Source organism: Eucalyptus grandis, chromosome 1 (genome assembly GCF_016545825.1).
Source record: "Eucalyptus grandis isolate ANBG69807.140 chromosome 1, ASM1654582v1, whole genome shotgun sequence".
NCBI lineage: Eukaryota > Viridiplantae > Streptophyta > Magnoliopsida > Myrtales > Myrtaceae > Eucalyptus > Eucalyptus grandis.
The window spans coordinates 5,665,912-5,806,275 of NC_052612.1; the positions used below are offsets into that span (position 1 = coordinate 5,665,912).

Consider the following 140,364-nt stretch of genomic DNA (forward strand, 5'->3'; position numbering starts at 1 on the left):
GTTCTAAGCGCAAACGTATTGATTCGTTCAATATGTGGGAATGCAAAGGATCAAGTCCTTATTGCAAGAGATCAATAGTTAACCAACACAAGAGAGGAAAACGTCCTCAAGTGAAGAAAATGTCAAGGGTGAGGTGTTACAATTGTGACAAGAGAGGTCACTATGCTTGCGACTGTCGTGAGCCAAAGAAGGTATACACCTCTTGTACATTTGAGAACTTTGCTTATGTGTCAAGTTCTGTATTATTGGCTAAATCCAATCCTTTGTGGATTGTAAATTCAGGAGCAACAGACGATGTAGCGAAGGATAAAGGATCCTTCGTGGAATTCCGACGAGTACCAACTAAAACTAAGTGGATCTATGCGGGATATAACTCCATAGATGAAGTTAAAGGGATTGGCACATGCCAATTGAACATGCGTGATGGACGCACCTTGTTCCTATATGATAATCTATATGCTCCGGAGATTCGTCGAAATTTAAGTGTCTGTTTTGGTGTTGGTTAAGTTTGGTTTATGTGTGAACTTCCATAATAGCGATGTAGACTTGTATTTGGATACAAACTACTATAGTTGTGGTCACTTTCTAGATGGTTTTAATTGTACTAAATGTTGACTGTGGTGATGTCAATATTTGTTATTCCCTTGTTTCACGTCTTCTACTTCATATGATAATGATGTGAATGTGTGGCATGCTAGACTTGGTCATATTGGCCAACAACATATGAATAGACTAGCCAAAGAAAGCTTGTTGGGCAACATTGAAAAAGTCGATTTGCCAATATGTGAGCATTGCCTAGTAGGGAAAACGACAAGGAAACCATTTGGAAAAGGTAAAAGAGCTGAATTTCCTCTGCATTTAATCCATTCTCGACGTCCGTGGTTCAATGACTGTGAGAAGAATGCATGGGGCTGTTTATTTCATCACTTTTATAGATGATAATACTTGATTCGGATATGTCTATTTGATTTCTCATAAATCTGAAGTATTATGTTGTTTCAAAAGATTTGTGAACTTGGTAGAAATCAATTAGACAAGAAAATAAAAACATTAAGATCCGATCGAGATCGAGAATATTTATATGATGAGTTCAGAAAATTATGTGATGAAAAAGGAATAGAAAGACAGTTGTCTATTCCATATACTCCTCAACAAAATGGTGTTGTGGAAGAGAAGAAACAGAACCCTACTGGAAATGGTTAAGTCCATGATAGTGCATGCTAACTTACCTATTACTTTTTGGAGTGATGCGTTATTAACTACTGCCTATATACTTAACCGGGTGCCTTCCAAATCAGTTACTTCCACTCCATATAAGTTATGGATAGGTAGATACCGGACTTAAGTTTTCTTAAGCCATGGGGTTGTGCTGCCTATACTCATGAGTTCTCTCACAAATTTGGGAAATTGGGTTCCAAAGGAAAGATGAGTATTTTAATGAGATACTCCGAACACTCAAAAGGGTATGTGTTCATAGGTGAGCGGGAAAGTGGGAGTATAATTGAATTTGAATCATAGGATGTCACATTCTTAGTGGATGAATTTCCTAAGAATGGCGAAATAGGGGAAGATTACTCCCCATTTGAAACCTTGGATCAAGATAATGATATTAGTGGAGTTCGTCCAAGTAGGAGTAATATGAGAAGTGATGAATTGAATTCAACTCATTCTCAATTACAACCACATGATGAGATGATATCGTCATTATCTAATCCGAGTGGGAGCATAATGGGGAATAATGTGCTAAGTGTACAATCTCCCATATAGCGAACAAGTCGCCAAAGTATTCCTCGTCGACGTTTTAACATTGAAGGGGAAACTTTTATAATTGCTCCACGAGATAAGGATGAGCTAAGAAATATTAATGAGGCTATGAAATGCCCTAGTAAGGAAAAATGGATTTATGCAATGAAAAAGGAGATGGAGTCAATGAAGTCAAACCAAGTCTGAGAACTGGTTGATCTTCCAAAAGGACGCAGAGCTATTGGGAACAAGTGGGTTCTCAAAATAAAGCGAAAGGCTGATGGCTCGATAGAAAGGCATAAGGCTCGCCTTGTGGCGAAGGGGGCATAATCAACGAAGGAATTGATTATGAAGATACATTTTCTCCTGTAGTGAGATTTACCTCGATTCGTATAATTCTGGCAATAGTGGCTAGTATGGATCTTGAGTTACATCAAATGGATGTAAAGACTGCTTTCTTCAATGGAGAATTAGAGGAAGGAACATATATGGAACAACCTGCTGGTTTCATTGTGAAAGGCCAAGAAAAAAAGGTATGTCGACTTTGGGGGTCGATATATGACCTTAAGCAGTCGTCAAGACAATGGTATATACGATTTCATAATGACATAATGGCATATGATTTCACAATGATAGATGAGGATCATTGTATATATATCAAAAGATCCAAAGATCTATTTGTGATCATATCATTATATGTTGATGATATACTAATTGCCGGATACAATATGGAGCTTGTCAATACTGTCAAAAGTTGGTTGTCTTCTAATTTTGAATTGAAGGATATGGGATTTTAAACCCATAGACACTCCTATTGCAAAAGGTGAAGGATTGAGCCATAGACCAGTGTCCAAGGACTCCACAAGAGAAGGAACAAACGAAATATGTTCCTTATGCTAGTGCTGTTGGGAGCTTGATGTACGCTATGATGTGTACAAGATCTGGCATATGCTATGCAGTTGGAATGGTGAGTAGATACCAATCCAATCCAGGTCAAGCACGTTGGAAAGCCGTTAAATGAATACTAAGGTATCTAAAGGGGACTGCTAATTATACGTTGAGTTATTATGGAAAGGATCTGCAACTCAAGGGCTATTCTGATGCTGATTGGAGATGAGATTTAAATAAAAGAAAATCTACCTCTGGATTTGTTTTCTTACCGAATAATGGCACCATATGTTGGAGCAGTAAGAAATGAAAGTGTATAGCCTTGTCCACGATGGAAACTGAGTTTGTGGCATTATCAGCAGCAATAAAAGAAGATGTTTGGCTTAAGAGATTATTGGATCATTTAGGTGTTATTTGAAGTGCTGCAGATTCATTGTTGGTTAACTGTGATAACCAAGCAGCAAAAGCGTACACCAAAGATCCAAAATATCATGGCAAGACCAAACATATAGATACCAAGTATACTTTTGTCAATGATATGATTGCACGAAAAGATGTGAACTTAGAGTACATACTACGCATAGAATAGTAGCATATCCTATGACAAAGCCAATACCTAGAGATGTGTTTTGTGGCCATATGAAATCTCTAGGATTGCGTAGAGTCTGATGTACTGGATTGTAATTTCCCTGAAGCGTTCACATTTGATGAATTTGTATTTTTCATCATTAATGCCTATGAATCTTTGTTTGATTTTTATGCATCTTAATGCTCAGTGCATTATTTTAAGTTGAGGAAGTATGTCGGACAAATATAAGATTAGCCCACTCACACGGGTAATCGCCTCTATTTACTGTGTGATAAATAGAGATGAGACTGTTTTTAAGCTTATTATCTAGGTGATAATCGAGAGCTTAAGCTTAAAATACGTATGTCACCTTAACTGGGTGTTAAGATGAGGACATAATACTTACTATGTCCGAAGGTAAAATACCTCACATATTTTACTTTATCTGTCTATGATGCCAGATGTGAGTTCTGATAAATTTTGTGAATGAATAGATACGTGAACTCAAGTTAGACATCGGGTATGTCTGAACTATCATCTGTACGGTATTGAAGGTGTAGATACGCTTCATGGGAAATGAGTTATTACCGTAATACGTATTTCATACTACGTATGCATAAGACGACCAATAGGAGTGGCAAAAGTTTGATCTCAACTTTTTATGTCGTGTGAGACTCTTGAGGAAAAGAGTTCCTCAATTTTTTAGTCCTCTCATGACTCTTACTTATTCTCAAGATTTCTATTTAGTGTTTGCTATCTTAGGATGTTGCCAATGGTCATGAGTTGATTCGATTTAATGTGCCATTTTTAGAAAAGCAAGCTGAACTGAAATTGAGAGTTTGAAGGAAAGAGGAAGATCGAATTTGGAGAATCACATTGTAGTTTTTGTATTCACCGGTTAACCAATTATGATTGTCTTTGTGATCAATCAATCTAGGGTACTGCATACTAAATCTACTCGGAGCGTGATGCCCATTATGAGCTGCTATATATTCCTAATAGATGTATGGCAACGAGCTCTCAAAGTATGCTGGTCACACGGATTATTCACCGGTATGAATGTTGAAGAGAGGTAAAGAGAATCCTGTTCAGCCCACCATGTGCGAGTGGAAGATGATGGTTTTATGTAATGGGCTTAAGGCCCGTCCGCCCATGTTGGGCCTAAAAGCCCGGCCCACGAGATTAGGGCCTATGGATGAAGGAGTACGTTGCTATTTTTGGAGGCACGTATATAAAGGGAGGAGAGAGAGGGAGGACGCACCTTTTTGGCATAAGGTACGTACGTTTTCCTCTCTCTCTCTCCCTCCAAAGAGAACAGTAAGCACAGGGCCACTTTTTTCTCCCCTTCAAGGCGTCGTCGGATCGAACAAGATCAAACAGGGCCAAATTCTCTTCCTCTTATCGGCGTCGGTGTCTAATCTGTGGCTAACAAGGTACGCTTGAATCCGTGGTGTGCTTTACGATCGGTGATACGTGATTTTCCCGGGCTTCGTCTTCCGCATTACTTTAGGGATTCAATTTAGTGTCGAATCCGGTTTTCGGGGATCCGTTATTCCCAACAGGTTGCTATGTTGTTGGCAGTGCCGGCAGCAAAGAAAAGGTAATCTTCTCACATTTGTCCGACATATTGAATTTCCTCGAGTGACGGTTGTTTAGGGAACATCCCCCCTCCGACATGGCGCTAATTTGGTTTTCTGATCACATTTATCATCTGCAAGGATCGCCGTGTCGGATGTATATCCTCATCAATCCGCTAAAATAAATGCAGAAGTACTCCCTTTGTTAACTAATCTCTTCATTTCCTCTTTCACTTCCGCAAAATAGGTCGACTTGTCAAGAACAAGCTCGATTCGACGAAGCTTTCAACTACAAGGAAGAATCAAATCTAGATGCAGCACTGAAAAGGTTAGTTCGGAACACACTAATGACGATTGAGCGAATCAACCACCTTACATGTATGCGCACGAGCGCGAAGCTGACTCCAGCTGACGGTTTTCCATCTCGAAATCTTTCAGATACTTCCCTGAGGGGATCGACATCTACTTCAAAAATGTTGGGGGAAAGACGTTGGATGCGGCACTACTCAACATGAAAACTCATGGTCGAATCGTGGTATGTGGAATGATCTCGCAGTACAACCTTGAGCAGCCCGAAGGCGTGCACAACCTGATGCAACTCATCGTGAAGCGAGTTCGAATGGAAGCTTTCAATGCGTTTGATTATTATCATCTCTACCCGAAGTTCCTGGAGATGGTTTTGCCTCGCACTAAAGAGGGAAGGATTGTATATATTGAAGACACCGTCGAAGGGCTCGAGAGAGGTCCGGCGGCCCTGGTCGGGCTGTTTTCCAGCCATAATGTCGGGAAACAGGTGGTCGTGGTTGCTCGCGAATGAGTCACTTTTTGTACCTTTTCCACTAGCATAGTCTCTTATGATAGAACTCTGGAGTTATAAGTTTAAGGTTTTTACTAGCATAATTGTTTTTGAACTACTGTGAGAATAAAATGTTGTGAGGTACAAATTCTTCAAGGAGTGGGGGCCTCATAATAATTTACAATTACTTGTAATTTGATTTTTTGTTATTTTTACAGTATAGTAAAAACTATCTTGTAATCATTTATTTAAGTTCTACTACTATATTTTTAAGAATAATTTCAACTATTAGTTAAAAGTTTCATGAAAATAAAAATAAAAATACGATCCATCATTTTGATTTATATCATTGGATCCATGATTTCGAGGTTTTAAATACATGCAAAATCCAATTATGGTCTATTCATTATCTTTAGAGTATTTTCATTTCTAGCCCCCTAACTTTGAGGATTCTAATCGATGGACTAAAGTCGTCTATGATTTTATTGCATCCACTAAATCCTTACTAAGATGAAGAAGATTACTGGAAACATTACATTGTACTAGAAACATTACGTTATATATATATATTTATTTATTTATTTATTTCGTACAAATTACTCCATCGCTAAAAAGATATTATGATGTCGGGATTATCGTATGTTAAAAAAGTCCAAATAATGTATACAAATCTCCATATTGAGCAAACATGATTGAGAATTCATATTTACGTATCATAGTTTGGTTTTAGTATCTCTATCAAGTCCTGTCATTGAAAAACATCATATGTTGGTTAAATTAAATTGTGAAATATATGTATGTCTAACTAGTGTGATTTTCAACTTTGCTACATAATTGTGTTAAAACATGTTAATTCCTCTTAAAAGTTGCCATTCGTATAAAAAGGGATGACTACTTATTCGTAATTATTATTTTTGTGTTCAATTTTTCATGATAAAATTAATTGGTATCTTATTCTTTTAGTTTCTCTACTGTAAAATTTTAGAATTCCTCAAATTTTCATGCATTGTATTTAACCGCCCTTTATATTTCCGATTTTCCACCCCTCCATTTTCTCAAAATCCACATTTCCCCCCAGAAAGCATAGAGTGAAATTGGAATCGCCAAACGCTCCTGCCAAAGCCCTTCGCTCCTCCGCCACCGACCATCGACCGCTGCCTTGGAAGCCCCATCGGTGCCACCGTAGATCAGTGACTCCGTGGCAACCGCAGCTGCACTTCACGCCGTGTAGCAGTGACTGCCGCCAATCGCCGAGGCCGTCTCCACCGTCCCCAGCCGCCGAGTCCGTCACCCTCTCTCTCTCTCTACAGCGACTTCGCGTTCAACTCCTATCGAACTGAATACGTCACCTTTTTCAAGCTTTGCTTATCCAAGTTATTGAACTGCGGCCATTCCTAGTTGGTTCTCAGTAGCGCAGAATGAGTGGCGGCGTGCCAGCCCTTGGCCATTTTAGCGTCTGGAATGCAGTTAGATGTTTCGACTGATTTTGCCGACAAAGTTAACGCTTACTAACCTCTTTAAATTTGATTTAACTGACTTTTATGATCTTTTACTAGCTATTAGTTAAAGAAGAAAGTATCAATCATCAATTTCATTACATACCAAAAATGTTACTCATGGAAGAGAAATTTATCAAAAAAAAGTCAGAAATTTTTTGCACTTTTATAATTTCAATCTTAAACCTTTTCATATTTTGCTAATTGAATTCATCCGGCTAATTTAGGCCAAAAACCGCTAACATGAATACCTGGCATCTTATGTGGCCTAGCCAAAGACGATGTTGATAATTTTTAATAATATTTAATATTTTTTGAATTTTTATCTTTTTTATTTATTATTTTATTTTTTTTTTTCTTCCCTTCATTCTCTAGTAGGCGATCGATGAGAGGCCAGGATCGGAAAGGTTGACCTTGTTGACCTTTGGCGGCTTGCCTCCAATGGTCATTGGCGATGGCAAGCCTCTCCCAAGGTCAACCTCATCGGCCCTCATCATTGGCCAATTGTCGACCATCATCAAGGCTTGACGACGAACTAGAGAAAGAAGGGAAGGTAAAAAGAAGAAGAAGAAATAATATAAATAATAATAACAATAACAACAACAACAACAGCAGCAGCAGCAATAGCACCACCACCAACAACAACAACAACAACAACAATAACAACAACAACAACAACAACAACAATAATAAATTAAAATTCTAAAAGAATGGTCCCCTCATCGGATTTGGCGATACGTGGCCTTGTCTAGCCCTCACCTTCACCCGCAGCCGGTGACCTTGGCTGACCAGCATAGAGGCTAGTGACTAGCGAAGGAAACTAATGAAAAAGGAAGAAAAAAAAAGAGAAAGGAAAGAAAAAAATAAAAGAAGGAAAATAGAAGGAAAAAAAGAAAAAAGAAAAACGAAAAGACAAATTAATAAAAATATATATATTTTTAAAGTTTACCTCGACACTAGTTGTACCATGGAGGATGGCCGACATTTACGTTAGCAGTTTCTAACCCAGATTGCCCAAATGGACTGAATTAGTAAAGTGAAAAAGTTAATGACTAAATTTGTTTAATTGAAAGGTTTATAACTAAAAAGATACCAATATAATAGGTTTGTGACTTTTTTGGTATTTTCCCTAAAAGTTTGTGATTTTTTTTACTCAAAACAAAAAGTTTACAACAAAATTGAGATTAAATTTAAAGTTGGTTTTTTTTTTTAGGGAATAACACTCTATTTTCAATAATCTAAATTCAATTTAGTCGCACACTACACTTATGTCATAATTATTCCATTTCATCTCTCTATCTCTAGACCTAGGCTAATTACTCAAAAAAAAAAAATTCACGGCACTCTAGACTAGCACGAAAACATCTCGTTTTGTATTCTCTCCTTGAGCTATAGGGCCGGAGCCAATCAATCTTCACGAGCTATGACTTTTCGAGACGATAGAGAGGGGGACACAACGGCGGCGCATAGAGGTCGCTGATGACATCTTGTTTTATGTTCGCGGGTTGACATGCTGCGCTTGGTCGTTTGCTTAATGCGTGAGTCGTCGGCGTCTTGCTTCACCTAGTATTGATGTCGTGCACGAGTCTTGTTGCGAGACTTCGGCCTGTTCTAGCATGCACGAGGCGCCTTGTCCTAGTCTTGCTATTTCCACCCGACCACACCTGAGAAACATCAATCCATCCCTACGTATAGAGACGCTGCGAACTTCCGCAACTCCTGAAGTTTTTAGCTTCTTGGATCATTCGCTCATTCCACCGAGAGAAAAGAAAAGAGAAGTAAAGAGAAGAAGAAAGGATGAGGAACAAGCAGGCCTAAGGAGTCGGACATGGAGGTGACCGAGTCGACCGTTGATGTGACGAGAGCTGTTGCCGAAGGCTCCGAGGGAGTGCTGGTGAAGAATCTCTACCTCTCCTGCGATCCTTACATGAGGGGTCGTATGCGGAAGCTCACCGACCCGGCTGAGAGCTATGTTGCCTCCTTCCAACCTGGTTCGGTGAGCCCAGCTCGACTCTTTTTTCCTTTTTTGTTGTTTCGAGATGAAAACAAGAATGACGAAAACATGGAATTCTTTGGCTGATGAACTTGATTTGGGATTGATTAATGCTTTGTCCCTAGTGAAAATTTGTGTCGTTTTTACATTAGTTTCTAAGCGATTTGACTTTGCATGCTTTTGCTTGCTGCTGTTCTCGGATTGTTGATTCTCAGGCTGGCTAAAGAGAATTTCAGGGCTGGTTATATGTTGCATTTTTGTAATAAGCACGCCTCTGTAATAAGCGGAGTTTACGTAGGATCATAAAGCATTGCGCTTGTGATTCTGATGAATCGCTTCGAAATTTGTGTTCGCTAAAGTGTGTTAACGTGTCAACACATCTATGTAGCCTGTTACCAGATTTGGAGTGGCGAGAGTGCTGGAATCTGGGCATCCGAAGTTCAAGAAAGGCGATTTGGTTTGGGGCCTCACCGGATGGGAGGAGTACAGTCTACTTCCCGCGCCAGAGACTTGCTTTAAGATCGAACACACCAATGTTCCCCTCTCTTACTACACCGGTCTTTTGGGTACACTCTTTGATCGTCTAACGCATTTGCTCTTTCAATGTTAATGAACTATGTTTTTTCCCCCTCAAAGTCTTCCTGTCGATGCACACTTTCAACAGTTTCTTTTGCAAGTTCTGCAGCACTGTTAGTCGATTGAATTATGCAACAAGTATGTAAGTCAAGAATTTCTTGATAGCTTCTCTTCTGGATAAGTAGCGTTGTTTCGTGATAGTTAGCCCTAGCCATATTGCTCTTACTCTTTAGCTTTAGCAAAACTTCGGTACTCAGTCTAGTTACTGCAAACCTGAACTATGCAGGCATGCCGGGCCTGAGAGCCTATGCTGGGTTTTTCGAGTTATGCTCTGCTAAGAAAGGAGAGACCGTTTTTATATCCGCGGCATCAGGGGCAGTCGGTCAGCTTGCTGGCCAGTTTGCGAAGTTGTTTGGTTGCTATGTTGTTGGAAGCGCCGGCAGCAAAGAAAAGGTAATCTTCTTACATTCGTCCAACATCTCGTATTTCCTCAAATGGCAACTGTTTAGGGAACGGTCTAACATGGCACTAATTTTGTTTCCTAAACACGTTTAGCATCCGCAATGATCGCCGTGTCGGATGTATATCCTCATCAATCTGCTAAAATAAATGCAGAAGTACTCCCTTCGTTAGCTAGTCTCTTCATTTCCCCTTTTACTTCTGCAATATAGGTTGACTTGCTGAAAAACAAGCTCGGATTCGATGAAGCTTTCAACTACAAGGAAGAATCAAATCTGGATGCAGCATTGAAAAGGTTCGTCTGGAACACGCCAATGATGATTGAGCGAATCAACTGCTGTTACACATATGCACACGATCGTGAAGCCGAATTGAGTTGACGGTTTCCATCTTAAAATCTTTCAGGTACTTCCCTGAGGGCATCGACATCTACTTTGAAAATGTCGGGGGGAAAGACGTTGGATGCAGTGCTATTCAATATGAAGCTTCAAGGTTGAATTGCGGTATGTGGAATGATCTCGCAGTACAACCTTGAGCAGCCCGAAGGCGTGCCTAACCTGATTCAAATAAGCATGAAGCGGGTTCGAATGGAAGGTTTCAGTGTGCTCGATTATTATCATCTCTATCCAAAGTTCCTGAATATGGTTTTGCCTCAGATAAAAGAGGTAAGGATAGTATATGTGGAAGACACCTTCCAAGGGCTCGAGAACGGTCCGGCAGCCCCAGTTGGGCTGTTTTCCGGTCGCGATGTCGGGAAACAGGTGGTCCTAGTTTCTCGCGAATAAGTCACTTGTTGTACCTTTTCCACTGGCATAGTCTCTTTTGCTTGTGTTTCCGATAGGATCTTCTTCTTTTCCATTGGCAGTTTCTTGTGATAGAGCTCTGGAGTAACTAAGTTCAACTGTAATATTTTTTTAGAATAAGTTCAACTACTTATATTTCGCAAATAAATAAGAAATACAATTCATCATTTTGACTTATGTAGTTGGATCTGAATTTCATTTTTTTCATATACACGCAAAATCTGATTATGGTCTATTCATTATCGTTAAGAGTATTTTCATTTGCGGTCCCTATTTTTGAGGAATCTAATCGATAGACGAGTCGTCTTTGGTTTTATTGCATCGACTAAATCCTTGGGGAGATGAAGAAGATTACCAGAAACATTATGTCATATCTGTTATTTATTTTATACAAAATACTCCATCTGCAATATATATATATATATATATATATATATATATATATATATATATATATATATATATTATTTCACGTCTACGTATGATACCTTTTAGTATTCATATCAAGTCGTATTAGTGAAAAACACTTTATTTTGACATATTTCATAATAAAATTTATGTGCATTTAATCGGTGTCATTTTTCGAGTTTGGTATATAATTGTGTTTAAACATGTTAATTTGTGTTGAAAGTAGTCATTCATGTAAAATGGATCACTACTTATTTAAAATTGTTATCTTTTGTACTCCATTTGTCAAATTTTCATGATAAAATTAATTGATATTTTATTTTGGGTTAATACACGAAAAATCAAAACTCATACATATGTAACAAAGTTACCTCAAACCAATGTTCTTGCCACAAAAACTTTAAATCAGTACATTTATGACATTTTTACCTTATGCTAATTTCCATTAAATTGGATTAATACTATAAAAAAAGTCACAAATTGGTATACTTGTGACAAATAGAGGGTAAAACCCAAAATTGACATGCTCATCATCAACCGTTATATGTCATCCAACTTAATAATTTAACAGTAAAATTCAACGAAAATTAATAGAGGATAAATTTATCATTGGTAAACCAATTTAAAGTTTTTTGCGACAAAATAATTAATTTGTGGTAAATTTATTACAACAATACCAATTTAGAGTTTTGAGGTTGATACCCCACTCGAACTAGCAAGGCCAAACCATCACTAGCCTTTAGTGAGGTCAGGTATGAGGTGAGAAGACTTCTTCCACGGAGAATCAAGGTTGAGATCAAGCCTTTTGGAGAAATGCAGAGTCTTTTTTTTTTTTTTTTGGTGACCCTGGGAGCCGCCACCCGCCGTTCGCGGTCAGCGTAAACCCAGGGGAGACACGTGAGGACCCCACCACCCACGTGCTCCAGGTAAGACCGGCTGGTACTTAAACACCGACGACGCAGAGTTTCGAACTCAAGCCCTTTCGTGAGAGGTCCCTTGCTCAAACCACTACGCCACCACCGTGGTGGGTAATGCAGAGTCTTTTTTGTCTCTTTGCTTTGAATAGAAAGGTTGACACTGACCCTCTTTGAAGGCCAACGAGGTCTGGCCTTACTTGAGGTCATGAGGTCGCCCCTCACTAGATCCTAGGGAGGGTGATCTCGCTTGAGGTTGATGAGGACAACCTTGGTTAATGGTAGCTTGTGGTTGGTGTTCGGCCATCACCGAGTTTGGGCAACCAGCAAAGAAAGAATTTTTTTTTAAATAAATAAAAAAGAAAAAGAAAGAAAAAATTGCAAAACATATTAAAAAATTGATAAAATTTGTCCACAGTAACATATCCATGCAGCTGCTATCATCTCCTTTTTAAAGGTTTATCTTTTCTTGGTTATAGATTCACACTCGTGAAGAATAATTGTTCCGGCCCAAAAGCTCAAGGAGAAAACATCATCCATAATAGGTTTGGTGCGTGCATAAAATAAGGTGGTTTCGTGCTAGGCTAGGCTACGTTGAAGTTTTCGAGTAATTAACCTGAGTTCAGAGAAAGAGAGACAAAATGGAAAAATCATTACTATTGTGACAGTCTGTCAGGTGTTAGGTGGTGGGGAGGGAAAGAAAAGAGAAATAAATTGGGTGGGGTGGGGTGGGTTGGGTGGTGGACGGGATTTTTTTAATTAGAAAAATAAATAAATAAGATTAAAAAGTAATTTTAAAAAAAGTACTAAATGTTAAATGATGATAAATTATGGTTGAAGATCACAGATTTATTTAAATAAATTGATTCTAATTTTTTATTAATCATTAGTTTCATCAATAACTTTTGTCAATTGATTAATATTATTAGTGTAAATTTATTGTAGGCTCTTTTTTTTTTTTTTATCAAATTAATTAAAAATAAAAATATTCATTTAATATACAACGTGTTAGAATTTTTTATTTTTGAGAAATGATGTGTCGACGTGTCGTGTCATGTCGTGTCGCGTGTTCGTGTTACTTAGATAATAAATTCGGGTTTGGGATGTGCATGTGTCATGGGACGATCGATTCACTCTTGATCACTCCTCGTTCACTCGAAGGCTACCCGTGCAGCCTTAAGATTTTAACTTGAGTTTAGAGAAAGAGAGATAAAATGGAACAATTATTGTAGACATACTAAATTGAATTCAAGAAAATTATTAAAAAGTCCTAGATCTATAGCACTTTTGCAAATTCAACTATAATTCTTTTAATTGTGTCAATTGAGTCATAAATATTTTTAACGTCTTGCTAATTAAGTTCATCCCACGTTGGTGGAAAATCACTTAATGGGGGTTAAAGACTAGGGGTTGAATCTGTGACGTGGAGGTGCCATGGACTTGATCGTCTCAATAAAGTCGATCGACAGTGATAAAGACTGGGGTTGAATCTGTCCGAGAAGGCAACCCCATTCAGGAAAACGACCCTCAGACAAATCCATCTTGTTGTCTTCTCTTTATGGAGCGAGGCGTGGATGCTATCGTGCAGACGTGGTTCTGACAGTATGAACGCTATCTGTTCGCGGGTTGACAGTGGACGCCCGACGTCATTGTCGTCGTCTTTTTCTGGGGTTTTTGAAGTTCCTTGGCAGGTTGAGACGGTCAAACGGAGCATGAGTGCCTGCTGTATTGTGTTGATCTGATGCATGAGTGGCTACACTTGCTTGGTTTGTTTGCTTGATGCGTGAGTTTGTCCGGTTCTTGCTTCACCTAGCATCATTGCCGTGTGCGAATCTTGTTGCGAGACTTGTCTGTTCTAGTAGGTCTTAGCATCTCCACCCCATGACAGCTGAGAAACATCACTCCATCTCTGCATATAGAGACGCTCCAAAACGCCGCACCTCTCCTAAGTTTTTAGCTTTCTTGGATCTTTCGCGCATTCTGTCGAGAGGAGAGAGAAGCAGAGAGAAGAAAGGATGAGGAACAAGCAGGTGATGTTCAGGGACTTTCTTGCGAAGGGAGCCTTCCCCAAAGAGTCAGACATGGAGGTGACGGAGTCGACCATTGAACTGACGACTGCGGTCGCCGAAGGCTCCACGGGAGTGCTGGTGAAGAATCTCTACCTCTCCTGTGATCCTTACATGAGAATCCGTATGCAGAAGCTCACCGACCCGGCTGAGAGCTATATCGCCTCCTTCCAACCTGGTTCGGTGAGCCCGGCTCAACTCTTCTTTTTGTTTTGTTCCTTGTGAAAATTTGTGTCGTTTTACATTGGTTTCTGAGAACTTGATTTTGCATGCTTTTGCTTGCTACTGTTCTTGGATCGTTGATTCTCAGGCTGGCTAAATAGTATTTCAGGTAAATAGTATTTCAGAACTGGTTATACGTTGCATTTTTGTCACGACTGTGATTTATCAAAGGATTGTTTCTTTCTTTGTATCCTATTATTGTTTATGGGTTGAGTTATTGTAATCTCTGAGGTACGACCGATTCGAGGCGTCTTTGAAAGCATATCCATTGCTCTAAATGTGTCCCAATAGTTCCTGAAAAATGTGTTGGAGGATTTGGTGAATTCAAAGAACCGAGTTTATGTTCGTAGGTAGAGAAGCTTTCACGTTTTGCATTTGGGTGGTCCGATAAAATCATATTTAACTAGACAACACGGCTTGCTTTCATCGCTTCCATTCACTGTGTTAGGATGATGACTGATGAAAGTAGCTTGCACAGGGTATAGAACAAAGTACATAATTGTTTGAAACGAAACAACACTGAACACGGCTCTGTAAGCATTGTGCCTGTGATTCATCAGAATTGCTTCGAAATTTATGTTCGCCAAATGCGTTACCGTGTGTCAACACATCTGTGCAGCCTGTTACCGGATTTGGAGTGGCGAGAGTCCTGGAATCTGGGCATCCGAATTTCAAGAAAGGCGATTTGGTTTGGGGCCTCACCGGATGGGAGGAGTACAGTCTACTTCCCGTGCCAGAGACTTGCTTTAAGATCGAACACACCGACATTCCCCTCTCTTACTACACCGGTCTTTTGGGTACCCTCTTCGATATCTGCTCTTTCAATGTTATTGAACTATATTTTTCTCTCCAAGTCTTCCTGTTGATGCACACTTTCGACAGTTCTATTGCATGTTTTGCAGAACTATTAGTTGATTGAATTATGCAACGAGTGTGTAATTCAAGAACTTTTTGATAGCTTCCGTTAGAAATTGTGATACATTTTCTCTAAAACTTTTTAGAAACTTCAAGATTGATATTAGCTAGAAAAATCAAGAAAAATCCATAAAAAAAGAAAATCTAGCTTAGGTGGCAAAGAAAAGCGTAGAAGCACCAATCTAGAAGTCTCTAGAGGAAGAAAGAAGAAAATGACAACATTTAAGGGAAGTCTAGAATCAGCTGTACTTTGTCGGTGGAAATGTTAACCCATTGATGTAAGAGAGTGAGAGGAGCAGGAGCATGAGAATATACTCCATATCGTGAAGCTCCTCCACCATAAACTATTATAAAATTATTTTCATAAACTAGCGAAACTATCCTTGTCCCATAAAAAAAATGTGTTTATCTCTTGAACTATCCTATCTCATCCCTTGTCCATCCTCTACAAATTATATCATACACTTGCACAACTTCACTAATCAAAAACTATAATTAATACCAAAACCATCCACCATAAGAGGTCTTAGACCTTCACCATAACTATATGGAGAGTGTCTACCAATACCTCCATCAAATTATTTTGTTCAACTAATAAAATTATTTTCCCCCACATATCGTAATTTATATCCTTCAATTATCTTATTTTGTCCCTTGTCCATCCTATATCATACACTTGCACACATCACTAACCAAAAACTATAACTAATATCAAAACCATGCTTCCGCACGTACACATCCAAATATTTTTAACAGCTTCTCTTCTGGATAAGTAGCGGTGTCTCGTGATAGTTAGCTGTAGCCGTAGCGCTCCTGCTCTTCAGCTTTGGCAAAATTTTGACACTCATTCTAGTTTCTACAAACCTGAACTCTGCAGGCATGTCGGGCCTGACTGCTTATGCTGGGTTTATCGAGTTATGCTCTCCTAAGAAAGGAGAAACTGTTTTTGTATCGGCCGCATCAGGGGCAGTTGGTCAGCTTGTTGGCCAGTTTGCGAAGTTGTTCGGTTGCTATGTTGTTGGCAGTGCCGGCAGCAACGAAAAGGTGATCTTCTTGCATTTGTCCGACATATCGAATTTCCTCAAATGACAGTTGTTTAGGGAACATCCCCCCTCCGACATGGCGTAATTCGGTTTCCCGATTACATTTAGCATCTGCAAGGATCGCCGTGTCGGATGTATATCCTCATCAATCCGCTAAAATAAATGCAGAAGTACTCCCTTTGTTAACTAATCTCTTCATTTCCTCTTTCATTTCCGCAAAATAGGTCGACTTGCTGAAGAACAAGCTCGGATTCGACGAAGCTTTCAACTACAAGGAAGAATCAAATCTGGATGCAGCACTGAAAAGGTTAGTTTGGAACACACTAATGACGATTGAGCGAATCAAGCACCTTACGTGTATGCGCACGAGCGCGAAGCGGACTCCAGCTGACGGTTTTCCATCTCGAAATCTTTCAGGTACTTCCCTGAGGGGATCGACATCTACTTCGAAAATGTCGGGGGAAAGACGCTGGATGCGGTGCTACTCAACATGAAGCTTCATGGTCGAATCGCGGTATGTGGAATGATCTCGCAATACAACCTCGAGCAGCCCGAAGGCGTGCACAACCTGATGCAACTCATTACGAAGCAGGTTCGAATGGAAGGTTTCAATGTGCTTGATTATTGTCATCTCTATCCGAAGTTCCTGGAGATGGTTTTGCCTCCCACTAAAGAGGGAAGGATTGTATATATTGAAGACACCGTCGAAGGGCTCAAGAACAGTCTAGCGGCCCTGGTCGGGCTGTTTTCCGGACGCAATGTTGGGAAACAGGTGGTCCTGGTTGCTCGCGAATGAGTCACTTGTTGTACCTTTTTCCAAAGGCATAATCTCTTATGATAGAACTCTGGAGTTGAAGGTTTTTACTAGCACAATTGTCTTTGGATTACTGTGAGAATAACAAGTTGTGAGGTACAAATTCTCAAAGGAGTGGGGCCTCATAATAATTTACAATTACTTGTTATTTGGTTTTTTGTTATTCTTGCGGTATAGTAAAAACTATCCCATAATCATTTCTTTAAGCTCAACCATTATATTTTTTAAGGATAATTTCAACTATTAGTTAAAAATTTCATGAAAAAAAAAATAATAAATATGATTTGATTTATATCATTAGATCCACGATTTCGAGGTTTTAAATACACGCAAAATTCAATTATGGTATGTTCATTATCTTTAGAGTATTTTCAATTCTAGCCCCTAATTCTGAGGATTCTAATCGATAGACTAAAGTCGTCTATGATTTTATTGCATCAACTAAATCCTTGCTAAGATGAAGAAGATTACTGGAAACATTACGTTATACTAGAAACATTATGTTATATATATATATATATATATATATATATATATATATATATATATATATATTTCATACAAATTACTCCATCCATTAAAAGATATTATGATATCAGGTTTATCATATGTTAAAAAGGTCCAAATAATGTATACAAATCTCCATATTAAACAAACAGAATTGAGAATTCATATTTATATATAATAGTTTGGTTTTAGCATCTCTATCAAGTCGTGTCACTGAAAAACATCACATGTTGGTTAAATTAAATTATGAAATATATGTCGTCTACCTGCTGGTGTCGTTTTCAACTTTGCTACATAATTGTGTTAAAACATGTTAATTCCTCTTAAAAGTTGCCATTGGTATAAAAAAGGATGGCTACTTATTCGTAATTATTATTTTTGTGTATGTCATTCGTCAATTTTTCATGATAAAATTAACTGGTATTTTATTTTTTTGCACATATAATGCATCCTTTAATTTCTCTACTGTAAAAATTTAGAATTCCCCAAATTTTCATGCATTGTATTTAACCGCCCTTTACATTTCCGATTTTCCACCCCTCCATTTTCTCAATATCTACATTTCCCCCGGAAAGCATAGAGTGAAATTGGAATCGCCAAACGCTCCTGCCAAAGCCCTTCGCTCATCCGCCACCGACCATCGACCGCCACCTCGGAAGCCCCATCGGCGCCGCCGTAGACCGGCGGCTCCGTGGCAACCATAGCCACACTTCATGCCGTGTAGCCGCAACCGCCGCAATCGCCGCAGCCGCGCTCCACTGTCCCCAGCCACCACAGCTTTGGCTGAGCGCTTGCAGCCGCCGCCACAGCCCCCGAGTCCGTCACCCTCTCTCTCTCTCTCTCTCTACAGCGACTTCGCGTTCAACTCCTGTCGAACTGAATTCGTCACCTTTTTCAAGCCTTGCGTATCCAAGTAATTGAACTGCGACTCTGAACCTTTGGGATGAATTGGCCCTGTGCTGCGGCCGTTCCTAGTCGGTGTTCAGTAGCGCAGAATGAGTGGCGGCGTGCCAGCCCTTGGCCATTTTAGCGTCGGGAATGCAGTTAGATGTTTCGACTGATTTTGCCGACAAAGTTATGATCTTGGATGGTTTCATAGAGCAATGCTAGGTATGCTAAGACGGGTCTACTAAATTGGTACGTTAAGTGATGCTAGTCGCGGCAGACTGCGAATGGGTTTTAATACAAGCTTGGCGCGTCATATTGTACCAATTAAGTGAACCGGGCTTAGTATGAAAGCACCATTAAGTTAGTATGCAAGCGTTAGTATGGGGGCTCTCTGCCATCGACGTTGAGGTGTGTTTGTTTTTGGCATGATGACTCTTAGGAGAGTTACACGATGAGAATTCTTTTTGCGTGTTTTGTGATGATTGGACGGTGGTTACTGTCGGTGCTCCTTTGTACTTGACTCAGGAGTTGTTCTTCCACAGGACATGGAGATGGAGTATCCCCTGAATTTGTGAGGTTGAGGCAAGAGACCCCCCACCGATGCGGAGATCATTGGCAATATCCTCCCTGGTGAGCCTTCTCTTTTCATTCTCCCTTCAATATCTTAATTGCTTCTGCATGGATATGGCTTTGTGTCACTTGATTCTTCTGTGGGTCTAAGTAACTGAGGCTTGAATTATATTTGGGCATTGACGTTTTTAATAATCCGTACTGCAAATGGTCAGGTTTGCAAATATCATATATCGGTCATTCCATATTACATTCTCTTACTAGTTCTTTTAAACTATGAAATATTTATCATGTTCTCTCTATCAAGAAGAATTTATTATCAGTCTCTCAATTTACCAAAGACAACAATGTGGTATTTGAATTTCATGCTTTATGTTGTGTTAAGGATCTATCCTCGGGGAACCTTCTACTCAAAGGTCAGCATAAGAATGGACTTTATTATCTTAATAACGCACGTACCACCAATAAGGTCCCTCTGCAGTCAAATAAATCACCACTTGTCACGCCTCGAACCCCGAGCGCGTGCTCATCCCTCTTTGGTCGATAATATTTTGCGACTTTTCAGGACAAGTCGCCGACCCATTAATTTTTAAGCACATGCGGAAGCGAAAATAAATCCCTTGACAATAATCATCTCAGGATAGAAAGCAGGATATCAATTCATAAAAGCACACTTTTACAAACAACGAGATTCAGGCACAAAACGAGTTTAGTCGAAAGCCTACAAAAGGTCGACTCTCACAAGAGGCTATCCTATGACATTCTGATAAGACATATCCACCGATCATCCATACTCCTCCTTAGACTTTGAGACCTTGGTCTTCCATGACCACATTCTAAGAACCTGAAAATGGTTATTCAATAACCAGTGAGACAATATCTCAGCAAGTCCACCCACTAAACCCTGATTAGGAGGGAAATATGCTTCAGGGCGCTCTAGTCACACAACCACACAATTAGAACATGAAACTTACCTCGACTCAGTTCCTTCCTGCAAGTTAGTACAATTTATATCGCAATGCATATAATTAATGCACATAACAACTGAAACACCTCATCAATTCAATTAATCACCAGGAACCCGTTCCATGCCATACAGTTTTGGTCTCATAATTAGGTGCATCAAACTCAACCATCATGTATTCCAATTGTTAATTGCACCCCTCAAGGGTACGGCCAACTCAAAATTGGCGATCTTCGGCATTGCCAGCGTCATCTCACCTTCTTTGAGCACGGTGACGTCTCTCAATTAGACGACTTCCCCGAAGGGGCGTAGGTCCAGAATCTACTGCAACCCGAGTACAACCTACTCATAAGTTCGGTGTCTTCTGGCATAGCCAGGCTTCGTCTCCCACCATGAGCACGGCGACGTCTCTTAATTAGATGGCTTCCCCGAAGGGGCGTAAGTCCAGAATCTACTGTAACTCGAGTCCCAATGAATGGGTAATGTTCGGCTTAACAGCCCAAGACGGTTTCTTTTAATCAACACACAACCAATCAATCTCGGCCCAGGACACTATGCATTGCACTCAAATGTCTCAATTAAAATAGTGAACCTGGCCTATTTTCTTCGTATTAGAAATATATGATAAAATAGTCGTGTGTGGATACACGGTCAATTCACACTAGAAAAATTGATATCCTCGAATTTAAAATCCCACTGGTTTATATAGTGTATAAAACTATTTTTGGTGTTAAAACCCAACACCTAGGATTTTCTGAATAAATATCGAAATTCATAATTTTTGGAATTGAATACTCAAATTTCCAATCGGCACTCGATTTGCACAAAGTAACATCCAATTACGAAATTGAACACACCATTGGAATTAGCACGCAATTCCGGTCACCGGCTATCCAAGACTAATTTCCGGAAAATAATTAATAATTAAATTTCTAAAATTAATTAAATAAATCAATTTAAATACTAAAATGCCAACCTAGGCCAAAATTGCTAAATTAAATACCAATACGGACCCGGAAAATTCCCTAACCCTTCTAGCTAAATAACACAATTTATCTAGGCCTCACTTAATCTAATCTAACCACCTAACATGCATAATGCATAATTAAATCACTAAATTAATCTAACTAACCACCTAATTCCTAATTAAATAAATCTAAACACCCCTTGGACACCATTAGCCTACTAAGAAGAGTTTAGTAAATAAACTCACCGGTTAATTGCGGAAACTGGTTCACCGCGACGACGGCATGACGGCAGCTGAAATTCGAATTTTCGGCGATGTCGACGGACACTCGGACCGGGCCTAAAATGGGCCCAACAAATCTCAGTCCAATCTGAGATTTGCTTTTGAATTGGACTGGGCCTGAAGCGGGCTGACTTCGCGGGCTTGGGCCTCAAAATTGCAGGCTTCTGATCTTGTTGGGCTTCATTGGACTGGGCCAAAATCCAATGGGCTGCTCAAGACACTCGCGGACTGGGCTGAAGAATTACTGGACTTCACTAGCGGAGGCGTGCTGGCAGTGAGAGGATGGAGACTCGGTGGGCTGGGCTTCTCGGCTGAGGAAACCAGTGGAATTGGGGGCCGTTCGATCGAAGCTGAAGACGCATGGATGAGCAAGCGTCTCTGGTGTCCAAGGAGCTGAAGGCGAGCTGGCCGCGTGGAGCTGAGGGCGGTCAGCTTCGGTGGTCTTCAATGCAGGTTGATGACCATGAAGACGTGTGCCACGGAGCTGAAGACGAAAGCTGCTGGGGAAAAAGACCACGTGGCCGTGTGGGTGGAGAAGCGGCAAAGAGAAGAAGCAGCTTCGGGCGACGCTGGCAGAGGCGGTGGAGCAGGGGAGTTGGTCTTCGCTGGCGTTGATGAAGAGAAAACGGGAATGCCGGGATGATGATGGCCTCAACTTCGTGGAGGGAGATGGTGCGGTCTGCTGCAAAGGATCAAAGCAGTGAGGTTGACCGCTGATGTGGGGCAGCGATTGGCTCGGTGAAGAAGCGAAATTGCAGAGGAAAATGAAAATGAAAGCTGAGCTTCGTCGAATGAAAAAGGGAATGAGAAGCAACAAAGAAAGGAGAGAGGGAATGGATAGGGGGAGTCGGCCAGCTTGCAAGAGAAGACAAGGGAAATAAAGTTCACAAGGGTTATCCACCCACTTAAATGCATTGTCCCCATTACTTTCTTATAAGATAATTCTACCAATAATCCAATTTTGAAGCCCAAAATTACTGCCCTCTTCTAGTTCCGAATTTCACTCATTTTTGGTCTTTAATTTCTTTATCAAATTTCTCAAATTTGATGTCCATTGTTGTAGAAGAAAAAGGCCATACCATTTCTGCAAGTCCTCGACACCCAAAGGCTCGGTAGAGAGGCCAAAAATCCAATTAATTTAGCCGATCCAAATTTCCACTAATTTCTGCGACGTCCGAAACGGTTTTCTGCAAAAATCTTGGAATCTCTGAAAATTCTTCAGAGGGTGAGTCGACGTTCCTAAAATGATTTGTGACATGACAGAACTTTCAATTTCTGAAATCGAGTTCAAATTCGCGGTTAATTTCAATTCGGCGTGATTTTAGCGTGACCTAGTCTACCGAGTAACTTTTAGGAATTTTTGGTGCAATTGACCCGTGATCGATTTATCTCGAGTCACAATGTACATCTTCGACACATTGGCGACCCTCGGTTGTTGTGAAAATCTCGAGATTTCAATTACGGGCACCGAGTACCAAAACGATAAAAAAATTAGTCTAGTGCTGATCGATGAGTATTTTGCAATCAGGTGGAATCACTCACACTCTGATCACATATCTCAATCAAATCGACTTATCTCCGGTCTCTAATCGATTTTGACAATGTCGTAATGACCATTGCAGATCAACACGGTCGAGCAGTCGATTCCTAGTCGAATTCTCAAGTCTATTGCGTTAAAATCCCTTAATGGTTTCACCCGATAGGCTAGTTATCTCGTGAGGGGCCCTCTCAGAGAATAAGGCCATAAGCGCGTCGATGAAAAGTCAATTTCATCTCATCGAAATTAGACTTGAAAATCAGGATGTCACACCACTAGCTCCATCCTGCTTCATTGGTGAACGAGTTCTACTTCTATTTGGCATGAGTGCTTGGGTCATCCAACTGCCCGCATTACTTTTTCAGTTATTTCAAAGCATGACTTGTTGATATCTCCGTCTTCCTCATCTAGTTTTTGTGAATCATGTCACTTGGGCAAGTCGCGTCATCTTCCCTTTACTAGATCATCAACTATTTATAATGCTCCTTTGGAGATACTTTATTCTAATCTATGGAGACCATCTCCCATTACTTTAGTTAATGGTTTTCGTTATTATATCATTTTTATCGATGCTTATAGTGGATATAAATGGCTTTTTCCACTTACTGTGAAATCTGATGCATTGTCTACTTCTGTGCAATTTAAATCCCAAGTGGAAAAATATTTCAATTGTAAGATCAAGGCCCTCCAAATTGATGGAGGTGGTGAGTATAAGAAATTTGATCCTTATCTCCGTCTTCATGGCATCCTACATCGTCTTTCATGCCCGCACACACAGGAACAAAATGGTCGGGCTAAGTGCAAACACCGTCATATTGTGGAAACTAGCATCACATTGCTTACCCGAGTTTCTATTCCTCGTATATATTGGAATGATGTTTTCCTCACTGTGGTCTTTCTAATTAACCACATGCCTACAACGGTCTTGAGTGGATTGTCTCCTTATGAGAAATTGTTTGGCCAAAACCCCGATTATTTACAATTGCGTGTTTTTGGATGTGCATGCTACCCTTGGTTGTGCCCTTATACTCGCAATAAATTTGATGACAGAACAATGCAATGTATCTTCATTGACTATTCTCCTCATCACCATGACTATCATTGTCTTTGTTGTAGCATTGGCCAAATATATGTCTCTCGCCATGTGATTTTCCAAGAGAACTTCTTCCCATTTGCTAAATCACAATCCGGTCAATTGTCATCACCAATGCCTAGTTCTCCTGTTTGTATTGGTTATTCCTCTAGTAAGCCCCCACAGTTTCAGGAGGTGTCCACCACCACATCAACTCCATCAAGTCCATTGACTATCATGGATGACTCCTCATCACATATTCAGCAATCTTCTGAATCCTCTTCTCCAGAAGCTCCACCATTACAATCTTCTCAACTTCAATCGTCAACTTCTACCCATCCAATGGTCACTCATCAAAAAAATAACATTCGTAAACCAAAGGTTTTTCATTCTACTAAAGGTACGTTTGGTAACGTTTTTGTTCAAAAATTGTTCCAGGGAATAGAAATAGAAAAAACTATTTCTATTCTAGGGAACGATTTTTTAATAGAAGAACGTGTTTGGTAATGCACAAAATTTTTGTTCTTAGAATAGAAAAAGAACAGAAATACGTTTGGTAAAATTGTATAATTTTTTAATATTTTATTTTATTTTTCTTCCTTATGGCCAGTTGCCGGCTGATGAGGGTCGGCGGCCTCGCCCAGCCACGACGAAGCTCGCCGACCCCCGACGAGGTTGGCTGGGCGAGGCTCGACCTCATTGAATCAGGTGAGCTTGAGCTCGCTCAGCCAAGGCAAGGCCAAGCCTCGCTACGGCCAGCGACACTCCGGCGAGGTCGCCGGCCCTCAACGGCTGGTCGCCTACCATGGCTGAGGTTGGCGATCGGCCAATGAAAAAGAAGAAAAAGAAAGAGAAATGAAAATAGGAGAGAGAAAAATTGTTTCTAGGAAGTGTTCCCCGAAACAATAAACAATTTTTCTTATTTCTTGTTTCTATTTCAAATCTATTTCCAAGAACAAAAAATAGATTTTTTTGTTCCCGGAACAAAAGTATAAACAAACACATTTCTGTTTTTTTGTTCCCCGGAACAAAAGAACAAAAATTGTATTCCGGGGAACCAAAAAAGAACACAAACAAACAGGCCCTAAGCAATACTTTATTCTTGTTTTCACTCAAGCTTGACACCAAGTGATCCCACTTGTTTTCCGTTGCAAACAAAGACCCTAACTAGCAACAAGTTATGGCCAGTGAATTCAATGCTCTCATTCAAAATGGCACTTATGAATTGGTTCCTTATCACCCTTTTATGAAAGTGGTCAATCGCCTAAAAACCAATTATGATGGCTCCATTGATAGATACAAGGCACGACTCATTGCGAAGAGCTTTACTCAATAGGCTAGCTTGGACTATGATGAAACTTTTGTCCAATTATCAAACCGACAACGATTCGAGTTGTTCTCTCCTTAGTTATCACATATAATTGGTCTCTACGTCAAGTGGACATTAAGAATGTCTTTCTCCATGGCACCATTAAAGAAGAAGTCTACATGAAGCAACCCCAATGATTTGTTGATCCACATTATCCTGGCCATGTATGTCGTCTTCCAAAAGCTCTATATGGGCTAAAACAAGCCCCAAGAGCATGGTTTTCTTGGCTAAGTTCATATTTGTTATCTATCGGGTTTGTGGCTTCCACTACTTATTCTTCATTATCCATACAGCATTGCTCTAACCACATTCTACTTCTTCTCATCTATGTGGACGATATTATTATTACTTGGAGCTCTACCTCCTCCATCACCGAATTAATCACTCGCCTTGGCACTGAGTTTGCAATCACCGATTTGGGAAATTTATCATACTTTCTTGGCATCGAAGCCCATAGATCCTCTACTGGGCTGTCCCTCACTCAATCCAAGTATGCCACCACTCTTCTAACTCGTATAGGCATGGGTAATGCAAAACCTTGCTCATCACCTATGGCTCCCTCGGCTTCTAAGTTGTTGAAACAAAGTGGTGAACCACTAACTGATGTCTCCACTTATTGAAGTACGGTTGGGGCACTGCAATACCTCACTCTTACTAGGTTAGATCTATCCTTTGCCATCAATAAAGTGTGTCAATTTATGCATTGTCCAACTGAAGATTATTAGTCAGCTGTCAAACAGGTTTTGCGCTATCTTAAGGCTACTATTCATTATGGTATTACCTTGCGACCTATTCACCAATTGACCTTCACTGCATTTACAGATGCCGACTGGGCTGGCTGCCCTAATGACTAAAAATCTACTAGTGGCTATTGCATTTATTTTGGTCCCAACTTAGTTTCTTGGAGTTCTAAAAAGCAACCAACCGTTGCTAGATCCAGCACTGAATCGGAATACAAAGGGGTGGCTAACGTAGCCTCTTAATTATTATGGCTATCACAACTCCTTCGAGATCTTCGATACACTCTACATTGGCCACCACTTGTTCTTTGTGATAATATAGTGTCAATCTATTTGGCTGTCAATCCCATCTTTCATGTTCGAACCAAGCACATAGAAATTGACTATCATTTTGTTCATGATTTAATTAAAAAGAAGTAGATGGAAGTTCGCTTCATTCCTACACATGTTCAAACAGCTGATATTATGACAAAACCTCTATCCATCTCTCGGTTTCTTATTTTACGCGACAAGCTCACAGTGACTCTGCCACCATTTCACTTGAGGGGGGTGTGATTTATGATACAACAATCTTCTACAATATGTGACAATCCCATTAATTGGGCCGATCTTCCATGATTTGTTTCAATTTCGTTGATAAAGCAAATTTTTCATAATTTGTACTGATATTGTAGATTGCTATCACTAATATTATAGATTGTTGTCTTTGTACAATCTTTTTAATTGTGTTTTTCCTGCTCATGTACATATTATAAATATAATACAAATCTCCACACCGATTGTGTGCGATCAAACTCAAATTCATACTCTTTCACTTCCCCGAGGGATCAACATCTACTTTGAAAATGTCGGGGAAAGACGTTGGATGCGGTGCTACTCAATATGAAGCTTCATGGTTGAATCATGGTATGTGGAATGATCTCGCAGTACAACCTCAAGCAGCCCGAAGGCATGCCCAACCTAATTCAAATAAGCATGAAGCGGGTGCGAATGGAAGGTTTCAGTGTGCTTGATTATTATCATCTCTATCCAAAGTTCCTGGATATGGTTTTGCCTCAGATAAAAGAGGGAAGGATAGTATATGTGGAAGACACCTTCGAAGGGCTCAAGAACGGTCCAGCAACCCTGGTCAAGCTGTTTTCTGGTTGTAATGTCGGGAAACGGGTGGTCCTGGTTTCTCTCGAATAAGTCACTTGTTGTACCTTTTCCATCGGCATAGTCTCTTTCGCTTGTGTTTCCGATAGGATCTTCTCCTTTTCCATTGGCAGTCTCTTGTGATAGAGCTATGTGAGTTATTAAGTTCAACTGTAATATTTTTAGAATAAGTTCAATTACTTATATTTCGTAAATAAATAAGAAATACGATTCATCGTTTTGACTTATACAGTTGGATCTGAAATTTCATTTTTTTAATATACACGCAAAATCCAATTATGGTCTATTCATTATCATTAAGAGTATTTTCATTTGTGGCCCCTATTTTTGAGGAATCTAATTGATAGACGAGTCATCTTTATTTTTATTGCATCAACTAAATCCTTGTTGAGATGAAGAAGATTATCGGAAACATTACGTCATATTTGTTTATTTATTCCATACAAATTACTCCATCTATAATATATATATATTATTCCATGTTTACATATCATACATTGATTTTTTTTTTTTTTTTGGTCAGAAGTAATAAGTACATTGATTTTTTTTTTTTTTTGGTCAGAAGTAATAAGTACATTGATTTTAGCGTTCGTATATTTTGACATATTTCATTTTAAAATGTATGTACATTTAATCGGTGTCATTTTCGAGTTTGGTATATAGTTGTGCTTAAACATGTTAATACGTGTTAAAAGTAGTCATTCATGTAAAAAGATTACTACTTATTTAAAATTATTATTTTTTGTACTCCATTTGTCAAATTTTCATGATAAAATTAATTGGTATTTTTTTTGGGTCAATACATGAAAAAATCCAAACTCATACATATGTAACAAAGTTACCTCAAACCAATGCTCTTGCCACAAAAAAATCTAAACCAGTACATTTATGATAATTTTACCTTATGTTAGTTTTCGTTAAATTGAATTAATACTATGAAAAAAAAATCGGTACACTTGTGACAAATGAAGGGTAAAACCTCAAATTGACATGCTCGTCGTCAATTGTTACGTGTCATCCAACTCAGCGATTTAACGGTAAAATTTAACGGAAACGAGTAGAGGGTAAATTTATCGTTAGTGAACCAATTTAGAGTTTTTGTGACAAAATAATTAATTTTCGGTAAATTTATTACAGTAGTACCAATTTAGAGTTTTTAGGTTGGTACCCCACCTGAAACTAGCAAGGCCAACCATCATTAGCCTTTAGCAAGGTCAGGTCGAGGCAAGATGACTTCTTTTAAGACTTCTTCCGCCGAGAATCAAGGTTGAGATTGAGCCTTTTGGAGAAATACGGAGCCTTTTTGTCTCTTTGATTTGAATAGAAATGTCGAGACTGACCCTCCTTGAAGGCCGGTGAGGGCTAGCCTTGCTCGAGGTCATGAGGTCGCCCCTTGCTAGATCCTAGTGAGGGTGACCTTGCTTGAGGTTTATGAGGGCGACCTTCGCTAATTGTAGCTTGTGGCTGGTCACTAGCCATCATCAAGGCTGGGCAACTAGCAAAGAAAGAAAATTAAAAAAATAAACAAAAAAGAAAAAGAAAGAGAAAAGATAATAAAAAATTGAAAGACATATAAAAAATTTAATAAAATTTGTCCACATAAGTAACATGTTCATGCAGCTGCCATCATCTCCTTTTAAAAAATTCATCTTTTCTTGGTTATAGATTCACGCTCGTGAAGGCCCAATAGCTCAAGGAGAAAACATCATGCATAATAAGTTTGGTGCATGCATAAAATAAGGTGGTTTCGTGCTAGGCTAGGCTACCTTGAATTTTTCGAGTAATTAACCAGAGTTTAGAGAAAGACAAAATGGAACAATCATTACAAAAAGTATTGTATACATACAAAATTGAATTCAAGAAAATTACTAAAAAGTCATACATCTATTGCACTTTTGCAAATTTAACCATAATTCTTTTAATTGTGCTAATGGAGTCATAAATATTTTCACGTCTTGCTAATTAAGTCTATCTCGCAATGTTGGCGGAAAATCACTTATTGGGGGTTAAACACTAGGGTTGAATCTGTGACGTGGAGGAAGATATTAACATTATGCAATGGACTTGATCGTCTCAATGAAGTCGATCGACAGTGATAAAGACTGGAGGGTTGAATCTGTCCAAGATGGTAACCCCATTCGGGAAAACGACCTTCATAAAAAAATCCATCTTGTTGTCTTCTTTATGGAGCAATGCGTGGATGCTATCGTGCAGACGTGGTTCAGACAGTATGAACGCTGTCTGTTCGCGGGTTGACAATGGACGCCCGACGTCATTGTCGTCGTCTTTTTCTGGGGTTTTGAAGTTCCTTGGCAGGCTGAGACGGTCAAACGGAGCATGAGTTCCTGCTCTACTGTGTTGATCTGATGCATGAGTGGCTGCACTTGCTTGGCTTGTTTGCTTGATGCGTGAGTTTGTCAGGTTCTTGCTTTACCTAGCATCATTGCCGTGTGCGATTCTTGTTGCGAGACTTGTCTGTTCTAGTGGATCTTAGCATTTCCACCCCCATCACAGCTGAAAAAAAGGGAAATTTCAAAAATAGGAAAACTATCAATACAGATATTTGCCCACAATCTATCCTTTCCTTGAATAGGAGACCAAATCTCGCCAATATTGCCAATATCTGTTCTAGTGGGTCTTGGTATTTCCACCCCATCACAGCTGAGAAACATCACTCCATCTCTGCGTATAGAGACGCTCCAAAACCCCGCACCTCTCCTGAGTTTTTAGCTTTCTTGGATCTTTCGCGCATTCCGTCGAGAGGAGAGAGAAGCAAAGAGAAGAAAGGATGAGGAACAAGCAGGTGATATTCAGGGACTTCCTTGCGAAGGGAGCCTTCCCCAAAGAGTCAGACATGGAGGTGACGGAGTCGACCATTGAAGTGACGAGTGCTGTCGCCGAAGGCTCCAAGGGAGTGCTGGTGAAGAATCTCTACCTCTCCTGTGATCCTTACATGAGGGGCCGTATGCGGAAGCTCACCGACCCGGCTGAGAGCTATATCCCCTCCTTCCAACCTGGTTCGGTGAGCCCGGCTCAACTCTTCTTTTGTTTTGTTCCTTGTGAAAATTTGTGTCGTTTTACATTGGTTTCTGAGAATTTGACTTTGCATGCTTTTGCTTGCTACTGTTCTTGGATTGTTGATTCTCAGGCTGGCTAAATAGTATTTCAGGACTGGTTATACGTTGTATTTTTGTCACAACTGTGATTCTATCAAACGATTGATTCTTTCTTTATATCCTATTCTTGTTTATGGGTTGAGTTCTTGTGATCTCTGAGGTACGACCCGATTCAAGGAGTCTTTGAAAGCATAACCATTGTTCTAATTGTGTCCCAATAGTTCCTGAAAAATGTGTTGGAGGATTTGGTGAATTCAAAGAACCGAGTTTATGCTCGTAGGTAGAGAAGCTTTCACGTTTTGCAATTGGGCTGTCCGATAAAATCACATTTAACAAACCAACACGGCTTGCTTTCATCGCTTCCATTCACTGTGTTAGGATGATGACTGATGAAAGTAGTTTTCACAGGGTATAGAACAAAGAAGTACATCATTGTTTGAAATGAAACAACATTGAACACGGCTCTGTAACCATTGTGCTTGTGATTCTGATGAATTGATTCGAAGTTCATGTTCGCCAAATGCGTTACCATGTGTCAACACATCTGTGCAGCCTGTTACTGGACTTGGAGTGGCGAGAGTCCTGGAATCCGGGCATCCGAATTTCAAGAAAGGCGATTTGGTTTGGGGCCTCACAGGATGGGAGGAGTACAGTCTACTTCCAGCGCCAGAGACTTGCTTTAAGATCGAACACACCGATGTTCCTCTCTCTTACTACACCGGTCTTTTGGGTACACTCTTCAATCATCTAACGTATCTGCTCCTTCAATGTTAATGAACTATATTTTTCACTCCAAGTCTTCCTGTTGATGCACTTGCAAGTTCTGCAGCACTGTTAGTTGATTGAATTATGCAACGAGTGTGTAATTTAGGAACTTCTTGATAGCTTCTCTTCTGGATAAGTAACGTTGTCTCGTGATAGTTAGCCATAGCCGTAGCGCTCCTGCTTTTTAGCTTTGGCAAAATTTTGGCACTCAGTCTAGTTTCTACAAACCTGAACTCTGCAGGCATGCCAGGCCTTACTGCTTATGGCGGGTTTATTGAGTTATGCTCTCCTAAGAAAGGAGAAACTGTTTTTATATCGGCCGCATCAGGGGCGGTTGGTCAGCTTGTTGGCCAGCTTGCGAAGTTGTTCGGTTGCTATGTTGTTGGCAGTGCCGGCAGCAAAGAAAAGGTAATCTTCTCACATTTGTCCGACATTGAATTTCCTCGAATGACAGTTGCTTAGGGAACATCTCCCCTCCGACATGGCGCTAATTTGGTTTTCCGATCACATTTAGCATCTGCAAGGATCGCCGTGTCGGATGTATATCCTCATCAATCCGCTAAAATAAATGCAGAAGTACTCCCTTTGTTAACTAATCTCTTCATTTCCTCATCCATTTCCGCAAAATAGGTCGACTTGCTGAAGAACAAGCTCGGATTCGATGAAGCTTTCAACTACAAGGAAGAATCAAATCTGGATGCAGCACTGAAAAGGTTAGTTCGGAACACACTAATGACGATTGAGCGAATCAAGCACCTTACATGTATGCGCACGAGCGCAAAGCCGGCTCGAGCTGACCGTTTTCCATCTCGAAATCTTTCAGGTACTTCCCTGAGGGGATCGACATCTACTTTGAAAATGTCGGGGGAAAGACGCTGGATGTGGTGCTACTCAACATGAAGCTTCATGGTCGAATTGCGGTATGTGGAATGATCTCGCAGTACAACCTTGAGCAGCCTGAAGGCGTGCACAACCTGATGCAACTTATCGCGAAGCGAGTTCGAATGGAAGGTTTCAATGTGCTTGATTATTATCATCTCTACCCGAAGTTCCTGGAGATGGTTTTGCCTCCCACTAAAGAGGGAAGGATTGTATATATTGAAGACACTGTCGAAGGGCTCGAGAGTGGTCCGACGGCCCTGGTCGGGCTGTTTTCCGGCCGCAATGTCGGGAAACAGGTGGTCCTGGTTGCTCGTGAATGAGTCACTTGTACCTTTTCCACCAGCATAGTCTCTTATGATAGAACTCTGGAGTTGAAGGTTTTTACCAGCATAATTGTCTTTGGACTACTGTGAGAATAACAACATATTGTGAGATACAAATTCTCAAAGGAATGGGGCCTTTATAATAATTTATAATTACTTGTTATTTGATTTTTTGTTATTCTTACAATATAGTAAAAACTATCCCACAATAATTTCTTTAAGCTCAACTATTATATTTTTTTAAGGATAATTTCAACTATTAGTTAAAAATTTCATGAAAAAATAAGAAATACAATTCATCATTTTGATTTATATCATTGGATCCACGATTTGGAGCTTTTAAATACACGCAAAATTCAATTATTGTCTATTCATTATCTTTAGAGTATATTCATTTCCAGCCCCCTAACTTTGAGGATTCTAATCGATAGACTAAAGTCGCCTATGGTTTTATTGCATCAACTAATCCCTGTTAAGATGAAGAAGATTACTGGAAACATTACGTTATACTACAAACATTACATTATATATATTTATTTATTTCATACAAATTACTCCATCTATAAAAATATATTATGATATCAGGTTTATCGTATGTTAAAAGGTCCAAATAATGTATACAAATCTCCATATTAAACAAACAGTTGAGAATTCATATTTACATATCATAGTTTGGTTTTAGTATCTCTATCAAGTCGTGTCATTGAAAAACATCACATGTTGGTTAAATTAAATAATGAAATATATGTACGTCTAACAAGTGTCGTTTTCAATTTTGCTACATAATTGTGTTAAAACGTGTTAATTTCTCTTAAAAGTTGCCATTCTTATAAAAAGGGATGACTACTTATTCGTAATTATTATTTTTGTGTACGTCATTCGTCAATTTTTCATGATAAAATTAACTAGTATTTATTTTTGCACAGATAATGCATCTTTTAATTTCTCTACTGAAAAATTTAGAATTCCTCAGATTTTCATGCATTTTATTTAACCGCCGTTTATATTTCCGATTTTCCACCCTCCATTTTCTGAATATCCACATTTCCCCCAGAAAGCATAGAGTGAAATTGCAATCGCCAAACGCTCCTGCCAAAGCCCTTCGTTCCTCCTCCACCGATCATCGACCGCCGCCTCGGAAGCCCCATTGGCGCCACCATAGACCGGCGGCTCCGTGGCAACCGCAGCCGCACTTCGCGCCGCGTAGCAGCGACTGCCGCAGTCGCCGTGGCCGCACTCCACCGTTCCCAGCCACTGCAGCTTCGGCTGAGCGCTCACAGCCGCCGCCACAGCCCCCGAGTCCGTCGTCCTCTCTCTCTCTCTCTCTCTCTCTCTCTCTCTCTCTCTCTACAGCGACTTCGCGTTCAACTCCTATCGAACTGAATTTGTCACCTTTTTCAAGCTTTGTTTATCCAAGTAATTGAACTGCGACTATGAACCTTTTTGGGATGAATTGGCCCTGTGCTGCGGCCGTTCCTAGTCGGTGTTCATTAGCGCAGAATGTGTAGCGGCGTGCCAGCCCTTGGCCATTTTAGCGTCCGGAATGCAGTTAGATGTTTCGACTGATTTTGCCGACAAAGTTATGACCTTGGATGGTTTCATAGAGCAATGCTAGGAATCTGGGCATCCGAATTTCGAGAAAGGCGATTTGGTTTGGGGCCTCACCGGATGGGAGGAGTAAAGTCTACTTCCCGCGCCAGAGACTTGCTTTAAGATCGAACACACCGATGTTCCTCTCTTACTACACCGGTCTTTTGGGTACACTCTTCCATCGTCTAAAGTATCTGCTCTTTCAATGTTATTGAACTATATTTTTCGCTCTAAGTCTTCCTGTTAATGCACACTTTCGACAGTTCTATCGCAAGTTCTGCAGCACAGTTAGTTGATGGAATTATGCAACGAGTGTGTAATTCAGGAACTTCCTGATAGCTTCTCTTCTAGATAAGTAACATTGTCTCGTGATAGTTAGCCGTAGCCGTAGCGCTCCTGCTTTTTAGCATTGGCAAAATTTTGGCACTCAGTCTAGTTTCTACAAACCCGGACTCTGCAGGCATGCCAGGCCTGACTGCTTATGGCGGGTTTATTGAGTTATGCTCTCCTAAGAAAGGAGAAACCGTTTTTATATCGGCCGCATCAGGGGCGGTTGGTCAGCTTGTTGGCCAGCTTGCGGTTGTTCGGTTGCTATGTTGTTGGCAGTGCCGGCAGCAAAGAAAAGGTAATCTTCTCACATTTGTCCGACATATTGAATTTCCTCGAATGACAGTTGTTTAGGGAACATCCCCCCTCCGACATGGCGCTAATTTGGTTTTCCGATCACATTTAGCATCTGCAAGGATCGCCGTGTCGGATGTATATCCTCATCAATCTGCTAAAATAAATGCAGAAGTACTCCCTTTGTTAACTAATCTCTTCATTTCCTCTTTCATTTCTGCAAAATAGGTCGGTTTGCTGAAGAACAAGCTCAGATTCGATGAAGCTTTCAACTACAAGGAAGAATCAAATCTGGATGCAGCACTGAAAAGGTTAGTTCGAACACACTAATGACGATTGAGCGAATCAAGCACCTTACATGTATGCGCACGAGCGCAAAGCCGGCTCGAGCTGATGGTTTTCCATCTCGAAATCTTTCAGGTACTTCCCTGAGGGGATCGACATCTACTTCGAAATGTCGGGGGAAAGACGCTGGATGCGGTGCTACTCAACATGAAGCTTCATGGTCGAATCGCGGTATGTGGAATGATCTCGCAGTACAACCTCGAGCAGCCCGAAGGCGTGCACAACCTGATGCAACTCCTCGCGAAGCGAGTTCGAATGGAAGGTTTTAGTGCGCTTGATTATTATCATCTCTACCCGAAGTTCCTGGAGATGGTTTTGCCTCCCACTAAAGAGGGAAGGATTGTATATGTTGAAGACACCGTCGAAGGGCTCGAGAATGGTCCGGCGGCCTTGGTCGGGTTGTTTTCCGGCCGCAATGTCAGGAAACAAGTGGTCCTAGTTGCTCGCGAATGAGTCACTTGTTGTACCTTTTCCACTGGCATAGTCTCTTATGATGGAACTCTGGAGTTGAAAGTTTTTACTGGCACAATTATCTTTGGATTACTGTGAGAATAAGAACATGTTGTGAGGTACAATTGTCTTTATAATTACTTGTTATTTGATTTTTTGTTATTTTAATAGTATAGTAAAAACTATCCCATAATCATTTCTTTAAGCTCAACTATTATATTTTTTAAGGATAATTTCAACTATTAGTTAAAAATTTCATGAAAAAGAATAAGAAATACGATTCATCATTTTGATTTATATCATTGGATCCACAATTTCAAGATTTTAAATACACACAAAATCCAATTAGGTCTGTTCATTATCTTTAGAGTATTTTCAATTCCAGCTCCCGACTCGAGGACTCTAATCAATAGACTAAAGTCGTCTATGGTTTTATTGCATCAACTAAATCCTTGCTAAGATGAAGAAGATTACTTGAAATATTACGTTATACTAGAAACATTACATTATATATATTTATTTATTATGATATCGAAGTTATCGTATGTTAAAAGGTCCAAATAATGTATACAGATCTCCATATTAAACAAAGAAGATTGAGGATCCATATTTACATATCATAGTTTGGTTTTAGTATCTTTATCAAGTCGTGTCACTAAAAAACATCACATGTTGGTTAAATTAAATTATGAAATATATGTACGTCTAACTGGTGTTGTTTTTAACTTTGCTATATTGTTATGTTAAAACATGTTAATTCCTCTTAAGAGTTGTCATTTGTATAAAAAAGGATGGCTACTTATTTGTAATTACTATTTTTGTGTACGTCATTCGTCAATTTTTCATGATAAAATTAATTGGTATTTTATTTTTGCATAAATAATGCATCTTTTAGGGTGCGTTTAGTAATGTTTCTATTTAAAAATTGTTTCAAGGAATAGACATAAAAAAAAAAAAAAACTAATTCTATTAGAGAATAATTTTTGAACAAAAGAATGCATTTGGTAACTATACAAAATTTACGTTCTAATAGAAAAGAACAAAAGAAAACAAACAAAAACACGTTTGATAAACTTGTATAATTTGTTTGTTTCTTTTAATTTTTTAATATTTTTATTTTACTTTTCCTTTCTTTTTTTTTCTTTTTTTCTTTTTTCTTCCTTTTGGCGGTCGCCGACCTCGACCATGGCCGGCGATCGACCGACGAGGGCCAGTGGCCTCGCCATAGTTAGGCCAGCTCTAGCTCGCCTAGATTTGGCGAGACCGAGCTTGCCTAGCCACCGGCAATTTTGATGACCCACTTCGTACATGGGGGAAAAAGAATTATAGTTAAAAGGAAATTTTTTTCTTTTCCCCCCACGTAGCATCCAAGTGTAGCTGAAAAGGGAGGGGAACCTATATTTTTATTTTATTTTCTTTCTTTTATCTTTTCCTTTTTGGTTCTCTCTGAAACGGCTGCTGCGGCAACTATTTTGCCTTCTGCGTTCTTTTTCTCTCCCTCAGTGGAGACGCCCGCTTCTTCTCTCCTCTGTTCTTGCTTCGTCCCGCCAAAAGTCCGAACCGATCTCTGCCCTTCTTAGCTTCGTGCCTCCGTCCAGCAGCGGAATCGTGGCTGCCCTGTTCTGTTCAGAGCCCCGCTGCCGGCCGCGAAGCCCTAGCTCGCCCAACGCCTCCTCCCTCTTCCGCCGGTGAAAGATCCAGGCAAGTGCGGCTGTGATTAGTGTCCTGGGTTCATGTAATGGCTGTGCCTAGCTGTGCATGTGAAACTTGGGGTAGATTTCGGGGTTGGGTGCAAGAAAATTTGGGAACCGAAGCTCCTTTTGGAGTTGGTCATAAGAGAATCTTCTCTTGATGCTTCTGTTTGGGCGTGTATGGGTTAGACATGAAGACAGACGAATGCTCTTTGGTTTGTCGATTTTGTGTTGCCCATTAGGTTGAGATCTAGGTTGAGTTCTCTTCATAGTGATTTTGGTGGACTTTTGGAAGTAAAGTAGCCAAGGTGTGGGCGTGGGTTTCTACCGAATCCATACTGCCCAGCACGACTCGTGTGTAGCTCTGTAGTTTTGTAAATTTCTACGGAGGTTTCTAGTACGAATTTGGTCTCGACTTCTTCATGGAGGTTGTGAGAAATTGTTTAAACTATGACATATATTTTTGTCAGATTTTCTGGATCAATATAGTTGGCACAAACTTATTTTAGTGTGCAGCACTTTTCTGCTGGAGTGTGAAAACAGAAAACCTGAGTGTGTTATTAAACTTTTATAAAAAATTTGGAGCTGATTCGAGCAATACTTTCTTCAGTGAAATCGTAATATACCTATGTACGTGCAATATATAAAAAACTTGAGTTTATTTTGTTAAGTTGAGAAGGTTGAAATGCGTTTCTTTTGTGATTGTGAATTCTGGTCGTTGGTAGAAATCTGGGGCTGAGTTGTGTGATTTACTGCTCTCTGTACATGACTAATTAGGCTTAGTGTCCTTCATGAAATTATTTCCTTTAGGTCTTATTTATAACATACTAGAAGTTTAAAATTTTCTGAGTTCATTTATTGGTTCTTCCAAATTTATTACTGAAACTATATATTCTGATTTTGGTTGCCTTTATTCCGAATTTGCTCAAATTTATCTTGAAGGTGAAGGAATCTTGGTTTATTACCTAGTAACGATGGCTTTAGCATTCAGTAAATCATTCAATACTGAGATTTCTCGTCTGTCCATGTTAGTAGTTTCTGAGTTTTCTACGGGAAAATGTTAGACTCTTACTTTTATCGCCTCTCATAAGGGTTGTTATATACCTTGCAGTATTGAACAATGTATGTTTAGACCTCGACATGATTGTTAACATATTGGAGTTATCAGTGCTGCAACAAGGCGGAATTATGAATGTGTATTGTTGGCTAAGGAGCCAACAAGAGACCCGGGTGTCAGGATGCCTAGAGAGGAATGACGAGGAGTAGTGATATTCTCTCCAGAGGACTGAGAAGAGTTGAATAGCTTCTCAAGGGACCTCGTGATGCCAAGTTAGATGCGAGGGGTACTGGGTGAAGTGTTGTCTCCCTCTGGGTGATTGTGGACCTCGTGATGTCAGGTTGGGTGCGAGGGGTTCAGGGCGGAGTGTCGTCTCCCCATGGGTGATTATTGCAGCTAGACTTCTATAGATTTAACAATTTGATAGTTTGTTTACCTATTTGTCGTGTTATTGGTCAAATCCAAGTTAGGACTAACCGCCCATTTGTTGAATTTTTATTTTAAAAACTCGGACTTGTTTATTATGTCTTTTCTTCAAACTAGAAGATGTTTTGCACTGCCTGCGGCCACGACGACCATCCTACATGGCGCCCCCGCCGATTTTGTATGGCGGCAAGAGGAAATCCATGACTGACACTTTTCGAGCGTAGTCTTTGTTAAATGCACATCTTGTTTGATGGTAGACACGAGGCACTGCAGGGCCCGGCATATACGGCCTTCGTAGCCCTCTATGAGCGTGTGGATAGTCGGTTGGTGGGGCCTTGGTGCTGTACGACGACAGATCGGGCCATGGTAATCCTGCGGTGCAGGAGGTGGCTGAGGAGCGCTCAACATGTGGGAGAATTTTGTTTTTTGTTATTCTGATAGTATGTACATACTCGACGGGAGGCGAGATGTTTAGTGTTTGTGGCTAGTGTTTTTTTTGTAGAAATCCCCCTCTTAACCTCATCTCCCTACGTGTAAACCTCATCTCCCTACGTGTAAAGAAGAAACAAAGTTTTATTATAAATGGAGCCGAGTGCAGTTCAGTTTCTTATGATTCAGCTTGACTGAAATTTATTTTATAAAACCTGAAATTAAAACAAGTCATGTGAAATCATGTGAGAATGTAACCCATGGATCTCACATGATTTCACATGACTTGCTTTAATTTCAGGTTTTATAAAATAAATTTCAATCAAACTGAATTATAAGAAATTGAATTGAACTCGGCTCCATTTATCATAAAACTTTGTTTTTTACATGTAGGGAGATGAGGTTAACAGGGAATTCCTACAAAAAATACTAGTAGCCACAAACACTAAACATCCCGTCGAAACATCCCGCCTCCCGTCGAGTATGTAATTCTCCCACACGTCAAGCGCTCCTCAGCCACCTCCTACACTGCGAGACTGCCACCATGGCCTGGTCCGTCGTTGTACAGCGCCAAGGGCCCCACCAACCGACCATCCACACGCATGTAGAGGACTACGAAGGCCATGTATGCTGGCCCTACAGGTGCCCCCATGTCTATCGTCAAACAAGATGTGCATTTGACGAAGACTACGCCCGGGAAACGTCGGTCATGGATTTCCTCTTGCCGCCATACAAAATCGGCGAGGGCACCATATAAGATGGTCATCGTGGCAGCAGGCGGTGCAGAAGACATTTTCTAGTCTAAAGAAAATAAATAACTGTGAGTTTTTAAAATAAAAACTCAACAAGTGGGCGGTTAGTCCTAACTTGGATTTGGCTAATAGCACGTCAAATAGGTAAACAAACTGTCAAATTGTTGAACCATAGAAGTCTAGCTGCAACAATCACCCAGGGGAAGACAACACTCCGCTCTAAACCCCTCGCGCCCAACTTGGCACCACGAGATCCCCTGAGAAGCTGTTCAACCATTCTTAGACCTCTGGAGAGAACGCAATTACTTCCTTTCATCCCTCTCTAGGCATCTCGACACCCGAGATCTCACATTGGCTTTTTAGCCAACCACACATTCATAATTCCGCCTTGTTGCAGCACCAACAACTCCAGTATGCTAACAATCACATCAAGGTCTAAACATACATTATTAATTACTACAAGGTATACAATAACCCTCATTAGAGGCGACAAAGTAAGAGTTCAACATTTTCTTGCAGAAAACTCATAATCTACGAACCTTGACAGAATTAGGTAAAGGCTACTGAGACACTAGACTCCATATGTGTCACGAGAATCAAGTACAAGAGACACAACAACTATTACATATTCTCGGATCAAAGTAATCTATGGACTAAAATGAACAATTTCAATCACAGATATATAAGGTATATCTAACCTTATCAGAATATTACGAAATTTCAGTATGTTATAGAAGAGACATAGATTAACATTTTCCGTGAAGAAACTAAGTCTATATCTCAATGTATTAAGAGCAGTAATTTCTATCTTCTTTCTAAAATCCTGCAGCAGCTAGATTTAGTACCTATAGAAGAAAAATGGTTTCACTAGCCAAACCTTGTTCATTTGTTCTCAAATGTGTCCTACAACTTTCACGAAGGGTTCGAAGTCCAGTTCTATCTTGATAATTACAGAAAATTCAGAGAGCCATCGAAGTCTTGCTATCTTCTACAAGACAACTTACTGTTTCAAAAGAAATACTTCTACTTACATGTTTTTGCATTCATATAGCTATAACTAAAAGTTGAACTCAATCTAATGAATGTTCTCTTAAGTAAAATGGTTTTTTTTTCTTTTCTTCATCATTAGAAATCAAGGCGACACAAAATAAAAAGCTTCTCATCTATATATCTCTAGAATAGAAACATCTTATACCGTTTTCTTCATTTCTAGCTCAACCAAACTGTAAATTTCTCTACCAATCTCTTTTACAATACCTCAAGACTCTTCCACAGCATCTAAAAATTATCATAGTAGGTCTTTACTTACAAAGAAATATTCCACAACTCGGTACAAAGCAAATGTTCACAATACGCATGGCCTTTTACCAAGTAAAACAACGTATCACAGCTTGCTTACAAAGTTTCGACACCTATGATGGCTATTAATCCGACAGGCAACTTACAAAAAGCGTACCATTGGTGAAGCCGAACCAAAATAGAACCGAATGAGAGGAAGACCCACTGGATAACATGCGACAGCAACTCACCCAGAAACCAAAGGATTTCCTTAGTCTAGTGCAAAGGAATTGAACTTGAGTCGCTCACATTCCAGCTCCCAAAACGAGCTTTGGTTCCCAAGTTTCTCGCACCCAACCTCGTAATCTACCACGATTTTCATATGCACGGCTAGGCATAGTCATTTCGTGAACCCAGGACTCTAATCACATCCCCACTTGCTTGGATCTTTCACCGGCAGAAGAGGGAGGAGGTGTTGGGCGAGATGGGGCTTGGGGCCGGCGACAGGGCTCCGAAAGGAACAAGGCAACAACGATTCCGCTGCTAGACGGAGACACGAAACTAAGAAGGGTAGAGGTCGAGTTGGACTTTTGGTGGGACAAAGCAAGAACAAAGGAGAGGAGAAGCAGGTGTCTCCATTGAGAGAGAGAAAAAGAACACAAAAGGGAAAATAGTTGCCGCAGTAGCCGTTTCAGAGAGAACAAAAGAGGGAAAAGATAAAAGAAATAAAATAAAATAAAAATATAGGTGTAGCCTTCCCCTTCCTTTTTCAGCTACACCTGGATATTGGGGGAAAAGAAAAAATTTCCTCTCACTGTAATTCTCTTTCCCCCACATACGAAGTGGGTCATCGCTGAAAATTAAATAATTTTTTAAATAATATCAAATATGCTCAATCTAACTAACGAGGAACGAAACTAGAATTTGGGCATCATAGCCTTGTCGATCGCGAGGTCGGCCTCGCTGCCAAGGCGAAGCCGACACACACCTCCTGGCGAGGCTCGGCCTCACCTTGGTCGGGCAAGCTCCCTCGACGGTCGGTTGTCGACCATGGGCGAGGCTGCCAAAGAAAAATACAAGAAAAGAAGAAGAAGGAAAATAAGAGAGAAAATTTGTTTCTCGAAAGTGTTCCGATAACAAGAAATAAGTTTTTCTTATTTTTTGTTTCGTTTCAAATTTATTTCCTCTAATGTAAATAAGTCTCTAATAAAAACGTAAACAAATGCATTTTTGTTCTTTTTTTATTCTCCGGAAAAAAAAATGAAATTATGTTCATGACAAAAAGAACGCACACAAACGCACCATTAATTTCTCTACCGTAAAAATTTAGAATTCCTCAAATTTTCATGCATTTTATTTAACCGCCGTTTATATTTCCGATTTTCCACCCCTTCATTTTCTGAATATCCACATTTCCCCCCAGAAAGCATAGAGTGAAATTGGAATCGCCAAACGCTCCTGCCAAAGCCCTTCGTTCCTCCGCCACCGACCATCGACCGACGCCTCGGAAGCCCCATCGGCGCCGCCGTAGACCGGCGGCTCCGTGGCAACCGCAGTCGCACTTCACGCCGCGTAGCAGCGACCGCCGCAATCGCCGCGGCCGCGCTCCATCGTACGCAGCCACCGCAGCATCGGCTGAGCGCTCGCGGCCGCCGCCACAGCCCCTGAGTCCGTCGCCCTCTCTCTCTCTCTCTCTCTCTCTCTCACAGCGACTTCTCGTTCAAGTGGTTTTCATACAGCGACTTACCGTTGAACTGCGACTATGAACCTTTTCGCATGAATTGGTCTGGTGCCGCGGCCATTCCTAGTTGGTGTTCAGTAGTGCAGGATGAGTGGCGGCGTGCCAGCCCTTGGCTATTTTAGCGTCCGGAATGCAGTTAGATGTTTCGACTGATTTTGCTGACAAAGTTATGATCTTGGATGGTTTCATAGAGCAATGCTAGGTATGCTAAGACGGGTCTCCTAAATCGGTACGTTAAGTGATGCTAGTTGCAGCAGACTGCGAATAGGTTAATACGAGCTTGCCGCGTCGCATTGTACCAATTAAGTGAACCGGGCTTAGTATGCAAGCACCATTCAGTTAGTATGCAAGCATTAGTATGGGGGCTCTCTGTCGTTGACGTTGAGGTGTGTTTGTTTTTGGCATGATGACTCTTAGAAGAGTTACATGATGAGAATTCTTTTTGCGTGTTTTGTGATGATTGGACCGTGGTTACTGTCGGTGCTCCTTTGTACTTGACTCAGGAGTTGTTCTTCCACAGGACCTGGAGATGGAGTATCCCCTGAATTTGTGAGGTTGAGTCAAGAGACCCCCCACCGATGCGGAGATCATTGGCAATATCCTCCCTGGTGAGCCCTTCTCTTTTCATTCTCCCCTCAATATCATAATTGCTTCTGCACGGATGGCCTTGTGTCACTTGTCTAAGTAATTGAGACTTGAATTATATTTGGGCATTGACGTTTTTAATAATTGATCCAGTAAAACTTAGTTAATCTTGCTGTGGTCTTCATCTCCACTGTCCTTCCTGATGATATTGATGTAGTTCTGTTGAGTTCTCTGTTCCTTGAAACCCATAATATAGAGTCCTAAACTTTGCAATGACTTGTAGAGGACTTTTCCTGTTGTTACATGCTTTGAATCATTGTCAATTTCCAGAAGTTGCATTTGATGACAATTTTCTTTGTAATTGGCTTATGAGGGGGACTTGTCTTTGAACTGATTAATGATACATTGGAGACTATAACATATGCTGATATGGTTGCTTTGCACAGGTTGGACGTTTAACTCAATATGGAGTGGTTCGTGTCGAGAAACTTGGTTCCAGTTACACTACAATGGTCCAGTCTCATATATATGGAAATTGCACTGGTGGAGCAGAAGAGTCATCATTAAAGGTGCTTACTAAATCATTTTTTGTGTGCTCTGATTGGTAAAATCAGCCCACTTTTTTAGGTTAACTTGTTCTTGGAAATGAAGTAGCATAAGTGATCAAAATAAGAAAAACACAAGTTCTGCCCTCTTTCTTTTTAAGGGAGGCCTGAGGTTGTCCCCTCCTGTCAATGTATCCTTGTAGGTCCAGTAATAATATGTTTTTGAAGAATGAGTTATTGCTTGTTTAAGGAATTAGGGATTAATCTTTTTTGATGGAGCTTCTGTTTCTTGTGTATTCAACCCCATTATTGATCATATATATGCCTTTAACCGTAGATTTGCAGGTGCCTTTTTTAGTCATTCTTTGTGTTTACCCTTTCATATTCTTTGCATTTACTCTTAGATTGATGCACCTTTGCTATACCATCTGTAGAAAACATGCAGCAGGTACTGCAATTGAATGTGCCTTGTAAGCTTTTTATTTAACAAGGGAAAATGATAGGATTGAAAAGGTGAAGTTTGATGTAGGCCTATTGCTATAGAGAGTTTCTTAGGAATCCCTTTGTGCTTTTTAATGTAACGGTTCAATTACATGTGCTCCATGGCTTGCTTGATTCGACTTGTATGCCTTTCATCCAAAATCCTTGACATAATTTTTCTCTGTGGTCCTTCTCAATATCTAAAAATAACATCTGCTGTAACTGTATATCTCCTCAACCTCCTTGTTTGATAGATGGCCTTTTCAGTCAACTTTCCTTGCTCACTCATATGGAATTCTCTTTTGTGGTTTGAGATATTTGAAAGCTTCATTTAGAAGTTGCTCTCCTATGATGGTCATTGAAGACAGAAGAATATGTTGACGCAGAATGCGCTGCTGATGTTAGAAGGTTCACATTTGGCATTGGTGGTAACCTAGTTTATTAGTGAAGTAAACTTCTAGATCAAGTGCAGATGCTGAGTATACAGTTGTGACAGGAGATGTTATCAGACTTATTTTGCCTGAGAAATTAGTTGAAGTTGTAGGACTAAAAGTTGAGCAACTGATCTTACTCTATTGTGATGAAAAAGCGACTGCTATTGGCGTTGATCAGAGTCTGGTTCAGTGTGTTAGAGCAGGACATATATTGAAATTAACAAGAATTTCTCAAGTGAAACTAGACAACAGGCTCATTTGTAGATCTTTCGTGAAAGTGACTGGTAGATATTTTCACCTTGGGCTAAGAGTATAATCATTTTTATTCCCTTGTTTGCAAGATGGGCATGGAAAATATCTAGCCTCCATCATGAGGGGGGAATACCAAGAGGGTTTTTTCTTTTTGGTGGGTGGCTGACATGTAATATTAGGTAGTGTCATATTGATAATCAAGACATATGTTTTGGGTGTAACTTGTATCATACAACTTACCTTTCTACGCTCTTCTGTCTTCTATCAATCCCCAAATCACGTCAGAAAAGTATTCATTTTGAAGCTCCCATGGCATATGCAGATTTAGTGGTCTATTGCAAATTTTTAGAATTGTTGGTGTATGGACAGACCTGTATGTGCAGGATGTTCCCCGATGATTAGCCTTCCAGTTTATCCTTCACCTCAACCAACTTCAAAATTCATTGCAATTATATCTGTCTTAAGTTTCTTTTTTCGTAGTTGCAGTTGTTTGACTTGAACTTGGTGATTGTATTGCAGGTAGAGGGTGATGCTCATGCTGCCTTACATGGTGGGCAGGAAATAGAAAGATCACAGAAGCCCAGGATCGGAGAAAATGTTTCGAGAAACGATAGGTTCAATTTTCTAATTAGCACAGTAAGTATTACTGGATGAAAGTAGTTCTTGAACATGAAACTTCGTAGAACGCTGCTCCGTAAGTGAAGCTAATATGAGAGTCATTCCTCTAATTTGCCATATATTAGGATAGAAAATCACATTAGCAGGAAGTTGACTGATAAGTAGAATCTAATTATATTCCAGGAAATTTTGGAGTGTGAGTTAGTATAATTGTGTGAAAGCTTGTCATACACTGAAGGTAAATTAGCAAGAAAATCATGTGATGAATGTCTCATGTCACTTTGTCAATTTAGGTAAATGATGCAGCACGAATAACCAAGCAAGCTGAGAGCCATCAGCAGTGGAAATAGCTGCACTAGAATCAAGTTTTCTTGTAAATAGGCATTGTATTTTCAACAACTCAAATAAGAGACCTATGGGTTTACAATTCTTCTTTTAGCTTGAGTTGTAGTATCAAGTAGATTTCTTGGGTTTCTATTTATAATGGAATTGGGTTCTAGGTTCCTATTGCTACTTGGAATAGGTTTTGAAGGGCTTTATAATGACGTTATTAATTCATCACGTTTATTGAAGTATTATAACTCCTATGCTTTTTTTACTATTGTGATGCAGTTTTATATTTAAGCATGATGCTTAAGGTGTGGTGTTTATGAGCTTTATGTGTGATGTTTAAAAGAATTTACTGTTCTTTATTTAGGCGTTGTGCTCAAGACCTCCTAAGCATTATAATCTAGGGTTCTTAAGCATCATTTCAAGGCATGAATTTCATCACACAACTCCATAGCAAACAACTGCTAAAATGTCAAAATTTATCATTAATATCATATCATATTTAAAAATTCTGTTATAATGTATTCCAACTTGAAATCAGATGCTTATATAGAAAACATAGATCCTACTTCAAATAGAAATGAGAAACCTAATGTCCTGTTTAAATAGAAAAGGAACTTGACTAAATTCTTAATGACTTGGATCAAAGCCAACTGATAAGACAATTAATCTATTAAAACTCTTACTATTGAAACATAGGTCCATCATCATCTCACTAGCAAATTGTTTCATTTTGTTTGCTGCATCATCATGCTATATACTCTCCCTAATTCTTCCTTCCAAGATCCTCATTCCATTCATGTTATGACCGGCTGCTGAAATGCTGAGCTGCAACTAGTTGCTCTTTATTGCATAACTTCTTCCTCAATATACTTTGTCATATACTTAGTCTAGCTTCCGTTGGTAGTAACTAGCTTTGTCAATCACCCTCAGAAGGCCCTGCTATAATTTAAAATCCATTTGACTTTCATCTTATCATCAACCGTGCCTAATCAGAACCCCCAAATAAGTTTTGACATGCAAAGCCATTGGGAATGGTTTCGGTTTGCAAATGCACTCTTGGTTTTGTGTAGCAACTTAATCTTCTTCCACTTGTTGACTTTATTGAAGAATTTTTACAGACGTTTCTTCAGGTAATATATTCGTGCGTTTTCTCATTGCTTTACTTCTTAAAAACGACAGCTCTTTGATCTGAAGGACAGCAAACAATCAGTTTATGGTGCTCTGGATGCCTGGGTTGCATGGGAACAAAAATTTCCACTTGCTTCAATTAGGAGGGCATTGATTGTTCTTGAGAAACAACACCAGTGGCATAGGATAGTCCAGGTAATCTCAGTAGAATTTCCCTGAGAAACATTTGCTGTGAGCTGCTAAAATTGTTAAATTTTGTAGGATGAATGTCTTGTTGATCTTTGTTTCAGAAGAAGTGTGAGATTTTGTAGTTCTTTTCTATTTTTGTTCTTTGAGCTTGCCGCACTCAAAAGGTAGTGCACTATGAGCAGTCGGTCTGTCTGACTTTAGACCTGGTTTTGCCTTGCACTTTTAGGTAATTAAATGGATGCTGAGCAAGGGACAGGGAAACACAATGGGTACATATGGAATGTTGATCCGGGCTCTAGACATGGATCATAGAGCGGAAGAAGCCCACAGATTTTGGGTGAAGAAAATCGGTAGTGATCTACATTCTGTACCATGGAGTCTGTGCACCAGCATGATAGCAATCTACTATCGAAACAATATGCTGGAGCATCTTATAAAGGTAGGAATTCTGTGGAACTTAAAATTCACATGCTTCAAGTAAAAGGACATTATGACGTGAAACTCTGACCAACAAGCTAAACTTTAACTTACAAGACCATGGTAGTCTTTGACAAGAAGATTTTCAGAAATTCTTGAATTCATGAGATGTTTGCGGCGACATCCTGATAATGATAATTACCAAATCTATGAGGCCTCAGCGAAGTTCTGAGAAGAAATTTTATGCATAAGCATAGAAAAATCAAATTTTACATCAAGTTTCCTGTGAACTCTACTTAAAAGAGAGTTTCTGCCGCTCAATCTCATATTAAGAAGGTTCGTATGGAAATGATTTTTGGATTGCATCCTCCCCTCCGTCTCTCTCAAATACCATCTTTTGCTACACCAAGCTGTCATTTCCTTTTTGGAACAACTATTAAAGAATATTTAAATTTAAAAAATTCAGTGATCTTTGAATAGTTGCCCGTTGTCTATCTATTTTGTTTATTATGTTTAGATGATTATGATTAATTAGTCCATCTCTAGCTTGTTAGGAGCTGGCTTTTCTTTTTGTTTTCCTACAATTCCCTGAACCTTGTACATTTTACCTTGATAAATGTGAAGCTTTTCAAAGGCCTTGAATCTTTTGATCGGAAGCCACCAGAGAAGTCAATAGTTCAGAAGGTGGCAGATGCATACGAGGTTTCAGGCCTAGTTGAAGAGAAAACAAGAATTTTAGAGAAATATGATTGTCTTTTCACAGAATCACCCAAAGGCTCCATGAAACATACCAAATCCAGTTCAAAGAAGGGGAAGAAATCAGGTCAGTAATCTAAGAATATATTATTTACTGTCGCCATACTCAAATATTAAAGTTATATGCAAATCTCGCAGATTAATTTCTGTGTAATGAAAACGAATGGTGCTGATTGGAGCCAATATATGATGGTAGTGAATTTATCATCTCAAGTCCAAAAGAAAGAATTTCGTATCGGTTCATGTATTTAAGCATGATGTGGATGGGATTTTCTTTCATGTATCCAAAAGAAAGAATCTCGAGCCAATCAAAGTTGTGGATGGGATTTGTTTTCCTGCCAATGGCGTTATGATGTATTGGTGTGGTGATAATAAATTCTATGCATACCGTTGCTCAAATTCCCCGAAAAGTTCATGTGATACATGTTCTTTGAGTATTCAACATCGATGGTTCTGTTGAGCTGTTTTCCTTTTTAAACTTCTCTGAGCATATAGCATTTCGCATCTCTCATATTTTTCAAAGTTGGACCTGCCATTTAATCCGTGTATCGTCTCTTAATACTGTCCTTCAGTTTCGAGGAAAAAGACGGACCTGCCATTAGAGCCTTCAATGAAGACAGACACACACAACCAGGATTAAAGACGAGACCGGGTGCGGCTTTTGCTGAGCATTTCTTGGTGTCCTTTGTCATGTGATATTTAATGGCCAAACCTTTTGATGGTTGTGGCATTTGGCAGCCTTCTAACAACAAGAAAAGGAAGACATGGCGATGGCTAGACTGTTAAAGCAGTATCAAATGGATTTGGTCTTTAACACATAAGGAAGGTAATAAAAAATGACATCGAAACGATTTTTTCTTCTATACCCGAAATGTGCTCGAGGCCAGTTTCAGAAATGAAGATGGAGAGTATCAATTTTGACTTAGAGAAAGTATATTGGTAGAACAAACGTGTTATGTGGATACTATGATCGATTTGTCATTTCATAGCATAATTATGCTTTTCAATCATAGCATATGAGGTGGTTATGGGAGTGAATGTAGTCTGCAACACAGCAATTTGCTGGCTCCTAAGCAATTGTTGGATACTAAAAATGCCACGTCCCAACTTCTCGGTTAAATTTCCACTTTGATGTTGTGTCCGGATTGTATTAGTGCGTCTGTGCCGAAAATGACCACACCGGATCGGCGCGGCATTTCTTCCTGTGAGTCCTGTGTGACATGAGGACTTCTAGCAAATCAAGCAAGAAAGCCCCGACACCAAGCTCATCGTACCATCTGGGTTCTGAACCCACGATGCAACCGTTATCTTGGATCAGAAAGGTAGACACGAGGTTTGGACGATTAGCCAAAGGAAGGGGAAGGAAATCTATCCCGACTTGGCCAAGTAAGGATAAACTCATCAACAATATCAAATTTAAGAACCTTACATGCAGTGAGAACCTTCAGAACATTTTCATATCAGACTTGAGTTGCCCAAACTTCATTGCCAATGCAGCAAGGTATCTACTCGGTTTTCCCATGTATTTCAATTGAAGGTATCACAAGAACACTAAGTTCATAATCGTTTCAGAGCTGGTAAAATTGTTACTCTTACAAGAATCGTAGAACTGAATACACTCTTTCGGTATTTTAGTATAGTGCTCCAGCGGCATGTCAGTTTGAAATGTTGCTCCCAGCCGTGCATCATGAGATGTCTAGACAATGATAAAAACGCAATTGCCTTGGATTTGGCCAAAATCAGAAGAAACATGAATTCATTTTGATTATCAGTGTTGTAAAGCACTTCGAATAGAGATTGGTGAATCTAGCACAGAGCCTCTGGATATCAGATCATGGTTCAAGAATAAAATAATGACTGTTATATCGTCGTGAAAATGCCGCCGAACCTTCTTGTCGATTTTGCGAAGATCTGAATAACGCATTTCTCGCTTTTTTGCGGCTTCTTGGAGAGCAGCCTTAATCAGCCTTTTGGCACTTCCCTGGGGGGGGAAAAAGGAAAAGAAAAACAGATACTTGCCCATAAATACTCAGGAAGATAAGTCAGTTGAGAGTGCCAACAGAGCTAATTTATTTTCCAACACTTTTAAAATAAAATAAAGATGGACTGCATCAGAATGCCTAGTAATGTAAAATCCATGCAAACTAATAAGAAGAAGCAATCTCAATGCTCATGCAAAAACTGTCATAACAAATGTTAAGTCTCCACAGAAGAAAAATGGCCATGAAAGTTCTACAAAGAGAAAATCTTACCGCCCGAGGATGGCTGTTGACAATCTCTACTGCTTTCTCATTAGTCAAATGTTCCCATAGGCCATCAGATGCAAAAATAAGAAAAGAATCATTTGGATGAATAAGGTGAGAGATAATTGCCGGATCAGCAGTTAAAATAGGCATATTCAAAGGCTGAGGAAGTCTGAATTTTGGATTAAGCGGTTCCGTGTTGAACCGTGCATGCTTCAGGTACACATCACCAATAGACCTAGAAATCTGTGCATTTAGGTGCACAATCAGATCAGATTTATACCAGTTTTTTCTATTCAAAAGATGACATCAACAACAAAAGGCAATCAATATCAAGTTGTAGATAAACTCGATGGCTGAAATGTACTTATAGTAGGAATATCAAGTGCATTCAGGTGCATAATCAGATGAGATTCATATTGGTTTTTTCGAATCAAAAGATGACATCAACAGCAAAAGGCAACCAATGACATCAATATCAAGTCATAGATAAACTCCATGGCTGAGATGTACTTACTGTGGGAATATTTAAATATTAAATCTTACATTTATCAAACAATTTAAACTTTTGGAGCAGTTGGTTGTGATTCCACAAGATTTCCACTTATCATCATAGAAGGTATCAAGTTTCCCCCATGTGACTAGCTAGCAAGTTTCTCTATTATTTTTTCATATAAAAAACTAAATAGCATCTCTCGCTTCTTTTAAGCTATCCACAGACCACTTAACATAACTACCTTTTGTCAGTTATTTGATAAATAGTACTCAATAATCTGAACCAACTTCAATTCTCAATATAAATCCATATACCCTTCCAAACATATTTATCATAGTAATTTTTTACCATTACGCATAAACATGTCAAAACCAACTTTAATCGTGGATTTGGGGTAAGTATGAATTGCGTGATTCAACAGAATTAAAAGTTATCTAGTTTGTCATTGGTCGCCAGGAAAGGAGTATCTAGTTTGTCCCAGAATTTCCAATAGACAATAAATTTTCAACCCATAATTAGAAGCATGCAATCTCGTCTACTCTTCACTACATAAAAAGTTAAAAACCAACAAGATTACAACAACGACAAGTTTCATGCTCTAACCACCACGGAACCCAAAAACTTAGAATAGCAAAATTTACAGCAGGTCATCATTTAAAAGATTCCTTCACATGTTGCGAGAAGGTGGAGCCCAATGCTATTGTGATACTTAAAGACTGGGGGAATTAATGGGAAATCTGTCCAAACGATCCTCCATTTGGAAGCTTAATTAAGAAGAGAAAGAGACAGAATGGAGTGCTTTCTTTCTCCATAAAAGATATAATTCATTTATAAAAATTAGAAGATCTTCCCAATCAGGCTTACATTCAGATCTTCATACCATAATTAACTGAAGATCAACTCCAGACATTGTTTAAAAATTTGAAAATTGGATCTAGGTACAAGCTAAAACAAAACAAAGAGAAAATTTTCAATCAGCCAGCAGCATCGCATGAATTGTTGAGCTAGAGACAAATACCTGAATTATGCCTTTCACTCTCCAAACTCCATGTCTGAGAACAACAATTTGGGGGTCATTTGGGTGTAGCTCTTTAAGTTCCTGCCTGACAGACTCAAAACTCGCATTATGCTCTGCTGATAGCTGTATGGCAGCAATGCCATCTGTATTGTCAACCTTCTTGCCCAATACTACCCGAGAGTCGCCAAGGTTTGCTACAAAGAGGGTCCTCTGATGTATCACTCCAACTAGACAGCAGGAACCACAGGAAGCTATATCCGGCCGAGTACTCCATAACTCTGACACAAGGGCTGTAAATCCCTCCTCCGTTTCTTGATATGCCCTTTGAATGGTGTCGCATGTCACAACTCCCTCCGCTTCAGCTGATAATGCTGCATCAACACAAAGCCTAAGAGCGCCAAGATAAGAAGGCCCCTCCTTAAATAGCACAATTACACAAAACAAGGGAAAAGACAAGATACAGCAAAAAAAGCTATGGATGCCTCCCCATTAACCATGACATCCACTGGTCTTTCTCTCAATCCCAGTTTCAACTAGGCCCATCCTACAGGCATAGCTAAGTTTAATAAGATGAAGAACATGCGCACTCGCACAGGAGAGATGATTCAGATCCGGATGCATTTAACTGTGCCTGATATAAGCTTCTGAAAGTTCAAAAGCAGAAGTTGAGCAAAGTTCTCACTCAAATTCTCTTAGTTCTCACTCAAATTCTCTTACCAAATTGGACCCAGCTACATCCTACTCGAAATGAGTCTGCTAATCCAAGATTCATTACAAATTGAACATAATTATGAGCCAAAACTAAAATAAGTAAATTAATAAAATCTGCATGCAGTACTTCACAAAGGGTATGTTAGTCGGCAAGAACGAAAATGGCTATGTGTGCCAACCTCTATAAGCCAAACGATCAGAACCCAATAAAAATTTCAGCAAACCCAGAAATCTCTGCACAACTTCGACAAGAAACTTCCAACAAATGAGAAAACCCACCACATAAAAATCCTCAATTCATCAACAACATTCCGATCAATCAAAGGGTTCAACCTCGGGGAAAGTTCATCATCGAGAAACGGACCTTGGAAGTGCCGGAACAGATGATCGCACACGTACCGGGCGGCGTCGGGCCCGCCGTGGCCGTCGTAGACGCCGACGAACGTCCCGAACCGGCCGGACTCGATCTGGCTCTGGTCCTCCAGCACCTGGTTCGCCTGCACGACGGCCATGGAGAACTCCCCGTCGCGCACCTCCCCAGGTCCCGGAACCAGAGCAGCCCGTCCTTCCCTTCCCTCCCCCAACCGCCGCCGCCGCCGCCGCCGCCGCCGCCGCCGGAGCCAGAATTACTGTTGGTCCCGAAGGGGTTCCAACACGAGGAGAGCAGGCTCATCAAGGCCTCGAGCATCCCACATCGCTCGTCGACGCCAATGCAGTAGCCGCCGCAGCCGCCGCCGCCGCCGCCGCCGTCGGATCCGGAGGTGTCGACGTCGCCGGAGTCGTGGGTCGCCGCCGGGGAGATCGGGGGTTTTCCAGGGCTCTCTGGAGGTTTCTAGCGGTGGCGCGTCGGGTGGGAAGAAGAAGACGAAGAGCTCATCGCTTACTGACTTTCTCTCTCTTCTCTCCTCTGTCGTGTAGAGAGAGAAAGAGGGCGGATGTACGTGCGCGCGTGCGTCGACGCTTCGTGCGATTTGTATATATATAATATATAGCACGATGTCTTCCCGACTAGGGATATTAGGCCAACAATTCGGTTGAACGAACCCTCCCGACATAAGTGAGCCCCCTTAGTTATTGCGTAGGAGTAGACTCCTAGACTCCTAGAGTTCTGACGAAACAATTTAAGGACATATTAAAGTCACCTTAATTATTAGGTACGAGTACACTCCTAGACTCCTAGAGTTCAGACGAAACAATTTAAAAATATATTCAAATTTATATATATGTATGTATGTATGGTTTATGTATTGGGTTAATACTTTCTAAAACTTTAAACAGATACGCTTGTAACAAATTTATTCTAAATTAATTTTCGAGTCATTAGAAACCCTAATTAATATGTCCGTAAGGATTTATGCACGACTTGCCATGTCAATTAACTCATTGCCACTCAATAATTTTATGATAAAATTTGACAAAAGTTGACGATGGGTTAGTATATTAATAGTATACTAATTTGGGGTTTTCAATGACTTAAAATTAATTTAATATAATTTTAGGAAGTATAATAGTCTTTTGTGAGAATAATAATTTGTTATGAGTTATAAATTTTTGAAGGGATGAAGCTTATAAAGGGTGAGACTTACAAAAATTTATGATTATTTATAATTTGATATTTTGTGATCAAAACTTATTGTTACGATATATTAAAAATAGTTATCCAATCATTTCTCATATTTTTATCATAGATCCACTAATTTATCCATGATATTAATCCTTAAGTATATTATGACGTTTTATACTCAATTACCATTGAATTAAAATACCATAATAACGTTGGGTACAATGTCGCATCGCGCAAGACCCAATGTCCTCCTATGATTTGCAGATTCGTATTATACTAAATATTCAAGCATGATCGGCGACCGCTATTATTAAATTCTGGAATGTGGATCATACTTCTGTCGTTTCATTGATTAAATAAATGTCGAATCTTATAAATGTTAAGCATGATTAGGCACATCTAGAAGCTCTTCCATCTTCAAGTATACTTAATTCGTTCAATATGAAAAGGAGAAGCAAAGCGCGGAGAACTTATTCGAGGCGGCTCCTTCGGCCGGCTGGCCGGCCGGCCCGCCTTCGACGGAAGGCTCTTTACATTGATAATGTCATTTGGAGTCCGACCAAAATGCAACCTCAATCGACGGCTAATTCGGTTATAAAGGATGGGGAGGGGCAACCTGCGCTAGGTCCAATTCCCCTCTACAGCGCCGGACGGACCGATGCATCGACCATACCGGCGGGGGAATGGAAGTACACAAAGCATCGAATCGTCCGACCGCCTTTGAGATCAAAACAGATCTCATGGCTACTTTTATTGCAAAGTTCAAACCAAAACGAGAGGTTACAAACATGCATGGTCTGCTGTCCTCCTCTACAATTTGGCAGCAGGTTTCTTTGAGCCCCGTCCTGCTATGAATTCCTGCATCTTCTTGAAGTGCTCCTTGGTCATTCCATTGTAGTATTCATGGGCCCTTTCCTGTGGAAGCAAACGGAAATATGTGATCACAACGAATATTCAAGGCGAGAAGTACGCGTAGAAAGGGTGCTCAGTTTGACAGTGTTGAGTTGAGAGACAAACAAGACTGGTTGGTAATTGACTTACTGCTAGGGACAACTTTAACAGAAGTCTTAAGTGCCATAGTGCCCCCATCAGAAACATGGTACGATCGAACAAAGAGGCCAAGAGTAGAAGACAAAATTCAAGAAGGTGTACGGCAGTAACAAGAGCTACCGCACGGCTCACATTAGCCAGTTATGTGGAGAACTTACTGCTACTCTTGACTTGGTCTTCAAATATCTCCTCTTTCAGAATTCTAGTTTCATCAGTTAGTTTTGGTATTTTCCAAAGACAAATAGAACTGAAGATCAGCTCTTTCTTAACAGACTTGATACGCACAAAAGATGCATTATAGAATTAATGGATCCAAAGATGCCGAAGAGTAACAGATGTAATTACCTTCTCAATGCAAGCGCACGGCCTAGGTCCAGCTTCAAGCCATCGTTTATGACCGACTTGTACCTCAAAACCAGGTCATGGTTGTTCTTGATGATGGCCTCGGCAATTTCTCGTGCCTTCTTCAGCAACTGACCTTCTTCAACCACATAATTTACGAGGCCCAATCGCTCGGCCTGCTCAGCAGTAGAGGCGTGGCCGTAAGAGAAACTTCCCGAGCTTTATTGGGTCCTATGATGCGCGCGAGCTTCTGAGAGAGACCCCACGAAGGAAAGATTCGAACCTGCAACAACACACATTCGACGACTTCAACCAATGAAGAAGCCGCTTCTGTGAATTACTCAGAAGGTAGACCACGGCAAAGGAGCGAGAACAAAACACCGAAAAGAGTGCTCTGCCACGATAAAGGGTAAAACCACCGAGTGCTCTTCCCTCTAGCCAAACACCAGGAAAGCATTTCCTTTCGCAAGAATAGAAGTTGAAGCTCTTGGGAGCACTCCTATGTCCCTTGAAGAACTGATCTTTCACCGTAGCTTGTCATACCCAAGTTTTTTTCCCGTGAAAGGTGAGAATTATATTGACTTTAAACCAAAAAACTGTAAGAAGCTATACAGGAAGAACTCGGCACCAAAAACTTGCACTCACGAAGACAACAGTCAGAGTGAGTGGAAGGTGCCAAGGTGAAAGAGAGCAACCTGCACAGAGCAGAGGAAAGCCAAAACAGCAGCAAAAGCAAACAAAAACCGAAATCAGGGAGCACAAACAGTACACAAGCAGCGCCACCAACAATACAAAGTAAGATAAATTACGATAAATTTACGGAGAGCTACACTTTGCATAGCAATTACGATAAATGCAACTTCGATGCGATGCGACAAGCTACGAAGAGAAATTGGTCTCTCAAGGAACCACAGAAAACCCCATCCAAGCTCTTGGCAACGAATTTTGCGAACCACTCGCGACAAATTTTGGCTTGTCGCCATGATTTTACAAAACAAGCATAGCGAGCTCAGCACATCATCACTGATCCTATCAAACCAAGACGCCGAGGTAAGATAGCCGCGACCCGACAAGTTGACGACAGACCTCCTTCTACGAGACACAAATTCGGCAGGAACTTGGACATACGTACGTTGGCAACAGCAATTCGCATGAACCCGAAAGCGATGGCCAATTGCCCGAAGCAAAACAGGGAGAAAGTCAACGAATCGATCACCTGGCATGGGTATCGATGAACTTGGCACCCTTCGCGGCCACCAGGATGTCGCAGGCGAGCGCGATCTCGAACCCGGCCGTCACCGCGAACCCGCCGATGGCGCCGATGATGGGCTTGGGGCACCGCTCCATCTGGGCCACCAGGTCCTTCTCCGCGTCCTTGACGTCGCCCTTGAACACCTCCTCCGCCGCCGTGAGGTCCACGCCGGAGCAGAACGCGCGGCCCGACCCGGACAGCACGATGGCCCGCACCGACCCGTCGGCGCCGAGGCTCCGGAAGGCCCCGGCGAGTTCGACCATCATCGGCCGGGTGAGGGAGTTCAGGGACTTGGGGCGGTTGATGGTGACGGAGGCGACGCCGTCGGGGCGGCGCTCGACGAGTATCAGGGGCTGGGGGTCCGCCATCGCCGCCGTCGGCCGGAAGGAGTTCGAGGAAATGCGTTTCTTTATGCGGGAATGGATTTGCCGATGCGATTCCGTGCGTCGATGTGCGTGCCGGGGGATGGGTGACCAGGTCCATCCCTAACATTAATTAAATAATAACTCGAATAGATTTAATAGTACAATATGGAAAAAGTAAAAAATAAAAAGTTGAAAGGTAAAGTTGGTAACCTTAGCCTCTCAGCCTATTGCGTCAAGGGTAGGTGGCATTGAATGTGGCTGTCAAATCAGAACCAACCCGTGAACGTAGAACTCGAATTAGAATTCCAATGCACGATATTCTAATAACCTCTGGGGTATGCCCAAGAATTCCACCTTCCTCGCTCAAGAGTCGGCTTCACATCCACGCGTTTGCTTAGAATGCGTTTAGTAAGCACACAAACTTTCTATTTCTAGAATAGAAAAAGAACAGAAACACATTTACTAAACTTGTATAATTTTTTTGTTTTTTTAATTTTTAATATTTTTATTTTCTTTTTTTCTTTTTCTTTTTTTGGCCGGTTGCCAACTACCGGCGACGCGGTTGGTAACTGGTGGGCGACGTCCACAAGCTCACTAGAGCCTTGCCGGAGCCAAGGCGAGGCCTGGCTAGGCTTGCCTCCGGTGAGCTCACTAGGCCTCGCCTAGGCGGCGGATGGTCAGCCTCATGTTGAAAGAAGTTGATGATTCTTTCAAATTGAGATCCATAGTTTCACAAGATCCAATATTAGTACGCTATCCAAAATGTAATAAATACTCAAATAAAGATTGGTAATTTTTTAATATGATAATTGGTAACTTGTCGACAAATTATCAGATGAGTAATTTACCATACGATTTTCTATTACCGATCTCATCCAACATTCAACATCGCATTTTTGCTTTGCCATAATCAACCGTCGACTGGAACCGGTATTGAATAACAGTAATATCTAAGTTCCATGAAGATCTTGATGAAACACTGTCTTGAGCTTCCATGCCTGGGGAAAGATAATCTTTTCCCCAAGTATTAAGTAACATATATCATGTCAAATGGATGGTGTTGAATACTGTGGATGATTTACTATTTCCTCTATGTAATCACACTCCATATACTCTTTCTCAACCTAATTAGGCGAAATCCGAATCAATCACTAGCTAAAATACCCATGCATATATCTCTTACCTGGTGCTACTTATTTGATCAGGATTTGACGAGTTGTCGATTATTTACCGGCGTAATATCTTGAACTCCACCATCCAGAAAGATGCTTCTTGATCACGTCATTCGCAGCATTGGAAAGATGGCATAGATTCACCTGTCCAGATTAACTCTACAAGGCAGAAAGCATGGAATATGTTGCAAAAAGCGAGTGATCAAATAATAATATAGACAGAAAAAGAAAATAAATTGAACACCAGATTTACGTGGTTCGGTCATAAAGACTTACGTCCATGGGGAGAGTAGCAACGAATTTCACTATAGATCAAGCGATATAAAGAGATTACACACTCAAGTCAATCAAACACTTTCTCGGTGTTTCTCAAGCCCCAATTACACTCAATAACACACTCGGTGTTTAGCCCCGAAATTCCTCAACAAATAATCTCTCAATCTCACGAAGGAATTACACGCAAATCTTACCACAAGATTTAATTGGCTTCGACACTAAACTTCATTGGATGTAATTCACGAACAAGAATGACAAAGAAAATCCCTCCCAAGCACTCGACGACTAGACGGCACTTCAAGAACAATTCTTCATGATCAACGGCGGAACACCAAGCACTCACGCGGCGCTATTTTTGAAACCGGCGAGAAAGGTTTGCGATTGCAATTGAGAATGGATCATCTTTCGTTAGTTTATCTTATGCAGACAAAAGGAAGAAGGTATTAGAGATTGCAATGTGGCACCGTACCATATGAAATGTAATTGTCAATGATGTCTTGCCTGATGCAATACATGTCGGCATACATGAATTTCGATCCTTTCAAACTAGAGCCGAGGTCTGCAACGAGGCTTCTCAATTGGTTATTAAATAACCGAATAAGTCGATGCAACTATATGGGGTAGCTCCATTGATGTCCCTTTCAAACGGTGCGCAACCTATCAGCCCCACATTCCCTATGCCAATTTTCCTCGCCCCAAGATCATAAAGTCTCTGCGAATAACATCAGCCATTTTTATGAAACATTTATAACGAATGACTTTCAGGAACCCGATGAATGGCTGTGTAGTAGAGAATCTACTCATTGTGGAAAGGGGAAGTAGAGTTGCAAAGTATCCTAAAATCTATATGCTATATCAACTGGAACTGGCCAGTGTCTATGCTCTCTGTTCTTCTCTCACTGAATTCAAAACCGATGATTTTGGTGCAAAAAATGGCAAAAGAATGGGGAGAATTACCTAAAAAGTCCTAAACCTATTTTAATTGTGCCAATTTAGTCCTAAACTTTTTTTAGTCAATTTAGTCTAACTTTTGTTCAGTTCGGTCCATCCGGCCAAAATTAGCCAGCTGCCGACGTGGCACGTGGCAGCTGCCGGTCGGCGAAAGTTTTTTTTTGAATAATATTTTATTATTTTAAAAAATTTCTTTTTTTTTTTTTTTCCTCCCTCCTCCTTCCTTGGCTCCGCCACTGGCCGCCTGGCCGGTCGCCGGACTAAGCGATCCGGCGGGGCGAGGCCTCGCCCGAACGCGACGGCGAGCCCCCGCCGTCGCGTCTATGGAGGCACCGCCGTCGGCGGGCGCGAGCTTGCCGCGCGGCGAGCCCTCGCCCGATCCGGCGAGGGGGCTCGCCGTCGTGTGCAGCGAGGGCTCACCTCGCCGGCAACCGCGAGGCGAGCTCGCGCCCAGGGACGGCGAGGCCCCCTAGCCGGATCTAGCGAGGGCTTGACTCGCGGTCGGCCCCAGGGGCAAGGCGAGTCCTCGCTAGATCCGGGCGAGGGGCTCATTCCGTCGCGTCTGGCGAGCTCGCTTCCGGAACGGCGAAGCCCCCTCGCCGGATCTCAAGCGAGGGCTTGACTCGCGATGCGCTGGGCGAGGCAAGCCCTCGCGGATCCGGCGAGGGCTCGCCCCCGCGGAGCCCAAGGAAGGAGGAAGAAAGAGGAGGCAAAAAAAAAAAAAGGAAAAAATTAATAAAAAATGTTGAAAATAAAATATTATTAAAAAAAATCACGTCGGCTGCCACGTCGACTTAGGCCGACCAATTTTGGCCGGATGGACTAAAGCGGAACAAAAGTAAAAGGTTTAGGACTAAATTGGCAAAAAAAAGTTTAGGGCTGAATAGGCACAATTGTAATAAGTTTAGGACTTTTTTGGTAATTCTCCCCAAAAGAATGTGATTCTGGTAAAGGAAGAATTTTGACAGAATGACTCGAAGATGTATAGTGTGTTTGAAGTAAAGACTTAGTTCATTTCGTGAGGAAAATACCGATGAATTCGGCGAAGGAATAATCCCGATGCTTCACCATAAGATCAACCGTAATACCTGGATTGGAGGCAGAGAAGAACAGTTACAATCTTTGATTTTACAAGTTAATAATTCTAAAAATCTTGCTATATCTGTAAAAATTGCAGTGAACAAATCAACACCGTGACTTAACAGGGGACAAATGAAAGGTCAATGGTGAGCATATAGATTAACAATGAGTGATCTAATACTGTATCCAATGCAGGCAACGTTACTGAATAAAAGCCATTTGCTTTGGGGTTCTCAGCCTTTTGCGTCAAGGGTGGGCGGCATTGAATGTGGCTGTCAAATCAGAACCAACCCGTCACCCGTGAACGTAGAACTCGAATTAGAATTCCAATGCACAATATTCTAATAACCTCTGGGGTATGCCCAAGAATTCCACCGTCAATACTGAAAGTGTCCACCTTCCTCGCTCAAGAGTCAGCTTCGCATCCACGCATTTGCTTAGATTGCGTTGGTAACGTATATGTTAAAAAATTATTCCCGATTTCGGAAACAATTTTTGAATAGAAAAACGCGTTTAGTAAGTACACAAACTTTCTATTCCTAAAATAGAAAAAGAACATAAACATATTTGGTAAACTTGTATAATTTTTTTGTTTCTTTTAATTTTTAATATTTTTATTTTCTTTTTCTTTTTATTTTCTTTTTTCTTTGGCCGATCGCGCCTACCACCGTAGTCGAATCGGCTGGACGACGCCGATGAGCTCACTTTGCAGCCTCGCCGAGCCAAGGCGAGGCCGGCCTCGCCAGCCGGCCTCCGGCGAGCTTGCAAGGCCTCACCCTAGCTTGGCGAGGCTCCAACAAGGCTCGGCCTCGCCCGGGCGGCGCGTGGTCGGCCTCGTGCCATTTGGGGAGGCCAAGCCTCACAGGCCGCACGAGAGCCTCGCTAGGGGCCGCTGGCGCTCAAGCGAGGTCGTCGGCCCTCGATAGCTGCTTTGCTGGCCATGGCCAAGGCAACAATCGGCCAAAGACAAATGAAAAGAAAAAGAAGAAGAAAAATGAGAAAAAAAATAAATAAGTTTTGTGTTTTGTTCTTTTGTTTCTTTAAAAAGTGTTCTTGGGAATAAGAAACAAGTTTTTTTTGTTTTTATTTCTATTCTAAATTTTTTCCCAGGAACAAAAAAATAGATCTTTGGTTTCCGAAAACAAAAGTATAAGGGTGCGTTTGGCTGCACCCTATTTCTGTTCAAATGAAATTTACATTTTTTTTTTGTTCCAAAAAAACAAAACGCGTTTGGGTGCGGTTACATTCCTTTTGTTCTTTTTCCAGGAACAAAAAGAAAACGAAACAAGAAACACAAAATTTGTGTTTCTTGTTTCGAAACACAATTGAGGAACAAAAGGAACAAAATTGTGTTCTCTGTCGCGACCCTCTCCTCCTGCAAGCGTCTCCACCGTCGTCTTCTCCGGCGCCGACAGCCGCCTCTGTCTCGAGACCATCCGGCTTCTCCACCGTCATCCTCTCCGGCACCGACAGCCGCTGCAAGCGTCTCCACCTGTGAGCGGGTGACGTAGCTGGGTCGCGGGTCGGCGGGCGGCGACGGCGGCCTAACGGTGCGGGGCTCGGCCGTGGGGTCTCGGCGGTGGACGTCTACGGAGCGGGAGGGGGCCGGTCGAGTCGTGGGCCGGCGCGGGGTCGGCGATCGGCGGATCTCGGCCGTGGGTCACGGCGCGGTGATCCGATGCGGCGGTGGCGAACGAGGCTCGAGACCCGCATGCGTCGACGGGCGTGAGGCGGAGGGGTCGCCGATGCGGTGGAGGGAGACGACGGTGTGGCTCCGTCACCGTCGCACGGCGCGGCGAGGCCGACCTCGCGCCCGCCGGGCAAGCTCGATCTCGCCCAGGGATCCGGCAAGGCCGAGCTCGCCTAGCGGCCGGCAAGCCTCGCTATGGCCGCTGCGAGGCCGCGGCCCTCGTCGGCCGGTGCCGGCCATGGCCGAGGCCGGCGGCCGACGACCGGCCAAAGAAGGAAAAAGGAAAAGGAAAAGGAAAAAGAAAAAAAAATAAATAAATAAGAAAAAGGAAAAATAAATAAGAAAAATAAGAAAGAAAATAAAAAAATAAAAATAAAAATATTAAAAAAATAAAAGAAATAAAAAAATTATACAAACTTACCAAACGTGTTTCTATTCTTTTTATATTTCTTAAACGGATTTTTGTTTTTTGTTCAAAAATTGTTCCCGGAACATAAACACTTTTTTTATTTCTTATTTAAAACAATTTTTAAATGAAACGTTATTAAACGCACCCTAAACAAACGTGTTTCTGTTTCTTTTTTGTTTCTCGGAACAAAATAACATAAATTTATGTTCCGGGGAACGAAATTTGTGTTATGGAGAATAGAAACAAAAATAAATAAACAGGCCCTTATTGTCACGGATCAATGAAACTGTACTCGACCGATTACCTGGCTTGAAAGGGACTCATTGCGGGAATTTCGGCCGACCCGGTTCCTTCACAAATCAAAAGAGAAATTGTTTACTTACACTCGACCCCCACGAACCTTCACTCCTCTCCAACTCTTGTAATCGATCTTGGAAGTTGATGCAGATCACTCGAAATAGTATGTCCCGCCCATGACTGCAAGTGCATTTATGTCATTGAACTTAAAATAGTAAATCCTGACTGGAGACACAGAAAAAAGAAAAGAAAAAAGGAGCAGAACTATAAGAATAAGATAGCTGGAGAGTTCATGTGAAAGCTTGATTTGAGCAGCAACATTTAATGCATTGGCTCCGTCTGTAATCCGTGATTCAATGGCCATCTCTAGATGGGGTTGGTTTTGGAGAGTTATTGGGTGCAAGCGCTAGCCCATCACTACATCTTAATGGCTGCTCTCCAATTCATGCTGATATCGTTTTTCCCTACTTGAACTTTTCAAGAAATGGGAACTTCGAGGTCGAAGTATTTTGTCCATGGGATCTTGTTGACGAGTGTTCTAAGACACTTACGAAACATGCTTGTTGTGGAAGTATTTTATACTCGAAACATCGATTATGTACATGATGAGGAAAGTTACCGGATTCAGAAGATAAGTTGATAATTTGATTTTTTTAATTATAATTCATGTACGGTTAAACTAAACGAAAGTTAGTAAACACCTCAAGTAAGAGCTGATGATATAGAGCTGGTTAATAAATTTCATCAGCAAAAAAATTGGTAAATCATAATCAATTAAACCGAATAAATTTGGTTTGTGCCTTGAATAAAAGTTGGTAAGCTGAAAAAAAATCGATAAGTAACTCAAGTTGGTAAATTTCTATTGGAGTTAGTAAGTTACTCCAATGCAAGGTGGTAAATCGGAAGTGGCTCAAACAAACATCGAGAAGTGGCTTAAACAAAGGGAAAAGTGTTAAAAAGTCTTAAACCTTTTTGTATTTATGTCAATTTATTCATAAACCTTTTTGGTGTTAATTTAGTCATAAACATTTTTACATTATGACAATTCAATCATTTCAACTAATTTTAGCCGGATTTTGCTTGTAGATGTGGGGGTTAACATGGCCTAATTGGCGGTGACAATGAAACTTTTAATAATATTTTAATATTTTTAATTTTGAATTTTCTTTTTCTTTTTCTTTTTTTCCTTCTTTTTTCTCCTTCTTCTCCTCCTTCTTCCGGTGATGATGGCGGACCTCGACAACCAACCAAAGTCGACCTCGTCGCCCACACTACCGGAGAGGTCAACCAAAGGAGATCGCCCGGCAAGGTCGATCTCAACCTCGTCGACCACTTTGCTAGTGGCCACGAAGGCGGCCTCACGCTGGATCCGGCGGTGAGCCTCGCCCTTGCGCGAGGCCACCCTCAAGGCTTGGGCAGAAGCCTCGCCATGGGCCTCGCACGAGGTGGTGAGGGTCGAGCCTCATCCATGGGCAAGGCTTGACCTCGCCAAATCCGACAGGGCGAGCCTCACCACCCATGCCACGAGGGCGGGAACCTTGTCCGGGTGATGAGGTTTGAACCTCGCCTCATGATCGAGGGCAAGCCTCGACCTCACCAAATCGATGAGGGCGAGCCTCACCGACCATGGGCCTCAGGCTCAACCTCGCTAGATCCAACGAGGTCAACCTCAACCTCACTGGCTGTCACTTCTAGTCGACCTCATCGGCCGTCATCCTCCGCTAGTCGTCGAGGTCCAATGATCGCTGGAGGAAGGAGGAGGAGAAGGAAAAAAGAAAAATACAAAGAAAAAAATAAAAAAATTCAAAAATAAAAATATTATTAAAGGTTGTCCAGAGTCGGCGTCAATCGGGCTGAAAAAAATCTACTCAAAATTGGTTAGAAATGACAACGTAAAAAAAAATTTTATAACTAAATTGACAAAAAAAAAAAAAAAAAAAAAGGTTTAGAACTAAATTGACACAATGTAAAAAATTTATGACTTTTTTTAACACCTTTTCCTTAAACAAATGGTAACCTAAAATTAGGCCATAACTTAATCCAATTAAAATTGGCAATTCTTTCAAACTAAGATTGATCATTAAATATAAAAATGGGCAACTTTAACATGATAAGAAACCAATATGTTATAAATTATCAAACAGAAGTTGGTAATTTAATATGTGAGTTGATAATAAGTTATCATATAAGTAATTTACCAGTCACTTTTCTGTTACCAACTTCATTTGACATTCACCTCCTTTTTCATAATTTTAGAAGCATGGAATAGTGTTCTCTTTGCCATTTCATTTTCGCTTGAATTCGCAGTCTCAAGTTCATTCGAAATTTGGGTTACAAAGCGAAGCCGCAGTTGAAGGATGGCCAGAACATCTGGAGGGCAGTTCAAATCATGTAAGTCCGGACTCCCAGAGATCCTTACAGACAGTGATATTCGAGTGCGAAAGGTACATGGCCGCTCTCAATGTTTACTCGAGTTCGGCTTCTCAAACATCTCAACTCAACGAATTGCCATAATCAACAAGTATCAGTCAAAATGGGCACTTGCAACTGCAATTTCTTGCTTCCATGGAGCAATGAGCACAATCTGATGAAACACACTGTTTTGAGCTTCCTTGCCTGAGACAAGAACATCTTTTTCCCCATGTGTCAAGTTACATATATTATTTCAAATGAATAGCGTTGAATATCTGTGGATGGTTTACTGTTTCCTCTATGTAAAACCCTTTCTCTAGTCCAATTAGGCGAAATCCGAATCGATCACTAGCTATATCCATGCATATATGTCTTACTTTCTGCTGCTTATTTGATCAGGTTTCAACGAGTTGCCGGATATTCATCGGTGTGATATCTTGAACTCCACCATCAATAAGACGCTTCGCAATTATGACGTTCGTAGCATCCGAAGGATGGTATGGATCCCAGAAGACATACTTCGACCTGTCCGGGCAAACACTAGAAGGCGGACCGCAAGGTATCAGACCCCCAAACCGACCTGCAGCGTAGCAGCATGACGAATTTGGGTTTTCAAAACCTGCAAGAAAGGTTTTCCAATGAAATTGAGAATCGATCATCATTAGTTAGCAAATCTTAGACAGACGTAATGAAGAACTAGAGATTGCAGTGTAGTGCTGTACCGTATGAAACGTAATTGTCGATAATGTCTTGTACGATGCGATACACGTCGGCATAGACGAATTTTGATCCTTGCAGACTTGAGCCAAGGTCTACAACAAGGCTTCTCAATTGGGTATTAAATAACTGAGCCATCTGGTTCGGGAAGTCGATGCAACGATCTGTGGTAGCTCCATTGGTGTCCCTTTCGTACGGTATGCAACCTATCGGTCCTACATTTGCTACGACGATTCTCCTTGCACCCAGGTCATAAAGTCTCTGCAAATAACATTAACCATCTTTATAAAGGATTATTACGAATATAACTTTCCGGAATAAGAATGCGCGAAAGCTACCACAAGTTGCTGTCTATATCTGGAGATCATTGCGTTTACGAAAACTTCTGGAGATATCAATTTCTGCTTAGCCACGGAGACCACCGGCGTCAAGTAGTTATTGATGAGATCATTCGATCCGATGGTGACCGAGAAGAGGGCTGTCTTAAACAGCTCCGTGGCTGCAGAAATGCCGATGCCCGAGATTATGTCTTGCCTCGTATTTTCAAAATTATCTAACTGTGCATCCAAGTTTATCCGACCGCCCTGCCATCCGGTTAAAATGGTGTTACTTTAACTAATCAATTGAGTATTGATGTTCGCATTTTTGTTGGATAGTTGCTCAACTGCAGAACGAAGATTATGTATAATTGTGTCATGGATTTGATAACTACAATCATGATTCGAGAAGATAACAATGCTCACAAATAAATGTCCAGTGTAGTTAAGGATTCCGCCTGCACCGGAAGCGTAGTTGACCCCCTGCAAGATGACGGGCCAAACCGTTGTCGGAGCCAGGTATGGAGGAGTATAATCCTTGAAACCCAACTCTTCGCCTGCGAGTGGAAAACAATGAGCAGTTCAGAATACGATCGTCAGAGAATCCAGCCTTGTGTCTACAGTTTGGCAAGATCCAAAAACTTGCCTATGATGTCAATGATTGTTCTTCCGTTTGTGAACCGTCCTGTCGGGCCGCCAAAGTCGATCCCATTGGGGATGTAGTTGGCCTTTGAAAGTGAAGGGATGTAGTTGTTGTTTCCAGCATCAACCAAGGAATCTCCGAAAACGAAATTTGCCGAAACGTTATTGGCGAAGCAACTTCGGAGCAGGAACAAGAGAATCGAAGTCCTAAAAGTTAACCCGATGAATGGCTGTCTAGCCGAGAATCTTCTCATCGTGAAAAAGGGAAGTAGAAATGCAAAGTACGACAAAATTTGTATGCTCTATCAATGTGAACTGGTAAGTTTCTATGCTTTCCCTTTATCTCAGTAAATTCAAAACCAAAGAATTAATGGCCAAAAAGATGCGATTCTGGTAAAGGAATAATTTGACAGAATGACTCAATGCTGAACACCGTGTAAGAATCAAAAGTTGTTCATTTCTTCATGAAAATGCCGATGAATTCAGTGATGAAACAGTCACTGCTCCTAGAAGCAGTTCCAACACCTCGCAACCGAAGATGAGAACAACCAAGAACAACAATAATCTTTGATTTGACAAGTTGCTAATGCTAAGAACTTGCTGTATCTGTAGAAAATGGGTCCAAAGAACAAGTATACCCAGAGAGCCTGAGGAAAAGAAAGGCTTTGTAATGCAGTGAAAGAATCAAGACTGATTTAACATGGGACGGATGAAAGGTCAAGATTCGGATTCAGATGAACGATGAGTGATCTGTATTCTATCTAGAGTAGTCTACTATGTCAACATTAAATGTCACTGCGAAATCAGCACCAACCCGTGAAAACAAAGCTCACATTAGAGTTCCAATGCACGCAGTTTTCTATTAACCACTTGGGGCATGGCTAAGAAACCATACTCGATCCGAGGCCGGCGTGAGATGGGACCGGTTAAGGTAGTTTCGGACGACGCGGCGTCAGCATTATTAAATGAACATGAGGAAGAAAAAAATGTTTCCGTGCACTGTTTACTTCGCTCAACTGCCGACGGGACCAGACTCCCATTCAACTTGCCGAATCGATCTCGGAAGTTAATGCCTGTCGCTTAAAAATAGCAAGTCGCGCCCATTGCTGCATTCATGCATTTGTACTTGAAGTAGTAAATCCTGACCGGAAACTGAGAAAAGAAAAGGCAAAAGGAAGAAGAATAGGACGGCCACACCGTTAAAGCTGAGCTGCTGTTCTTCGACCAACAGCAAAAAAGCTCGACTTAGAGCAGCAACATTGAATGTATCTGACTGCGTCTGTAACGCATGATTCATCGGCCATCGCTGGATGGGTTGATCGGAAGAGTTACTGCGTGCATGTGCGTGCTAGCCCATCACTACATCATAATGACTGCTCTGCCGATTCAGTTCATGCTGCTATTGTTCTCCCCCACCTTGAATTTTTCAAGAATTGTGAACTGTCACCGTGCATTGTTCCATGCCCGGGTCCTGTAGACGAGCGCCCTCGGACACATAGTTAAAAATGGATATCTCATGAGGACAGTCAGTGTGTCGAGATTTGCAATATTTCCATATTTTGTTACTTAACAAGTGTTTTTTTTTTTTTTTTTATCACTATTTATTGGAGGATAATGTATACAAGCAAACTTAAGGGGGCATGCAATTGCTTAGGGGCCCTCTCTCGTCGCAAGATTATAGAACGTCTTAATTGATGAGCATATCGATGGCTATGTGTATTGAGCATATTAGCGCTTGCGTTTATGACCACTTGTTTGCATACCAACTATGATAATTCACACCATTACTTATATTTCATTACAAATTTAGTGTACCAAAATTGGACCCATCAAAATGGGTCCAAAACTCATGTAATAACCCAAAAACTTTTAAATGGGTCATAAAAATTTCACAAGGCATGGGTTCATTGCGAACTCATTTGCAAGCCACTTAAGGCTTAACCCATTTAAGAGGCCTCTACTTTTTCAAGTCACTTCATTTCACATATGGAGATGTGTCTGGCTAACTTTTATAATTTTTATTCTTTTCTTTTTTTTTTCTTTCTTTTCCTTTCTTTTTTTGAGCCAAGGATCCGTGGTCCTCGCTAGATCTACGCAAAAGTTGATCGGTAGACATAGAAGACAAAAAAGGAAAATCACTAAAGAAAAATAAAAGAATAAAAAATCATATTTTTAAATTGAAAAATTATTCCCTAGATGAGAAAGTGTTTTAGCAACATAACTTTTTAAAAAATAATAAGAAACAAATTATTCTAAATTGGATTCAATATAAAAGTGTTTTAGTAATATGAGTTGAGTTAAATATATGTATGAAAATTTTTATCATGAATAAATGAATCATAAATGAATTAATAAGTTAATTTGGGTTAGACTATTTATTTATAATTATCCTTAAATTGGGGGTGTATGGCAAACCAAAGGAGGAATTGCGTGCATTTAAACATAGAATTTTATATGAAATTCTATTTTATTTATCATGTGGATTGGGTTTATTGAATAAGATAAAAATAATAAAATTCAATTCTGAAAGTCTCTGTATAATTGGGGCAATGAGTAAATTATGCCCATCAGTCTACACCAGATGAAGAATAATCGAACACCTATGTGTCCATTTCACTCCTATGAATGAGATTAACATAATTGAGCGAAAGGAAAAAAGAAATTCAGAATTTGGCTTCTCTAAAGATGCATTATCGACAAGGTTAAAAATCAAAGTAAAGAATTGGTTTGTAGCTACAAAATATGTGAATTAGCAATCAGGTCAGTGCCTTCTCATTGAAGCTAAAATACAAGTTGCTGGACTTCACAGCTAAGATCTACCTTTGAGGCACACCTCCGCCGCCGCCGCCGCTAGCATCGCCACCGGCACCTCCTCCTCCTCCACCTCCATAGCCTCCACTTACATCACCACCTCTGCCACAAAAAACAGCCACCAACTGTCCCCCACCTATCCTTCCAAAGCGATAACTTGGACCACCACCACCACCAAAGTCCACCAAAGTCCACCACCTTCCCCATCACCAATGCCACATTTGGATTCTCCTCCTCCAGCACCACCTCAGCCACCTTTGCCGCCACCGGAACTGGCACTGCCGCCACCGACTACTCCCCCAACGCCATTGCCTTCCCCATCACTTTGCCACCTCCTAGGCCGCTGCCAACACTCCTACCTGCATCTCTTCCACCCCAAAAAAAATCCCACTCCAGCACCATTGCCTTTTCCGGGTTCAATTCCGACTCAACCACCCTTTCATCCCTCCAAAATCCTACACCACCTTCTTTGCGTTCCAGAGCCACTGCCAACCCCTTCTCTACTACCACCGGCACCTTCGCCACCGCCAGCTCTGCCAACGCCTTTTCCGCTTCCAAAACCACCAGTGCCGCCTCCAACTCCTATACCATCACTTTTTCCATGTCGGAAAGGCATCAGTGCCTCCTCCGGCACCACCACCTTCGCCACCTCCCACTCACGGCACAACACACTTTCCTAGCCACCCCCAGCTCCACCAAATCCTCATCCACCCACTCCCACCACCAGTTTCCTACCCTACTCCAAAGCCACCCCGAACTCCTAGATCGACAACCTGATCAAATACTCCTCCGGCTCCGCCACTTGATCTTTTGCTCCACCATCCTTATGAAACCTACAACTACACCTCCTTCAGCACCACAACCCAAGCCTATTCCAGTGTTGTCAGACCATTATAGACCGCACAGATTACTCCAACATCTTTGTTGACAAAGGGAGAAAAAGCACCACCTGCACAACGTACGGTTTCGAGGATGCTTGGTCCCACTTTTAGTACGGCATACGAGCAAATATAGGGGATGAGCAATGGTGCCATCCGAGACGCTCCCTGTCCCTGCGTTTCGTGGGCTACTCGCACTCGCCCCCACCACAACATAAGGAGGACAAAGTCGAGCATATTTAGAAGCGGAGATTTACAGAGGCCAGTGAATATTATCATAGCCGTGTCCCCTTATTAGCTAGTATTTAGTGTCCATTGAGATGCTTCCCCTTATACATGAATGCAAGTGTTAAAGCCTCATTGTAACTTTCCTAATTAGAGACATTCAAGTTGTTAGATGCAATTTAAACTCAAGATGACAGGGTCTTGTTCGAAATTAACGATTAATTCCAACCCAGCTCTTCATAAACAAGCCACCGGGTCAGGGGCCATGGGGGGCGCCAATTGCAGAACAAGTCCACAACAACTTCCAGGATCAAAATCTCGAAGGTACTGGAAAGCAAAGAAGAAATGGTGTTCGCCGTTTCCTCATGCAAACAAAAACATAGCTGAGAAAGAAGCCGACCAAATTCACACCTTCAAAACGTTCAGCCAATCCCAACGAATCCAATCATTGCACCCTCAAAGCTTTGGATTATTTTACCCTTGCAAGTACTGATACCCAGCCAGTACATCTAGACTGCCTGACGCTGCAATGGTACGATGAGTCAGTACCCACTTCACACCCCATTAATCGCGTGAAAGTAGGATACTCCAAATTCGGGGTCAAAGAGTAACGAATTTTATCACCCTGTGCAAGCCCTTTCACATGCATCATTTATGGATAAAGTACCAAAAAAATTTCAAGCAGGAAGCATGATGGCAATTAGTTAACTTCAAAGACATGACCTTCGTATTAATTCCTCACCAAGCAAAGAGGAACCATCTGTGGATCAGATTGTCTCGCCCGAGACCTCCTCTTTCCTAAAAGCCAGACTGTTGGCTTTATTACATGGTATATTACGTACTAAAACTTAGAGAGTAACCCTGAGAAGGAGATACCGTTACCATCATTGTTGACTCTGTAACACCGTATAGACAATATGTATCTACGACACATGCTTACAGTGGGAGCACGTTGCAACTCAATTTGTCCATATGACGCACTTCAATCACAAATCTACATGGGAGACAGCTTTTCCAAATGGCAGCCTTGATTACATAGCAATCAGGTAGCAATTCTTGGTCTCAAAGGCGCAGCATACAGTTGTTGCATTAGGGTAGGAGGTCTGAAGAGATCTGAGGTTACATCTCAGGCTAAAAGATCATCTTCCAACTCTTGAGAAGTTGAGATTAAAGTTGGGGACCTTAAGAAGTGATATCTCCCAAATTCAGTCATGGAAGTTGACTGATCGAGTACCCATTTGCAGAATTCAGTTCCATGTTCGGTCCATCCAAGAGGGACTGGTTGAAGTTGAGAGGCAATTAAAATGTGATTTTGAGATCCAGAAAGCTAGTCAATATCCTTTGATCTCTGAGGCATGGGAAGTTCAAGAGTTATGATGAAATAACATCTTTCTGACTCTCTAATATATTGCACTTCACCACTCATAAGCCTCAAAATCTTCCTGCACATGCTCAGCCCCAAACCTTCCTCGGTCATCCAACGACTGCTATGGAACATGTCTTGAACCAGCTCAGGAGGTAGACCTTCACCAGGACACACGATCCTTCATAAAGGGAACAAAAATGATATAATTAGATTCACATTCATCATATATGCCACAAGATCCAATCAGTAGGTTAAGGTACAAGAAGTCCACACAGCTTTTTTCCGTATGCACTGTTGAATGCTGCTAAATTTTAAATAGACATATGCAACTATTTGTTTACCGAGGCTAATTTGCTCATGAGGTATACGAATATAGGGACCGATCAGTGCATTCTCAATCAGCCAAAGAGGCATGCACGGTGATATTGCAGGATTCACATAATTACCACTATTGAGAAAACTATTAAGAAAATCAGCATTCACTTTCATTATAGGGCAACTACACTGAAAGGTTTGAAGAGATTGAGAAGCTTCTATTAGTCCCCCTATAATAAGATAGGCCATCATTTCCCCAGATTACATCCAAGACAGGACATAGACAAGAGTTCTTTAATATCTGGTGTCTGTCAAGGAATACCACGTAGATAAGTATAAAGCTATCCAACAGAGCATATATCTCAAAGAATATGTTTTTCCCCTAATGCTGACTATGCCATAATTCAATATAACTGAGTGAAAGAAGATAAATGAGCAGCAAATTTATTTATCTATCAAGTAAACAAACAAATTTACAATTTATTTCCCATGACTTCACTGCCCAGCTTGCCTCCCTGTACGATAGAAGTTTGTAGAAGTCTAAAAATAGAATACACAGCAAAGTACAATACTTTTCAAAACCAGAAAGGTCACAAATCGCCTCAAGCAAGCTCGTAGTGGTCAAAACAAATTTGTTCAAAACAAGACAGAGTTTCAATCTCCACATCTGGTGATGATCACCAAAGACACTGGATAGTCATTTGATAAACACACATTGATTGAGAGAAACAGAACCTTAAAAATTGTCAGTATCCCACACTGACAATCCATGATAACAGCAATTCATCATTCTAGTATCTAAATCATGCATCAAATCTGATAACCATTAAGTTTCTGGAGCTAATTAACCCTCAAGAACACTGAAGAGTTAACAGAGACGAATTTTGGAAAGAAAGCCGTATCAGGAAACCATTTCAGAATTAGACAATGCATTATCCACAGAACATACTCAAAACAGATAAAAACCTATAAAAAAGAATACCTAAATTCGTTGTGCACAAGAGTTAGTCCTCCATCAGTTTGCTTCAGACTTGGACGCACGTGAATCTCCACCCAACCCTCAGGAGATGGAGCATGTCTCACCATATTTAACAAGAAATCAGCCAATACTTGTTGAATTCTCAGCTGATCACCACAGACAGCCAGAGTTTTGATTTCATCTGGAATATCACGAATCAATTGCAAACCCCGTTCTCTCAGCAATATCATTACTTGGCTAACCACAGCATTCATAACACTTCCAAGAAAGAATTCAGCCTTCTCAAGCTCCAATGAACTAATTAGAAGAAAAGAATTGATTAGACCACGTTTTCACCAATAGCAGAATTGTGCTGAGCCAATAGATGAGAAACTAAGATTCCCTTTGCCACAGCAGTTCAGATGCAGCAAACAATGTTACTCTAAAGTTAATTTTCTTCATGTCGATGAAAAAAGATAAGACTGTTAAACGACTATTTGTTCAGAATGCTTCAAAGCAGCCAAACCAATGAGACCAAAATATTTTTAAAACACATCTATCGACACACGAAACTGACTAAATAACAATAAGAGGGAGTGTAAAGATTCATCATACTTGGTTTGTACTCCAAGTCATAATGGGAATTAGGAATTAAGTGAATAGGTCATCTTAAATAAGCGAGCCGCATTGAGTCAGTAGCATGAGGGCTTAGCTTAGAGCTAGGTCAAAAAAGGAAGAAGAAAGCAGTCAAAATTTTTCAAAACATTACTTTTTTCATTTTATTTCAAAGGTTACACAGATGAATAACAGTACACGGCCAAAGTTCGTCTCATCAATAAAGCTGTGGTATTTTATAAAAACTCAGCAACCATTTCCAGTTTAGATTCTAAAACCGGTCCTGTTCAAACAACATTCATAAACAAAATTTACATTCCAAACCTTCCAAGTATAAGACAAAAGGTACATGTCCACAGACAAAAAGCAGGAGTAATTCAAAGCAAATATCTTCATGCATTAGCTTCTCTTAGGAAAGACCAAAACCTCAATGATTTATTCAAAATGGTCAAACAAACTCACCCATCTTCAATGCTTCGCAGATCAGCATCATTTATTATCCTCATCATCTGCTTCTCACAAGCAGCACTAGTCTCCAGAAACTGCTTTTGATCCTCAGTCAAGCCTGTGGCCTCCAAGAGTGAGTGAGTAAAACGTATGCCACTCAGAGGATTTCTTATTTCTTGACACATATAAGCCAACTCTTTCATTCTTGAAAAACATTTCTTGTCCTGCTGCCTCTGAACTTTCAGAGCTTGTTGCAGCTCAGGACTTGCAATTTGCAAAAAGCAGAAGGCTCCAATTACCTTCCCATCCATGCTGACCCTCTTATTAGCAGTCAAGAGCGCTTGCACATATTTACCATGTCGGTCAAAGAAAGAGAAAGGAAACTTGTCTGCATCCTGACCTCCAATTGCATTATGCAAAACGATCATGAATTTCGTCAATGCATCTGGACCTTTGAGCCGACAGCAACTGCCAAAGACCTCCCCAACAAGCATCTTTCCCATAATCTCACCACGTGTCCAACCAGTGAGGTTTTCCACGGCAGTGTTCCATTCAGAGCAGCAAGTATTATCATCGCAAGCAAATATTGGAGGGATCAAAGGATTGGGACTATGAACGATAGCCTTGTAATCACCTTGGATGTGTATAAATTTGTCCATTACTATTTTCTGACCAGTAATATCTTGACCAACAAAGCAAACTCCAACTATGTTGTTCATATAATCCTTGCTAGAGCAAGCATTAACCACCACAAAAATAGCCTTCTTGTGGTGTTCCGCCCCGAACGTTTTCAACTTTATCTCTACATTTTTATCCTCTTCACCTGCACAAGTAATGCCCCCACAATTCGATGAAATACTCAATATTACAGCACGATTGGCCCAAGAAAATTACCCATTTTCTTGCCAGTCAAAGTTAACTTAAAAATAGAGATGTGAGTGAAATCTACCAAACGGTTGTCGTTGGGGCTATACACCAACGATATTCTGTGGTGATTAGTTGGTGAGGCCCCAAAGTATTTTTGGAATCCCAAGAATGACATGAGATTTTATTTCAGGTCAAACTACAGTCTTAAATAGCATGTTGCTGATAGGAATGTTGCAGTCACACAGTTCCCAGTTGTAACAAGATTTTAGAGCCAAGATTCTGTGATACCCTTACTCTTGGAGATGAAAAGTAATGGGTTCTAAGCATACTTAAGGTAGTGTCGTGTCTGTGTCAAGAAGAATCATAAATTACAAGCATTGGAATTGTTGCTAACCATGTGAATTCCGCCTTTCTATAATATCATGCTAAGACCTCATGTTCATATTCTGTACAGTGACAAAATGACACGCATCATCTAGGGGGATTTCAGTATACTATTTGCTATTCATGACGACGACGAATGCAAGATGACTTATTCAAGCGATATATGAGATATTAAGTAGCAATTGGTGATGAAAAGAATTTGCACATTTATAAGGCAATGTTTGACTCATCTTGAACCACAATCAATCATGGCAACAGCATCCCCAGGTGATATGTAAACAATCAGGATGACAGCATCTAGGGAGTTGGAATCCGTTTGAAATGCTATAGGCTAGAAGTTACTGCTAGTGAGATTTTTGCTGAAACCTCTAGCAAATTTTGATGGTTTAGACTTTAGAGATATTTTTATACATTCCCTACATAGTTTCAAGAGAAGATTGCATGAATAAATATATAGACGAGATGTACATCACGCTTGCTAATTTCAAGGAGTAAGTGACGGCCAAAAAGATATTCCAGGAGTAAGTTCCACTACATGCTTGAAGCAAACAAGTTGACGTGATTGTCGAGTATGTTGTTGTGCAAGACATGATGTCTTGATTCAAATTGAAGCTCTCATTAGGTGCTCGTAAAAAAATATGGATCAGCTACCACTGGTAAATTTTCAGGAGTAGCTAGGCTCAATCCAGGTCAAGACATAGTCAACTCCTAACCAAGATATAGGAAAAATGTCTTCCCATTCAAGGGATGTATCTACTATGTGGGTGGACAGTTATCATCCTTTATCAAACAAGTAATGAACTTCACCTAGATGCTCCATCATGTCATGCAGAACATCTCCTACGAACATTACAACTGGCATCAAATTGTGAAAAGGCTTACCTTGTAGGGCATGTTGCAAAAGTTTGTCAACAATCTCTTTCGATTCCTTAAAAACAAGATCGTGAAGCAAGGACTTCCCCATCGCTTCTTCAACCGAGAGCCCCGTTAATTCTGCCATCTTTCCATTCCACCCATTTATGCAACCATCAACATCCACAGCAAATATAGGAGCAGTTGCAGTTTCTATCAAACGAACCATCTCCCTTGCAACCGAGCTTAATTCATCCACGCCTTGCAACTCGAGATCCACTTCTGGAGCATTGACGACAGCCTTGGAGTTACTGCGCTCAGCATCTCTAAACGAGTCACGCAAAATGAGCTGCAAAGAGTGAATTGCGTCCATCTCTGCATTCTCCCATGGCAAACTCCGGCTCTTGACCACTTCCAAAAATGCCTTAAAAGAAGAACGCGGGTGCATCCTCTGCCCATCATCTTTATCCTCGGGATGATGTTTAGCACCACCCCATTTTATCTCTTTTGCTGTATGGGACCGAAACCAGAACAGAAAATCCCTCTTAGTGATATAAGCAACAGCCATCCCACATACTGCATCCCCAAGTGAGGCTGCCCCAGGGTATCCGGCATCAGCCAAACTGTCCGTGCTCAAACCAGTTGAGTCTCCATGAAATGCTAATAACCACTCCACGATATCCTTTATCTGGGCTTCCGTCGGCGTCACACCAAGTGGGTAGTACTTTCCTTGATAAAAGAGTGCCGCACCATCGCATTTCACCAGGTCCATGATACTAGGACTCTGAGTGACAATTCCAGTAGGGGAATCCCGAAGAAGCATGTCACACAACAAGGTTTGGGTCCTCAAAACATGCTTTTCAGACAATTGAGATGCCAACTGCAATTCCATGTTTAATTGAAGTCCAAAGGCCTGCATCAAGAACTCACAGGCATATCGAAGTGGAAAAGGGATGCACCTGGCCGACGTGTGATGACAAACCACCAGACCCCATAGCCTCATCGAGTTTCGACCTCCAACGGCTTCTTCATCATTGCCATTTATAATGACAGCCATAGCTAACGATGCAATGGAGCCCATGTTAGCCATGTACTGCGCATGACAACCATGAGGGGCACGGAGTGTCGACCCAACCAAGCACAGAGGTTGCATCAGACTCTCGTCCTGTACGACATGAACCGGCATAGCATGGCAGTCCGCAATCATCCTAACTCGGTTCTGCTTAAACAAGAACCTCGATGCTTGCGGAATATCAGTGGCAGGATAGTGCAAGCCAATATATGGCTCCAAGTCCGCCCTCTTGCTCTCAGACACAACCTCCCCATGCTCATCTTCATGAAACTTGTACACCATAACCCTATCGTACCCAGTAAGTTCCCTCACGCTCTCGACCACGGTGTCGCACAACAGCTTAATATCCCCGCCCGGAAGCGACTGCAGGTGCGAAATCGCCCTCACCGCCAACTTCTGCGACTGCACGGCCCCAGCAATGGACAGGGCAGGGTCCTCTGTCCTGGTGGGCTCCAAATCGATCACAATGCCCACATCAATCCTGTGCAGAATCGCGTAGAACGCCTTCCCGGAATTCTTGGAGTGAATCCAGAGGGGATTCAGCAGCATAATCTCCCGCGCGCCGAAGGCCTTCTCGAGCAGAGCACCGCTGGAGGGGGTGAAGAGCGTACGGACGTCGGTCCCAATCCCGAGCACCTCGGGCTTCTCGAGGCTCGGCACGGACTGCGGGGTGAGCCCCAGCATGTCCCGCGCGTTCTCGCTGTAGGCGAGGATCCGGAACGTCGACTCGTCGGCGGCAATCATGCAGCCGAAGGGCTGTATGTGGCCCCCCCGCTGGATCTTCGACAGGTAGGCGGTGATCTGCTGCTCGGGGACGGACTGCGTGGTGGTCCGGACCGACTGCGAGTAGTCGAAGGACCGGCCGGACTCGCCGGACTGCTCGAACACCGCGTGGAGCCGCGCGTCCTGCGTGTACTGCGCAATGGCCTTGCTCACGGAGTCCGTCGCCGGGTGCGTCCCCGCCCCGCCCCCGCCCCCGCCCCCGCCGCCGGAGGCTGCGAACTCCCGGCCTTGCTCGTCGACGCCATCCTCCTCCTCCTCCTCCGCTGCCTCCGCCGCCGCCTCGCTCCCTCCGCTCTACTGAAGCGACGGCGTGCGGCGGCGCGGAATCGCCGGAGAATCTCGCATTCCGCGGCGGCAGAAATGGCGGTGGCGGTTATGCAGGCGCTCCAGCTTCTTCTTCTTCTCTACTTTCTCTCTCTACTTTCTCACTCTTGCTTCTAGAGAGAGAAAGTGGAAGTGGGGAAAATCTGTGTTTGGCTGCTGCTGCTGCTGCTGCTGCTGCTGCTGCGGGGAGGAGAGAATGGAGCGATGTTCGTGCCTTGTGCTTTTGATTCTCTCTGTCTCTCTCTCTCTTTTATTTATTTATTTTTATTTTTATTTTTATTTTTTTTTTATGTTATCTATTTTCCGGTTTTATTTATTATTAATTAGGTTTCTCCTTTCTTTTTCGGGTAATGTCGCGTTGCTTTTGTTCACGTGCGACTTCGCTATCCGCCCTGTCCGAGCTGGAAGTGAAGCTCGCGTGCGGCCACGTGGGCGAAGTGCAAAGCAAGAGAGAGAAGCTAGAGAGAGAGAGAGGAATTATTTAAGATGAGATGAGATGAGGTATGAGAGCAAAATTGGGACGTACCTTTTTCTTTTTTTTTTTTTTTTCTTTTTTCTTTTCCCTTCCCCCACCCCAGCTCATTTATTTGTTCCCACCCTCAATTTGGTAATGTCAATGGTTTTTTTTTTTCTTTAAGTAGGATGATGACACAAATACTACATGAATTTTTGATTCAATGTATGATGCGGTCCATGAATTTTTAGTTTATTTAATGAGGTCTATGAACTTTTGATATGTATGCAAGTTAGTTCTTGGACTAAACGAAGATATTGAATATTATCTTTTCATTAATTTAAATTCAAGATTACATTGAAGATTTTCATAATATTCATAAATTAACTTAAACATATATCAAAAGTTCATAAACAATGTTAAACAAATCGAAACAACTAAAGTTCATGAACTATATTAAATAAATTGAAAGTTTAGGAATTGCATTGCGTATTGAGCCAAAATTCAAAAACCATTTATGTCATTTTCCCTCTTTAAATCAACTTTTAAATAATGAGTTCCTTCCTCTCTATATTTTTTTTTTATTAATATCATTGAGACAATGCCCCGTGACGCGTGGACCCTCACATTGACTCTTGTCTCATGAAGAAATCTCAAACGAATGCATGGTAAACAAGTGTCCGACCAGCACGCGATCTGACTAGACGTAATGTTTGCTCACATGCCCTTTGAAGACTACACCGATAAAATACCAAAAAAAAAAAAAAAAAAAAAAGATTATGGCTTAAGAAGCAACTCTCACGGGTGGATTCTGGGCTAGCTACTTTAAGGGGGAGGGTCTAATTTCCAATCCTAATTAGGGGTCTGTTTGTCTTATTTGGACATTATATACATTGTCCCAATATATCTCAAGATTGAAGATTTGTGAGTCCGAGGTGGGGCTGAAAAGCCATGTCTCTTCTTGGCATTTATAGAAGAGTTGAAGCCGCAGCCACGTGGGCTTGTTTGCAGAATCTTTTTGGGCAAATTGAATGGAGGGCTCCCCATTCGTCAATAGTGACATTCAATGGAGTGAGTGACCTAGTGAAGTGAGGTCACAAGGTCACACTCCAGCTCCAACCACCAAGGATTGGAGTTATGTTCCCTTCAATTCTCTAGGTCATAAGTGCCTTCTCCTCTTATAGAATCACCATTTGGATCCCACGTTATCTTGGAGATTTCGTGTTTCGCTCGTCCCCAAAAGCCGCGCCGTCACATAACTACGAGGGACACGGTTTGCTTCCTCCAGTCGACATCGACATCTGATCGACAACCTCGTTGGCTTCCCTATGATGGCGGTTAAACTCACATGACCACTGTGGCTAGAACAACTAGCATTGAGAGGATCGCATTATGAGATAAATTGGAAGAATCGGACAGTGAACTGCCATAGCGGCTAGCTGAACTATCCAAGCTTTTGAATGTGATGCTTGGGAGCTATGCTTTAGTCCATATGACAAGATTCATAGTTCAGCTTCAAATGTGTTTGGTTATTCCCATTTTCCTCTTGAATTTTTCAGCTCAGTTGCTATAGAAAATCATGGTTCAAGACCCAACTTTGGGGATAGAATTAGAAAAAGATCTTACTTTTCTGTGTTCAACTTGAACAAGTCATACTTTATGTGGGAAAATTATCCAATCAATCCTAAATTTATTGTATGGATATCATTTTAGTTATAAACTCTTCAATTTTGTCAATTTAATCCTATACATTTGCAAGAATTTCCAATTTGGTGATTTTTTTTGCAAAAAATTGCTAATGTAACAGTCTAGTTATCGCCGAACGTTTTACATGATACACTATCACGTCAATGATTTTCAATAAAAATGAATCGAAATGATATTGAAATGTTGCATCAAAGTTTCAAATCAAATTAGTAAAATTGAAAAGTTTATAATCGAATTAATATCTGTACAATAAGTTTATAATTGATTGAACAATTTTATGCTTTAGGCCAATCCCATTTTGCCATAATCCAATGTTGGGTGGCATTTGCTTCTTTTGGTGTAGTGCACATGGACGATCAGCAGCTGGTAGCCAAGCATGATTGAGGTAGATCTTTATTTGCATGAGAAGATCCAAAAGACAATGATGATGTTCATGTTCCAAGCTTTGCATCCCACATCCTCTCATTTTTCTTCTTCTAATGACTAGGAAATGTGCACCTTAACATGTCCTTGAAAGGTTCAAGGGGACAGGAGGTCTATCCTAAGGTGAGAGACCTCATGATATCACATCTTGTGATTTAGGATGGTGTCATCAGCCACAAGGTTCGCTTAGGCCTATCAATTGACTGCTCAACTTATATCCTTGGTTGATAGGCTTGAGCGAACCTCATATGGATGGACCGAGGTCGGAGCTGGCAGTGAACTTGGGCAGACTTGGGGGCAAATGCAAAGAGAGAGAGAGAGAGAGAGAGAGAGAGAGAGTGGAATTATTTGAGATGAGATGAGGCGATTGGTCTCCTTTTTTCCACCTTTTTTCTTGGTCTGCCCATCCCCATTTATCCTTTGAATTATTGATTTGACAAAAAGTTTGATATCACTTTCCAAAAAGAGATTTTTTTTTTCTTTCTTTATTTCCTTAATATAGAGATTTCGAATGCGTAATGGACAGAGAAATCAAATAGACATAACAACCTCTTGCTCCGCGTGCACCCCAAGCAATCATAACAATGTTCTAATTCATGCTTTTAAGATGATCTTAGGAAAATCAAAGAAAAAGGTCATTTCCAAATTAGCTCCTTTAGGCTTATCACGATCGTAATTTCAAGGGACTATTTTCCAATTCTAATAAGAAATTTGATGTGTTATTTATATGAGTGTCCAGTTGACAAGCAATCTAATCAAACGTAACGATCTCTTATTCAGCATACACTAAAAAATCATGAAAATATTATAGTTAATGCTTTCGAGATGGCTCTAAGAAAATATGAAAATATTTATAGTTTCTTGTGGAAGACTAATTTCAAATTCTAATTATGGATATGTTATCTTATTTAGATGGACATGCCCTTTTATGTCTCAATGTGGAGGATCATAGTACGAGGTGGGGTTAGATCATGCATCCTAGAGGCATCCACACAAGATTTAAGTGTTTTAGCCACGTGGGTTTGTTTAAGGAATCTTTTCTAAGAATTGAATGGAGGGTTACTGTAGGTTAATAGCGATATTGAATGATGTGATTTAGTGAGTGAAGTCACACTCCAACCACATTACTAGAGTCATGCAATTGGAAATTGCTATGAGCATTAATTAATATTTATATCCCATGAGTCACGGGTTATCACGTAAATTGAATGTGTTGATTACTTACTTCACCATATAGGATTGGAGTTATGCAATTGGAAATTACTATGGGCATTAATCAACATTTGTATCCCATGAGTCACACGTTGTTACATAAATTAAATGTGTTGATTACTTACTTCACCACAAAGGATCGAAGTTATGCAATCGGAAATTACTACGCGCATTAATCAACCTTTGTATTCCACGAGTCACACGTTGTCATATAAATTCAATGTGTTGATTACTTACTTCACCCAAAGGATTGGAGTTATGCAATTGGAAATTACTACGTGCATTAATCAACCTTTATATTCCCACGTTGTCATATAAATTAAATGTGCTGATTACTTACTTCAACATAAAGGATTGGAGTTATGCAATTGAAAATTACTATACGCATTATAATATTTGTATCACATGAGTCACATGTTGTCATATGAATTAAATGTGTTGATTACTTACTTCACTATAAAGGATTGGAGTTATGCAATTGGAAATTACTACGCGCATTAATCGACCTTTGTATTCCCACGTTGTCATATAAATTAAATGTGCTGTTTACTTACTTCAGCATAAATGATTGGAGTTATGCAATTGGGAATTACTATACGCATTATATTATTTGTATCACATGAGTCACATGTTGTCATATGAATTAAATGTGTCGATTACTTACTTCACCATAAAGGATTAGAGTTATGCAATTGAAAATTACTACGCGCATTAATCAACCCTTGTATTCCCACGTTGTCATATAAATTAAATATGCTGATTACTTACTTCAACATAAATGATTGGAGTTATGCAATTGGAAATTACTATACGCATTATAATCTTTGTAGCCCTTGAGTCACATGTTGTCATATGAATTAAATGCGTTGATTACTTACTTCACATAAAGGATTGGAGTTACGCAATTGGAAATTATTACACATATTAATCAACCTTTGTATCCCACGAGTCACACGTTGTCATATAAATTAAATGTGCCGATTACTTACTTCAACATAAAGGATTGGAGTTACTATACGCATTATAATATTTGTATCACGTGAGTCACATGTTGTCATATGAATTAAATGTGTTGATTACTTACTTCACCAAAAAGGATTGGAGTTATGCAATTGAAAATTACTACGCGCATTAATCAACTTTTGTATCCCACGAGTCACACGTTGTCATATAAATTAAATGTGCTGATTACTTATTTCAACATAAAGGATTAGAGTTATACGCATTATAACATTTGTATCATGTGAGTCACATGTTGTCATATGAATTAAATATGTTGATTACTTACTTCACCAAAAAGGACTGAAGTTATGCAATTGGAAATTACTATGGACATTAATCAAATTTTGGATCCCCGCAAGTCACGTTGATTAACTACTTCTAATGCAATTGGAAATTACTGTGGGCATTAATCAATATTTAGATCCCACGTCGTCACATGTCATCAGCATGATGTCATCACATAGATTAAGCATATTGATTACCTACTTCACGCGGCAAATTCCAAGGCACAAAAAGAACTCTTGTTTCCTAACCTTAGTAATTGCGACCGCAACATTTGGATTCAAAAGGTCCCTTATAAAAGTAAAAATTATCAATTTAATTAGATTTAGGGTGCATTTATCTCACGGAATACCTATGATTTTCAAAACATTTAAATAAAAAATCATTTTTATCGCCTATGAAAATGAATGCATGAAAAATATTTTTATTATCCATGAAACTATTTAGGCATGAATACTTGTTGATGTTAAAAATATTTTCATTGACTGGTTTTTTTTATAGATATAATCAATTATTTTTTGAAAAAATATTTTCAAAATCATTCTTTTTTAGCTAAACAAACGGATCCTTAAATTGATTTGATTTTTTTATTTTGATGTTTGTTATTAACCCATAGTTTTGGCATTACATATTTTTCAAATTGATCGTCGTTTGTTTCGCTTACAAAATAAGCCTACACAAAATGCTTTCGTTATTTACAAAAAAACATTTAGATATGAATTTATGTCAATGTCTTGTTTGACTCTCTTCCAACTTCAATATTTTGTTGTAGTTTCTATGTTGGGTCGTACGAAACTAAGCCCAACTCAATATTCTCCAGCTTCAATTTGGGTCAAATACAAGTCCAGTCCAATCATCCGGAGCACCAGAAATTATGTCGAGAAAGGCCATGGCTATGCTTCAATCTCGCAACACTTTCACCAGAAGTCCCCGCATGAGCAGAAACCATCCTGAAAATGATGAAACCGCTTCCTATCTCGCACGGTGATCGGGCGCTCGTAGACCCTCGAGATCAGTTTCATGGCGGCATGGCAATCGTCGCATATCCGTAGGTTCTTGGCGATCCGGATCGGAGTTCCCGGGCGGGTGCTGATGAGCCCGAAAGCTACGGCGATCTTCTCGCTGTGATAGTGCAATGTGCTCTCCTTTTGTTCTTCGTCGAAATTGAGCAAGACCTGAGTGGTATCGGGGCTATAGCCTAATGATCTCAACTTGCTAGTGATTTCCTCCAGCATTAAGCGGATCTCTTCGGCTCTCGGATGAGCCTCGTCTTCCACTAGGAATTCGTGAATCGCTCCATCGAGCTCGATCCAGCTGCACCCGGGGTCCTTCCTAATGTCCATCTCCTTCATCTTCAGTCTAATGTCAGACATTCCCTCCCAGTTTCCTTGAGAAGCAAACATGTTGGAGAGAGCCACGTAAGATCCACTGTCGTTAGGAGATAACTTCATCAGCCGTTGCGCAATTTGTTCGCCCATCTCGACATTCCCGTGCATCTTACAAGCACCTAGCAGGGCCTTTAGTATCACATCATCCGGTTCCATGGGCATGTTCTGTAGAAGCTCCTCGGCCTCATCCAATAGCCCGGCGCGGCCCAACATATCGACCATGCAACCATAATGCTCAATCCGAGGCTCCAGTCCGACTTCATTAGTCATATGGTTGAATAATGATCTACCCTCCTCTACTAAACCCGCGTGGCTACAAGCTGTTAATACAGCAATGTAGGCAACATCACTCGGTGTTACTCCGGACCGTTCCATTCTCGAAAAGTAATCAAGAGCATCCTTTGCTCTACCATGCATAGCAAGCCCTCCGATTATGGCATTCCAAGTTTTCGGGCTCTCTTTTGGCAGCGCCTCAAAAACTTGAAGTGCCTTCTCAATACTCCCACACTTCGAATACATATCGAGCAGAGCAGAACCAAGAACGTCGTCGATCTCAATCCCTTTCTTCTCTGCATACAAATGGACCCATTTCCCCAGCTCCAGCGCCCCCAAGCGCGAAATTGCCGGAAGGACACTAACCCATGTCACGTAATTCGCACAAACATCCCCCATCTGCATCTCGCGGAACATCTCGACGGCCTCCATAAAAAGCCCATGTTGCGCATACCCAGATATCATCACGTTCCACGACACCGCACTTCTCTGAGGCATTTTATCAAACAGGTCCCGAGCAGCTTTCAAATCCCCCATTCTCACGTACCCATCAACTATCACATTCCACAAAACCACATCCCCCTCTTGCCTCCTGAGATTCGCCTCCTTCCCCGCGCCGCCGCTCCGAACAATTCTCTCATCAAACAGAACGTAGGCATCGTCCATGGCACCGCAGAGCACGTACATTCTGACGAGGTTGCTAAGAACGAACTCGTCCCCATCCAAACCGCGCTTGGCAACCACCCCGTGCACCTGCCTCCCTTCCTCCACCCTCCCCAGCCTCGCGCAGGCCTTCAGCACCGACGGGAACGTGAACCCGTTGGGCTCCACGTCGCCGTCCCGGACCATCTCCCGGAACAGGACCAGAGCCTCCAGCTGCTGCAGAGCGTCGCCGTCGCTCTCGGCGAGAGCCCTGATGATGGTGTTCCAAGAGAAGCAGTTGGGGCGGGGCATCCGGGCGAAGACCGCCCGCGCGTACCGGAGGTCGCGGCGGCCGGAGAGCGCGCAGAAGCGGAGGATCTCGGCGGCGGCGAGCGGGTCCTGGACCTCGCCGGTCTTGATCATGCGGGCGTGCACCTGCCTGAGGTCGGCCATGGACCTGCATCTCGCGATCTGAGGGAAGAGGGACGAGGGGTGGTGGCGAGCCGGCGGCGCTCCGGCGGCGGGCGCGTACACGGTCGAGTTCATGAGGCAAACCCAGAGAGACGAACGGCTCGACGAGTTTGCACTCAGAGCATGATTTTAGGATATGAATTAATTGAACACTGCGAACCGGATCCAACTGATCAAGTTCTAAGATAAGTTTTAGATTCTAAAAATTGAAGAGCCTATTTAACATGTATAAATCCAAATCCTCAAATAAGTTTTTGTATCTTTCTCATTTTACGTGTCAACATATTTTATTTTCATAATTTTGTGTGTATAAAAAAGTGATGATTAATGAATTAGTGATTATTCATTGTAACTGTTCAATTAAGTACATAAGACATTTGGTAGATCTTGAAACCGACTTTAGAATTTATGATAAGGTAAGTTCTAGATTCTAAAAATTATAGAAATTCTTAAAATTAGGGAATCTGATCATGGGTAGGTTATGTTTTTGCATGAAACTTGAATGAAGTCTGAAACCACTTACCTTTATGCAATTAAGGGTAAGTATGATTTCAAGATAGAATTTAGAACTTGAGAATTAGATTGATGAGAACCTATCCATAACTACCATTTTAAGTTCTAAAAATTGGGAAATTTGTTTTCATGACTTGGTCTCAAGTTCTTGATGGAACCTAAAACCTATAACTTAGAAACTATAACAAGTTTTTATATTTTTCTTGATTTATATCTTCACACAATCTTATAATATCTTATGATTGTGACATTTACTTTGTTAATTTTTTATATTTTTCATGTATTTCAATATAAGTTATGGTCAGTATAGTATAATAGCAAATGGTGGCTATTTACAATCGTTAAGTTAATAATACGGGTCTAGTTAGACCTTATTTCAAAACGTAGGTTCCTAATTTTACGTGAAACTTGTAGGGAATCTGAAGCCGCTTACTTCTACTTGTAATTGTATTAACGTTCTCTTCCCGCTCCCTTCCGTCACAACTGCTGGGCCTGGGCCTGGGCCCATCAGGCCATATAAGCACGGCCTGAAGCAGAATGCCTGCTGGACCTGGGCCCATCTGGCCCTATACGCCCGGCCTGAAGCCGAATGTCAACGAACTCCATTCGACCCGATGAACGGCCAGGATTGAATCGGCCTCCCCCAGGGCTCAAAAACCCTAGCCATATAAACTTCAGAGCTCCCTCCCTGTTCGGCAGCCATAACCAGAAGCTCCCGAAGCTAAACGCGTGCCTCCGCCATCTCCATTCGCGCCCGCCGCAAGCTCTGTCGGAGCGAAGATGAAGGTTGTCGCCGCGTATTTGCTGGCCGTCTTGGGAGGCAACACCTGCCCCTCCGCCGACGACTTGAAGGACATTCTAGGATCAGGTCCTCCCTCTCTCTCTTTATCTCTCTCTCGATGCTTTCGCTCATTTGACGACGGCGCTAGATGTGGTCAAGGGTTTAGCAGTCTTTGAGTTTTCATGGGTCGATTAATTTAGGGACGAAGTTAGCCGGCGTGTGTTCAAGTTTGGATCTTTCTGCATGTGGAGAGAAGGGTTGGGATTACTTGATGCGTATCTTGTGAAGGGTTTTGGCACCCGGGGATTTGGGATTTGCTGTTGTAGTGTGCTTTTGATGCTTTTTCAGATGCTTTAAATGATCAGTTTGTTAGTTTAGGCCACGATGATGAGATCTCCGGTATCCGATTGTCGCGTTCGGATGGTTTTAGCCGTCGTGGCGGATGTGGATTACAGTAATTATGTGTAGGCAAAAGATGCTCATTGCTTGATTTTGCGATGTTGCTGGGTGTATGTTGGACCTGCTGATAGAATCTTCTGCTGCTGGTCATCGTTCTGTAGGGATAGTAGACTATGGCGTATCGGGAACAAAGAAGAAATTTCAAACTGTAATTTAGTTTAATGGGATGTGGGAGTCTTCGGTGTGCAATGTTGTTACTAAGATCTTTCCAGATTTATAGCCCTTTCAAGGGGAGCAACAGTTTGCCGTTGTGCTGAATGATTGCCTTGTGGATTTTAACAGTTGGAGCTGAGGCTGATGACGATAGAATAGAGTTGCTCTTGTCCGAAGTCAAGGGAAAGGACATCACTGAGCTGATTGCTGCCGGAAGGGAAAGGCTGGCCTCTGTGCCCTCTGGAGGCGGTGGTGCCGTGGCCGTTGCTGCAGCCCCAGGAGGTGGTGCCGCTGCTGGAGGCGCTGCCCCAGCTGCTGAGGCAAAGAAGGAGGAGAAAGTCGAGGAGAAGGAAGAGTCTGACGACGTAAGCACTATTACTCATCTCTCTGGTTTCTTGAGCTTGTTTCATGCCAAAGATCTTCGTCTTTTGGTCGCCATTCGATTTAACCTAACTCGGACATTCTCTTTGCTGCAGGATATGGGCTTCAGTCTCTTTGATTAAGAATGCAGATGGCGATTTTTGCTTACAAATGTGCGTGTCGTGGATATAGGCGCAAACATGCGGTCTCTGTAGTCCATAGTTAGAAGTTCTTGTTTTTTCTTCTTCTGTTTGCTGCTGGACCCCCTTGAAATTTTTGTTTACTCTAAATGAGATGTTTTCGGGACCTGGGATGGAATTTTTTCCCTGAAATTCGTCCATTTTGGATACTTTCTTGATTATAATTGACTGCTCATCCAGTTTCGATTCTTATTTCCTGGCGAGGCGGAAAGCATCGAAGACGCACTAGTCATTCGACCTGTGATTTAGAACCCATGACCGCACCAGGATCTCTCATCTCGGTCCTGCAACACATCAGGTGCTCTAGCATATGAGCTTTTCTTTCAGTCTTTTGCCCTGGTAGTGTTATGGCTGTTGTCTCTTTCTAGGAACCGAACGATCTGTCTACTGAAAAGTGGATTAAGATACGCTAATTCCTAGTAGGAACTGATTAATCTGTTCAACTTTTAATGATTTGTGCATTTTCAACGTTAGTTATAAATACCCTTTGGTAATTTTGACGAACGGATCGGGACTCGGGATTGTTTGTCTGCCTGGATCGCCGATATGAGGTGGGTTCTTGGGTTCTGGTTCAGGATGGCGAGGATCTTCTGGTCCTCGGCCGGCCTTGAGTCCTCGAGCTTGGCTATCTCCAAAGCACTAGAGACTCGGATCTTGCTTGGTCACTCGAGCTCCAAGCTTTGGGGCGGCAGTCGGGTCTAGACCCTCGAGGTTCCTGGTCCAGTCGCCGAGTGTCGGGGCCGAGCGCCTGGGTGCCCTGACTAATTTAGCATGCGAACTCTGCATAGCCAATCCGAATTCGTCCAAGAACATAGCAACATTGACGAATTCTATCGACGCCTGCGATATGATACTTTCGCTATCCTCCTAAAATTTGTGATTAGCGAGTGCAAAGCGTGACGTGGCACATGCACGAGGGATTAAGAAACCCTGAAGAAACGCTCAGGAGGGATTAACACTAAATCAATGCGTAATTAATTATTTTTACTTTTTTTTTTTTTGTTAGCTCTGTCCCCTCTCAACGCCACAATCCCCACCACCTCAGGAAGAAAAGAAAAAGAAGAAAAACAAAGAAAGAACATTCGGGGAATCCCAGGTTTCATTCTTCATCCTCCGTCCTCCTTTAGCCTATTCCCTCCGATTCGGGTCGGTAATGCCTCCTTGGATATGGAAGGCAAGCTCCGTTCTCGTCTCTCGCTCTGTCTCGTGTGCATTTGCGCTGCCCTGAACTTTGTTCACGGCCTAGGAAGACGTTCCGAGCCGCCGTACATGATCGCATGCGGTGCCTCGAAACGAGGTGCCGACTCGGATGGCCGGGCCTGGTCGCCGGATCCCAGGTTCCTTGCCTCACCGGCAGTGGCCGATACGGTGCCTGCTGAGGCTGAGTTCCAGGACCCTTCCCTGCCTTCCCCCGTCCCGTACATGTTCGCCAGGGTCTTCACCGCCCCGGCCTCCTACAGATTCTCGGTCCCGCCAAGGGCTCGGCTGTGGCTCCGGCTCCATTTCTATCCTTCCTCTTACAGCAACCTTGATCCGTCCGACTCCTACTTCGCGGTCGGCGTGAACGGGTTCACGCTCCTGAACAATTTCAGCGCTTCCATCACGGCGCAGGCGCTCACGCAGGCGTATATCATCCGAGAGTTCTCGCTCGCGCCGGTTGGATCCGGCAACCTCAACATCACTTTCACGCCTTCCGTGGAACATGGAGGGGCATATGCGTTCATCAATGGAATCGAGATAATTTGGATGCCCGACATATTCGAGGAGGCGGCAACGATGGTCGGGTTCAGCGATCAGGCCGTCTCCGTCGGGGGATCTTCTTTGCAGACATTGTATAGGCTTAACGTGGGCGGACAATACATTCCACCGACCAATGATTCCGGCCTCACGAGGACATGGTACGACGACACCCCCTACTTATTTGGCGCTGCGGCCGGGGTCACTTCCGAGGCCGACAGGAAGGTGAAAGTTCGATATCCTCCCGACGTTCCGGAATACGTCGCGCCCCTTGATGTGTACCGCACGGCGAGGACGATGGGTCCGGATCCAAAGGTTAACAAGAACTACAACCTCACCTGGGTTTTCCAGATCGACGCGAATTTCACCTATATCGTCAGGTTCCATTTCTGCGATTTCCTCCTCGATAAAGTTAACCAGCGCGTGTTCGATATCTTCGTGAACAACCAGACGGCGCAGGCATCCGCCGATGTCATCGCGTGGTCCGGTTCCAAGGGAGCGCCGGTCTATAAAGATTTCGCCACTTATGTTAGCGATGGCCCTGGTGATGAGCAGCTGTGGGTGGCTTTGCATCCGAACGTTTCGATGAATCCCGAGTACTACGATGCGATCCTCAATGGACTCGAGATCTTCAAGGTGAATGACAGCAATGGGAATTTGGCTGGTCCTAACCCGGTTCCATCGCAAATGCTTCTCCAGGCCGAGGCCAAGGCCGACAAGAAATTCGCTCCTTCGGGTCCTTCGAGCACTGGCCAAGTAATTGGTGGGATCGTCGGAGGGGTTCTAGGATTCGCTATCGTCGTTTCGGTATGTCTTTTCGTGCGGTATCGGATGTACGAGGCCGACGGAATGACCCCTGGAGTCGGTAAATGGCTGCCGCTCCATGGAAGTTCCCACAGCAGATCGACAATTTCCGGCAAGAGCAATGCCAGTACCCACCTCTCGTCGCTCGCGGCAGGCCTGTGCCGACACTTTTCGCTGTTCGAGATCAAGCAGGCTACCAAAAACTTCGACGAGTCGCGGGTCATTGGAGTGGGAGGGTTCGGGAAGGTCTACAAGGGCATGATCGATGGAGGGTCGACCGCAGTTGCCATCAAGCGTTCGAACCCTTCTTCGGAGCAAGGAGTTGACGAGTTCCAGACCGAGATCGAGATGCTCTCGAAGCTGCGGCACAAGCATCTGGTCTCGCTGATTGGGTTCTGCGAAGAAAACGGCGAGATGATTCTGGTATACGATTACATGGCCAACGGCACGCTCAGGGAACACATATACAAAGGCAACGAGCCGCCGTTGTCGTGGAAGCAGAGGCTGGAGATCTGCATTGGCGCCGCCCGCGGGCTGCACTACCTGCACACGGGGGCGCAGTACACGATCATCCACCGCGACGTGAAGACGACCAACATCCTGCTGGACGACAAGTGGGTGGCGAAGGTCTCCGACTTCGGGCTATCCAAGACGGGGCCGAACATCAACCAGACGCACGTCAGCACCGTCGTGAAGGGCAGCTTCGGGTACCTGGACCCCGAGTACTTTAGGCGACAGCAGCTCACCGAGAAATCCGACGTCTACTCCTTTGGGGTAGTCCTGTTCGAGGTCCTGTGCGCCCGGCCCGCCCTCAACCCGAGCTTGCCCAAAGAACAGGTCAGCCTCGCGGACTGGGCTCGGCACTGCCAAAGGAAGGGGACCCTGGACGACATCATCGACCCGTGCATCAAGGGGCAGGTCACCCCGGAGTGCTACAAGAAGTTCGCGGAGACGGCCGGGAAGTGCCTGGCCGACCAGGGGCTCGACCGGCCACCCATGGGCGACGTGCTCTGGAGTCTTGAGCTGGCGCTGCAATTGCAGGAGAATCCCGACGGCACGTCGGCCAAGTTCGTAGTGGAACATGAGGACGACGTGCAGAGATCCATGACGGGCACAGATGGAGAGACCGCCATGAGCGGAGAGATCCTTGATTCGAATCTGAAAGCAGTGTTTTCGCAGCTAGTGAATCCTAGTAAAAGATGAACTCCCTTCTATTTTTTTTTTTTTTTTTTTTTTGATATATTCAACTCATTTCTGTACATTATTTCTCGGATTATTCATGCAGTCTAATCCCATCTCCAAGTGATTTTTTCATTTTTCCCAATGGGGGAAATCCTGTGGTCTAATCCCATCTCCAGTGCCGGACTCGCAATAAGGGTTAGACCCGTACTTAAACGGTTTTTTCTCCGGTTGAGAGCACGTCACCAAACACGAAACGGGATCATTTACATCCTATCCTATTGCAAATCTCAACCACCGGTTGTCGTCTTTTGCCGTCGTTGCGTAATGACTCCTGCTAAGTTTGGGTGAGGATTGCAGACTGATCTGCATATCCTTATATGGGACCTAAGATGGCCCATCTGCAGTTGCACTATCTGTTGGACTTCTCTTCTATACAACTAGACAGTATAATTGATAGATTTTTATCTTCAGTAGCCATATGTTTTATGAATTGAAGAACATTTTGCGCTTGGGCTTATGCCACATTGATGGTGCCGATCTAGGGGAATGATCAGGTAATTTTTCCTGTGCATTTCGAGATGATCTAGGAACAAGACTTTCTGTGACAGGATAAATGCGACGGGGAATGCAACAGCGGGGTTAATCTGTGGGAGGCCATTAAGGATTGCATTCAACAGCACTCAGCTTCTCTTCATCTGTGATTCTTGCTTGGGGCTTTACGTGGCCAGTCCCCTCGGGACCGGCTCGTTTCTTCTGCGGGAGGTGCAGCTATCCATTACTTGGTTGAGCTGACTAGTCTCAGATTTCAGCTTTTATATCATGCATATGAAGTTCAGTTTGATTATGCTCAGTCGCAGGGACAGTGGAGGAATGTTGATTGATAATTTCAGATCTTTCTGATGTTCTAAAGAACATCGACTGGAGCGTTATCAAGCCAGACTCAAGGAAATTTTCTCAATGCCTATGGCACTCGTTACTCCAAAGCATACAGATGATTAAACGCCAGGATGCCCTCATTGAGCTCGACATCTGAAACAGGATTGCCTCTGCGGAAAGAGCGCGAACCATGCAGAAAGCCGCATTTCAACCAGTCAGCTAGGTCAGTTCAAAGTTCCGTCAATTCGGGTGTTTTAGAAGAGCGCTGCTACACGATGGAATGTATTCGTTGCCAGAGTCATTGCCATGAGAAGCCATCTTCACTGATGAAAAATGAAGGAGGATGGCCAGTTGCTGCTGCACTTGGGGAAGTGACTCCCTCGTTTGAATGTTTACATTCTGCAAGATGGACAAGGCAAAAGAACCTTAAAAAAGACAGCCTTTCCAAGCGAACGCTGCTCAAAAGTCTTAAAGTGAGAGTTAAAGTATAGATGAAATAGGACCGATCAAAAAAAAAAAAAGTGAGTTTTCACTTATCCTTTTGGGTAGGGCTTGAGGAGAAAAAAGAGGAAAAAAATATGAATGTTGATTGATAATTCGGGCTTGATTTCCCACCTTGAGTTTCATCTGCTTCCGGTAAAAATTTGCAATCTTGTTTAGATTTTTGGAATATACAGCAATGTGTAATTTAGATTGAATTCAGCCACGACGGTACCGCCACAAGATTACAAAGATGGATATCCGATGTGTTTATTTTCTTTGGCCGGTGTGGCTTGTTGGAAATCTGACAAGACAAAATTTAATGAAAAAGTACTTAAACAATGTGGCTAGGCATGGAAAGTTCCAACTTTCCTTGTTCTTTCAAACCTGACAGAATGCTTGCAAGATTCGTCTAAAGTTTGACTCTCCTTGAAATCCTAATTTATATCCTTGAAATCCTAATTTATACCGATTTCGAGATAAAATTAAGAGGTGAATCTTGCAATAAAAAGGAGAATAAGCAGAGACGACTCAAGTTCATGTCAACAAAGCCAAGACGACATGGAGCCATGGAACGCCCTTGTGAATGGCTTCGAGGGTATACTCCACTAGAACGACACTATTATTGCTCAACCATAGCAAGCCATTTCACTTTTGACAAACGTACTTAAAATTTGTTTTTGGAAGATTCAAGAGCCAATTCAGTCCCTCCAGCTAACTTTAACGAGATATTATTAACATGGATGTCGATCGGCTTATGTAACACAATTGATGCTATTGTAAACATTCTTTAATAATATTTTAATAATCTTTATTTTTGTTTTTCCCTTTTCCTTCTGTTTTTCTCACTTTTTTTCTCCTGCTCTTTGCGGATATTCTTCAACTTCCATTCATTGACACTTCCATATTCTCCAAGAAATATCATTGATTTAGCAGTAAATCAATTAAGAGTATTTAAAAAAAAAAAAATTATATTTAAAAAATATATATGAATTTATGACATATTAAGAATATCAATGAATGAAGTGGACATTTCAATATAGTTTATGGATTTTTTTCATCTAAATATTAAGCAATAATTATACAAATAATTCATGAACTTTGATTAAATGTTAATGTGCTCTCGAACTTTTAATTTGTTTAATATGGATTATGAACTTTTTTATCTCAATGTAGTCCATGAGATTTCTTAATTTTTTTTGTTATTCATTCTAGTCTATAAAATATATAAAAATAATCAAATATCATCTTTTTGTTAATTTTGGTCAATGTTCAAGTTTAAGAAAATCAAAATTGAATATTTTTATATTATATATTCACCCCAAACTTTTTTTGGTGACGTGAAAAATCCCAAAATTTTCAAACCGTGACATTTACCCCATCAAGGGCAATTTTATCTTTTTATTCTATTTTTTTTTCCTTTTTCTTTTTTTCTTCTTCTTCCCACGGATTAAATTTGAATCTATACTAAAAGTTTCGGGACCATATTGTATATTTGGTCAACGTTTGGGGACTATTTATGTGATCGTTCCAAAATATTAACTACACTATCTCTAATTTTTATTTAAAAAAAAAAAAGTTTGGAGTAAATATGTCAATTTTTTTTTCGTAGGAAATGTTACGAGATAGGGTTTAAGGACTGGTGGCCTGCGTCGTCGTTTTTACAAGGGGTTTTAGAGCATAGCTGTTCACGAGCTCTGACGTACGCCATGCTTCGAGCTCTCGCTGCCATCGCTGGTTCTTTGCATTGATCGCAGCACGCCAGCTCGTGCTCTGTAGCCGCGCTTGCTCCGGCGTCCGCACCGGCGATGGAGGAGGCTGACGACGGCTTCGGCGCTCTGTACGTCGACGACGTTGAGTTCGCAGCGAGCGAGCCCGCCGGCGGCCTGCTCGGCTGCACCGATTCGTGGGTTCGGGCTGTGGGCGGAGAGGAACCGAGCGGAAATGGTGGGGGAGCTGGAAATGCTGGTGGAAGTACTGGGTCGGAGCCGAAAAGTGGTTCCGAGGTGAGACGGTTTGAGGTGAGTGATTTGAGAGAGGATGGTGGCAGGCGCGAGGAGGAGGAGGAGGAGGAGGTGGCGGGAGCGACAGCGAGGAAGATTTGAACATAGTTGTGAACGATGAGGATTGCCGAGCACTCGCGGGTTTGAGCATGCGGAGCGCGTGGGACGGAGGCAGGTTCGGTGATGATGCTGACGGCGGTGTCGACGGTGTCGCCGCCCAGAATGGTGTGGGGATGAACGGAAGGCGGAGCGATCAGGTAATGAATGGAGGCCGGGATTGCGATGGTGCACCCAGTGAGAGAGGAACTGGATTTAAGCAATTGAAGGTTGTCATTGGTTATGATTCTTGAAGTAGTCTTTCGCGCATTTTGTAGGCTATAAAGTGGTAGCTTTTGTTTTTTGGGTGGTATCTGTAAATTCTGCCTCAATTCACTGACTTTTGTTCGGTTCCTCAGCTATGGAGATATGAATAGTTTGTGAATCTTGTTTTGGGACCTATCATAGTAGATGGTGCTTTCCACTTTTTACTGGTTCCAGTGAATGGAGTTGAAGATGCTTTTTACTAAATAAAAGTACGAAAAGTCACAGTGGTTTAGGATTTCACAGTTTATTCATGAGGATTCATGATTAGGAGTTGAAGATGCTTTTTACTAAATAAATCTTTTGCCATCTTCCATTTTTTCTCTCTTCAATTTTGTTTTTTCCTCTATCCACGATAACCTGTTCAAGATCCCAGTAGTATCTGCTTGTTTTAGTAGTAATCACGTTCCTAGCTGATGCAAGAAAATCAACTGCTGCCACATTGATATTAGCCTTCCAAATGGACATCTCTGTTATTGTGCCCCTGCTCTTTTTCAACAACCATGGGTTAGATGAATTTTTCTTCTGCTCTTTTTGGCACTAATGAATTTTATTATTTGGGCTCATGATGTATTCTTTAACTCTTGGATGAATAAATTATAATGTTTCCTTTAGTACTCCTTTGGTAGAATAGTTCCTTTGCTTTGTTTGGTCAAAGATAGAATAGTTGTTGATCTGGTAAATTTTATGGCTAGCATGTTCAACAAAGTCTACTCTCTTGTTGGGTTGCCGTGTTGCAGTTTAGAGAATCTCACAGGACTGGATATGCACGTGCAAACTATTGGAGAGCTAACAAATCTGGGGGGATGATGGCATTATCCATGTCAGCAAGAGGTGATTTCGAGAAAAATGAGGACCAGGATCATAAGGAAGTCAGTGGCATGGTCCATGCTTGTGCTCCATCTAATTTAGCAGTAACTCAAAAAGGACGTAGTTTTTCTCTTCCCTGGTATAGGTCAGTAGATGTGTTACAGTTTTGTCTCATTCTCTGTGCTTTTTCCCTCTTGTATGTGTTTTGATTGGGCAATGTTGATTACAAGTGGATGTATTCTGTTAGATGGCTTCATTCTGCATGTGTTTTGTCCCTGGAGGAGTCAGCAGAAGAGCATTATCTTAACTAATGATGCTTGTACTATATGTCTGATTTCCTTTCCTGACAATTATACTTGAGGAATTAGAGTAATAGCTAGAGTATGGTCAAGTATGCTTCTATTATGCAGCTTCTTTCATATTTCCAGGAATATAATTGATGTGAATATCAATGCACTCAAGGAGAAGCCATGGAGGTATCCAGGAGTGGATATAACTGATTATTTCAACTTCAGTCTTGATGAGGAAAGCTGGAAACAATACTGTAGCTCTCTGGTAATTTTATGGCCTGTGGTTCATTCAATTCTGCTGATGTCAGACCTTCTTAAAGCATTACTTTTTACTCTTCTCTTTAAGTATGATTAATTCAGATAGAGTAATCAAACTGAAACTGACTGCAGGAGCAAGTAAGGCAGCAGAGCTCTTTGCTGTCTAGGATCCCCACTTACGAGTCTTCAAGTCTCAATCAGGTACTAAATCTGATTGGCCGCTGTGATGCCTTCCTTCAAATCTCACTGATGGAATATTCAACTCTTTTAGGACTAGATTCTGTATAAAAATGGTTTGCCTCATCGCCCCTACTATTTCATATTCCCCCCAAGTTACATCTAACAAAATCATTTCAAATTTTATATGAAATTAACAGCAAAATTACTGAAATTTGTTATAGGACCTCATATATCCTCACATTGACTTGCTACTTCTGTAGCCTTCCAAAATCACTTGCATTTATTCGAAGAAAATTGCTAAAATCATAGCAAAGACCAAAAATCAATTAAGAGTGACTGCAATTCCCAAAAGGACCATTTGACCTCTAAATAAGTTTTTTTTTTTTTTTTAACAGTTCCTTTATGTAAGAAGGGTTACAGTATTATTTGAGGTGCATTGTGATAATTTCGACAATTTTAAGTTGTAAATTGGGAAAATGAAATAGCAGGGGGAAAAATGAAACAGACATGAAAAGGCTGCAAAGTTTAATTAAACCTTAAGAAAATATTCTTAGCAATTGTTATGGCGGTTTATGAACAGGAGGAGTTAGTTCAGGAAGGTATGGCTGATGGAGCTGGTCAAGTTGGATCAGGAAGGACACATGCACCCTCAACTACGGTATCTCTTGATAGACAAAGCCTGTTGACAATGGTGTGTATAATTTATTTGACTTGATCTCCATTTAATTACCATCCACTAGATTTCATCTGAGTTTCAGTGTAAATGACTATGTCGTGTCATGTCTGTATTTCTCCAGCAAAAAGGCAAAGCAATTGAGGTTGCAGAAAGCCTCGGTGAACGACAGCCATCTATGGTTCTAAGGCGCCTGCGATCATACGATGCCGATGTAGTTATAGAGGTGTGTCTAGAGTTTCATTTAGTCTTGGTGGCAAGTTTGACAAATCCTTATTAATTTATTTCTGGGGCAGGTTGCTTTGCCGGATCCCCCCAAGGATTATTCTATGTCAAACAAAAATGGGCACAATACGTTCTCCAGAGAATTGGATAATGGGAAACTGCATGTGGATGATAGTAGAAATACTTTCCAGCCTCATAAAGCTGACAACGAAGATGCATTGATGCCTCATACTGTGGATGAGGACCTATCTGTAGATTGTCTGGAAGAAAATGCTAGAAGGTTCAGAGAGTCAGTTAAAGGGACAAGGTATGGGAAGCTACGTCCGACTTTTCGAGAAGCTGTTTTTAGAGAACATAATGGAACATGCTTTTGAATCCCCTAAGCCTGTGAGCTTAATCTCACTGATAACTCTGGACCTTTGTGCCTAGTGTATCACTGATCAAAAAATTATTGAACACACCTCTAGGTGTTGTTTTGTACAGCCATCAGTGAATATGACCCTTTCAAATCATATAAGAAATGTAGAGCTGGGTAGAGCAATTAGGAACTTACTTCCATCGGTGGATGAAAGGAACATAATACGGTCTATCACATTCTCTGAGTGTTAAAAAAAAAAGAATATTAATATTGTATCAGCACCTGTTAACAAATTAAGAGGATCAGCACTTGTTAACAAATCAAGTCATTGCGTCTATGCTTTTATGTGTACTAATGTATGGTAGGGTTTGGCTTCCTCAGATTTTTTCAATTAGTTGAGCTATTCAGGAATTTTTACATTAATCTAAACATTGTCCAAGTTATGGAACCCTGGAAAATCTCTTTGATCTCCCTAGGTGCTTTGAGCTGACAAATGCATCTAGTCTCATTGATGGATCGACATCTGGAGACAGGAAGAACTCTGATGGTGATGACTGGGAGGGTCAAAAGGCGTATATCCAAGATGCAGAAGGAAAAGCTGTGACTGAAGAAACAATGAAAAAAGCTACTCAAGGGGTCTGTGGCACCTCATTTATAGCAGATTCATGCATAATTCAGGCTGAACCTTCTCTAGGGGACCGGATTCAGCTTAGTTTGTCTTCACTATGCTTTGAAAGTGAATCTGAAGCATCTGAAGATAGCGTTTCTGTTGATCTTGGAAAAAAAGATGATGTTTATCATAGAAACCTGTCCTTTGGCTCAAGCAATGACTTTCACGACTCAAGTACCTGTGACAAAGCTTCAATCAAAACCAAGCCAACCCATGGTACATATAATCCGAGATGCAGAACTCACTTTCGAGTGGGAAATGTTGGTGAACCAGATGCTTTCAGTGATAGTGATGATGTTGCATCCAACTTGTCTGACTCTAGGGGCATCAATGAGTGGGATGACTTGGTGGTTGATCATAGCAGATGGAATAGGAGACAGGGTGCAATAGATCATTCTTGTGAAGAACATGTTCCATATTCTAGAGAGAGGGTATATGGTAGTGAAAGGTTTGATGACCATTCCATCCATACTTTTTACAAGTTGTTGAGCAGAGGTCAGCATACATCAAGAAACGAGCTAGATCAACATTTCAGAAGGAGTCAAGGGAAAGGGGAAAACTTTTTTGGAGGCAGGTTTAGTAAAAATGGCAAAGATCTCGAAAGGGATGGGAACCATAAAGCAAAATGTAAACGCATGGAGGAGAGGAATTCTTATTCACATAAAGAGTTGAGCCAATTAGTTTCAAGGTATTCCACTGACACTGCTAAGGGAAAGGATACTCGATCAAAGCTGAAGAGTGAAGATCTTCAAAGCAATAAGAGAACCAATCATAATGGTAGGTTTCTTGCTAGGCACAGAGAAGAGTTCATGCTTGAAAACCATAGAACCTCTCTCTCTCCCACGGAATGGGAAGGGGATTATTTGGAGAATAACTGTGGAAGAGAATTACTTTACTGGAGAGAACTGAAGAACTTTGAGAGAAGAGGTGGACATAGAGGCAATCCCCCATATGGTAATGATTGGCTCATAGAATCGGAAGATGAATGCCAGGAATACAGAGATCATGAGCGCCTCTCCTCCCAGCTGTATGGAGAATCTCATGCACCTGAGAAAAGAAGATGGGGTGATACCATGTCACCAAGGGATGAACTGAATCACTCCAGATTATTTGGACTGTACAGGAAGTTCCCGAGGCAATCCCATTCTGATGAAGGAGGAGAAAGTCGTCAGTCTCATGTTTATAGTAAGATTGATGGCGCTGATGATGGTATTACTTTTTCTGGAAATCATACATGTGTGGGGAGAAGAAAATATGGATTCCAGCAATCACTTCCTTGGAGGAATGATGATAAATTCCATCTGAAGCATCAAGACGATCAATTACATGCTGAAGAGGCATCATTATTTTGTGGAAGATCAACAAATAGATGCGTCAATCTTAAATATAAAGATGCAGATTGTGGGATGGTTGATAATGGTATCAAAGAAGAGAGGAGTTGGTTCAGAAGGTCAAGCAGAGGAAATAGTGCTCTCTTTCTGAATGAAGGATTTTCTGTTAGCGATAAGACTAAGCATGATGAGACCATGTCAATGTCTGGGAATCCAGTTAACTGGTTTGTCAGGGAAGGAAAGGTAAAGTTGGGGAAACTGAGGTTAGAATTATGTATTGTTATCCTTGTATACAGTTTCAACTTTAAAAAAAGGGCTTCTCATTCGTTTTGAATTTTCACTGCATGCCTCTTGCTTCTCTCTTTTGATTGCCCCACATATTAACCTCGAAATGTTTAAAACGGTTGAGGTGGCTTTGTAGTTCTTTATAACTCTTCCCTATTATGTGTATCCGTGGTTTGAAATTTTCTATATTTTGATAAGCCTTTTCGAGTGCAGTCCTTGTCTTTCTCACTTCATTCCCTTTTTCAAGGGTGCTCCAGGGTTTCCCTGTAAACTTAGTTTTGGTGCAGACATATCTTTCTCTCTTTTATATAGGGGTTGCTGTGATAAATCTGAAATTGCTATGTTAATTTATAGTTTTTGTTAACTTGATGCTTAAAATAATGGCAAACGAGGGATACATTGAGAAGATTTATGGAAGAAATATATATTGGAATTTTAACCAAAGTGGGGTGGGGCGCAGCTGCGCCACGCAGACTGCCTTGCCCTGTCCACCCCATTGCCCATCCCTAGTCACACAACAGGACTTGAACCCTGCCCCTTGGCTGCTTTGATAGGTAATGCTGGCCTGCTAAATGAGCTGGATGAGCTCACTTAGAGTAACAGAGTAGGGTTTCCTTTCAGATTTCAGGAACACCTTTTATAATTCATTCTTCTTTTATGATCAGTTTGTTCTTCCTGCTCTTTTGTGTCCAAAATGCTATATTAGATAGGTTGAGTTAATGAACAGGGAATATTATTCTTGTATCACGAGTGTGGCTCACTCCATTTGTTCCTCAATTAGCTCCTAGCTCCTTTCACTATTGTTATTCATTGCCAGCATGAGAGGCGTTGGCTTTTTACTTCAGTAATTTGCTAGGATATAGTTGAACTGGAGAAGATTTTCAATTCTTGGTCTTATGAATTCGTATAGTCATTATCATCAAACGTTCAATCTGTGAGTATTGTTACTGTACTGGAAACTTTTAATGTTGAATTGTCTTTCGTGTAGACAAGTGTCTGCTCGTGGGCTTGTTCATAGGAAAGATAGAAGTGTACAAGCAATTTCTAACATGTGTTTGATTAGCTGGGTGTCCATGATGACTGCAGTATTTGTATCTTGCAGTGCTGAATGTTACACGGTCTAATATTTATGTATGTATACAATTGACAAGTTCCCTTAGGGCAGTTGTTAACTGATTTGGAGTTGTAAACATGAAAAGACAGGTTTATCATGTTTAATTTTCTCAATATATGAGATTAGGTTAGCAGAATGTATGCATCTACCTCAGGACAATATTTGGAAGATGTTTAGGAACGATATTCCGCTATACATTTTTGGCATCCCTGTAGTTTTATCTTGCAAAGAGTGGATGTGTACTGGTCATTAATTTTGAAAATTAGGTAGTTTTTTTGCCTAGCCATTCTGCTGTATCATTTAATTCTGTACTTTGTGCAGAATCATTTTGATGCAAGCTTTTGAAAGAGTCCCACACTCAATTTTTTTGTTTTTGTTTTTTCAAATAATCCACTTGTTATTTTAACATGGCTTGATATTTCTACTGAGGTTATTTATTTTTTATTTTTTTTATTTTTTTAATATTTGGTGTTTCTTCATGGCAATATGGGATGCAGTCCTCCAGAAGATACAACAAACAGAGAAATCAAAGGCACCATGTTAGTAGCAAAATCATGGATCTCAGAGTAGCTGGGACGGATCCGACTTTGAGGTACAGAAATACATCACAGAGGAGAGAGGCAGCTGAATCTGACTTGCCAAACTCTGTGAGCCATCAGGCTGGTAAGAAATGGGTTGACAAATTGCCGGTTAGTGCAAAAATTGAAGATTCGGAAATTGAGGATGACCAGATTGGGATGGAAGAGCCAAGTACTGATATTGCTTGGGAGAAGAATCATGTTCCTGGTGACATAGCTGTGACCTGCAACGTGAAGAATAAAAAGAAGGACCTAGAAAAAGTCCCGAGATGGATAAGGCTATTGGTGGAATTGATGAAACACGGATTGTTGAGACAATAGCAAAGATGGAAAGAAGAAAAGAGCGGTTCAAGGAACCCCTCACTTACAAAATGGAAGTCGAGGTGAAAACCAATCGCCAAGTTAATTTGATGCCGGAAGTGACTGAAACGAAGCATGAGCGACCAGCTCGCAAGAGGCGCTGGGGTGGAAGTTGAACACCTCATAACATGGGCTTCATTTCAGATATCGTTGCTACACACATTACACAGGACGGGTCTTGGAGATTCAGGTAATGTTGAATTCTCTGTCTCAATCGTCGTTTACCATTTTCTACCTTTGGGGATTAAATGCCTAAAACTTCCATCGTCTTCTATGGTTCTAAGATCTCTATTGATCAGTGTGATGCTTATATTGCATCCGTGCTGGAAATTCTCTAGATTTCGAGATTGTGGAGACAGTCTACAACTAATGTCGGGCTCTATCCTTTCCAACCCGACGATGAGCAATCCCCTCCGAGATTGCAGAAACAGTCTGCAGTCAATGTGAGACTCTATAAGCTTTCTCCGCACGACAAGCAACTGCTCTGCTCCTTATATTTCTCGAGGAAGCTATGAGGAAACTTCGCTGCATTCGAGATGCTGCATGAAGTAGAAGACAGCAAGGAAGGGCATGGAGTATCTGAATGCTACCAAAGACTGCAGGTACAATGAGACATTCATATCATCGACCCTCCTATCTGGGACAAGACAGTTGTTGTTGGTTACACTTGGGTGAAATTGCATAGGTTTCAGAGGAACTTCACAAGTTTTCTTGGAATACAGTTGCATTCTTAAGTTTAAATGTGTTCCAAGTCTGATCTCACAATGAGATATTCATTGATTCACTGGCAGTGAGGATTGGTCAAATCAGTATTCATGGAGGGGAGACAGTCATGCTGTTAATGAAAAATTTATTTTATGTTGGCTCCGTTTGTTTTGCGAAAAATGAATGATTTGGAAAATACTTTCTTAAAAATGATCATTTATATTGCTTAAAATAATGAATCAATCAAAATGGGGTGGCTTTCCTTCTTTAATGAAATTCCTCTTTTGCACTACAATGAAATAAATAAATAAATAAATGATATATGGCGATAAAAGGTTCTAATAACCTAAAAAGAAAAAAAAATACTATATTGCCCAAGAATTTTCAAAAATGGAAAAACAATAATAATGAGAAGGTAACTAATTAAGATATGCACGTTCGCAAATGTTTCATGCATTGAAAAAAAAAAGTTGAAAAGTAGGAAAAGAAGTTATCATTTATCATTTGTCATTTACTATTCAGGATTTTGTCATTTACTATGAATTTTCTCGAAATGCAAAAAGAAAACCAAAAAGTCAGATTGTTCCTTATAAATTCAGTCAATTTTTTTTTTTTAATTTAGCCTTTTGTTAGCTTATTATTAATTTCGTCTCTTATATGTTATTTGTGGTTTTGTTGTTCACTTTCTCATTTAGTTTAGTGGTATGGAAACGATTGGAATGAGTCAAATGGAATGATAATGTATATTCGATATCGGCAATGGGTAAATAAAATGTGAATTACCATATTTGGTGATACCTTGGAAATAGAATGTGGGGGTCTTTTAACCTTAAATTTGAATCATAATTAAATTTTTATAATATAAATTAATTTTTAAAGTTGCCAAAGAAAGGAAAATGGAAAAAAAAAAAAAAAAAAAAAAAAAAGAAGAAAAGGAATGAGAGATAATTCTTATGCCATATTTCTTCCTTTAGTTGTCATTTTTTTTCGTAAATATTCCCCCATTTATGGAATTTGCTTCTTGTTTTGGTCATACCCATTCCTCCTAATTCACTCTCACCTCTTTCTACATTAACGAAACATAGGAATAAAACCTTTTTCCCATGCCTGGTACCTATTTCTATTTCTTCTCATTTTAGGTTACCAAACATCATAAAGAACATCTACAAAAGTCTTGTCCCGTTCCAATTCCTCATTTCTAATTAACAAACACGGCCTTAGTGCGATCCAGGAAAAGGGAGAAATTCCAAGCATATGTTCACCCTTCATGCTGATACAGAAGTTGTCGAAGGGTCAACAATCGTAATAAAATAAACTTAGAGAACTAATATGTAATGATCAAAAAGTTGGATGACAAATACGCATGACACCCAAAATTCGGAAAGAATTTCGTGAAATTCTCCAAAAAAGAAAAATGATTAATATATTGAAAAATCCAAAACTGATATACTTATCATAAATTTGCTCTAAACTAATTTTTTAACCACCCAAAACCTTTAACCGATTTTTGACAAATTTGACAAATTTACATTTTGTTAGTTTCTGTTAAATTTTATAATCAAATTGTTAAGTTGGATGACACGTGACAGTAAACTAATGTATCGGTTTGCAATTTTACTTTCCATTCATCATAATTATATAATTTTTGTGGTTTCTTATGGTATTTCTCCAATTTAATGAATTGTATGTTTGTTACAAATGTACTAGTTTAGGATTTTTAGCGGTTGAACAAATTAATTTTTGGTAAATTTGTCACAAATTTGTCGATTTGGAGTTTTTGGCGATTGTTTGAATAAATTTGTCACATATATACTGGTTTAGGTTTTTGTGGTCAAAAAATTAATTTGAATAAATTTGTTACACGTGTACTAATTTGTGATTTTTCAAAGTATTAACTCAAAGAAAACCCTGACTCAAATATATTGATTGAGCACCGTCAGCAAAAAAAAAAAAAAAAAAAAGAAGAATAAGAAGAAAAATTGGGAGAAACATCAAATTCATCACGCCGGTCCGTTTCCGCAGCCGGATGACGGCGACGGCGAGACGAAGCATCTGCAAAGCGGGGTCCAGTGGTCCACCATATTTTTCAAAAAAAAAAAAAAAAAAAAGGTCGGAAAAAAAAAAAAGTGAAAACGGCAAATGGGAAGAGCAAGGAGAAAGAAGCCGCGAGCGAAACAGAGTCGTCTTCTTCTTCTTCTTCGTGAAAACCACTCCGCTCGCTCTCTCACCAACCCCATCTCCGATTTCCTCCCCTCCCTGAATCGAAGGGGAACCACCGGCACCGGCGGCGGCGGGCGGCGGCGGCGACGGCGACGGCGGTGACTCCGACGGCCTTCAGGTACGCCTTCCTCCGGCGATCGCTTTCTCGTTGCTCGATTCCGCGTCGCCTCCCGATTGCGTGGAAGCCGATTGCTCGCGGAAGAAGCGTCGGTTTTTCCCTTTTGTTTTTTTTGGGCGCGGTTTGAGGTGGGGAAAGTCGTCGGCCGATCCGATTCGAAGCGCCGAGGGGTCGGTTCGGGCGAGAGCTTCGTACCTGGTTCGTTCGTTAGTTGTTGACCGGGTCGCGGATCGATGTCTCCCGGTGCTGCTCGTTGGCGGCTTCCGTTTTGTTAGCGCGGATTTTAGTCGGTTCGGATCTGGAGTTGGTGAGTCCGCAGAGGTTAGGAGCGCGCATAGCCTTGTTGGACTGCTTTTAGTTCTCTCGATTTCGTGATTTCTCGATCGGAAGTGACCAAATTTCGGAGAATTGGTGTCGTCTGGGTTTATAAGTTTCGCGAAATCTCGGATTCCGTTTGTCAAGTCGTGTATGGATGGTTAGGACGTATGCTCTCGTGTTATGTGGATTCGTTATCGTTGCCTTTGCACGAGCCCTGTGGATGTAAAGTGTTGGGTTGGGGCGGCATATATCGAGTGAAGGTGTTTTCCGAATTCTCATGTTGAACTTACTAAATTTAGTTCTAGAGTTTGTGGAAATCTGGGCAACTATGGAGTGGAAGTTGTCACCTTTTCCTACTGTTTGTGGACTGTTCCCGTGTTGCGAACTTGTTTATGCTAGTTTATTTACAATGTAGTTACCAGAATTTGTTGTCTCGCAGTGTTTGTTGACTGGCGTTGGGGTGAAGAGTTCAGTGGGAATTTGCATCAAATGGCGAGGATAAAACCCCAAACTCTACTTCTTCAGAGTAAAAAGAAGAAGGGCCCTTCTCGCGTCAGTGTTCCTATGATGATTCTGTATGGCTTATTCATTGGGTTGGTCATTTTTTCGTTGTTTGCAACATATAGGCACTGGTCAAGAAGGTAGGGTTCTACACCTTTCCCCCCTTTGATGGTTCAGTTTCTTAAAATGATATTGTCTATAGGTTACTTATAGCCTGCTACTGAGGTCAAACTGATGATCGTTTTGCAGGTCTGTGGAACGGATGGGCACTGGCTTACCAAATTTCGAGGTAATATCAGCTCTTTTCAACTATTTAATGAGAAACAATCTTGAAGTTAATCTTTGCAGTTTGCTGCTTTGATATTGATATCATGAAATGTGTTTGATTTATTATGGTTTTTGTATTTTAGGACACATATGTAGATTCGAAGAAGTACGATCTTCCCGGTTTCGCTGTAAGTTTTTTTTGTAATTCTTTGCATGAACATGCTCGTAGGACTTATGGCATATATAGAGGAAGAATTATCACATGACATGACCTTCATACATCTTGTCATGATGAGACTTACTGCTTCTTGACCTGGACGACTTCTCTATGGAGCGAGTTGAGATGGGAACCACTGTGTCCATTCCCGCCCTGCACCTCAATAAGCTGGCTCAGTAACTGCCCCATGCGTGGTAGGGCACGCGTGGAGCTTTTGTTGAAGCCCCACCCCCACTCCACAGGAATAAATCACACACAACTTACCCTACAAGTATGCTAATTTAACAGTGTAAACTATACAAAACCCACGAATCTTGAACTTTTTTTATGTTAATGCTGAAGATAAACATAGCTTTATATGAGATGATGAGGAACTCTTTGATTATATGTAATTTGTGGAATATGGAGCGGAGGCAAACAGGTTTATTAGTCAAGTCTATTCATAATTGAAAGTGCATCGTATGTTGTTCAAGCAATGCAATAAGCTACTGTTATTATGAACAGATCTCGAAAAGGAAAAAAAGAAAAAAAAGAAAATCGTATCCATCCCAGGCCTGAATATGTTATATTCAAGTCAGAGTCTCATGCTCAGATTGCCTAAATGTCCGAGATACTTTTTTAAGGTTATATTCATTGAGCTAATAAAGTGGAGATCTTTAACAACGTATCATGCGCAGTGACTTCTCAAACCTGTCTGTGTTCCCCTGAGCATGGGGCTGTCTTGTTTTGTCTAGTTTGCAACATACCCTGCACGATGTCAACCTGTCCTAATGTAAAGGGAGAAGATTAGTTACGGCCCCTTTTCTGAGTGGAGTGTCACTCTACTTCTCTGTAGTTAATGGTTCTAAGGATTTGATATTGAGAATAGTGGCGTTTTGAGACATGTGTATCTCTCCTTTAGCAATATTCCAGACTCTGCAAGATTGCTGAACTTGTGTGGTCCCTCCTGCAAAATGCAAGAATTATTATCCTATTCTTTTTTCTGATTAAATTTTCCTATTTTGTGTGCAGATTTTGAATACATCAAAAGGTGCTATCTTTGTGGAGCTCTTCAAGGATAATGCCCCTGAGATTGTGGATAAATTTCTTGACTTGTGGTGAGTGTGTATCTGAATATTTAGTCATGCTTGGTGGTCAAGGCTTAACTTAGGACTTATGAAGAGCCCAATGAGTGCATTAATGCTCATCGGCTGATTTGATGGCTGTTTAACCTCGACTGATTTTTAGTTCATGTGCTTGAATATCTCTCTATTTTCTCCTACCTCTTGAGTCTGTTCAGAGTGTGATATATCTCGATTCAATCACTAATGTTTCCTGTGAGATTAGTCGTCTAACTGTGGTTATAGTAGCAGTGGCTAAATGCTTTTGCTGCTGCATTCGTACTGTTCTTCTACTATAGGTTTTGTACTCCGTGATTGGATGACTATTTGATTCTTGTGCAGTGTGATTACTGAATACATAATTCTTTGATGAAACTTCCTTTTGAGTCCTTTGGTGAATGTAGTTCACTTTCAAATTATTAGAATTACTGCCTAAGGACAATGACAAAGGCAATATTTATTTGAGTCTAGCCAATGTTTTCAATGAACACTCATTATGCGCACTAACAGCCTGAGCTCGGATTTTTGCAGTCAAAAAGGGCACTTCAAAGGCATGCCTTTCCATCATGTGATTAAACATTATCTTATTCATGGTGGGGATTCTGAAGGACTTGGGGCTGCAGAAGATTGGATTTCCCGAGGAAAGCTTCGGGGCAAGCTTGTGACGAGGTATCTTGATTTGATGTGAACCATCACTGTAGGGTCTATTTAACTTTTGTTTTGTATTTTACATGATCACTTATTTTTTTCTCTTGATGTGCAGTCCTAAGCATGAGGCTTTTACGCTTGGTACTTCAAAGAGTAAGCAAGACAGCAAGAAATTTGAGCTTTTCATCACAACTGCTCCCATACCAGATTTGAATGAGAAGCTTATTGTCTTTGGACGGGTAATCAAGGGACAAGATGTAGTACAGGTAATTTCACATCTCTGTTCAAGAGTTGTTTTTTATTCCAATTCGAGAAATAACTGTGCAATTGGCCCATCATGTTTGTTTTCTACCAGGAAATTGAAGAGGTGGATACAGATGAACGATATCGGCCCAAGTCCAATATATTGATAAAAGATGTAATTCTCAAACGTGAAGTATGAAGCTTTAGCCAAACAGGTGCCGTGTGTTTTTAACATGTGCTTCTCTGAGATTTTGCTAACCAGGATACATGTTTTCTGAGGCAGACCACATTCCTCAGGACTGTTGTTTTATCTTCTCCGACAGGTGTATTACTTGCTTTGTTGTTTTCAGGGATCTTTTGGATTCGTAGCGCTTTTCTTTTTCTTCTTTTTGTTCCTTTCCGGGGTGGGGTTGTGGTAGGATTAATTTCTCTTTTCAGTAAAAATTACATTGAGCTTTGATTTGTGGAGGGTGCAGGAATGCAGAGTTAGGTTCAGTATTACACGAACAATGTGCTGCTGCATCTTTTTGCTTGTAATTTTATCACTATATTCTATTAAGTTCTTAGTTCTTTCTAGATATGACTCTGAAACCACGGAATTCTTATATTGTCTCCTTGCCGTGGAAAATATCTATCGGAACCTGCTTTGCAATTTTAGTTTTTAAGGAGGAATTTTTTATGTTTTATTTTTTTGTCTGTAAGCTCCTCAATGGAGCGAAGGGAGTAATTTGAAAGCGGATGGGACTTGGCTCTGGTTCAGAATTATCAAGAACATGGATTAGTTTAGTTGCTTATTACTTAATAAGTTTTGGTTCAACTTAGAGAGTCCATCATCCAAGGTCAGCCCAACTACATACGCGAGCTGTTCCTTGCTCCAAACTGTTTTCAAGTTAATGGGTCACGGAGATGTGTATGCTCCAACAAAACCTATTTCAACGACTGATTTGGTGGTCCTTCCCTGATGAGCGTTATATTTTCTGTAATTGGAACTTCATTGAATCCATGGTTATGAGCCTTTTCTATGTGAGAGAGCTAGGAGCACTCGCTTAACCTTCAAAGTCAAAGGTAATAGCAGATGTAGCATTCTACTGAAGATGCAAAGTACAATGGGTGCAAATAACACTCTTTTCGAAGAGAATAATCAGATTTTTAAGGACTAATAATAATCTTGCCAGAGGATTATAAACAAAAAAAATAAAAAAAATCCGATTCTTGAATGGAATTTAGTTGCAAAACTAGCAGTTCCACATAGCAAGCTGGTTTTATCACTTGAAGGGGCAAAGCGTGTTCGATTCGGGCCAGCTTATTTCTTTATAAACCATCCTACTTACTGAAAAGAGGCAATTCTTGGCTTTGAGTCACAGCAAGCTGTGGTACGGTATTGGTATCAATTGCAGCCTTGAGACATGCTACGCCGGATTTGTTCATTTCTCATTACTGCACTTACTCAAGTGAGATGCCATTCCAATTTCCACATTCTTTGCTTTAACAAATCAACACATTAGTTCTTAGTTCTCCTCAAGTAATCGGATACTTCTAAATTGTATAAAGTCACATTCTAGCTGTATCTGAGAAACTTTTCAGAAGGGATTAGAGGTTCCTTCTTGTTTGTCTAAATCAATCTACTCAAGTTACCTTTGATTCCTACCCATCTTTGAGCATTTTTCACGGTAATCTTGCATATTAATGTCCTCGATTTTACCTCTATCCTGAAGCTATTTCGGGACAACGGCTCCTCGAATTTCATGCAGGGCGTAACACGACGTGTTGACCAGGTCAGATCTGACTGTTGTTTGGGGGATTATTTCAGCAAAGTGGCTTCAACTGGCTTTGAGTTTCTGGCTTTGAGTTTCAGTTCAGGCGTTTGGTTTCTAGTTTTAAGCTCCATCATGCGAAGCAATTTCTGTTCGCTCTCATGCCATTTTATGATATCCATAATGTTAATGAACTACTTGGCATGTTCTCGTGAAATTTGTCTTATTGATTTTATTGCTATTCGTTTCACAATGGTGAATGCCGTTTTTTTTTTGGCTTTGCTGTATTTGCTGCATTTTGCTGCATCATGCGTTGTAGTTGGGTCTTCGGTAGATTTTTGGATCATGCAGTGGTATTGATAATCGATATGATTTGAGGGAACTATTCGAGCCGGTTCTTCTGCATACGATAATCCAGAGTACTTAACCTAAATAATCAAATTTTATACCTCTGCTTAATCCATAAGTACTTAAACTGACGCATTAACTTAGATGTAGTGCAACCAGCTGCTTTCATTTCTCCCACTTAATGGTAGCATGTATCGATTTATTTTACATGCCTCGTTCGATCCTAACAGAAGTATATATAGGGTCCTTCAGACAACACTTGCTGAGAAGAACTGAAAGCTCAAATCAAAACCGCGTGGAAACAGCTCCTCCAGCGGGTGATCAGAACAGCTTAATCAAATGCAGGCACCGTCAGCGGCCCGAGACCATGTTTCGCTCGAAGTTTCGCTCGGAATTTCTCACACTGATGATGGGCTCGTGTCTACCATTCAGAAAAAGATGGAAGACGCTTCATCCTTCTCTAATATCTGCAGAGTGCCAGACGAACTGCGCAGTAGAAATGAGAGGTACTACTCCCCGGAATTGGTCTCTATCGGACCTTATCACCGACGCAATCAGACTCTCGGGGATATGGAGAATCACAAGTTGCGCTACTTATTTACACTTCTAAACCGAAACCCCGACATAGGATTGACCTTGGACAAGTGTGTGAAATCGCTCAAGGAGCTGGAGAACCGAGCGCGCCAGTCCTATGAAGAAGAATCTGGGCTCTCCAGTGACGAGTTCGTTGAAATGATGCTTATTGACGGGTGTTTCATCATCGAACTCTTAATCAAGTGCTCGAGCAAGACCCTCCGACGTAGGAATGATCCTCTCTTTTGTACTCCGGGGAAACTCTATACCTTGAGGTGTGATCTGGTGCTGCTGGAGAATCAGATTCCTCTGTTCATTCTTCAGCGGTTGTTTCAGATCGTGCCGATCCCGAAACAGTGCTCGCATTCTCTAATCGATCTTGCCTTTCGGTTCTTCAAGAGCATGATCCCTGGAGAGCAGGAATATCTCCGAGAAAAGCTCAGTGAAGAAGCTCATCATTTGCTGGACTTAATCCACCACTGGTTGATACCGGCGAATTACACAAAGAAAGATGCACCGACGCCAAAAGGTCTGAATAAGTCTGCGGTCGAACTTCAGGCTGCCGGAATCAAGTTCAAAAGATCGGTGACTAAAAGCATGTTAGACATTGAATTTAGCAAGGGCGTCCTCCATGTCCCGGCTGTGAGAATCAATCAGAGCACCGAGACCCTTTTGAGGAACCTAATCGCCCTCGAACAACAGCGGTGCATTGACACGCAGTGCGTGACTTCTTATGCTCATCTCATTCACGACCTGATGCCCTCGGAGAAGGACGAGAAGCTGTTCTCCGAACGGCGTATGGTATCAAACTACCCGGACAGTAACAAAAGGGCTTTGAGACTGTTTGAAGATCTGTGCAAGGATACGATAATAGAGGATTTCCACTACGAAGAGCTCGGCGTACAGATGAACGAGTACATCAAGAGGAAAAAGTGTAGTCCATTGAAGTGCGACCAGAAGACTGATCATAGTGATCAACTAGCAAGGAAGCCGCGCGCACTCGTCGTGGTGGCCATTATCGTCCTATTCATGATATTCATCGGGACGCTGTTCTCTGCATTGTCGTTCTTCCTCCACCATAACTAGCACCCCCATGGGGGCGAATGGATCTGCTTTATCGTCACATTATGTCAAGCTCCTCTCTTCTGATATGGTTTCAATTTTCCTGTTGCTTCGTGCACAAGTCAAGTGTCGGGGCGGATGTTGCACATCCGTGATTAGAAAGTCGATCGATATAATCAGCGGATGACAGCGTCGCGAGTTCATTGTCATCTCGTTCTGCAGGAATTTCCGCTGAAGCAATCGTTCTGGCTGAAAGAGAAGCAGCGGCCCTTGTTTCATTTACATGCTTTCAAGAATGCTCTCATTTTAATGTCATCTTATGGCCAAAAAAGCAGTGTAGTTGCAAAAACAAATTTGGCCTTTTTGTACTTATGTAAAATAAATATTCCATTTCTTGTTATATTTTCAAGATATTTAACGAAATAGCTTAACTGACCAACCTTCAACTAGGTCCGGGTCGGTTCATATAGAGACCGGGTAGATTTCAAGTTTGAAAGAATTGGGAAACTGGCCTTGGTAGAACTGATTTTGATCGGTTTTTAACTTTTTTTTTTCTTTTGCTTTATTTATAAGAAAAGATAGACATGTTAAAGATGGATTTTGAATGGAAAATCTAGGAAATCCATCAATGCCTCAATCATTGTGACATGGATTATTCACATGAATTTTTTTTCCCTAATATAGCAGCAATTATGCTACGTAAAGTTAGGTCTAGTTCTCAAGTTTACCCTAAAAGCAATCGCCCTAAAAAATTGAGAACTTGTTTTGATAGAGTAAGTTCTAGGTTTTGATTTGGAAGTGAACAACTGTAATACTAAAACTCACAACCTTGCTGATAAAAAAATAAAAAATGCTTAAAATTGAATAAAAAATAGATAAATTGGAGATGGTGGGCTGATCCAAATTGCTTAATCGTGCTATCACAAATCACCGATCAACTTCAATTTTTATTTTTTCAATGATCAGCTTGGGCCAACCAAGCTGGCCACCTAAGCAATCATTACTCCTGAAAAATTAACAAACTGGCACCAGCCTTAAATTTTGGGCATCCATCGTTGGACGTCCATGTTTTTCAATTCTTGTTAGTCTTATCATGTATTTGAAAATAGGGCCTGTTCGCTTTGAAATTGTCTTTGAGATGACGCTTTTGCATTTTTCAAGTGAATTATTCAATGAAATAGCAGCCGCAGACAAAGTCAACATCAGAGCGCGGGCCCAGAACTTTTAGTTCTTTCTTTTTTATTCAATTTAGTCCCATGTGATCCCCATAGATTTGCACTTGTAGATAAGATGGTGATGGGGTGGTGGGTCAATTTGGTCATTGAAATTCTAGAATCGAACGAGATGTATGACTCGGATTGTATCAGGAATCTCATATCTGCCTCTGCATCATTGGGCTTAATCATAATTTACCAAAAGTCAGCCACCTCCTTGTAGATTAAATAAAGGGGGTAAAAAGCAAAAGGAAGGAAAGTATATGGCAATTGTCAATGACTCAATGTGACAATTGGAATAAAAGCATATCCCACATTTGGGGAAAGGTCAATACAAATATACATAGGCATGATTTGTGACTTTAGAGGTTTAAAAAATGGCACGTACAATAAAGTTTAATAATACATTTATCGAACTACATTATCTTCAAGCTGAGTGGGGTAGTTTATTAAAAATCAATATGAACTGTTGCAACTTTGGAGGTATTATAGTTATGGGATGTTTCTATCAAAATGAAAAGCTACAGCACCTTTTTTCATAATTGAAGCTATTAGGAAAAAAAGTTATATAAGATAATTAATTAATTTATATATTTAACTCTTGAGGGAAGAATTCCCATATTAGAACCGAGGATTTCTAATTTGTCATAGAAAAGTAGCCGAATATTCTTTTTCTTTTTCTCCTCTTGCTCTCTCTAGAGGGATCCCAGCATTTATGCATGTTAAAATATATCTCGAGTTTGAGCCCAATGCGAAATTCCGAATATTCCAAATTGGATATGTTGCGGACGTTCGAAATCGAGCAAAGAAGATTCGAAGATCAAAACTCCACTAAAATAGGAAAGTCTAACTTTGACTTGGATTTGGATTTTGTTTAAAATATATAGAGATATGTTTTGGATAAAATCGTTTAAGATAGGAAATAGAATCCTATGAGAAGTCGGAAAAAAAATAAGGGTCTCACATATATATAGACTTGTGGCCGTGGGTGGTAGAAGGTTGATCATGAAGAATTGGTCTTGAAGCGCCTTCTCGTAGTTGAGTGCTTGGGAGGGATTTTCTTTGTCGTTCTTGTTAGTGAATTATATCCAAGAAGATTTAGGCCCCGTTTGTTTGTGTTCATTTTTTTTTTCGGTCATGAACACAATTTCTATTTTTTTGTTCCGGCAAATAAAAAAAGAATAGAAACGCATTTATTTGCGTTTTTGTTCCAAATAATTTTTTTTTGTTCCTAGAAACAAATTTGGAATAGAAACAAGTTTATTGTTTCTGGAACACTTCCGAGAAACAATTTTTCTCTCTCTTATTTTTATTCTCTTTCTTTTCTTCTTCTTTTTTCTTTGGCCAGCGACCTCGCCGAAGTGTCATCGGCCTTGGCGAGGCTCAGCCTCGCCTTGGTTGGGTGAGCTTGAGCTCGCATAGATCCGACAAGGCCGCTGGCCCTCATCGGCAGGTCGCTGGCTATGGCTAAGGTCGGCGACCGGACAAAAGGAAGAAAAAAGAAAAAAAGGAAAAAAAAAAAAAATGTTAAAAAATTAAAATAAACAAAAAAATTATATAAGTTTATCAATCGTTTCTTCTACTAAAACATTGTTCCCAAAACGGAAATAGTTTTTACATTTACATTATTTGGAACAATTTTTGAATAAAAATATTACCAAACACACCCTTGGTATTCAAGTCAATAAAATCTTTTGATAAGATTTGTGTGTAATTTTTTCGTGAGATTGAGATATTATTTATTGAGGAATTTCAGGGCTAAAACATTGCGTGTGTTATTAGGTGTAATTGAGGTTTGGAAAACACTGAGAGTGTTTGAGTGCCTAGAATGTGTAATCTTCTTATAGTAAAATTCGTTACTGTTTTTCTGTGGATATAGATCTTTACGATTGAATCATATAAATTTGATATCCGATTTATTTTCTTTTTTTATTTATATTATTGTTCGATCAGTCTTTTTGCAATAGTGCAATTAATGAATATCTCATCCTATCCATAATTTTCTTTTTTCTTTTTTCTTTTCTGACGACGACTCTTTCCAAGAAAAGAAAGATCAAAACTTCTAGAAAAGGACTAGGGAATAAAATTACATTACTAGTGGAGGGGCATCATTAGCTAAAGGGAAAATCAAACTTTAGCCGAAGTTGGGGGGGAGGGGGCCCCACACGTGGGCCCCACTCGTCACGCGTTCGGACCAAGCAGCACCGCAGCGAAGCAGGACAGATCACGTTCCGACAAGACTCACGTACCACATTATACGGTCGTGTCGTATGCTCCTTATTCTACCCCGTCCCCACGCAAGGGTAATCATCGCCTACATCTCCGGCCCCACGTACGCCCTCCTCTCTCCACCGTCGGATCCTCCGGACGATCCACACGCAACGGTCGATGCAGGATCGCATCACGTCGCACTGTCGACACGGGCCAGCGCATTGCCGCATTTGGCGCGGTGCGTCCCTTGAAAAGGCACCTTCCTGTGGGGTGGTGGTCTCTGTTCTTGATCGATCAGTTCCTCTCGCTTGGCCTCTCGATCTGCTTTTCTTGGCCGAACCCAGGAAACCCAGAAGCAGGAATTTCTTGGAAGTGAGGCGTGGTCGAGCTTGATCGAGAGAGAGATAGAGAGAGAGATGGAAGGGGACAGGAGAGTCGGGGTGGCGGTGGACTTCTCGCCGTGCAGCCACAAGGCGCTGAAGTGGGCGGTGGACAACGTCGCCCGCAACGGCGACCACCTCATCCTCATCACCGTCCGCCCCGAGGGTAACTACGAGGAAGGCGAGATGCAGCTCTGGGAAGCCACCGGCTCTCGTAATACAATCTTCTCTCTCTCTCTCTCTCTATGTTTGTGTGTGTGTGTGGGTGTGTGTTTGGGGTGATCACAGTTGGTATGATATTGATCCATGTGATGTGTTCCGCTTTTGCAATTTCTTGTTCTTCTTCTTCGGCTGGAAGAGATGGTTTTCAAGAAAGTGAGACAGAAGATAGATTGTATAGAGATCATATATAAAAATGTACTCTTGCTTTTTTTTTTTTTTCATCGTGGGTTTTTCATTTTTAGTGGTTTTTGGTTCTGAAGTTCCTTTCCCAGATGAATTGATAATTGTTTATGGGTTCTTGGTTACGATATTTGGATTTCTTGGGAAATAAGTTCAGATAACCTGGAATGGACCCTTAAAAAAGGAGTCTTTATCTTGAGATATGATCTGTTTCTTGAATCTGTCATCTTTTTGGATTAGTCTAGTTCATTGATCTCTGGGTGTGGGTGTCTGTCGTTCGGGGTTCACTCATTTTGTTTCTTGGGCAGCTCTTATCCCTCTGAGTGAGTTCTCTGATCCCGTTATCATGAAGAAATATGGGGTGAAGGTCGACCCAGAGACAATCGACATTGTCAGCACTATCGCTAGGCAGAAGGAGGTAAAATTCTGGATGTGAAATTGTAATCTGACCTCGCATTTTTGCATAAGCTGTAGATCTGTCTGATAGAAAAGTGACAATTGATTAGATGTCTGTTTGTGCAGGTTGTGGTGGTTATGAAGATCTACTGGGGAGATGCTCGCGAGAAGATCTGTGAAGCGATCGACAAATTCCCTCTGAGCTGCCTCATCATTGGAAACAGGGGCCTTGGCAAGCTGAAGAGGTAACAATTCGATTGCATCCAACTGATACCCCTTGGTGCTGTTGAATATGCATTGGCAATGTGCACCAATATGTGCTAGGATAAAAATGGTTAATTTTGGCTTATAGCTCAATTGATTGGCTTGAACTTGATAAAGATATCGTGAAGATCCACTCTGCTTATATGTCTTGACAAGACAAAGCACGATGCAGGCAAGGAATGGAAAAGCTAGTGTTTCTCGTGGAATCTAGTGCAGGTGTCATTAATGATTATTTACCAGCTTAGTCTGCTTGCTAACACAATTTTATCATATTCAAAAGGTGACATTTACTAGCTAACATCATTCTTGTAGAACAAGAGAAAATTTTCCCTAGCAGTGCTATTTATTCTCAATTTGGCTGTAAGGGGGATTATTTTGAGGTGAAGAAGTAGCGTCCGATTTTCCCTTCTAGACTAAGTGGCCTCGAGTTGATTATGCAATTGAGATGCTTCTCCTCCTCCCTTTGAATGTTTTGCTGAAAAGACTGATGCAGTTTTTCTGCTGTACCGGTGCAGGGCCATATTGGGGAGTGTGAGCAACTATGTTGTGAACAATGGATCTTGCCCCGTGACTGTCGTGAAGGGCACAGAACACGAGACCTAAATGGATTGCATGCTCTTCCAGTGTTTGATCGAGAAATAAATTCACCTGCATTCTCTAGCTGATTGGGTCCCTAGTCCTTGAGGATATACAGGATGGAATCCATGGAAAGTAAGTTAATGCTGTTTCGATGCTGTGGCAAAGTTGTATGAATTTCATGGTTCTTGTACATGTCATTCTTCAGTTTCTGCAAAGTAAAACTTCGTCTGGCCGAAAACATTTGATCTTGGACACTTTGGATGTTTAATACTGGCATCTAATTTGCAGAGGTGTAGCCCTTGGTTATAATCTCGGAGTTGCTCTTCATGGCTTTTCGTCTTATTTTAAGTTCTTATTATGTGAATCTATGTATATATGGTGATGAGAGGGATGTCAAAATGGATTTAGGAAGTAACTTTGAGGAGGGAAAATTGCACAAGTTCTTCTCTTTATGAAAATTTAGAGGACTCGAACCATTCATAAAATCAATGAAATGACTTGAATAGGTGATTCTGCAAAGCACTAACTCGCTGTTAGAGATAGTAGGTGACTGCCATTCTGGCGCCATGCTCTTTATCATGTTTGCACCTATTGCTAGCCGATCTTTGGAGGCTTCGGAGTTTAGCTGTTCCGGCGAGGTAGCTTGCCGGAAGTCTTTGCTTTTGGTGTCGAAAGATGCCATGTGTGCAGATATCGGCCAACGGAATTAGACTGGATCATGAACTCCGCGGCAATTTGCTAGCTCGGGTGAGACCGAAAATTTGTCTGACTTATTGACTAGAAGCTGGCTCGGGCAACGAGTTACCGTCAAACTCGTGGCCCGATCCACCCGTTTGGCTATATGCCTAGATATGATCTAGGGAAATCCGACCTGTATTGGTCTTAAAATGGACAATCTTGGTGTGAGTTTCGTCCCATGTACTTCGGTTAAATTTAGTAGGTATATTCTGGGACTAATGCATACAAGCTGAATCCTGAACACCATTGTTAGTCTCCGAGAAATGAGGCTGAAACATCTCAGAAAACCTGAGACCGACATGGTCCTCCGCGTCCTGCATTCATGCTCAGCTACTTCTTTAGGAGGAGCAAGATAGAAATCTAATCTCTGCAAAATCTCTGATGCTCCATTTTTTCCCTTCTCCTCCTTCCGAATCAATTGACCGGCGCAAAACTAAAGCGGCCACCAATGGAAAACAAGAGCATTAGAATCCTTCTCACAATGTCCTTCTCTTTCGTTTTGCTCAACCCCGCCGGGGCAATCTGTGTCTCTCGCGACGCCACTACCGTCGGACCATCTCCGTCACCCGACTCTCCCCTGAACCCCAGTGCCTCCCCATACCACCAACCGTCTCCATCACCGGAATCGGTTCCTCCTCCACCATCCACGGCTGCTTCTCCGCAAAGCTCACAGGCCGGACCATCTCCGTCGCTCAACTCTCCTCTGGACTCCGATGCGTCCCCAAACCACAAATCGTCCCCTTCGCCAGAATCGATTCCTCCTCCACCCTCCGCGGCAGCTCCTTCACAAAGCTCACAGGCCACGGATGCCGATCCTCCATCAACCAATGCAGAGGCCACTACCGTGCATAGGGGCAGCCCAATACAGGCCGGAGCGGCCAACCTTGCGCTAAAAAAGGTGTGCGATACGACCGATTACCCCGCCCTCTGCATCTCCACCCTCGCCCCGTTCCTGGTCGGGAGCGCGCTGCTGGAGGAGCCCATTGTGCTACTCCACGCGGCCATCAAGGCGGCAACCGCGGAGACCAAGCTCGCGATGATGGTGCTAGGCAGGCTCATCGAGACATCGCGTGCAGACGCCAGGACCTTGATGATCCTCAAGGACTGCCATGACAACTACAGCGACGCGCTGGACAACTACCAGGCCGTGACGGACGCGATCCCGAACTGGGACATAGGGACCATAAACACCATGCTGAGCGCGGCGGTGACGGACTACGAGACGTGCGAGGACGAGTTCTCCGGGAGGCGCTCCCTGATGGCCAGCCGGGATAATAAGCTTAGCCGTATGGCTGATAATTGCTTGGCCATTGCTTCCTTGATCAAATGAGTTAGCTGTTGGATGCCTTTTGAGACGTCTTGTAATATAAGATCCAAAGTGCCACTTAAGTTAAAAAAGAAACTTTTCCATTCCTTTAAATAGGATAATGAGTCTTTAGGAATAAGAAGCAAATACATACTTTACAGGAATTGTATGGGTCTATAAGATTATAATTTTTATGGTGAGTATTGTAACCTTGTGAAAGCGGTTTTTATGTAACTAACCAACATGCTAATCGGCTCTTTTATGTATGAGAAATTGTAGAAATTTTTATGTTATGGTGTAATTGGGCGACTGATTGAGATTAGCAGATGAGAATCACTCTCAGACCATTGAATTTCTCCACATTCTTTAAGTGATTAAAGATTAGGAGTCCGACCCAAACTGGTTGCTTGAGTGATGAACGTGTTTGTCTTATCAAAATTTAGGTTCCAAACTTGGCAATTGTGCACGCTCTTCACGTGTATGAACCATGTCCTCCAAATATTATTGATGTGTGAAGATTTGAGGGCCCGCGAGAAAAATTGCGCATTTGAGGATATCCCCGCCCACAAAGTGAGGGCTGGCGAGATGAACCATTGTGCTCTAATGATTATTGATGCGCGAACAAGTGAGGGCCAGCGAGAAAGACTGGGCATTTGAGGATATCCCCGGCCACAAGCGAGGGCCGACGACCTTCACCAGTCATAGTCAAGCCTTGCCTATGGCCGACGTTGGCCCTTGCCGCATCACCAACGTCTTGATGATTGGCAGAGGAAGGAGAGGCAAATAAGAAAAAGAAAAGGAAAAAAATAAAATTAATAAAATTAAAAAATATTGCAAAACAACATTGTTTGTACATGTCAATCGCTGCCCGTGCCAAGTACAATAGCCGGCAATGATTGAACTGGCAAATTAGCTCTTTTTTTTTTTTTTTTTTATATATCAAAATTGGCTAAAGAGGTTACATTAGAAAGTCGTCAAAAATTTAAAACTAAATTTGTCAAATTAGAAAGTTTGTGACTATATTGGCAGCCATACAATAACTTTAGGACTTTTTGTACAGTTTTCTCCTATTTTCATAACTCTTACTTAATAATCAATAAAAACATCATACCTCAACAATACATGAGAGAAGAAAAATATTCTCGATTGGTGAGATTACATCTATTGGCTTATATATCAAATTACATCCAAATTAACAAGTAAGGCAAATCTATGTCAATTTATTGTTCTAGAAACATTACATTAGATTAAATGGAATGATTAAGTGCTTTCTTTTCCCCTTTCTAGTTAATGTAGAAAAAAGCGGGATGCCATGAAACTTTATGACGATGTGGCTCAACCACAAAATTCCGTTCCAACCGACTTTTTTCATTACGTGTAAATTACAAGTTTTAGAAATTCATTAACAAAAGGTAAGCAAAAGGGAGTCAATAAGGAAACAATAACGGAAGTGAAAGTGCCATCGCATGGCGTTCCTCTTGAAACTACTTGTTCGATGAGGACCCCGATGGTCTATTCTCAATCATCAAAGTTGTGCAGCATTGGTTTTCCACGACGGGACCTAGCAACATTGCTTTCCCACTACAGGACCAATGAAATAACAAAGCTTGTCTTTGCTGAAGCTCAGACCATTGGCTGAAATTCCTTGTTTGATGGATCACAAACATCCGCAAATTTCGATGACGGAAAACTAATCGATTTATAAAAAAACATTTTTCATGGACTGAAAATAATAAGTTTAGATTAAAAGAAAATGATCCCTTCTAGAAATAAGGATTTCACTCTTTCTAAACTACCGAACAAATGAAATCTACCCTTTTCCTTGAAAATGAATTTCATGAAAAATATTTTCTGATATCATGAAATTTTCATACAAAAGTACCCTAAATCAATCATATGTTCATGTATGCGTGTCGGGATGCCTCTCATCGGTGGTGTCCCGATTGGATTAATCCCCACTCTAAATCTATAATATCATAAAACACTTGTTAAATCTATAATATCATAACAAATATCATATGGATCAATCTCATCAATACACAGGCCAATGGTTCATTCCATTGGTTAATCTCATGTCACACATCAATGAGCTATTCTATTGATCTATCTCATATAAAATCACACGTCGATGGTCCATCTATCTACCAATCCTTTGCTCAAAATCAAACCATGGTCACGATACAACGTTTGGTGATAAGGCGATCAAGATTCCTCTCTTGGCAAGGTCTTAATTTATTATTAGTACAATGACCCCAACTCCATCCCCAAGATCACGAGCAACAAGGGTTGTTTTCTCGACGTCCTAAGCTCGTTGCCATCCCAATTCTTTTATCCTATTATCATGCACATGCGGAAATGTGAATAAACAACTCATGGACAAACAATAGCTAGAAGAATGGGACAAACATCACATGAAACACACTAGTTTATATTATAACAATACTTTTACAAGCCCTTTCTCTATGGGCTCTCTTTTCTTTTTTGCGTCAACTACAAGTTTTCTACATAGGCCAAGGGAATTCCTATCTTTTCTAGCGTGACTGCAGCTCCCAACACTAACGTGAGACTTCCATGCCTACAAGACTGAAAAGTAACGAGTGAGTTCACGACTCAGTAAATAAAAATCCTTAATCCTCTGCTAGGATGACAACTTGTCATCAAATCTAGCATGAACCGTACTCGTATTATAATATTGATGGTAGATTGATAGCCATATTACTACTCCACCTAAACTACACATATACACCTTTCGGTGTAACTTCTATGCATGCTTACCTTAGGTTATCTATGAACATACCAAGTCAAGTAGTAATAAACATAGCGGCATGCAAAAAAGGTTCATTAACATACATCCTAGTTTAACCAGGGCATCCCGGCTCAACTGAGGTATCCAGCTTCAAGTTAGGCATCTTGGCTTGACCAAGGCATCCCGGCTCCACCGAGGCATCCCAGAGGCTAGCTCACCTAGGGCATCCTAGCTCAACCAGGACATCTTGTTCTCACAAACAAGGCATCACTGTCAATGCTATGTGATGACGGTCTTCTTCTTTCATTTAACGATCACATATCATGTGTCGCACAAGCCAGTTTATTACCTTCCATCTTAACCCACACATGAGCAAACCATACAAAATGGACCCGCAACATAAAAACGACTACTCCTGAGTAAGCACATGGCTAAAACTTGATGACATAGCATATCGCCCTAGCCAAGGATTAGGAATTCTACTTACCTTCGATGAACCTTGATAAATTATAGGTGGCTTTACCAAGAGAGGGCTGTCCTTTGAGGCAGTGGGGGAGCAAGGCCGAGAGAGAGAGAGAGAGAGAGAGAGAGAGAGAGAGACGTGAGGAGGAGAAATGAGAAAGTTGATGGCAAGGTGAAAACGAGGAGAGGTCATCCTATTTATACTACTCGGTGCTATCATTATCGAGCCAAATGGTCCATTCTAAATTTTCAAGTGTCCTGTCTATAGTATTGGCAAGCCTATTTGTCCAATGATTACACCTAAAGAATGAGGTGGCATGGCTAAGAGATCTTACTTGGCAATCTAGCTTGTAGGTGTCATCGATGATGGCCCACATTTCGTCCTTTCATTGGTCCACCTATACCCCGCATTTATGGACATTCAATGATGGTTCCAAAATAGCCAATTTGGCTTCTAGAATCCTTAGGTCATTAATGAGGGGTTCGGGTATCGCTTTCCAATTGGTCCACACGTGTGCTGCCTTTTTCTAGAATATCAAAGATATTTTTGACCCCCATCATGGCCCTTTGAAAATTCAAAGGAAACATCACCCCCTTCATTTAATGAGGGTGTTCTAGGATTTTCTTTAGTTTGTCTGTTTCTTCCTCAAGAAGGCGATCTAGAAAAATCCATCGTCTAAGTTGGTTGTGGGGCTAGAGAAGGGATCATTACATACATCTTGAAAAACTAGATCACATACACTCGAGGTTCGACCATTGTGCCTCACGTTCGTCCAAACTATTCCCTTAGAGGGTTGGTCGGCCTAGAGGGTCGGGCCATTGGTCGGCACCTTAGTCGGCCCTGTGGTCAACACAGTTGCGCCTGTCTAGGTCTAAGACTGGCCCTTGGGCCAGTTGTTGGCCTATCATCGAGCCTATCGCAACCAATTCCCTTATTTTCGGTCCTTAGTCTTTCAGTCGGTTCAAGGCCAATCCTAAGGCTATCCATGACCCAGCACTAAGCCAAGGCACTCATGGATCTTAGAATTAGTGATGGTGTGGCATCCGAGAATTTCGCAAACGGTGGTGTGCGACAGCAGTGACTAATCAATAAAAGTATCGCCGAATGGTATCATTAGTATTTTGCATGAGCATTGTTTGATTCCATCGATGGATCGATATCTCATGTTTATTAAGGGTCCGATCGTTGAATAGACTATCGATATATATATATATATATATATATATATATATATATATATATATATATATATATATATATTCCTTTTGATGACTCAACACAATTATACCACTTGAGTGCACATGAGATAAGAAAAGAAATTGAAACACCGTGGTATCTCGTTCTTTTTCTATACAAGAATCTGAGTCATGAATAAGTACACTTGATAAATTATTGAATCATCAAGACCATGGGACCGAGAATGCTCCATATTTGTGCAAGTTTAAGGGTCAGTTTTTACTTATTTATTTGGGCCTTGTTATTGAGGGACTGGACGTCCACTAACCTACTAGCCCAATACAATCCGAAGACCCCTTAATAGTCGACATTTAAGTCAACTAATTGGAAGAGATGTTGACTGGAGCTTGGCTGGATGATGCCACGTTGCTGGCGTATGGAGAGCCAGCGAAATGCACGGGGAGGCATGCTGAAGACACGTCCATTCCAGCTGTCCGTTCCCCTTGCAACCACCGAAACATGCCTCTCTTTTGTTAACTGGTTTTAGCAAAACCAGTGATCTTGTGCTCGTGAAAGTGGGTAATCGAGAGATTGAGCAAAATCAGGAGTAATCGAGAGAGAGTGAGCGAGAAAGTTTGCGAGTGAGCAGCGAGAGAGTGAGTCGGCAAGGGAAGGAAGGAAATTAGCCACTGCCGTGTGTGCACGTTGCCGCCGTCGTTGAGCCTCGCACTCCTCACCGTCTCACCACACGCCGTGGAATCGAAGGACATCGAGGCAAGTGAAAGTCCATGAATCTATATAATGTGATGCTGTTATTGTCCAGTATGGTGCAATATACTTGGAAACAATTGAATTCTGAAAGTAGAATGTTAAATTGTGGGTAATCGAAGTAGAGCGGGACCATGAGATTGAGGAATTACTTTGGTTTTGTGTACATTTTGATCCTGTTGATGTATTGATGAAAGACCGACTATTAGTAGACTTGTGGAAGTAAGATAGTCATGGTGGGAATAGGATTTCATGGGACTCGTTTAATCCAGTGCAATTTCATGTGTAACCCTGTAACTTTGTGAAATTTTATGAAGAGTTCTAAAATGAATTTGATCCCGATTTCTTCACGGAAGTTGTGAGGAATTGCATGAGCTAGAGTATATATTTTTATCAGAACTTCTCGGAATCAATATGATGGCTTAAACCTCTTTTAATATGCAATGCTTTCTGTTGAATTTTATTCTGTGATAAAAGAAACCTGAACTGAGTTGTGTGAACTACTACTCATTATACATAACGAATCTGGCTTAGTGTCCTTAATGAAACTTTTCCCTCTAGATCTCAATTATAACGTGTTAAAATTTCAGAATTTTCCATGGTCATTTGCTGGTTATTTCGAAATCTCTACTGAAAGCGTGCATTCTGGTCTTTATACTGTTTTGCTATGAAACTGTTCATTTTGTTCTAAGAGTCATTGTATCTTGAGTTGTTAATTGTTATTCACTTGATAGATGCATTGACATTCAGCATATCACATGACATTGGAAAATTTGATAAAGTCTTATAGATCCATGGAATCCATGACGTCATTGCATCAAAATGTATTTTTGTAATGAGATGTATATTATGATGTGGATGTTACCGTCGGAGGTGTGAGCCGACGATGCCCCGGGAGTGTCAGGATGCCCAAGGGTCGAGTGAGTAGACACTGTTGGATGCCCGGAGGTTTGTGCCGGAGGGTCCTCGGGAGTTTCGGGATGCCCGGTTGTAGGGATTGTACGTAAATCCGGAGGGAAGGGGCAACCATTTTCATGGCGAGCCCTGGATATACCTCGTGAGGCCAGGTGGGGTGCGAGATGCCCAGAGGTGTGACGGAACACGCTCTGGATGCCCGGAGGTTTGTGCCGGAGGGTCTCGTGATGCCAGGTTGGGTGCGAAAGCCCGGAGGGATGCAAACACTGGTCCCCGGGGAATGAAACCTTTATTCGAATGCTAAAATCTGGTACATTAAAGGAGTGCATGTGTGTGCATGTGGCATGATATGAGAATTTGTTTATGAAATTGAGTGGGCTTCATACGGTATTGAAAATGCGTTCGTTATGGCATTGAATTGTTTTTATGAATGTGGTGCAAGTAAATAAACCCTTGATGGCATGTATATATATAAAAATGACATATGTATTTTGCATGCATCTGGATGGTTAGAGTTTCTACATAATATAGTGTAATGGATCTTTTATTGCTGAGTGGTTGTACTCACCCCTCTGGGGACTAACATTTCAGACTAAAAAAAAAATGCCGCTGCTGCCTGCGACTCCTGGTATGTTTTATGGACTCCTGATTGACCTACAGTGGGAGTGGTCAGAGCACCGTCATCCTGGGGTGCACGGATTGGTATTCGAGCGCGTAAGGATTTTACTGACTTTTGAGGTAGGCCTCTCTGTCAGGCCTATTCACCAAGAGTACATATCAGTTCTCGTCCGTATGGATGGCCGCCTTCTGAGGGTGCTACCACCACCACCAGCTAACGGACCTAATTGGATATGACCTAGAGTCGAGGGTAGCAGGAGATGCATTTTTTGGACGCCGACACATGGGTGATGGACGGATGCAGATGATATTCAAGGATAGAAGTTGGTTTTCTTTTGGGTAATCACCAGGCACAAAAAGACCTCGGCGTTTTGTTGTACCAACTATCATAGTCCATCCCTTATATAAATAAAAGTGTTCGGCCTAATTTATGAAAGTTTTAGTATGGTGTGCATCACTTTATATTTTGATGAAGGGTAGTTGAATTATGCTTCCGCCATATTATTTGCGCGAGGACCGGTAAAGAAAACAAATGAAAACCCCCGATATTATAAGTTATGTTAAAATTTCTTTGGTCTCAAAGTAGTATGCTACAAGAGAATGTAACTGTGGCGACCCAAACAGATCGGGGGCCGTTTCGGGGGTGCCACAGATGGAATAGCTGGGTCTATCCCGAGGCTCATTTCGATTGGCACCCGATCCATCTGTATAGTTTATGGCTGGTGCATTACCAATCCATGATCGGACATCATCAATTCAAGATTCCTTTCTAATCACTAAGAATTAAATAGGGAATGATGTATTTTTGGTTGGAAGATGATCACATTTGATCGAGTTAGATCGTCCGTGTATCGATGCATAGCCGGGCGAACTCACCCGCGGTCGAGCACTTTGACCGGTTGGATCGATCCATGACCATTTGCAAATCCAAAATCAACCCGTGATCAATCCTCATGATCCAAATGTCATCTTATGAGTTGGTAATCTGATCCCACTGGTATGGTCGGTAGCTCATTCACAGCCAATTCATGGCCGGTCGATCAGTCGGACCATGACCGATCCTTAATTCCTTATTGATTGAACCAATCAATCCCATGGCCAATGGCCCATGGTCAATCCATTCAGGACCTTATGGCCGATCTTGACAATGTCGGAATCAAGAGTGTTACAACTCTCCCCCCTTTAAAAATTTCCTTCCTGAAATTTGATAACGTACTTGGGCACTCAAAATAGGCGTGGGTACTTGCGCCTCATGATTTCTTCACTTTCTCAAGTAGTCTATTCTATTCCATGGTGCTTCCATAGGGCATTGACTAAGGGAATGACCTTGTTTTTGATTACTTGCTCACGTTTGTCCACGATCCGCACTGGCTCCTCAATATACGACCCTTGGTCATCTATCTCGATCTCTTCGAAGTTGAGCACATGTGTCGGATCTGGCTCGTACTTTCTTAACATAGACACACGAAATGTATTGTGTACTTGAGCAAGTTTCGGTGGCAATGCCAATCGATAGGCCATATTCCTTATCCTTTCTAGGATTTCAAAGGGTCCTATGTACCGTGGACTTAACTTACCTTTCTTACTAAAACAAGACATACCTTTCATGTTAGAAGGCTTTTGTCTCATGGAGACACCTTGAGGAACAGGTGATCTCCTACTTGGAATTCTAGAGGCTTTTGTCTCTTGTCTGCATAACTCTTTTGCCTACTTTGGGCAGCTCTAAATCTCTTTCTAATTACTTGTACTACCTTGGTAGTAAATTGCACCAACTTAGGACCAGTGAGCTTCTTTTCCCTGACCTCATCCCAATAGACTGGATTTCTGCAAGCTCGACCATACAGTGCCTCAAATGGAGCCATGCCAATGCTTTGTTGGAAACTACTATCATAGGCAAACTTAAAGAGATGTGGGTGCTCATCCCTACTTCTCTTGAAGTTGATAATACAAACTCGTAATATGTCTTTCGACGTTTGGATGGTTCTTTCGATTTGACCATCTATCGGTTGTAGTGCCTTGATTTTCAGTAGTATTTCTAGCTCGATCACGCTTTCGCTGCGCACTCTGATAAAATAAGGCCTTCCTTAAAGATAGTTTATTCTTATAATGATGTCAGTGTCGTACGTGGCTTACACAACCAGATCCATTTCTTCCTCTTATTTATTTATAATAGTCTTACACTATTTGCGTTATATGATGAATAATACTTCATTTTGTAACAATGGTCTCGAAGTTTTCCATTTCCTCTTGAGTGACCGCATAAACCTTTCCTTGCGCTGGCGGATGTTGGAAATTGTCGTTATTGTGGTTCTTCATTTTGGAACATCGTTTGCGGCTGTTGCAGCGGCGTCATTTGCCGCCATTGTGGGTAATCTCTGATAATATGGCCTTGCTGACCACAACCGAAACAAGCTCCTTTTCAGGTCAAGCATGGAGCATTATCATGTCATTTTCCACAATTGTGGCATACATCTCTTAGAGTGAAGGTTGGCCTCAGGGTCTTATTCTTCTTGTTAGAAGCGAATGAACGTTTTTCTTCCTGTCTCGATCTCTTGTCACAATGCTAATTGACTTGAGAGGTTAGATGATAAGGCCCTCTTTGATAAGTTGTTATGGCAGCTCACTCTAGGAAATCTCTTTCTATTAGTTGGGCTTGCTCATATAGCTTGCTATAGTTTTTGAGGTTCAGTGGCACTAGTAAACTCCGGATTTCAGGTTTCAAGCCATCTCGAAATCTCTTCGCTCTATCCACTGGATCCTCAACCAACTCGGGGGAGTATCTTGAGAACTTGGCAAATTTTGCCTCGTATTGATCAACAGTCATGTTGTCTTGTTGGAGTCGCAGAAACTCCCCCATCTTCTTGTCACAAGCGCATTTGGAAAAACATTTTCCGTTGAACACCTCAATAAACACATTCCAAGTTACAGCAATATCAGAATGGAATGCCATTCCTTGCGTTGCCTTCCACCGGTGACGGCGTTACCTTCCAATTGGTACACTGCCAAGGTCACCTTATATTCATCAGAATACCTTAAAAGTGAGAATATCTTTTCTAACTTATTGACCCATGATTCAGCTTCTTTGGCATCTCTTGTCCCAACAAACCTCGAGGGTCACAGCTTTAGGAATTGTTCCATTAGTCCTTGCATAAGATGTTCACCATTTCCGCTTCCATTTCCAGCCACATAAGCATTCCCAAAAGCAAAAGTTGCTTGGTGCTGTGCTTACTACCCCATTATCCTTCCAATGGTCTCAACAGTTTGCAGAATTCCATCTAGTCAGGGGTTCTCTTTTGACTTCCCTTTGGAACTCGACTGGCCTTGAGTTGACTTTCCTCTCATGGCCACTTGGCCATCATTGCTCATGTTGCATGTATGGGAATTCTAGAAAAGTTTTCTTCAACACAATAAGGGGTTAGTGGTCATAAACTACCGTTGGAAACATCGGTCAAACAACAGATCATATGCACAAGTGTTTTCCTAGCTAACTATCCCATGACTCCCAACACACCTTATCACCCCAGGTAATAACCTCGCTCTTATACCAAAATTGTAAAGACCCCAACTCCATCCCTAAGGTCACGAGTAGCAAGAGTTATTTTCGCGATGTTCTAGGCTCGTTGCCGTCCCGATTCTTTTATCTTGTCATCATGTACATGCGGAAATGTGAATAAACAACTCCCTGGACAAACAATAGCTGTAAGACTAGGACAAACATTACACGAAACACACTAGTTTATATTATAACAATACTTTTACAAGCCCTTTTTCTACGGGCCCTCTTTTCTTTTTGCATCACATTATAAGTTTTCTACATAGGCCAAGGAAATTTCTATCTTCACTAGTGTGACTATAGCTCCCAAGATTGACGTGAGACTTCCATGTCTACAAGACTGAAAAGTAAGGAGTGAGTCCATGACTCGGTAAGTAAAAACCCCTAATCCTCTGCTAGGATGAAAACTTGTCATCAAATCTAGCATGAACCATACTCATATTATAATATCAATGATAGATCGATAATCATATTACTACTCCACCTCAACTACACAAATACACCTTTCAGTGTAACTTCTATGCATGCTTACCTTAGGTTATCCATGAACACACTAAGTCAAGTAGTAATAAACATACTGACATGTGTTACGGGCCGATCGATCAACTCTCAATCACAGGTAGGCTGACCCGTGCGGCCTTAGGATTTTACCCCTAAGCAGCCTTTCAACACTCACTCACAAGGATCTTAGAGAGAGAGAGACTTCTAGAGAGAGAAGCTCTGGATTTGTATTCACTTGAAAATGAGATGGTTTACAATATCTCTATTAGTACCCTTTCGGTACCTAAACAGTATGTTGTGTTTTCCTAACATGTCAATGCATTTCTTTTTTACATTTTCGTGATCATTTGTCCTAAACTAAGTGATCATATGTGATTGGTCATTTTCATTCTATTCTATTTTTTAGAAAAAAGGAAAATAAAGCAATCAATGGAATTAAAATTACAAGAAATAAGTAAATAATCAAGGAAAGTAGTAAATCTACCATGCAATCCTAGAAAATATAAAAGAGAAACACAATTGAAAAAGATGAGAGAAAGAGAGAAAACCCGCAACTCGTCGGGTTTTATACAACAAATGAAACTCGAGACATATGTCAAGAAAATGAATAGTACATGATAATGATTGGAATGGACATCGACCTCCACTGTCTTTGCGCTTTCTCCATCTTCGGGGTTCTAATCTAATCATAATCTAAGAAACTTATAACAAGATGCATACAATGGAAAGAAACAAGCATACACATCAAAACAATAAAAAAACAAGACATCATGTCGGGATCTATCATTTAAAAGAAGTGCAATACGAAAGTCAAGTTTTGGGGTCTCGGGGTCGGCCTTTGTCTTTCATGTGAAGGTCCCCACTAAGACACCTACCCAATCCATTTTTTTTTAATAACTTATAGCAATTGTTGACCAATTGTATTCTCGCATGGCCAATAGTGCTAATAAGTATCATAATCGGGCGATCTATGTGATCTCGGGGTTTTCCCTTGATATCATGTATCGACTCTACCATTCATCTAAAAATCACATGCATTGCAAAAATTTAAACATGCATGCAGATCTTTTGAACCTTGTTTCTCAACCAATTAAGTAAGAAAGTGAACCGTCGGTGGGTCACTCGACACGGCCCTCGATTCGCTAGGGTCGCCACAGCTCACTTACCTATCACTTGTCCTAATAACATGACACTCTGATACCATTTGAATTGTAGTGGGTCCATAAATCCTGCGGGTTTATACCATCTCAATCGGTCTTAGCGCAGTTCAAATTAACGGAAGCATACTCAAACTAAATAATACAATGCAATGCACATCAACTACACTTTTCATATATATATATAAGCTAATGCCGAACCACTTTTATTCACATACTAAGATGGATTTCACGATGAGGTGCAATAAAAGGCCAAGACTTTAACTAAGCTCGGCTATACTCAAAAGTACCCGACTATACATTAGACATGTACATTAATCCATTAGCTAGTGTCAGCCATCCCAAAAAGTGTTAACCTCCACCAGTCACACGCTCCTATCACACCCATCCCGGTGCATCGATCGGTGGCGACGGCAGCATCCCCATCATCCTCCCATCTCAACGAACATGGACAGACAGGAACTCCTGGACTACGGGGCCATTAGGTAGGCCCACATCGTACATAACCAAAACACGGACGCGGATAAACACCAGACCATGAACACCAACGCAGGAGTGCTCCGAGCACTCGATCTCAACATCAGACGGTAATCCATAAAATGTACCATGTGTGACAGGTGCTAGAGGCATCTCTCAATCTGAAATGTTAGTCCCTAAAAGGGTGAGTACAACCACTCAGCAGTAAAGATCCATCAAACTACACAATGCAACAAGCAAAACAATCAAGATATCACGCGTAAAACACATATCATCCATGCTATCGAGCATACATCACCATATGGTCGTGCATATATCGCCATGCTGTCATGCATATCTCACCATGCCATCGTGCATATACCACCATGCAGTCATGCTTGTATTTCCATGAGGTTCATCCTATGCCATATGCACATACATACGCATGATTCATATCATCCATACACTCATGTATACATCCCCATGAGATCCATTCAAGCCTTCATGATCGCATTCTCAATGTCAAATAGCATCAATTTATTTTCATAAGCAGATCATGCATCATGCCATATGCACACACATATGCACGTGATTCAATTTCCAGTTTTATCTTTCAAAATGATCTCATCATTTTTCTTCCAGGGACCAATGTTTGCATCCCTCAATTTATCGCTCGCACCCAACCTGGCATCGTGAGGAACCTCTGGCACACACCTTCGGGCATCCAGCACGCACCTCCGGGCATCCAGCACACACCTCCGGGCATCTCGCACCCCAACTGGTATCGCGAGGCTTCCGGCACACACCTCCGGGCATCTCGTATCCCACCTAGCATTGCGAGGAATCGCCAGGGCTCACCATGAAGATGGTTACCCCTGACTTCCGGAATTACGTACTGACATACCATCAGGCATCCCCTGGAATTACGTACCGATATACCACCGGGCATCCCGAAACTCCCGAGGACATCTGGCACATACCTCTGGGCATTCCGACACTCCCGGGGCATCGTCGGCTCCCACCTCCGATGGTATTATCATCATCACAATGCATATTCCCATATATATATCTCATTTTCAATTTAACATTTGATGCAACAATGTCAGAGGTTTAAATCAGCCTTTTTGATGTCATGTGAGATGCCAAATGTCATCATATATGCAATACAAATAACACCCAAGATATCACACTTCATAAAGCAATTCATTTGTTCTTGAAAATGGAGCAAATTTTCGGACAAAGCAGAATGCACTCCTTAAATAAAAATTCTGGAAAAATTAGTAAACGATCTCAATAAATTATGAAAATTTAACATATTATAAAAAAGATCTAGAGAAAAAGGTTTCATGAAGAAGATCATGTCAAAAGAGCTTCGTGTGGGTCACTACAGTCCATGCATCACAACTTAAAGTTCCGGAACATCACCATTGCACAATTTTATTCATAAATTCGGTATAAACCCTAAATCAACTCAGAAAATTCTTAAATTTTGATATGTCATAGCCAAGATCTAGAGGTAAAATTTTTGTGAAGAACTCGAAGTCATATTTGTTATAGATCATGAGATACATTCACCAAAACTCCCTAACCCTCGGTAACGATTTCCAGATTTAACACTTCAAAGAAAAATCATTTCCCCGATCAATACTGGTCCGTTTATTCTCAAATTTCAGTATGTTGCTCCTCAAGATGTTGTATACAACTCTTATCAAGGACATAAGATCAAATTCGGACTGGATAATTTCACAAAATTCACAGAACCGCAAGGGATCAACATATCAGTTTTCCAGATCTAGTATCTTTGAAGAAAAATGGTCTCACCATCCAATACTTGTCCGTTTAATCTAAAATTTTAGTATGTTAATATTAAAGAAGTTCTCTACAACTTTCATCAAGAAGTAAAAGTGATATTCCAACTAGAAAATTTCATGCAGCTCACAAAATCACCAAAGGTCAGACTGTTTTTCCAGAAAACAGATTACTAAACTAAGGCACTACTCCCATAACTTCAAAAATTCTCACCTCCACCACCTCCGAAATTCACCATACATCACACACAATCACAGCAAGAAAAGTGTAGATCAATGGACTCTACTTGCCTCTAATCCAAGCAAAATCACAGCAAGCACACGGCGGGGCAAGGCGGGCTCGACAGCGGGACTAGGCGGACGCACAGCGGCAACCGGTCTCCTTGTTCTCTTCTTCTCTCGCACGCTTGCTCGGTTTCCCTCTCTCACACACGACAACTCTCTCTCTCTCTCTCTCTCTTGGTCGATAACCCCCTCATCAATCCACCTCTCCTCTCTTTAATTTTCTTTCCCTTCAATGATTTGCAATCATTAACCTTGCATGGCATTTTTCACTTGGCTACAATGGATGGACATGAGGCTGATCTCCCTTACCACTTGTAAATTTTCATGCAGGTTGATGGGCCATCCTTTGGGCCGGCTCCTCCTTCGGTCGATAGCAGCTCCTTTGGGCTTCGTGGGCCAAGCCTTAGTGGCCGAACGGTGGGGTTTTGTGGATTGGTTTTGGGCTTTAAGAAAATCAGCCCACTCCTCCAATTTTTCTATTTAATCTCCATTTAAATATATACCTAATTACTAATTATAGGGCCATAAAACTTGCAACTTAAATTAATAAAATCCAACCTATAAAGTACACGGCCAAAAATAAAATTTTCCTATCAAATAATGGTCCATTGAAATGCTCGGCCTTAATCTATTTTATTAACCCAATGACCATAACATAGTCCGATGGCGCTTCCACCACCTATCCATGGTTCATAGCATATCTAGAGGTTGTCATGAGGTTTTAGGATGCCACACTTATTACCAAGGGCATGCGCCAATCACAAATACAAGCAATTTCTAATGCATGATGGGATTATATGTATGAAAGGTACATGTGATATTTAAAAAAAAAAAAAACATATCTCGAAATCATTCATGAAAAGTTTTGAGACGATGTGATGTCTTAGCTATGAAAGGCATTCAATTGCCAAGGCTCGCTTAGGGCTCACATTAGAACTTACAAGCATTGCAGATATTTTGAATACAATTCAAATTGTGACTTTCACAATATCAAAACATGATTTTAAAAATGTTTGAAAATGTTTAGGATTAAGGAATATCTAGCCTATGGAACGCATTCAATTGTCAAGGCTAGCCCGAGGCTCGCATTAGAACTCACAAGCGTCGCATGTATTTTGAATATGGTCCAAACTATGATTTTTCCTTAAGCCAAATCGAGCTTTGGAGAATAACCTTTTTAAAAATCATTTTTTAGAAACATCACATGTACCAAAACATTTGTTAAAAGATACAATTTGAAAAGGTCGGTTGTTTAACAACAAAGATCAAAACATTTAGAACAATTTTCATGAAAATGGCATGCCTTAATTTCTTGCACAAACTAACCTAAAAGATATAGCTAAACAATCACAATCATGTTTATATCAGGAAATTTCAGAACAAACGTGCAAGGACAGCAAAATTGGGTAATATCTAACGATAATTTGGCAATGAAAAAAATCTCTAACATGCATGACATGATGATGAACAACTTTCGTGAAGAGAGTTTTCTGAAACAATGTACATATGATTTTACAAAAATCAAACAACAAGCAACAATACATCAGAAATTTGTCAAAACAACATGACATTTAGCTAATGTCACGAAAATTTTTCCTATCAGAACATGTCTAAAAATCATCAAATTTATACACAACTTATCCAATATGATGACAAATTTTTTATTTATTTAGAGACCAAGTTCAGATTCCAAATAGAAAAAATGGAACAAAAATATCAAAGGTCTGTCCAGACAAGGGTTAAAATAGGGGTCTAAATTTGATCACTTGTCCAGATTGTGATCTAGCTTTGAAAAAAAAGGAAAATAGTCCAAAAAATGAGCGATTGACATGAAATCAATGGCATTAGAAACTTCTAAGTGTGTACTACATCTTCCTAGAAGAGCTCGAGTCCAAATTAGGTCAATTTGGTATCCTAAAATCGAGATCTCTAAAAGAGCGTGTTTAGTAATTAAGAAGACATAACATAAGCATTCATTAGAAAACCTTTAAATCACTCAAAAAATGCTCAAATGCAATGAAGAAATCACACAGGACTTAGGATTGGATGCAACGGAAAGTTTGGATAGTCATTTAATCTTAAGTTGGCATGCAAAATGTCATACAATTTAAATGACATTATGAGATGATTCATGATTCCTAATGATATGCTTGGCAATTCTAAATATGACGAACACTTTTTGTGAGACAATTTGATGTGCAAGATGAAACTCAAATGACATGATCTAAACACGTATGCAAACCTTGTAACATGTGGTTCAATCATCAAGAAGGCATGATTATAAGATTTGATCCTTAGATGACTCAAATAAGCATGGAAATGTGCACATATTGATAGGGCTAGTAAGAGCACCTAGAGGGGGTGAATAGGTGATCAAAGAAGGTTTTGCAAAACTTAACAGATTAATTCGTCTTCTGAGAATAATAGACTGAAGATATAAAAGACTATAAACAGTTACATAAAGTTACAAATTAAAGTAAAGAGATTAGGGAAAGAGAATTGAAACACAATGTTTATAGTGGTTCGGCTTAGATCAAGCCTACGTCCACTCTCCCGCATTGACAGTCCATTGGCTGGATTCCACTAAGAACCAAAAGAAATTTAACAGTCTTACGTCCTTGATTCTACAGTGTAGAAACTCTGCTACACTTTCTCAAGGTTTCACAAGTATTTAATCTCTCTTTTGAGTACAACTTAAGCTCAACAATTGAAACGGTAAAGAACTAGGAGTTTTAGACTTTGGAATTTTTCTTTCACACACACGCTCAAATAACTTGAGCGTTCTCCTTATATACTCTTTCATGCCTTTTTAACCGCTGGCACCTTCCAAATGAGTTCTTTCAATCTTCTCATTAGACAGGATCAATTAGGGAGATATCAAGTTATTTAAGGAATGTGATGATAACCCACCAATCCTACTTGCCCATACAATCAAGATCTAGGTTTCCATAAGTAGAATTTTCCAAGTATACTTCGCCAATCAACAGATCTAATTATTCGAATTGATTTCAATAAGAATAATTGATTACGAAATGCTATCTCCAGCCGTGAGATCTTCTTCAATTGTACGAACCAAATCCTTAAAGATATACTTGCATCTCGGTAAGTCTTATTCAACAGATAAATCTTTTCTTCGTCGGTCTGGAATTTATCAGTGAGGGTAGACTTTAAATCTTGAGTCTAGAAGTCTTCAGACTTTGACAATAGAGTCTGCAAATCTTCAGACTAGACTGATGGAAACGTTTTGTCAACTTCAAAACAAATAAGGACATTTTCTCCAACACATATGACAATGTTTCATTTCAGTATTAAGTTTACAGAACAAGTATGATTTCAGCCATCCTCAAGACATTCATAAATCCTATCAAAAATATCATATACAGAGCATATAGTGATGAAGATTTCTCATTAAGAGATCGAAACTCAATTAAGATCATATGAATCATGGAAAAAATGGCAAAACAGATCACACTATATGTCCAACACATGTTGCTGCAGTACCTTTTACTTTAATGCATGCAAGTGATTCACATTGCTAATGTAAAAACCTTGCAAAACATATATCAATTGAACATATATATCATGTATTTCAACTTTCATGAAGAATTTGAGTCCAAATAGATGCATTTATGGACTCAATTTCACCAAAACAAATCTCAGACTAATGTAGGACAGACTGACCTTTGTCCAAATCTAAGCAATTTTGACCAAGCTAATCATTTCTAAACATTTTGAAAAAAATACAGGACATGTACAACACCTGTACGAGAAACTTTCATGAAGGAAAGTTATTCCAAAACTCAACACAAAAAGAAAAAAAAATAGCAAAATCAAATATTGATGTAGAACAGATTGACCTAAGCCTAGATCTAAGTAGATCTGACCTAGTTGAACACATGCAAAAATCATGAAAAAAAATACAGAAGATGAAAGACATGATTTGAAACAAAAATAATGAAGAAAATTTTATCAAAAAATGATCATGAAAGTCAGCACAAAAATAACAAAGTCAGAAGGAGGAATC

At 41.1% G+C, this 140,364-nt stretch overlaps 16 protein-coding genes and 2 pseudogenes across 21 annotated transcripts; 13 read left to right on the forward strand and 5 right to left on the reverse strand.

Moving 5' to 3' along the window:
* The window catches only part of LOC120294949, a 10,037-nt pseudogene extending 4,444 nt beyond the window's left edge, over nt 1-5,593 (forward strand).
* Nucleotides 5,594-7,509: 1,916 nt separating this feature from the next.
* LOC120294951 lies at nt 7,510-10,978 on the forward strand (annotated as a pseudogene).
* A 2,893-nt stretch (nt 10,979-13,871) lies between these two features.
* On the forward strand, nt 13,872-17,443 carry LOC104453005 (2-alkenal reductase (NADP(+)-dependent)). Its single transcript, XM_010067542.3, has 5 exons — nt 13,872-14,470; nt 15,129-15,306; nt 16,302-16,468; nt 16,692-16,774; nt 16,885-17,443. Exons 1-5 carry the CDS (start codon nt 14,237-14,239, stop codon nt 17,261-17,263), a joined length of 1,041 nt encoding a protein of 346 aa, XP_010065844.1. The 5' UTR covers nt 13,872-14,236; the 3' UTR covers nt 17,264-17,443.
* Nucleotides 17,444-29,673: 12,230 nt separating this feature from the next.
* Nucleotides 29,674-32,508, forward strand: LOC120287238 (2-alkenal reductase (NADP(+)-dependent)-like). Of its 2 annotated transcripts, XM_039300028.1 has the most exons (6): nt 29,674-29,753; nt 29,994-30,354; nt 31,001-31,178; nt 31,455-31,621; nt 31,844-31,926; nt 32,037-32,508. In XM_039300028.1, exons 2-6 carry the CDS (start codon nt 30,121-30,123, stop codon nt 32,413-32,415), a joined length of 1,041 nt encoding a protein of 346 aa, XP_039155962.1. In that variant the 5' UTR covers nt 29,674-29,753; nt 29,994-30,120; the 3' UTR covers nt 32,416-32,508. The 2 variants fall into 2 exon arrangements, with proteins under 2 accessions (XP_039155962.1, XP_039155917.1); XM_039299983.1 differs by lacking the exon at nt 29,674-29,753 and having other exon boundaries at nt 29,762-30,354.
* Nucleotides 32,509-33,512: 1,004 nt separating this feature from the next.
* Nucleotides 33,513-49,190, forward strand: LOC104452731 (pentatricopeptide repeat-containing protein At4g18975, chloroplastic). Of its 4 annotated transcripts, none has more exons than XM_010067286.3 (8): nt 33,513-33,717; nt 43,319-43,406; nt 43,830-43,952; nt 45,614-45,730; nt 47,225-47,368; nt 47,589-47,801; nt 48,404-48,602; nt 49,108-49,190. In XM_010067286.3, the coding sequence occupies exons 2-8, from the start codon at nt 43,377-43,379 to the stop codon at nt 49,173-49,175; spliced, it is 894 nt and encodes a 297-aa protein (XP_010065588.1). In that variant the 5' UTR covers nt 33,513-33,717; nt 43,319-43,376; the 3' UTR covers nt 49,176-49,190. The 4 variants fall into 4 exon arrangements, with proteins under 4 accessions (XP_010065588.1, XP_018725769.1, XP_010065537.1 ...); XM_018870224.2 differs by lacking the exon at nt 33,513-33,717 and adding an exon at nt 42,466-42,725 and having other exon boundaries at nt 48,404-48,606; nt 49,112-49,184; XM_010067235.3 differs by lacking the exon at nt 33,513-33,717 and adding an exon at nt 42,467-42,725.
* On the forward strand, nt 33,738-35,538 carry LOC108953987 (2-alkenal reductase (NADP(+)-dependent)). Its single transcript, XM_018870232.2, is given in 6 exon segments — nt 33,738-34,176; nt 34,469-34,586; nt 34,588-34,633; nt 34,858-34,940; nt 35,050-35,078; nt 35,081-35,538. Coding segments are annotated over 6 exon segments (654 nt in total). The 5' UTR covers nt 33,738-34,145; the 3' UTR covers nt 35,428-35,538.
* A 1,049-nt stretch (nt 49,191-50,239) lies between the features above and the next one.
* Nucleotides 50,240-53,961, reverse strand: LOC104452518 (probable protein phosphatase 2C 42). Its single transcript, XM_010067003.3, is given in 5 exon segments — nt 50,240-50,516; nt 50,788-51,024; nt 52,293-52,663; nt 53,368-53,535; nt 53,538-53,961. Coding segments are annotated over 5 exon segments (1,143 nt in total). The 5' UTR covers nt 53,692-53,961; the 3' UTR covers nt 50,240-50,303.
* A 2,803-nt stretch (nt 53,962-56,764) lies between these two features.
* On the reverse strand, nt 56,765-57,705 carry LOC120288919 (probable enoyl-CoA hydratase 1, peroxisomal). Its single transcript, XM_039303193.1, has one exon. The coding sequence runs from the start codon at nt 57,577-57,579 to the stop codon at nt 57,172-57,174; it is 408 nt and encodes a 135-aa protein (XP_039159127.1). The 5' UTR covers nt 57,580-57,705; the 3' UTR covers nt 56,765-57,171.
* Nucleotides 57,706-66,250: 8,545 nt separating this feature from the next.
* LOC104452260 (GDSL esterase/lipase At4g16230) lies at nt 66,251-72,018 on the reverse strand. The gene is made up of 8 exons (XM_039316102.1): nt 71,932-72,018; nt 70,646-70,932; nt 70,360-70,452; nt 67,544-67,716; nt 67,324-67,454; nt 66,919-67,164; nt 66,586-66,841; nt 66,251-66,482 (listed from the first exon to the last, which is right to left on the reverse strand). Exons 1-8 carry the CDS (start codon nt 72,016-72,018, stop codon nt 66,259-66,261), a joined length of 1,497 nt encoding a protein of 498 aa, XP_039172036.1. The 3' UTR covers nt 66,251-66,258.
* Nucleotides 72,019-72,153: 135 nt separating this feature from the next.
* On the reverse strand, nt 72,154-79,645 carry LOC104452358 (phytochrome B). Its single transcript, XM_010066853.3, has 4 exons — nt 77,288-79,645; nt 75,170-75,977; nt 74,117-74,410; nt 72,154-72,997 (listed from the first exon to the last, which is right to left on the reverse strand). Exons 1-4 carry the CDS (start codon nt 79,071-79,073, stop codon nt 72,781-72,783), a joined length of 3,105 nt encoding a protein of 1,034 aa, XP_010065155.2. The 5' UTR covers nt 79,074-79,645; the 3' UTR covers nt 72,154-72,780.
* Nucleotides 79,646-85,141: 5,496 nt separating this feature from the next.
* Nucleotides 85,142-87,435, reverse strand: LOC104452255 (pentatricopeptide repeat-containing protein At5g48910). The gene has a single exon (XM_010066778.3). The coding sequence runs from the start codon at nt 87,363-87,365 to the stop codon at nt 85,434-85,436; it is 1,932 nt and encodes a 643-aa protein (XP_010065080.2). The 5' UTR covers nt 87,366-87,435; the 3' UTR covers nt 85,142-85,433.
* A 1,043-nt stretch (nt 87,436-88,478) lies between these two features.
* Nucleotides 88,479-89,948, forward strand: LOC104452151 (60S acidic ribosomal protein P2A). Its single transcript, XM_010066695.2, has 3 exons — nt 88,479-88,671; nt 89,326-89,561; nt 89,673-89,948. Exons 1-3 carry the CDS (start codon nt 88,584-88,586, stop codon nt 89,697-89,699), a joined length of 351 nt encoding a protein of 116 aa, XP_010064997.1. The 5' UTR covers nt 88,479-88,583; the 3' UTR covers nt 89,700-89,948.
* Nucleotides 89,949-90,923: 975 nt separating this feature from the next.
* On the forward strand, nt 90,924-93,500 carry LOC104452248 (receptor-like protein kinase ANXUR2). The gene has a single exon (XM_010066748.2). It carries the CDS (start codon nt 90,924-90,926, stop codon nt 93,498-93,500), a length of 2,577 nt encoding a protein of 858 aa, XP_010065050.2.
* Nucleotides 93,501-96,936: 3,436 nt separating this feature from the next.
* Nucleotides 96,937-105,187, forward strand: LOC104452045 (FIP1[V]-like protein). The gene is made up of 10 exons (XM_039309426.1): nt 96,937-97,164; nt 97,939-98,153; nt 98,437-98,563; nt 98,689-98,757; nt 99,317-99,427; nt 99,534-99,635; nt 99,706-99,941; nt 100,469-102,236; nt 103,890-104,520; nt 104,615-105,187. Exons 1-9 carry the CDS (start codon nt 96,988-96,990, stop codon nt 104,289-104,291), a joined length of 3,207 nt encoding a protein of 1,068 aa, XP_039165360.1. The 5' UTR covers nt 96,937-96,987; the 3' UTR covers nt 104,292-104,520; nt 104,615-105,187.
* A 2,001-nt stretch (nt 105,188-107,188) lies between these two features.
* On the forward strand, nt 107,189-111,243 carry LOC104451945 (peptidyl-prolyl cis-trans isomerase CYP21-4). The gene is made up of 8 exons (XM_010066521.3): nt 107,189-107,373; nt 108,131-108,332; nt 108,442-108,481; nt 108,603-108,647; nt 109,688-109,773; nt 110,308-110,445; nt 110,540-110,690; nt 110,780-111,243. The coding sequence occupies exons 2-8, from the start codon at nt 108,181-108,183 to the stop codon at nt 110,864-110,866; spliced, it is 699 nt and encodes a 232-aa protein (XP_010064823.2). The 5' UTR covers nt 107,189-107,373; nt 108,131-108,180; the 3' UTR covers nt 110,867-111,243.
* Nucleotides 111,244-111,412: 169 nt separating this feature from the next.
* On the forward strand, nt 111,413-114,465 carry LOC104451839 (UPF0481 protein At3g47200). 2 transcript variants are annotated; one of them, XM_018870182.2, is made up of 2 exons: nt 111,413-112,442; nt 113,000-114,465. In XM_018870182.2, the coding sequence occupies exon 2, from the start codon at nt 113,109-113,111 to the stop codon at nt 114,426-114,428; it is 1,320 nt and encodes a 439-aa protein (XP_018725727.2). In that variant the 5' UTR covers nt 111,413-112,442; nt 113,000-113,108; the 3' UTR covers nt 114,429-114,465. The 2 variants fall into 2 exon arrangements, with proteins under 2 accessions (XP_018725727.2, XP_010064742.2); XM_010066440.3 differs by having other exon boundaries at nt 113,022-114,465.
* A 3,626-nt stretch (nt 114,466-118,091) lies between these two features.
* LOC104451738 (universal stress protein PHOS32) lies at nt 118,092-120,177 on the forward strand. Its single transcript, XM_010066364.3, has 4 exons — nt 118,092-118,423; nt 118,920-119,029; nt 119,134-119,252; nt 119,787-120,177. The coding sequence occupies exons 1-4, from the start codon at nt 118,246-118,248 to the stop codon at nt 119,872-119,874; spliced, it is 495 nt and encodes a 164-aa protein (XP_010064666.1). The 5' UTR covers nt 118,092-118,245; the 3' UTR covers nt 119,875-120,177.
* An 892-nt stretch (nt 120,178-121,069) lies between these two features.
* LOC104452239 (21 kDa protein-like) lies at nt 121,070-121,918 on the forward strand. Its single transcript, XM_039316106.1, has one exon. The coding sequence runs from the start codon at nt 121,070-121,072 to the stop codon at nt 121,916-121,918; it is 849 nt and encodes a 282-aa protein (XP_039172040.1).
* The last annotated feature ends 18,446 nt before the right edge of the window (nt 121,919-140,364 follow it).

Bases quoted from the DNA above. Each gene is read 5' to 3' on its own strand.
- LOC104451738 (XM_010066364.3), top strand. From the start codon at position 118,246: ATGGAAGGGGACAGGAGAGTCGGGGTGGCGGTGGACTTCTCGCCGTGC. The intron at 118,424-118,919 runs GTAATACAATCT...TTTCTTGGGCAG, and splicing joins CTGGGAAGCCACCGGCTCTC to CTCTTATCCCTCTGAGTGAG. The intron at 119,253-119,786 runs GTAACAATTCGA...GTACCGGTGCAG, and splicing joins GGCCTTGGCAAGCTGAAGAG to GGCCATATTGGGGAGTGTGA.
- LOC104451945 (XM_010066521.3), top strand. From the start codon at position 108,181: ATGGCGAGGATAAAACCCCAAACTCTACTTCTTCAGAGTAAAAAGAAG. The intron at 108,333-108,441 runs GTAGGGTTCTAC...ATCGTTTTGCAG, and splicing joins TATAGGCACTGGTCAAGAAG to GTCTGTGGAACGGATGGGCA. The intron at 110,446-110,539 runs GTATCTTGATTT...CTTGATGTGCAG, and splicing joins CGGGGCAAGCTTGTGACGAG to TCCTAAGCATGAGGCTTTTA.
- LOC104452260 (XM_039316102.1), bottom strand. From the start codon at position 72,018: ATGGGGTGTGAAGTGGGTACTGACTCATCGTACCATTGCAGCGTCAGG. The intron at 67,717-70,359 runs GTAGATCTTAGC...CCTGCTCCGAAG, and splicing joins GGCGGAGGTGTGCCTCAAAG to TTGCTTCGCCAATAACGTTT. The intron at 66,842-66,918 runs GTAGCTTTCGCG...TGTTATTTGCAG, and splicing joins GATATAGACAGCAACTTGTG to AGACTTTATGACCTGGGTGC.
- LOC104452248 (XM_010066748.2), top strand. From the start codon at position 90,924: ATGGAAGGCAAGCTCCGTTCTCGTCTCTCGCTCTGTCTCGTGTGCATT.
- LOC104452151 (XM_010066695.2), top strand. From the start codon at position 88,584: ATGAAGGTTGTCGCCGCGTATTTGCTGGCCGTCTTGGGAGGCAACACC. The intron at 88,672-89,325 runs GTCCTCCCTCTC...GGATTTTAACAG, and splicing joins GAAGGACATTCTAGGATCAG to TTGGAGCTGAGGCTGATGAC. The intron at 89,562-89,672 runs GTAAGCACTATT...TCTTTGCTGCAG, and splicing joins AGAAGGAAGAGTCTGACGAC to GATATGGGCTTCAGTCTCTT.
- LOC120288919 (XM_039303193.1), bottom strand. From the start codon at position 57,579: ATGGCGGACCCCCAGCCCCTGATACTCGTCGAGCGCCGCCCCGACGGC.
- LOC104452255 (XM_010066778.3), bottom strand. From the start codon at position 87,365: ATGAACTCGACCGTGTACGCGCCCGCCGCCGGAGCGCCGCCGGCTCGC.
- LOC104453005 (XM_010067542.3), top strand. From the start codon at position 14,237: ATGAGGAACAAGCAGGTGATGTTCAGGGACTTTCTTGCGAAGGGAGCC. The intron at 14,471-15,128 runs GTGAGCCCGGCT...ACATCTGTGCAG, and splicing joins CCTCCTTCCAACCTGGTTCG to CCTGTTACCGGATTTGGAGT. The intron at 15,307-16,301 runs GTACCCTCTTCG...TGAACTCTGCAG, and splicing joins TTACTACACCGGTCTTTTGG to GCATGTCGGGCCTGACTGCT.
- LOC104452358 (XM_010066853.3), bottom strand. From the start codon at position 79,073: ATGATTGCCGCCGACGAGTCGACGTTCCGGATCCTCGCCTACAGCGAG. The intron at 74,411-75,169 runs GTGAGTTTGTTT...TCTTCTAATTAG, and splicing joins CTGCGAAGCATTGAAGATGG to TTCATTGGAGCTTGAGAAGG. The intron at 72,998-74,116 runs GTATTCTTTTTT...CCCTTTATGAAG, and splicing joins CTTGTGCACAACGAATTTAG to GATCGTGTGTCCTGGTGAAG.
- LOC104452239 (XM_039316106.1), top strand. From the start codon at position 121,070: ATGTCCTTCTCTTTCGTTTTGCTCAACCCCGCCGGGGCAATCTGTGTC.
- LOC104452731 (XM_010067286.3), top strand. From the start codon at position 43,377: ATGCGGAGATCATTGGCAATATCCTCCCTG. The intron at 47,802-48,403 runs GTAGGAATTCTG...ATAAATGTGAAG, and splicing joins TGCTGGAGCATCTTATAAAG to CTTTTCAAAGGCCTTGAATC. The intron at 48,603-49,107 runs GTCAGTAATCTA...ACTGTCCTTCAG, and splicing joins AAAGAAGGGGAAGAAATCAG to TTTCGAGGAAAAAGACGGAC.
- LOC104451839 (XM_018870182.2), top strand. From the start codon at position 113,109: ATGCAGGCACCGTCAGCGGCCCGAGACCATGTTTCGCTCGAAGTTTCG.
- LOC104452045 (XM_039309426.1), top strand. From the start codon at position 96,988: ATGCGGAGCGCGTGGGACGGAGGCAGGTTCGGTGATGATGCTGACGGC. The intron at 99,428-99,533 runs GTGTGTATAATT...GTATTTCTCCAG, and splicing joins GACAAAGCCTGTTGACAATG to CAAAAAGGCAAAGCAATTGA. The intron at 99,942-100,468 runs GTATGGGAAGCT...TGATCTCCCTAG, and splicing joins GAGTCAGTTAAAGGGACAAG to GTGCTTTGAGCTGACAAATG.
- LOC120287238 (XM_039300028.1), top strand. From the start codon at position 30,121: ATGAGGAACAAGCAGGTGATATTCAGGGACTTCCTTGCGAAGGGAGCC. The intron at 30,355-31,000 runs GTGAGCCCGGCT...ACATCTGTGCAG, and splicing joins CCTCCTTCCAACCTGGTTCG to CCTGTTACTGGACTTGGAGT. The intron at 31,179-31,454 runs GTACACTCTTCA...TGAACTCTGCAG, and splicing joins TTACTACACCGGTCTTTTGG to GCATGCCAGGCCTTACTGCT.